The following is a 144,179-nucleotide window of genomic DNA, read 5'->3' on the forward strand; positions in this document are numbered from 1 at the left end:
CTCCATAATACTTCCTTTGCCTGAACATTGATACCCAAGAGTGAAAACTACTTGACTTCAACAACTCTCTTATGAAGTGAAGAATTTAGTATCAAGGCTTCAGAGACAATAGATTCTTCATTAATCTGATCAAGACCAAAGTTGGTGAGTTCGCATGTGACCTTGCATGTCCAATGAGATGAACAATGTTCATTGTGACCAAGAAGTGAGTCCGATACACTTAATGTGGTTACTTGGCCTCTTCGACTATTTTCGCTCTCTAAGATAGTCAGTTTTTGCTTTGCGAAACACTTGAACACCACCATGACAGAACAACAAATAAATTTTGAAGCTCGATCAGTATTGTCTAAAAGGAGGATTTTAATTTCTGTTACGGTAAGATGCTATGCCCAATCAAGCTTTTCAAAAAGGCAAAATCCTTTGCAAAATTCTGCAAAAAAAAAAAAAAAACCGATGAAAAAGGAAAGAAGGAAAAAGGAAAAAAAAAAAATTGTTTATAGACTTGAACCGGCATGGTGATTGAGTTCTTGCAATGTTCAGATTATGTAAAATAAATATAATAAGGCATGTTCAAGTCGCTCCAAAGATCTCCGTAGGCTAGCCGTGTTGAAGATTGGTGCATGGAAGCTAGCTTGCATATGACAAGACAGTATGAAATCGAGCAGGAAGTGCAGAGTTGGAGACGGTGACCGAGGTGCGGTGATCTTGTTCTTGTGGGGACATTGGAATGATTTGGATCAATACCATGTTAAGCCATGCACCTTGAATGACATGTATGATAAATGGCTTGTTGCAAGAATGTTACCATACTCACCATATGGAGGCGTGCTGCTCACATCACGACGTCTCAACTTGAAAAGGATTCTACAAGATGGACGTGACCGCAAGCTACCAAACCAGAAAATCTGCATATGGGTGTCAATGGTTCATCCAATTTCTCCATGCCAACTCGGGGAAAAAAAATTTCCATCCTACTGATTTAAAGAAAAAAAAAAAAAAAAAAAAAAAAAAAAAAAAACACGTCAATTGAGAAGAAAAAAAAAAAAAAAAAAACCTGTGTGGATCATTCATGCTCTAGACATCATGTTGGCTTGTCGATAAAACACATCTTGATATCATGGTGAAACAAATTTATAGACACCGGATTAGTTCTAATTCATCATGGACTAATGGAAGCTTATCCGACGGCTATTGAAAATTTAACGCATCAGCTAATGAGGAATCACATTCTTTGACCAATCATAGACTACCAAGAAGTATAGAGCAAACATAATTTCGTAAGGAAGCATTTACCAAGAAAAAAAAAAAAGTTTTAGTCCAAAACCTTAAGGAGGCATTTAATTTCCTGAGTCTTTTTTTTACATTAGGACTCATGGATGAATAAAAAGCTCTTATCAATTGACCATACACAAAATCAAAGCTGGAATGAAATCTTGGTAGCTGGGCCTTATAGGTTACCTGGCGTTGATGACATTGGGCCATGGAAAAAGAAAAAGAAAAAGAAAAAGAAAAGAAATCAACATCAACTTGGTTGCTATTTTGAAATTGAAGATCACTGATACATGCTATGTGGGTTGCAACATGGTATGTATTAATCCACATGTTTAATTGGTGGCTATGGAACAACTATTAAAGCTATCAATGAGAATTGCACTTGGATAGTGATTGTGGATCGAGTTTTTGATGATCAAGGGAGATAAAGATTAAACCAGGTTTTTTAACTGTGTTAGGGCTTCAAGGAACATGCGTGAAAAAAAAAAAGAAAAAAGAAAAAAAAGCAAATGAAAAAAAAAAAAAAAAAAAAAAAGAACGGTGAAAAAAAAAAGAAAAAAAAGAAAGAAGAAAAAATTATACCAATTATTTGTTCAAGCAGAGGCCGCAATCCAACACAGTCTTTAGACGTTATAATCTGACAAGTCTTCAGAGAATATTGGAATTGATGTCAAACCATATAATATTGTGCATATATATAGGCAACAAAATACCTCATATTTGTGTTAGGATTTGTATAATTCAGTTCAAATAGGAAAGTAAAATTCCAATCCAAAGTTAGATAGAAAAGCAAAAGAGGAAATCTTACAATCCAAAGTTGGAGAGGAAAAGAAAAAAAAAAGAAAAAAAAAAAGAAAAAAGGAAAGTTGGATACTTCAAGTCCCATTTGAAAAAGGAGACAAGTCCTGTTAAACTTGGGACTTGAAGTGGGGGCAATTTGTAGACACTAAAATTTTAGTGGGCTTTGGTTTTGACAAATGGATCCATAAAATATAGGCTTAACATTTAATTAAGTTAATTGGCCAAAGCTTGGTCCAATTAAATTATTCAATTAGCCGAACCCAGATGATTAAATAAAAAAAGATAATTATTCCTAATAAAATATACTTGGAATAATTATATTTAAGGATAATTATCATAATATAACCGGCCCGACCTAGTTATGATTTTATCCTTGTCAGGAGATAACACATGTCATCATCCTATTAATCCAAGAAGCCAATAAATAGAGGCCTTAAGGAAGAAGGAAGGGGGTACACAAATTCAGAGTCCAGAAATCCAGAGACTCAGAAATCCAGAGGTCCAGAAATTTAGAATTCAGAAATCCAGAATTTCAGAGAGAACTTTCATCCCCAACATCCAAATCCAAAAAACGGAGAACATCAAGTACATCAAATCGTGCCGTTCTTCATCAAATTCCACGGTGATCAACAACAAGCACAGCCAAAGACGTGCCGTTCTTCAACCAAATTCTACGGTGATTCAAGATCAAACTCATGCAGCCCTTGGATCCCACCAACCAATCAGGAGATTGAATTAGATGACCGTACTCTTTTTCTTTTGTAAAGAATATTACAGAGGATTTTACCTCATCTATCTAAATTAATAAAATATTATATTATTTGCTCCATATTTTATTTTTATTGCACACTTACAAAATTTGTGTGTACATCACCAAAAAAGAAAAAAATAATAATTTGTATAACTGTATCAAACAACAATTATATAAAATCGTGATTAAAATATATATCGAATCTTTGGCTAGTACATATTTATCTCATTAGAATAAATTATAAAATGATATAAAATCTAAAAAAACCCTATAATCTATGGCAATGATTATAGAAGATAAGATGAAACGAAAGTGATGAATCAAACTACTTTTATTAAAAAAAAAGAAAAAAGAAAAATAAAATATGGTTTCTTACTTTGGTGCGAGTTGCAGATTCTTATCTATGGTGCTCTAAAAGTGGAAAATAAAGAGGCGTAAATGAATGAGAGAGAAGAAAGAGAACCGCGAGTGGAAAAGGTGGAGGAGAGAGAAAATATGTTTACGTGGCTATGTAAAGTACACAACCTTTTTACACATTGGTGATGTGGCAGTGTATCTAAACTGACTACTGGAGATGAAAAAAAATTATAAATCACATGTGGCAGTGTATATTTTACACAAAAGAATTTTGTAAAAGATCGCTGGAGATGCTCTTATATAAGGTTAGAATATATAGGTAATCTTATATAAGGTTAGAATATATTATACAATATAGTAATAATATATTCTAACAGTTACCCTCAAAATTTAGGTGGATTGAATGAAACCATTTTAAATTTGGAAGTGAGATCTTGAAAGCTGCATGGCGGAAGTGATTTGGTGAAAACATCAGGATCTGATTATGTGAAGTGATGGACAGCAATTATAAGGTCTTCTGAAGAAGATGATGACGTGGCAACTGATGATGCTGTTGCAGCACTAACGTGGCAACTGATGACGTGTGGCGCGGCGTAGATCTGACGTGGCCTGATGCGTGGTGTGGATCTAACGCTGTCATCCCTGATGGTAACTACTATAAACTAATTCACCACGTTGAAGACACGTGTGAGTGCATGATGACCATTGATGGCACGTGGTGGCACGGTGACGGAGCTGATCTAACACATTGAGATGCGGGATTACCACTGATGCGCGTGAAAGCGCATGGAAGAGTGGGATTACCACTTGAGGCGCATGGTGGTGCAGTGGCGAAGGTGATTCGACACGTTGAGCATCTCTGAATGAGACATCTCATTAAATAACGAGGCTTCCCTATACGGGGTATCCCTAGGCGGGGCATCTCTAAACGAGGCATCTTGTTAGATTTCTCGAAGGAAGACTTAGACAACGAGATAACGAGGCTTCTCTAGATGGGGCGTATGAAGATCAAGGCATATGAATACCTTGGAGTGCGAAAGCATGAGTTTACTAGTTGACTACCACCGCTGAGGATGGGGCTAATGGTGCCATCTCTGGCAGTGACTACGATAAACTGGTAGATTGTTTACCAGTAATCGAAAGGCTCTGATATCTGTATTGTAGTGATGTTTGAGATATGTATATAAAAATGGTTTATATAGGAGGGGTTATGTGTGATGAACAAGTATCCATATATGTATATGGTAACTAAATATATGATAATCCTATACAAGGTTAGAATCCTATATATGAAAATCCTATATAAGGTTAGAATATATTAAACAATATAGTAATAATATATTATATAATATATTCTAACATTAATCATCGAAATCTCGAATATTATCACCCACACATTACATATATAATCTAAACTTAACGTAGTGTGCAATTATCCACAAAGTTCATATATCATCTAAACTTGAAGTATTGATTATGTTGCAGGATGATTCCATGCTCAAACTATAGGAAATAATAATCGACCTATCCTAAAAAACAAACTATTTTCTTTTTTCCTAAGAAAATATGACTCACCTTTCACACTTTAATTCCAAATCAATAAGGGTAAAGTATTGAAAAAGGGTGGCGTTTCGCTATAAGGAATGAGAACGCTTTAATTTAAATTAAAGTGAAACAAGGACAATGACTTGTTTTGTACAACTTGTCCTTAATTAATGGTGTGGCAAAGCGATGTATCGGCCGATACACAACCCTTTATCAAGGGTTCCATATCGATCGGTTCGGCCAGTTTACACTAATTTTATTGGAATCTGTTACAACGCGACTGATACTGTGAACCATGATTATACTGGCCTGAAGTGTTTGCCAAACAAGTGCTCCACCATACTGAGATGGCTTGCAGTTGGAGCACATAATGCTCTAAAAATTTACCAGCAAGACATTTGCTCAATTGGAACAGACGTTGACTAGTGAAGAAACATGTTTATGAATTTAAAGTTTTTACGCGCTTCATTTACAACTATTTCCAAACAGTCTCAAAGTTTTATAACTGCTATATTTTCAAATGAGACTATGAAAGAAAGTTTTGCTCACTCATTTGATCTATCAAACATTAGTTGCTTCATCATAAGCTTCATTTTAAAAATCCTTTGAGAGCTCATTGAGAAATCAGATTAAGCTTTTCAAAATTTATTCAACCTTATCAGGTTGTAATTAAGGGTGACAATTACAACCCATTAAACCGTCTAAGCCCACCCACTAATGTTAAATTATTTAGAAATTCAAATTTAAATGATTGTATTAATAATGGATAAAAAGTGAATACCCATATAATTCAAGGGTCTATGATAAGTTAAGAGAGTTAACCGATCAAACAATTTTTTTAATTTTTTTTTATCATTGACAAGAATCTCACACACACTACACTCACACACCCACTTTACTCCTTTGGAGATTCGAACCCTCACTATTCACTTTAGAAATTAAAAGAGATACTACTGTATTACAAGGCCTTGGTAGTGATAACTCTCTCTCTCTCTCTCACTCTTCAACTTCTCATATATATAAATTTTTTTAAAAAATTAGACATGCGGCCAATGATACAGTCATAAAATAATAATATAATTTTATTATATATATATATATATATATGAATATAATTTTTTTTCTTTGTTTGATCTTTCTTACTTTTTACAACTTCTCTACATCATCATCATCATATTTGCTTTGCACAACAGGGGTTTTTTTTTTTTTTTTCAGTAAATTGCATTGACACCCCCTGAAGTTTCAGTCAATGTCACTTATATATAATTTTAAAATGTCATATTTGCCCCCGATTTTTTAATTCAATTAATTTACAAAATATCAACCCTATTAATTGACAAAAATACCCTAATCATTAAGCCTCTTTCTCTACGCTAATCTTTAACTCTTTATTTTTTATTTTTGGGTTCATTTTAGTACCTCCCTCTTTCTTTCCGGACATGGCTGTTTTTTATTTATTATATTTACATTGCATATTATACTTATTAGCTAAAAGTAACAAATTTAATTATATATCTTATATTGTAATTGTCATTATCATTATCATTATCATTATCATTGTCTTTATCTAACTATATTTCATATTATATAGTCTATGCTATATATTTATTATATAATATACCAAGAATATTCTTGTTAAATATATGAATATCTTGTAATATTTAATTAAAATCTCAAATATCATATTATGTGTTTAACACAGGTATAACATTTTATAAAAAATAATTTAATATAAACTTTATTTATAATATAATTACTAATTTATTATATAATGTAATGTATTTAGATAGTTTTAGTTATTTTCAAATTTGGTATAATAAATTATGTAATGTAATATTATATCTTATTTATGAATTTAACCATTTTATTATATCCTATAGGGGATGGAAAAAAAAAAAAAAAGTTAGGGCAAGTTTCAGACGACACAATGTCACAATCGGCTTCGACACTCCGCAGGACGCAGCCTCCGCTATCGCCTCAGGTGACAAGGTATGTTCATCCTCTTTCTCTCTTCTCTCTCCTTTTGCATGAATCGATCTTTTATATATGTTTCTCCCTTTCTTTCATGTTATTATTTGATTTGTTCTAACTTTGGTTCGTTTGATTCGGGCCTCTACCTTTATTCCAATAGTGAAAAGTAGCTTCCAAACTAGGGTTTGTTGAGATTTTACCTATTGTAACTAGGGTTTGTTGAGATTTTACCTATTGTATTTTCTCCTTGATTTAGGGCTATTGTATTTTCTCCTTGATTTAGGGCTAATTGATAGGTAATTAGTTTTCCAATTATTGTATATTTAGTTACCTATTTTAGCTGGATATTAATGTAACACCATGAAATTGAGTTGTAATTCTCATATTGAATTTCAAGATGGTATCAGAACTATCCTTGAATCATACTTGAACAAACCTTTGAATCCCTTCGAATTTATTTTAAATTCATTGAGCCATACACATACACATATCCTTACACATACACATACCCATACCCATACAACAGATCCCTCACACGCCGCAGCCGAACTGCTGCCTGCGGCCGCCGGCGATCTGTCATCACCGGATTCGGATCTTCTTCGCTGTCAGCCGTCGCCGGATCTGCACGTCGCCGGATCCTCTCCTCGTTCATAGCCGAGCCATCATCGTCGGCGAACAAGGAGAAACACCCATAGTCGCCGCCGGATCCATCCTTCGCTGTCCATAGTCGCCGTCGCTGTCCATAGCCGCTGCAGAACCGCTGCACCGTCCATAGCCGTCGCCGGATCTGCTCTCGATCCGGCCATCCCAAAACCGACGAGCCACTGCACCTTCACTGCCGCACCGCTGCACCGCCGCCAGCATCGCCGGTCGCCTTCTTCGACCGGAGCTTAAGAACGAGCTCCACCGCCAGTTTGTTTTCTCCTCGTTGAGTCCTGCTATCCCCAGTTGCTTCCTGTGGTATCTCATATATTGTCTCATATATATATATTATATTATATTATATTAATATATATTGTCTAATATAATATATATATATATGATATATTATATATCCAAACCCTCTGTTTGGTCACAAGTGTCATACTATTCCAGTTCTGGATTAGTTCAAAATTAAACCAGTTTTGTACTCTCATTTGAAAATTGGTTCTTTGATAAACCAGTTCCAAAAAATAAAAAAATAAAAAAATGAGTGACAAAAATATTGAATCATTTGGAGACAAGTCTACCTACAAATGCACTCATTGCAATCAGACTGGTCATACCAAAAGTCAATGTTTCAAACTTGTGGGATATCCGGAATGGTGGGATCATTATCGTTGGAAGAAGAATTCAACAAAGACCTCCACTGCAGCAGTTGTTCAAACAACAGATACTGGTGGTAAAAATTTCAATATTTCTACACATGTTGCTAATAGTGCATGGATAATTGATTCTAGTGCCACAAGTCATATGGCATTTGATTCTAGACAGGTCTTACCTCTTAATTCATCCTCACACAAATTTGTTTCTACTGCCAATGGGACTTCGACCCCAGTTATTGGGGAAGGATCTTTGACACTCACTGATAATCTGCATTTAGATTCTGTTTTAGTTGTTCCATCTTTAGATTCTAATCTTTTGTCAGCTTCCCAAATAACCACAGCTTTATCTTGTGTTGTCATTTTTTGGCCTGATTTTTGTGTGTTTAAGGACATCCAAACAAAGCAGACGATTGGTTGTGGTATTAGGCGAGGGAAACTGTATTACTTAGATTTGATGTCCCCAAGTTCCGACAAGCATTGACAGTGGATGGTTCTGAGGGGGAGAGTAAAAAATCTGAAATCTGGCTGTGGCATCGACGTCTGGCACATGCTTCCTTTGGTTATCTGAAAAAATTATTTCCTAGTTTGTTTGCAAACTGTGATGTTTCTAGTTTCCGCTGTGATGTTTGTGAACTAGCAAAAAGCCACCGTGTTTCATATCCATTATGTTTGTATAAAAGTCCACTTCCTTTTATGCTTATACATTCTGATGTTTGGGGTCCGTCCAAAGTCACTACTTTAGGTGGATCCTGTTGGTTTGTTACTTTTATTGATGACTGTACCAAGATGACGTGGTTGTGCTTGATGAAGTCCAAAGGTGAAGTGAATTTATTGTTTCAGAAGTTTTATAAAATGGTTAAAACTTAATACAATGCACATGTTCAGGTTTTCCGTAGTGACAATGGTGGAGAATATCAGAGTTTTGACCTTCAGCAGTTTTTGGAAGCACGTGGAACTATTCATCAAACCACTTGTTCCAATACACCCCAGCAAAACGGGGTTGCAGAGCGAAAAAATCGACACTTGTTGGAGGTTGTCGTGCTTTATTGATAGAAGCGCATATGCCATTATCGTATAGGGGAGAAGCACTTACCTCTGCAGCATATCTCATCAATCGAGTACCTTCCAGCTCTATTGACTTCCGGACACCATTGCAGGCTCTCACTGACGCAGTTGTTGCCCCAACCGTCCCAAATCTACCTCCTCATGTCTTTGGTTGTGTAGCATTTGTACACCTCCATAAGCATCAACGCAACAAACTAACTCCTCGAGCATTGCGATGTGTTTTTCTCGGATATGCTCTTCATCAAAAGGGGTATTGCTGTTATCACCCTCCCACTCGACGAATGTTTATCACAATGGATGTTGTCTTCCATGAAGACTCAATGTATTTTTCCTCTACGTCTGAACTTTAGGGGGAGTACCAAAACGAAATCCAAACTCTAGATTATGATTATCACATTTTTGAGGATGGCAATTCTAATGTTAATGACTCACAAGTTGGACCAACCAATCAAGAATTTAGAGAATTGGACTCGAGTGGTATAAGTTTGGATCAAAGTGGTGATGAACACCCAGAAATGGAAAGTATGGCGCCAACCCCATCATCATCTGAGTTCGAATCCTCGCAACTGATATCTCAAACCAATCGCCTGTTGAGGATGTTCATGATTTAGTGCCTGAGCCACTCAGAAAACAATTACCACCGCATCATACTAGAGGTAGTCCTAAACCCACATATGAACCCAAACTTTTTAGTAAAGTTAAGTATCCCATGAGCAAATATGTGTCGAACCATCGTTTGTCAGAATCAAATTTGTCATTTGTAAATCAATTATCTACTGTATCTATTCCTAACAGTGTGTAGGAAACCTTGACTGACCCTAGGTGGAAGGCAGCTATGAACGAGGAGATGAAATCCTTGCAGAAAAATGAAACTTGGGAACTCATTAATCTTCCACCAGGAAAGAAACCAGTTGGATGTCGATGGATTTACACTGTGAAATATAAAGCCGATGGCATAGTTGAACGCTTTAAAGCAAGATTGGTGGCAAAAGGTTACACCCAAACCTATAGAATCGATTACACAGAGACGTTCGCACCTGTAGCAAAAATCAACACAGTTCGAGTTTTGTTGTCTTTAGCTGCGAACTTGGATTGGCCATTGCAACAATTCGATGTGAAGAATGCATTTCTGCATGTTGAATTATCTGAAAAAGTCTACATGGATCTCCCACCAGGATGCATGATACCCAAAAAGTATAGTCGGAAGGTCTGCAAGTTAAAAAAATCATTATATGGGTTGAAACAATCCCCAAGAGCATGGTTTGGAAGATTCACAAAGTCTATGATAGTTTTTGGTTACCGTCAAAGCAATTCAGACCACACGTTATTTCTGAAGAAACAACAGGGTAAGATCACTGCACTCATTGTATATGTAGATGACATGGTGGTTACAGGGAATGATCATGAAGAAATGAAGGCTCTCAAGAAGTACTTGTCCAGAGAATTCGAAATGAAAGGTCTAGGTCCTTTGAGATATTTTCTTGGGATCGAAGTGTCTCGATCTAATAAATGAATCTTTCTATCTCAAAGAAAATATGCCTTAGATCTATTACAAGAAACTGGTATGACAGCATGTCAACCAGCTGAGACACCAGTGGAAGAAAGACTGAAGTTATGTGTTGAGTCCAACCAAGTACCTGCTAATAAAGGAAGACACCAAAGACTTGTAGGGAGATTGATGTACTTAGCTCACACGAGACCAGATCTGGCTTATGCATTGAGCATTGTGAGCCAGTTTATGCATGATCCTGGAGAGCAATATATGAATGCAGTTATGCGCATTTTGAGGTATTTGAAATCTACTCCTGGAAAAGGAATTTTGTTCACTAAAAATGCTGGTTATCAAAACATAGATGCATATACTGATGCTGACTGGGCTAGAGCTATAGATGATAGGCGATCTACTTCTGGTTACTTCACTTTTGTAGGAGGTAATCTTGTTACATGGAGAAGCAAGAAACAAAATGTTATTGCTTGCTCGAGTGCAGAAGCTGAATTCAGAGGTATGGCGCTTGGACTTTGTGAAACTTTGTGGTTAAGACATCTCTTGCGAGATTTGGGTTATCAACGGGCAATCGATTCGACTATATTGTGATAATAAAGTAGCATGTGATATTGCCCATAATCCAGTTCAACATGATCGTACAAAGCATGTCGAAATAGACAGATTCTTCATTAAGGAGAAGTTGGATGGAAAAATTGTGGAGTTGCCTAAGATTCGATCTGAGGATCAACTAGCCGACATTCTCACCAAAGCAGTCTCAAATCAAGTGTTTTCAAAAATTTTAGACAAGTTGGGCATGTGTGACATCTATGCACCAACTTGAGGGGGAGTGCTGAGATTTTACCTATTGTACAGCTGTAGGATAGAATTATTTTCTCATTGATTTAGGGCTAATTGATAGGTAATTAGTTTCCCGATTATTATATATTTAGTTACCTATTTTAGCTAGATATTACTCTATAAATTGAATGTAACACCATTGTGAATAATATGAAATTGAGTTGTAATTCTCATATTGAATTTCAAGAGGGTTTTCTTTGTGTGTGTCACTGTGTGTGATGGCTATCAAAAGTTGAATGCATATATTATGGTTCTCTTTGTATTTTAATAAATGTGTGCCTTTCTACATGTGTCTTTCATGGCGATTGAGCCCATAAAACTTTTTTTTTCCCTCTCCCTAATTTCACTCCAATCTCACAACAGCAGCAACCATACCTCTTTTCCTCATAAGTTTTTGCATTTTCACATTCAATCCTACGAAAATTAAGGATCCCTTCTGGTGGATTGAACCGTTTTTCGATCTCTAAATTATGCTCATACTTAAAAGTGCAAAATTAAGGGTTTTTTTATATTTTAATTTTTATATGAAGATACATACCACCATTATTGATGTTATTTGAAGTTGGCTCAGCTAGAATTTCAGTTAATAATACTGTCAAAGCACTTGCCATCAGAATGTACAAACACATGGAAATCAAGAGCAGGCTTTAACAAAACAAAAGTTAATGGTTTTTTCTATTAATTTGCACAGGTCTTCTGTAGCAGTGATCAATTAGTCACTGCTACTAAACTTGATTCCTCATCCTGAAATCAAGAAAAGGGTAATTGGCTCCCAAAAAAAAACACACACAAAGTGTAGTTAATATAAAGAGTGAAAGACAAAACTATATATGATACTGGATGCCACATATAACCTAAAAGTCCCACTACTTCTTCAGCACTACAAGTTCAGCCTCAGATATATATATATAGTCACCTCATCTCCACATATTTTTGTCATCTGTAATCATCAAATTTTAGCAGCTATATAAACAATGAATGAAAAAAAGAAGCTGCAGTTTTCTGTTCCTCATTTCCACTTTTGGACTGTATTTTGGATACTCTGTTTTGTCTTCTCTCCTCTCCTCTCCTCCAGATTCCAGTGAAAACTCCAGCCAGGAGATCATTCGACCAAACTTCTTGATTTTAGATTTTTTTTTAATTATATTTATTGTAGATCGGCAATGCTGAGTTATTATTGTTTCTATTTGATTCTCTATCTGTTTTATGTTAATTGTGATCTTCTTTCACATGCTAGCTGGACACTCTTCTTAGGATCTCGTGAGGTTATTTGCCTTGAACTTGAATCAAATCATTGCATATTGAGGTATATATATTTTCTTTAAACAAAGCAAATTATTATTATTATTTTTTTGAAGTCTAGTTTTATGTTGATTATGGTTCCTGTTATCTAGATTTCAAGAGATATCATTATGTATACAGGAAAATTTGAATCTGGGCATGAAAAAAGGAAAAAAGAAAAAGAAAAAGAAAAAAAAGAATAGAGAAGAAGAATTGATTCAATCTCAAAAAGGAGATATTCTTAAGTTTTTTAGGAGCAATACACAAATAGAGAGTTTAGTTGAAGATTTGGCGAATGAAGAACATATGAATGCGAAAGCAAATGAAGAAAATCTCAATAAACACAAAGATTTAATGAATGAAGATCATAGGAAGTTAGTCAATGAATATGAAGATTTAATGAATGAAGATTATAGTTATTAGTTAGTTGTACACAATGCACATGCGTACAATTATATTAGCTATATAATTTGAAAACATCGTGTGGAAATTCCGCACTCCTATAATTTTTTTTTCCGTGTGTGAAACTTAAGGGCCTTACATTTGAAAGTTTACCTAGAGCATCTCAAAATAATTGGAATCTTGGGGCCGGCTCTGGGTTGATGTTATTAAAATCATTACAAACATTTAAGGTTAATTTTATCTGAAAATGAAATGTGGTTGTGTGATGATTTTAATAATATGAAGAGTAAAATTTCAAAACAAAAAAATAATATTAAATAAATAAAGTACATGAAAATTTTATAAATTTAATTAAAAAACAATTACTATGTTTAAGTGTGAAATACCAAGACGACAACCATCAAAAAACTAGCGTGGTGATTGCGATTGGCAACGGGGAGTTTGGGAATTTATTATACAGATAAAGGCTATGTGGAATCGAACGTTTCTAACCGGATCTTCTTTCTTTTTTTTATCTCTGGCAGATGACGTTAGAGATGACGTCAGTAGTTTTGTGATCTACTTCTTCCCATTCCAACCAAGACCCTCTCCATGTATATGTGTGTGTATATATATATATATATATATATATAGTACATGTAGTATAGTTATGTACATCTGTAAATTAGCTTTAATCAATTCTTGTGTCGACTGTCACTTCCCCAACCGAAAATTTGCTATTCTTCTCCCAGATTTAAGGGATGTCAGGCCCCCAGTGCTGCGAAAACCCACCAACACTCAGCTCAAGCTGTGGATTGGGGCATGTGGAAGAAATTGGAGGCCTCAAGTCGTACATTTCTGGACCCTCTGATTCCAAGCTTGCAGTTGTTCTCATCTCAGACGTTTTTGGTACTTGATTCACTACTTATTTTGAGCTTTCTCTTCCAACTATGATTTGGGTATTTGAGTATTTTTCTTAATCTGGTGTGAAACTAGTCTAATTGATCTATTTCATAGATATTAGATCTTGGGCTATGAATATGTGTTTGTGGGTTCTTAATTTGAATAACATTATCATAACTTAAGCATGTTTGTCTATACCAACGAAAAGTGCTATTCTTGGTATGGTAATTAAGATTTTTTTTTTTTTTTTGGCTGAATAAATATTAAGATTTTTGCTATTTTACAAAGTGGGTATTGTTTTGTTTTGTTTTTTTTTTTTTTTTGGGTGAGTCAGTGGGAATTGTTTGTTTCATTTGCAACTTATTAACTTCTTTATACACGTGTCTGTAAGTCAGTGTGTTTATTGTGGTTATAAATCATGTCCACCTTTTATCAAGTCTCAATCTGTCTGTCATCAAAATCATCATCATGGCTGTTGTACTTGTGATATGAGTTATAATTAATGAAAAAAAGGAAAAAATAATCATCACTGTTATATCTAATGCACATGTATGAATCGATCTTGTTGGATTTGAAGCTCCAAAGTTGAGGTATTGTCAATTTTCGACTCTGCTTTTGCAACAATTCAGTGCATGGTTTTCTACTACTATTGTTTTTATACAATTTTTTACTTCATAAATTTGTCAATTGTTTTTGTTTTTTGATGGTCTAGTCCTTGTCCTCTTAAACATAGCAGATTGAAAAATTATAAAAATAATAATAATAATAGAATATATGGTTTGATGATTTAATAGAATCCTAGCAATTCTACTGATATATAGTGGAAATAAGAGAGAGAAATAACTGCCATGTATAAAGGAAAATGACTAGTTAGCTGGTTCTTGCTTCTTAGATATTTTAATAGTTCTATAATTATTCAATTATTTTTTCAGGAGTTTTTATACTTGATGCAATTATCATCTAAAAATGCACAAGTATCTTGCCAATTATATCTAAAAGATGCATAAATGTTTTTTTCTTTCTAGAATGGCTTTAAGAAATACAAAAACTACCTTTTCTTTTCATTTTTAATTTTTTGATAACCAAAGGCATTGCTATTTCTTGAAAACTTACGTTACACGGATTCAGGTGCGGGGGTCGGACAGGGTACGTGTCTAGATATCGGATCCATCTATCTATCAAATTATAGGATACGTGGACACGAAATATAAGTGTCCAAAATTCGAACACGGGTACTCGGACACTTTATATATGTTGTACAAAAGAGCTGGGAAGGCCCGAAAGTCAGAGGCCCAACAATAATTCAAGCACCTAAATAGCCTAGCCCAATGAATTTGTATGTGTGAAATGGATGTGGGTTACAGCCGTAACCCACAGCTGTAATATATATAATAATGTAATATTATAATGATGGTACATGCAAGCCACTGGCATGTTAATGGACTTGTCAGACTTGAAGAGAATGGGTCCCCCAAACCACTTTCTTAGAAGTAGTAATATAATATTATATTGTAATTATTGCTGTAATAATAGTACTATATAATATTATGATGACTGATACCCACAGCGGTAATATATATAATAATATAATACTGTAATGATGGTACATGCAAGCCTCCTCCAGTTGTACCACTTTCTTGGAAGTCGTAATATAATATTATATTGTAACTATTGCTGTACTATAGTACTATAAAGTGTAAGTGCAAAAATTCGTTCGACTTTGACAAGTCAACGAATTCTCTACAATTATTACACCCAAAATAATAATATAGAACAAACAATAAATTAGATAAATTCTATAGAGATGCAGGGGGATTTTGATGATATGACCGAACCTAGGATTACCTAGATTGCCTACGTATCCCGCATGAAGTGTGGGAATCAGGTCGGAACGTAGTTCTGACAATGAGAATTGGATCTCTATATTTGGGGGTTTTGCCCTTTCTTCTATGTGTCCTCTATTGAGGGTCCTGAGCCCTTTTTATATAGGAAAAACCATAATCGATTCCTTTTAGGACTTGCATTGCTTGTCCCTTAAGAATCTGAATTACATCATACTTTCCTTATAACAAGGATTTACTTTATGTGGTTTCCATAGATTATAATTCTTCTTCTATTAGAACTGTTACTAAAAATGGGTTTAGTAACATATTCGTAATTGGGCTTGGGATTTTATCATCTCGGGCCTTCTTAATAAGTTCAGCCCATTATGCTTAGTTAACCTGGCCCAAGCTTCTTGTAGAGGCCCAATTTGAAGGTTGAATAGTCTCAGTATTTGTGGTGGTCTCCTTATGCGCTGATGTGTCTTGTTTTAATTGGAAGGAGAGATTTTTGCCCCCACACTTTGCCCCCAATTCCGTTTAGTTTGATGTGCCAGCCATAACTAGAGGGAATTGAAAAATTGAGACAGTATGCTTTGATGGTAGTGACTTATATTTATCTTCTTGGAAAGTACGAAGACCCAAAATCAAGGCTTCTGAGGAGGTTGTAGTTGAGGTGCCCCCATGCTCAAAGGTGGCGTCTTATATTGAGCCTTCTTCTGTTCAAGCTATTGGTGTGATCACTCTTGGCGATTGGCGATTAGCTTAGGTGACTAGCCTTAATGAATAATGATGGTGATCATTTTTAATGATCATCTTGGAGATTAACATAGTGTTTTTCTTAAGCAATTAGCTTCAACTTTCCTGATTAGCATTCCAAGGTAATTTATTTTTATCCTCGGCACCACTCTCTGCTTCAGAGGATTTGATATGAAAATTTTAACCGTCGACTTCTTTGAGTTCGAGGTAATTTTCATGTCATTTTGTTCCGGTACTTTTGTGCCTTAAAGAAATTTTGAGGTACTCGGACTCTTGAGGTTTGAAGGCTAATGTTTATTCCTCGGCAGCTCTTTGTGCCTCAGAGGAATTTTGTGATACCTTCAGATTCTTGAGATCCAAGGTATGTGTTTGACTGTTATCCTCAGACTCCTGAGGTCTGGAGTGTGTGTCTCCTCGGCCTCTATATGTGCCTTGGAGGATTCTTATTGATGCCTTTGAATTCTCAACTTTTGGAACATGTGTTGGACTCATACCATTATGATCTGAGGAATTTGAAAAGGATAAACTCAAGAAAGAGGGTCCCTTGATATGTACGTTTCTGATTGAGCGATTTCACTTGAAGACTTATTTATCAAAGGGCACCTTTCTTGGCGATCGACAATTATGGGATTGCACTATATATTGAGCTCACATTTTTCATTTGTTTTCAATGTGGGACAAAACTTTTAATGGGTTGTACATTATTAGGCCAAGTATGTGGCCTGTGAGTGTGACAACCATAAATAATATTTACCCCCATTTGGGTTCAGACCTATTGACGTAACTTCGGACTTTTAGCGTCTAAGGTGGTAAGTTTCTTGGCCATGAGTCTGCTGAGGAACTGTAATGTACCAGACTCTTAAGGTCTGAGGGCATGTAGTTCCTTGGTCATGAGCCTGAGAGGAACTGTATTGTACCGGACTCTTGAGGTCCGAGGTCATGTAGTTCCTTGGCCATGAGCCTGAGAGGAAGTGTATTGTACCGGACTCTTGAGGTCCGAGGTCATGTAGTTCCTCGGCCATGAGCCTGAAAGGAACTGTAATGTACTGGACTCTTGAGGTCTGAGGTCATGTAGTTCCTTGGTCATGAGCCTGAGAGGAACTGTATTGTACCGGACTCTTGAGGTCCGAGGTCATGTAGTTCCTCGGCCATGAGCCTGAGAGGAAATGTATTGTACCGGACTCTTGAGGTCCGAGGTCATGTAGTTCCTCGGCCATGAGCCTGAGAGGAACTGTAATGTACCGGACTCTTGAGGTCCGAGGTCATGTAGTTCTGATGACGGCCGTTCCAATACGCCAAACTAAATGTAGTGAATGTGTGGTTCAAGAAAAGCCTTTTATGTCAAATTTAAATTTATAAAAACCACTACCAACACCACTACTAACGTAGCAAGAGTGAGTAGGGATCGTCCCAAGGGATTATACGTGTTAGAATTTCAACTTCGACTCTAGCGTACCAAATTATTGCAAAAGAGAGTTGGGTTGGTTGATTACTTCTAGAAAAGAATTAATTAAAATGCAATAAAAATAAAACTAAGTAGAGATATGGATTTAAAAGATGAGAAGAGAGAACTTAGGGTGTTGGAATCACCACTAAGCTTGTGTAATTAACCACTTGCTTTCCATTAATGGGGAATACATTGTTGTGAACAAAATTGGTTCGACTAGCAAAGGTGACTCAACAAGTGTATAATGTCTAAACAACATGTGAAAGGTTACAATATATCTATTGGAAGAGGAATATATTGTCAAGACAACATGTGAAGAGAACAAAATATCAAATCAAGTCATTAAACCTTTCATTAAGCTCATAGTCCAAATAATTCACAAGGATGACTTAGTTAAACATGTATTGTCTAAACATCATGTGAGAGGCCACAATATATCTATTGGGAGAGGAATATATTGTCTAAACACATGTGAAAGATACAATATATCATAACAAGTCATTAATCCTTCATTAAGCTCAAAATTCCATTACACCACAATATTAGAGCATATGCTTCTTGCATTAAAAAACATAGAACATCAAAGAACAAGCATGAATTGTCTCCCCCATCTAACACTACACTACAACTACACTACTAGCATGAAAATAAACTAAGGGAGAGGTACAATCCATCAAGGAATAAGTATGAACCATCAAGAGACATAACAAGAGCATTCCATTAAGCACTAATGTCTAGCCATCACTAGATTTTCAATCAATCACACATAGACATGCAATTAATATAGAAAAACTAGTGTGGAGATCAATTCTCCAAATAATCACACATAAGACAACATGTAATTAAAATAGAGAATCAATAGAAGAATTAACCCATGTAAATCATATGAGACATAATTCCTAATTTAATCACACATAGACATGTAAATAAACTAGAGAATTAATAGGAAGAATTAGACCATGGAAATCATAGAAATATACCAAGATTCATGACATTCACAAGGCTAGAACACTAATCACAACAATATATATAAAAATCCCCAAAAATAGAAATACAAGGGTTTAGATTACACAAGACTTAGGGCTTATCCAAGCCCTAAGTGTAGATCTAGTCAATCATGGAGGAGGTGGATGTAGTCATGGAATCAAGCTCCAAACATGGCTCCATCTTCTTCTTCTTCTTCTTCTTCTTCTTCTTTGAAGCTCTAGAGATGGAGAGATAGTAGATTTAGAGATGTGTTCTTGAGATGTGCCTCTACTTCTCTCTTTTCTTCTAACCCTAATCTCTAACTTTTCTAGAGAAATAAAAATTACAATGTAGAAAATAAAAATGATAAAAAGCCTAAAGAATCCTCTTTTACAAATGGGTTGCTTCCCTTTATATAGAAGGTCCTTTTCTTAGTCACTAAGTCTAGAATATATGCCCAAAAATATCTAATCCCGCAACTTTTTGGTAGGTGAACTTTTGGGCGCGCACGAAAAAAGTGACAGCTTGCTGCCAGCATGTCCAGTTCGATCGATCCAACTTATTTTCGATCGATCCAACTTTTTTCGATCGATCGAACTTATTTTTCGATCGATCCAACTTTTCTGATCGATCCAACTTTTCTGATCGATCCAACTAAAAATTCGATCGATCCAACTTTTCAGTTTTTCAGTATTAGCTTTTTTTTGCTCCAAATCAGCCTCTTTTTGCTCCGGATCATCGCTAAGACTTAGTTTGACTCGAAAAAGGCCTTAAGAACTCATTTTTAGCCCATTTTAACATTATTGACTTGAAATAGACAAAAACACAAATAAGTACTAAAACGGGTAAATAAGATAGATAAAGGTCCTAGAATACTCAAGCTTAAGGGGTTTAAATGTGTACTTTTCAGCGCTCATCACACCCCCAAACTTAAATATTGCTAGTCCCTAGCAATGAACTACGAAGTAAGAAATGAAATGAACAACTAAACAACTATGAACTAGAAAGCAATAAAATGATAGCGCCACTTTCGTAGGGAACACGATTGCATTTAGCATATGCAACAAGCCTTTTAAACCCCTAGGTTACCCCTAGTGGACGAGTGGAGTCTCGTGAGGGTTTCCAGAAATGGTACCCACAAACATTAAGCTCATTCTTTCAAAAGAGGCACAAATATTACAAACAAGCATTGGGAGAAAACTACCTCAAGTATGCAAATTTTTAACTATTTCCAAACAATCTTCCAAAATCTCAACATTAAACAAGCAAGCATGGTCCTTCACACATCAAGAAAATGATCACGAAAATCGAAACAAGTCTAGAATCCATGTGAGAGGTCCGGCATCAAGTGTGTTGCTATCTTAGCCAACTAGAGAAGTAATCACATCATTACCCTCAAACTAGCATACAAATCTAGTACCGATCATCAAGATAAGAGAGTGGACCTTTTATTAAAGCTTTAGTGTTCTAGGTGCGCTTATTCTTTTCACTCATTTTCTTCTTCTTCTTCTTTTTTTTTTTTTTTTTTTTTTTTTTTTTTTTATTGAGGATCAAAGATGGAAATATTATGCAATGTGTTGATCTCTTAAGCTTTCTAGAAGATTCATGTAGCGAGCTTTAGGTCAATGACTCCCAAACCAGATGGCTTTAGGGCATTAGGTGTTAAGACACCCCAACGGATTTACAAACTCAAATCAACTAGGTTACAAATCAAGATAACAACCATCTAATCATTTCCCACTTCTCGCCTTTTGGGAGAAGTCCTCACTTTTATTGCTTTTGCAACTTTCTTTCTTTTTTTTTTTTTTTTTTTTTTTCAATTATTAACCTAGAGTTTAGGCCCTCCACCTTTCGGCGCGAGAAGTTCACTGCTTAATGAGGCAAGAATCCCGGCTACTCAATGAAAAGGGATTGTTATTCACCTTTATCAAGAATGAAAGCTTTCAATGCACTAGTAGCCCAATTGGGATATAACCAATTCAATAATCAACAAAGCATGTACCCCACAATTGAATGCTAGCGTGCGCCGGTGCTAGTGTAGAATCCTAGAATGAATCTCAAAACAATCACAAATTCAGGATGATGTGGACCACAAATGCAAGCAAGATATCAATCTTTTGAAAAATTTACTCCTAAATGGCATCCTCAAGGTATACAAGGAGTATTAGACTCTCAAGTCAAGCAATTTTTAAATTTTAAGCAATATAATCCTCAAAAGATCAAAATCATAGCTAACATCAATCTCAAATCTCAATCATGCATTTAAAGCTCAAGTCTTAAGTAGAATGCAACAAGACACCTTACCCCCAAACTTAAACCGCACATTGTCCTCAATGTGCAATGAGAACAATGGAAAAAAAAAAAAAAGTAGAAAGAGTATACCGTGGTGGTGTAGACATGAAGCCCGGTCATGATCCAATTCGAAAGACGTCTCCCCCAAACTTGGAATCAACAACCTACTTGAATAACTACGCTAGCAAACTCACATCAAATATCAAATGGGGTAAGAATAATCAAATCAAGCATTCTAAAGCAATGTAACACATGATACAAGAGAGATATAAGATCAAGCCCTAACTAAAGCATAAAGTATGCATGACTACACATAAGGGCACAATGATGAATTTTTTTATATTTTTCATTTAATGAAAGCAAGAATATACAAAATGCAAGAAAAACAAAGAATAAAATGCATGAACAAAATATAAAAAGAAAATTAAATAAGGCAAAATGTAATGAAAGAATATGTACAATGCAAGAAATGAAAAAGGAATATGTACAATGTAAAACAAATGGAAAGAATATGTACAATGCAAGTATATACAAAATTTTCTTACTTTTTGTTTTTCATTTATATATATATATATATATATATATATATATATGTGTGTGTGAAAATATGCAAAGAAAAATGAAAAATGTAAGAAATATGCAAAATGGGTGCTAAATTTAACGTTTCTAGCAAGACGGAATGCTTCTTTGAAAAATCGTCTTTTTTTTTATTATTTTTTTTAGACAAAACAAATATGTACACAAATAAAAATAAAAAGGCAAGTAAATAAAAATGTAAGAAAATAAGGAATGCAAAGATTTTTTTTTTTTTTTTTTTTTGATAAGTTAGAAGAATTAAAAATTAAAGTTAAACAAAATATTTTTAGATTTTTGGAAATAAGATAAAAGGAAATAAAATAAAATAAAAGAAAAATATTTTTGGGATTTGATTTTTTTTTTCTAATTTTAAATATTTGAAATAAAAATAAAAATAAAGCTTGGAAATAAAAGTAAAAATGAAAATAAAATAAAAATCTTTTTGGAATTTTTGAAAATAAAATAAAATTAACAAAAATATTTTTGTGTTTTTAACAAATTTCCAAAAACTTCTTTTTTTTTTTTTTTAGTTAAGAGAGAGAGGTAACTAAATGAAATAAAATAAAAATAGAAATAGGAAAAAGTCAAAAAGTGAAAGGGTCAAAGGGGCAAAGCTGTGATCGATCGAAGATAAAGTTCGATCAATCGAACATAGCTGTGATCGATCCGAGATGAAATTCGATCGATCGAACATGTAAAATTCTGGAGATCCCGAGAGCATGCATTTTGGAATTTGGATGCAGGTCCAAAATTTTTCTAAGTGTTGGGACTCATGATCGATCGAATCACATGTTGGATCGATCGAAAGGTAGTTTGATCGATCGAAATGGTTTACGATCGATCGAACTTTTGAAAATTTGGAGATCCCGAGAGCATGCATTTTGGAATTTGGATGCAGGTCCAAAATTTTTCTAAGTGTTGGGACTCATGATCGATCGAACCACATGTTAGATCGATCGAAAGGTAGTTCGATCGATCGAAATGGTTTACGATCGATCGAACTTTTGAAAATTTGGAGATCCCGAGAGCATGCATTTTCAAAATTGATGAAAGCTCAAAATTTTTTCTAAGTGTTGGGACCCAAGTGGAGTTCGATCGATCGAATCCATAGTTGGATCGATCGAAGAACAATTCGATCGATCGAAGGTGCTTTTGTGATCGATCGAACTGGCACCAAATGCCTAATTTTGAACTGAAAATGCAGAAAATCCTATGCTAAGCCCCAATGATGGTAACAAGAATGAAAATTTGAAAAAATAGATGGAAGAATGTACACAAGAATGAAAAATAAAAAGAAATGAGGGAGGAATAGAGTTGTGAAACTCTATGAATACTAGTGTTTAACGTCTCTAGCAAGACGTTAGGTCAACTCACTAATCAAACAATCAAAAACTGGATATGAAACATCCTTATTGACCCTCTTTTCACTTTTCTCATTTAATGTCCCACTTATGACAATGAAATCATCCTCCAAAAGAATGACTTGAAAAGAAATAAAAGAGATGATATTGTTCCTTTCATCCACCGTCTTGAAAACAAAATCAATCATAGTTAGGCTTGCCTCTTTGTTGTGTTCTTGAAACACATTCAAATGATCATCCACATTGATAATTGGTGAGATATTATCTTTCAAAGACTCATTTGGATTAATAAGAAACACCCTCTCTTCATCCCTCTTCTCCTCCTCATAAATTACCATTTCCTCACCTTCCAAGTTAGCTAAGGAGTCCATTAGAGAGTTCACTTCATTTTTGGAGCTTCGAAAGTCAAAACCACAATTTTTACACATTTCCAAAAGACATTCCTCAAGAGGGTCATTAGAGATAATAGAAGGAAGGCCCTCTTCAACAAGTTCATCCTCCTTCTCTCCTACCTCAAGTGTGGTCAACATCTCCTCACTCTCTAGAGTAGCCATCTCCGAGATAAAATCATAATCAAAACAAGGAAAGTCCTCATTAATCATGTTATGTTCTATTGGATTAGCCACTAACTCACTTGCCACTTCCTCCTCTATACAAGATAGAGTGCTAGGCATTAGCTCACTTGTTTCATTTTCCTCACTCTCATCATCCTCATCTATATACATTGAAGTTCTTGCCATTTTTTTATTTGCATCTTCCTCCTCCTCTTGATGAGAAAGAGTACTTGCAATTTGCTCAACTTGAGCTTCTAAGTTGGCTAAAGTTTGAGAATGAGAATTAATAAGTGAAGTGTGTGAAATATGCACATCAAGTAAAGCTAACACTTTTTCTTCAAATCCGGGTGAGTACTTAGAAGGTGGTGGAATTGATTCATCATAAAATGGTGGTGGAGGGCAATAGTCATAAGATGGATTAAATGAGTGATCAAGTCCATAATAAGATGATGCATGAAATGAATTGGACTCAATCTCATAAGGATTAAAACATGATGGAGGAGCATAAGGTGAAGGGATGTAATTTCCCCCCAAACTTGGATCAAAAAATTCCTCCATTCACAATTAAAACCCAAATGCAAGAAAAAATTGGCCTCAATAAGGGCTTATGCTTGGACAAAAATTTAGCAATAAAATGAGCTTCAACAAGGGCTATCACAAGCATACAAAGAAGTGAAACAATTAAAATACAAGAGTGCCAAGAATTGCTCACAATGGTCCTTTAGCACTTCAACTCCAAATTTAGCTTTTAAGCTCCAATGATTGCTTTAAGTTCCAAAGTTCGCCTTCCTTGTAGTCAAGTACCTAATTGAACAAATAATAATGAGAATCAAGAGAAAAGAATATACAATGGAGAATAAAATAAAAATAGAAGCAATCTAATGAACACTATTGTCTAGTTTAATTCCAACAAAACCGTTAATCCCCGGCAACGGCGTCAAAATCTGACGACGGCCATTCCAATACGCCAAACTAAATGTAGTGAATGTGTGGTTCAAGAAAAGCCTTTTATGTCAAATTTAAATTTATAAAAACCACTACCAACACCACTACTAACGTAGCAAGAGTGAATAGGGATCGTCCCAAGGGATTATACGTGTTGGAATTTCAACTTCGACCCTAGCGTACCAAATGATTGCAAAAGAGAGTTGGGTTGGTTGATTACTTCTAGAAAAGAATTAATTAAAATGCAATAAAAATAAAACTAAGTAGAGATAGGGATTTAAGAGATGAGAAGAGAGGACTTAGGGTGTTGGAATCACCACTAAGCTTGTGTAATTAACCACTTGCTTTCCATTAATGGGGAATACATTGTTGTGAACAAAATTGGTTCGACTAGCAAAGGTGACTCAACAAGTGTATAATGTCTAAACAACAAGATATCAAATCAAGTCATTAAACCTTTCATTAAGCTCATAGTCCAAATAATTCACAAGGATGACTTAGTTAAACATGTATTGTCTAAACATCATGTGAGAGGCCACAATATATCTATTGGGAGAGGAATATATTGTCTAAACACATGTGAAAGATACAATATATCATAACAAGTCATTAATCCTTCATTAAGCTCAAAATTCCATTACACCACAATATTAAAGCATATGTTTCTTGCATTCAAAAACATGGAACATCAAAGAACAAGCATGAATTGTCTCCCCCATCTAACACTACACTACAACTACACTACTAGCATGAAAATAAACTAAGGGAGAGGTACAATCCATCAAGGAATAAGTATGAACCATCAAGAGACATAACAAGAGCATTCCATTAAGCACTAATATCTAACCATCACTAGATTTTTAATCAATCACACATAGACATGCAATTAATATAGAAAAACTAGTGTGGAGATCAATTCTCCAAATAATCACACATAAGACAACATGTAATTAAAATAGAGAATCAATGGAAGAATTAACCCATATGAATCATGTGAGACATAATTCCTAATTTAATCACACATAGACATGTAAATAAACTAGAGAATTAATAGGAAGAATTAGACCATGGAAATCATAGAAATATACCAAGATTCATGACATTCACAAGGCTAGAACACTAATCACAATAATATATATAAAAATCCCCAAAAATAGAAATGCAAGGGTTTAGATTACACAAGACTTAGGGCTCATCCAAGCCCTAAGTGTAGATCTAGTCAATCATGGAGGAGGTGGATGTAGTCATGGAATCAAGCTCCAAACATGGCTCCATCTTCTTCTTCTTCTTCTTCTTTGAAGCTCTAGAGATGGAGAGATAGTAGATTTAGAGATGTGTTCTTGAGATGTGCCTCCACTTCTCTCTTTTCTTCTAACCCTAATCTCTAACTTTTTTAGAGAAATAAAAATTATAATGTAGAAAATAAAAATGATAAAAAGCCTAAAGAATCCTCTTTTACAAATGGGTTGCTTCCCTTTATATAGAAGGTCCTTTTCTTAGTCACTAAGTCTAGAATATATGCCCAAAAATATCTAATCCCGCAACTTTTTGGTAGGTGAACTTTTGGGCGCGCACGGAAAAAGTGACAGCTTGCTGCCAGCATGTCCAGTTCGATCGATCCAACTTATTTTCGATCGATCCAACTTTTTTCGATCGATCGAACTTAGTTCCTCTCAGGCTGATGGCGAAGAGTTCCGAGGTCATGTAGTTCCTCGACCATGAGACTGAGAGGAACTGTATTGTACTAGACTCTTGAGGTCCGAGGGCATGTAGTTCCTTGGCCATGAGCCTGAGAGGAACTGTATTATACCGGACTCTTGAGGTCCGGGTCATGTAGTTCCTCGGCCATGAGCCTAAGAGGAACTGTAATGTACCGGACTCTTGAGGTCCGAGGGCATGTAGTTCCTTGGCCATGAGCCTGAGAGGAACTGTATTGTATCGGACTCTTGAGGTCCGAGGTAGTAAGTTCCTCGGCTATGAGCCTGAGAGGAATTGTAATGTACCGGACTCTTGAGGTCCGAGGTAGTAAGTTCCTCGGCTATGAGCCTGAGAGGAACTGTATTGTATCAGACTCTTGAGGTCCGAGGTAGGAAGTTCCTTGGTTATGAGCTAGAGAGGAACTGTATTTAGGCTAGATAGTCTGGGCTTAAAAAAGAGAGAATATATTTTCTTTTCTTAATATCTCTTCAGGGTTGCCTATATTGCCCCCATTATGGAAGGTATGCTTCAGGGCTGCTTATATTGCCCCCATTATGGAAGGTATTGCCCCCATGAAGGAAAGAAAAATGTCTCATTTTTATGTTGCCTTTAAGGAGCTTACATGAAAATTTTAACCTTCGACTTATTTGAGTTTGAGGTAATTTTCATGTAATTTTATTCATCGGCATTCTTTATGCCTTAGAGGAAACTTGAAGTCTTCGGACTCTTGAGGTCCAAAGATGAATTTTCTTCCTCGGCAGCTCGTTGTGCCTTAGAGGAAACTGAAGTCCTCGGACTCTTGAGGTCCGAAGATGAATTTTCTTCCTCGACAGCTCGTTGTGCCTTAGAGGAAACTTGAAGTCCTCGGACTCTTGAGGTCCGAAGATGAATTTTCTTCCTCAGCAGGTCGTTGTGCCTTAGAGGAAATTTGAAGTCCCCGGACTCTTAAGGCCCGAAAATGAATTTTATTTCTCTTTGCAGCTCGTCGTGCCTTAGAGGAACTTTTGTTTTTTGGTACCTATGGACTCTTGAGGTCCGAGACTTTTTGTGGTTAGGCTTGCCCCATTTTTTTTTTTTTTGACGCTCTGACATCATTTTTAGCTGCATAGTTGGGCTATTTACCACTTCACTTGGGGATCGATCTTTATTGCAATGCGACTAAATCAAACCCAAATATGAACATGGAGCGAATACAGAATTATTTGTAAACAAAGTTAACAGAAGCATGTAAAAGAATTACATGCAACATATACCAATTGATTGATGATAAGAAAGAATTTTAGGTACTATTATATATCACAATCGAATATATAAATAGAAATTCCAATCAACAATAAGTATTTTGTCGTTAAGCATATGTCAACTCTAAAAATATTTAAAGTTCAGTTGGAATCATTTGATGCATGTAACATGTTTAAGACTTCAAGTAATGGACCAAATTTTGAGGTACTTACTTGGAAGACAAAGCTATCGTTTGTCGTTTGTTCCACGTGCACTCCAATGAGCATATTCAAGCTTTGAATGCTCCAAAATGAGTCCCTAATTTGAGTACTGGGTTACCACAGAACCAGTTTTCAAATGAGGTTACAAAGCGGGTTTAATTCTGGACTAATTCAAAATTGTGATAGCTTTACCCTTACATCCAAACAGTGGCTATTAGTTTATATATATATATATATATATATATATATATATATATATATATACATACATATATAAAACTGATGAAGGTAACAATCAACAGAGGAGGGGAGCAAGGAGAAGCTCAGATGTGGTGGATGGCGGGCTGTTCCGCCTGTGGGCGACGGCATGGCGAGGATGAAATGGCCGGCAAGCTCGCTGCAGAGATGGACGGCTGGTGAGATGAACACCACCGGCGAGACAGATCCGCAAGCTTGGGGAGGACTTACGGCCAGCAATGATGGAGGCAGTGGTGCAGAGTGCAGACAGGTGGTTCGGCTGGGATGAACTCCAGTCCGATCATGAGAAAGCGGCTGTGAACTCTCAGCGGTGCACCGGTGGGCTTGGCCGGTAGTGACAGTCATTTGCTCATCTCTACACTCCAATTCTTTGTGATGTAGAATGTTTATTCTCCGGTGCACTCTTTGTAATAAAATAATAGTCCTGCGATGACTCCGCTGGCAGCTCCAAACTATTTCGAAGAGCTGCCAACCCACCAACATGTCTCTTGTGTGCAAGAACTTTCTTGGCCATGCTAGAGCCAAAAACTTGCTTCACACTCTAGCTCAAATTCTAGAACTTGTAACCATATAATCGCCAGGAGTTTGTGAAATTCCAAGCAATAAATCCTCTGAACTTGACTATCATCCAGCACATTGAAGATAAAAAGAAGCCGATTGACAGAGGATAATCGTTGAAAAGTGGAACTTCAAAGCTAGGTCTGGTCTGAAATTGAAACCAGAATGATGACCATGATGAAAACAATAATAATTGAAGAAAAAGTATGCTTTTAGTATGAGAGTCCATTGCTGGAATTACTAGACCAGAAAGCGAAGGTTCGCTTCTACTACGAGTACTAGTTTCTTTCCCTTCCAGCTCTCTTTCAGAATTCGGTGTTGCTGGATTTGAATTGGGTTATTCAATGGAAAACCCAAATGTATTGGTAATCTGGGAATCTCAATTTGGTGATTTTGCTAATGGAGCTTAAGTGATATTCGATTAGTTTTTGAGTAGTAGAGAGATCAGTAAAAACACCAACCACGAACTTAAAGAGGCCGTAACAAATCTATCCAACTGCACCGTTCTCATCAACCGTTTGATCCACCGGATCTTCTTCAGGAGAATCCGCCGGAGAACTTGCAGGAGAATCCGCCGCCTGGACTAGCGCTTTCTTCGACGGCTTTGAAGCTTCCACCTCCTCCCCTAGTACCGATGCTGGTGTCAGAGCAGCCTTGAACAGTATCAAAACCTTGCCGATTGAGAAAATCGCCAATGGCAGTGCGTCAATTATAGTCCCTGTTATTTCTGCTGTAACAATCTTCGTCTTCAAGATCACAACTTCAATGTCGTTCTAAACCGTGAAGTCGTACTTTCTAGCTTCGTCGGTGGCCAGAGTGTTCATGGGACCATTGTTAGACTTCAACATTGACAAGATTGATACACCCAAACACCGTAATACTCCAGTAGAGCCTGCTTCCCCGTTGCGGTCAAGTTCTTGTTCTTCGACAAGAAGTTCTTGAAAGCATTGTCCGTGGGACAAAACATCGTCAATCCACCATTGACATTGTCCTTGTACGTATTTTCAGCATCGGAAGCTAGCAAAGTATCGGCGAAGACTTTGCAGCTGTGAGCAGACATAAGAAGCGTCAGATTCATTGTGCTTGGGCCGAGAGAAGGAGCTTCAGCCTCCGGCGACAACAAGATCTTGCCGATCTGGATAATAGAGATGTTGCACGGAATCTCATGAACTAATTTGAAGAAAACGGCATCGAGCTTGCCATTAATGTCTTCGACTCCAAAGCCGACTTTGCCACCTTTTAGATCCGTGATGTTGACGAATCTGGATGGGCCAGAGGGAAGGAATAGCATAATTGAGAGGACTGTAGTCCCAGCAACGGCCAGACGGAGCTACATTATGCCTTGGTGTTTTGAAAAGATGGGTTTTAACCCCATCTGTTTGTCTAACGGGTGCAACACAAACGCATCGGAGTTGGTTTTTTGAAAATCCATTTGAACGCCTCAGATTGTTTCGCAGAGGGATCTGGTCGTGTGAGGAACACTAGCTTCATCATGTTGCTAGGCTTGTAATTTTTAATTTGAAGTCACGTCACTGGAATTCGTGAATGCATTATAACAATCGCTAACTTGCCAAAGTGGTCGAGCTAGAGTTGGAGCTGCCGGAGCATATACAAATGTTGATCACCTTGTGTTTTCTGATGCTGCCACCCTTTGATTGCATCTCTTCTTATGCAAAATTCAATGACCCATCACTCATGGGGGAAATTTCTCTTTTCAGGTTCAGCTATAGTATTTCATGGTATGGATAGATTATGTTTTTCGAATAAACATGAAAAACGTATTGTTTGCATAATGTGTGAAAATATATATATTGATATATACATATATAATATTGATATATATATATATATATATATATATATATACAATTTTTAATAAAGATTTAACTGCAAAAGTCAGGTTGGAAAACTTATCTGATTAGAGACCCATCACCACGTTGGGTCTGAAAAGACTTGAGTACACTGGAATACCCGTGGTGCGGGTTAGATCGTCTAAAAATCCCACCGGTCGGATCTCTGCGTGAGGAGCATGTAGATCCTTCAGCCATCGATGTGTGGTGGTGGTTGGAAAGGGATAGGTTCAAATCCCATACATCATGTTGCTTGATCTGAGCTAGATAACTAATCACTTATGGGGGTATATTTCTATACGTTTCCCACAGACGGTGCCAAAGTGTAAGTGCAAAAATTCGTTCGACTTTGACAAGTCAACGAATTCTTTACAATTATTACACCCAAAATAAAAATTTAGAACAAACAATAAATTAGAGAAATTCTATTGAGATGATGGGGGATTTTGATGATATGACTGAACCTAGGATTACCTAGATTGCCTACGTATCTCGCATGGAGCGTGGGAATCAGGTTGGAACGTAGTTCTGACAATGAGAATTGGATCTCTATTTTTGGGGGTTTTGCCCTTTTTTCTGCGTGTCCTCTATTGAGGGTCCTGAGCCCTTTTTATATAAGAAAAACCATAATCGATTCCTTTTAGGACTTGTATTGCTTGTCCCTTAAGAATCTGAATTACATCATATTTTCTTTATAACAAGGATTTACTTTATTTGGTTTCCATAGATTATAATTCTTCTTCTAATAGAACTGTTACTAAAAATGGGTTTAGTAACATATTCGTAATTGGGCTTGGGATTTTATCATCTCGGGCCTTCTTAATAAGTTCAGCCCATTATGCTTAGTTAACCTGGCCCAAGCTTCTTGTAGAGGCCCAATTTGAAGGTTGAATAGTCTCAGTATTTGTAGTGGTCCCCTTATGTGCTGATGTGTCTTGTCTTAATTGGAAGGGGAGATTTTTGCCCCCACAATAGTATTATAATGACTGATACCCACAACTGTAATATACTTATAATAATATAATATTGTAATGATGATCCTAGCCTAAAAAACAGTGAGCACGGGAGTTTTAAAAAATGTATATACATATATTATATGAATAAAAAATTAAGGCACAAATTTCCCTATCTTCCACAAATCTGTCTTCAACCTTTGTAAACTTCAAACCAGAGATAACCAGGACTTCAAACCAGAGAACTAGGGAGTTTCGTAAAGTCTCCGATTCAAAAATAAAGTGTCCGACATGAGTCCGACACGAGTCTCGTGTCTGTGTCCGTGTCCGTGTCTGTGTCATGTCGTGTCGACATGGACACTACCGCCAATTATGGAGAGTCAAGGTAAACACAGTTGAAAACACACACAGAAAAAATGTGAATTACTTAGTGCAATCTGCATCCAAGATGCTCATTCTTTATTATCACTGAGTTTCAAGTTCTCATCTGGATTAGCATAATTTTTTTTTTTTTTTTGATAAATAAAAGAATATTATTAAAAGACGCTCAAGAGGGGAGCGAATCCCAAGGAAATACAAAGTAGCACAAAGGTCTCAAGCTTTCAAAGAGGCTAAAAAATTAACAATTTCCTCCAACGATTTATGATCTCTCCCTGAAACCCAACAAAAAAGAGTGGAAATAATCGAGAATTTAAGCACCGAAATCGACACCGCCCTTCCTTCAAAATATCTCCTATTCCTTTCAAGCCAAATACACCACCACACACAAAGCAGCGTAGCTCTCCACGCGTCCTGACTGAGAGCCCCCACATGGCAACCTCTCCACATCTCAATCAACTCTCTGGTAGATCCTGGCATAACCCAATAAAACCCAAATAAGCCAAGCATCAAATCCCAAAACACTCTAGCCAAAGAACAATGAATAAGAAGGTGATCCACAGATTCCTCATCACGAAGACACATATAACAACGATTGACCACCACCTGGCTTCTCCTTCTCAAATTATCCTGGGTTAAGATTCTACCCAGAACTGAAGTCCACACAAAGAAAGCCACTTTAAGAGGAGCCTTACAACGCCAAACAGACTTCCAAGTAAAACAAATTCCAGGATCAAAAGAGAGGCACTTGAAGAAAGACCTTACCTCAAAATGCCCCTTGGAGTTTGCGACCCAAGACCAACAATCCGAATCCTCCACCACAATCCTCTGGCGATATAACAACTCCAAGAGACGAATTGCCTCATCAATCTCCCAATCCTGAAAGGCACGCCTGAATCGAACATCCCAAACCAGTCTCCTATTATCAAGATGATTAGCATAATTTTTTTAAAATGCCTCATATGACTGTTGACCGTTGGTCAACAGCTATGAAAGATGATGTCAACAAAAAAAAAAAAAAAAAAAAAAACAATTGTAATCCCATTTCTAACTTTCAAACGTGTATAAAGTCTATAGTACCCTTTGCTTTGAACCGGAAATGACATATTTGACCATATTTGAATATAATATAAAGGTAAAATTGCCCTTTGTGCATACCAAGGCCTTTTTTCTCTCTTAGATAGTAATAGTTGTTGGATTTTGTGGCTCGACTTCGGTATGTATGTAGTGTTCTGGAGAAGATGGACTAGTCTAAGTTATTCGGCCAAGTCCAATTGAGGTGAAAATTGAAGATGGACTCGTCCAAGTTATTTGGACTAGTCCAATTGGAGTAATTTTTTTTACTTGGGTTAATTGGTTGGGTTTTAACATATAGTTTTATATTCCCTTCTTTGATATATAATAGTGAAATCTCTCTCTCCACGAATGTAGCCTCAGAGTTGGGTGAACCATATAAAATATTATGTTATGCGTGAATGCGTATGATTGTTATCTCCATATATGCTTGTATGATGAAGCGATGATGATGCTTCCGTTGTATGTAATTAATGAGGGATTTAACTCTTAACAACAGCTGACCGTTAAGTGAGTTGGAGGAGTGGGTTGAAGGGAGTTAATATCCCTAACAGCTGGTATCAGAGCAGATGGTGGGTCAGAGCCCATGGTTGGTCTTGAAGATTAGACCAAAAGGTTGGTGTGAATTTTGTCAGAGCAGGAAGTTGATTGTGAGGTTCTATGGAGAATGACACAAAGGTATCATGATGGTGTGAAGCCCATGAGGAATAAATTTTGGGGACAAGCCAAAGAGTAGGTGCTAGTTCTCAAGATGGGGCGAAGGTGATAATACGAAGAAAAGGTTTGTTGCTTTGAGATAAAAAAACAATTGAGGAGGATGAGTTGATAGATTGGTGGGTTGCCATGCGTGACCAAATTGAACACCAATGGTGAGGTTGTTAATGGAAAAGGAAGGAAGAAGGAAAGAAAAGAGTTTTTTTTTTTTTTTTTTTTTTTTTGAGGTGGAGAGATCTTCAGTCGCGTGAAGATGAATTTCAAGCCAAGGTGGAAATTGTTGGGTTTTGTGGTTCGAATTCGGTGTGTATGCAGTGTTTTGGAGAAGATGGACCAGTCCAAGTTATTTGGACTACTCCAATTGTAACTGATATGGTAACTCTTTGTAGGCAAGTTAGAGAATTCTTATCCTAACAATGAATGAGTTTGAAGACTATAAATAAAGATGATGTGAGAGATTAAGGTAGAGAGAGGGAAATGATGTAAGGTGTTTAAGTGTGAGTATTATGAGGAAAGGGGAGAGTATATATAATTCTCCAGTGTAAAGATGTAGCTTCATGAGCGTGATGAGTGAGAGTGAGTGAGGTTTTGAAATTTGGTTTTATATTCTCTTCCTTGATACATAATAGTGAAATCTCTTTCTCCATGGACATAGCCCTAGAGTTGGGTGAATCATGTTAAATATTGTGTTATATGTGGATATGTATGATTGTTATCTCCATATATGCTTATTGAATGATGTTGCTTTCGCTGTATGTGATGAAGGAGGGATTTAACTTTGAACAACAACACCACCCATGAGCAAAAGAGCCGATTAAGGAGGGATTTACCCGTTGAGTGGGTTGGAGGGAGTTAATATCCCTAATAATTGGTGTCAGAGCCTATGGTTGGTCCCGAAGATTAGAGCAGAAGGTTGGTGTGAATTTTGTCAGAGTAGGAGGTTGATCATGAGGTGCTATGGAGATTCAATCAGAGTTGATAATGACACGAAGGCATGGTGATGGTGTAAATCCCATTAGGAACAAATTTTGGGGACAAGCCAAAAAGTGGGTGCTAATTCTCAAGATGGGGCGAATGTGATGGTATGAAGAAGGGAGGTTTGTTACTTTGAGCTAAAAAAACAATTGATGAGGATGAGTTGATAGATTGGTGGGTTGCCATGCGTGGGTAATTGAACACCAATGGTGAGCTTGTTGATGGAAAAGGAAGGAAGAAGGAAAGAGAGAATAGTTTTTTGTTTGAGGATGAAGGGATTATTAGTTGAGGTGGAGCTATAGAGGAGCACATGAAGACAAATTTTGAGCAAAGGTGGAAATTGTTAGGTTTTGTGGCTCGAATTCGGTGTGTATGCAGTGTTCTAGAGAAGATGGACCAGTCCAATTGAGGTGAAAATCAGTTAAGGAATTTATAATTGATATGGTAACTCCTTGTAAGCAACTTGGGGAATTCTTGTCCAACAAGGAACGGGTTTGAAGACTATAAATAAAGATGGTGTGAGAGATTAAGGTAGAGAGAGGGGAGAGATGTAAGGGGTTTAAAGGAAAGTATTGTGAGGAGAGGGGAGAGTATATGTAATTTCCCTAGTGTAAAGATATAGCCTCAAGAGTGAGACGAGTGAGAGTGCGTGGGGTTTTGGCATCTGGATTTTTTTTTTCTCTTCTTTGATACATAATAATTTCTCTCTCCATGGACGTAGCTTTAGAGTTGGGTCAACCATATAAAATATTATGTTATGCGTGGATGTGTATGATTGTTATCTCCACATTTGCTTGTGTGATGATGTAATGATGATGCTTTCGTCGTGTATGATGAATGAGTGATTTAACTCTCAACAACACCCGACCTTGAGTGGGTTGGAGGAGTTAATATCCCTAACAGTAGTAATAGGAAACAAATATCTTATATATATATATATATATATAGAAGACTATATATAGGGTTAAATACACTAACCTCCCCTGAGGTTTTGCCTATTACACTCAGATGAAACTTGTCAAAAATCTTGCACCGTGTTCTCGAGAGGTTTAGTCACTTGTTACAAATACCCACTCTATCCAAATAAAATGTATGATCTGACCAAAATGGCCACCAACTCAGTTGAAAAGGCGTTATTAACCTCATGATAGACATTAAATTACAATAAAATATCTTCTTTTCTGGAAAAAAAATACCATTCTTCACCTACCCACCCATCTCCACCACCGCCCCTTTCTTTGTCTCTTCCATGGCGAACCATTCTCTCAGTCCACATGCCACCACCCCTTCTCTCTCCAAATTTATAAACTAGTAAACAATATATATATATATATATATATATATATATTGTTGAGAATCTTTACAATATATTTTGTGTATAAACTAAGTAATTATTTTATTCCTTTGTAATATATGTACTATATATATATACATATATTACAAAGGAATTGATGGGAATGAACCCAGCAACCAAAGCAACAGGTAAATTTGTAACTTTGTTCTTCATTTCTCTCTTTCTCGCTCTATCTCTTTCTATAAATATATACAGTCCAATCTTATAAATGCTATTAGCACTTATAGGAGGAATAGTCTATTTGTTCAATTTATTTTGAACATTTTCATATTCAATTAATTCTGAATTTTTAATTAATTCAGAATCCTGTAATTCCATGTTGGAAGAAGAAGGATTTAACATGAATGTTAAAATATTGTTAATGCTTAAGGACTAAATAGTATTTTTTTTTTTTTTTGATAAGCAATAATAAATTAAAAAAAAGGCGTTCAATAGGGGAACGCGTCCCGTAGACATAAAAGAAACCGGGGTCTAAGGCCCCAAAGAATCCAAAAAAGAAATTAAATCAACAGAAGAGGAGTACAAACTTTTGTTCACATAACTAAAAAGAGAACGAAGAATAAAAAGTTTTAGAGTCGTTGTAGACGACTCCTTCCCTTCAAACATTCTAGTATTTCGCTCCTTCTAGATGCACCACCATATATAATGTGAAACAGATCTCCAATAAGCACGAATACTCCTACTCACACGACAACCTCTCCAAGCATGAATCAACTCCTTAGTAGAGCGAGGCATTACCCAACACATGCCAAATCGTAAGGGGAGGGAATCCAAATCAAATTGTCATAACCCCTTCCAATTCCTTCTTGCCGATATAATTGAGCCAAGAAAATGGTCACCTCTTTCAACTCCCAATCCTAAAATGAACGCCGAAAATGAACATTCCACGTAATCCCACCATTATCAAGCTGATAACAATTGGCTACTATGGCATGTTTATCAACTGCAATACCATATAATCTGGGAAATGTACGACATAAAGGCTGGTTCCCACACCAAAGATCTTCCCAAAAATGAACGCAACTACTATCACGAACCTTGAATCTGATATGAGAGGAAAAGGCATCCCATCCTTTCCGAATGGATTTCCAAGCCCCAACTCCTCCCGCAATAGAAACTGGACGTGTAGTCCATCCGCCAACATCTTCCCCATACCTGCAAGATACTAATCTACGCCAAGGACGATGTCTTTCCTTCCCAAATCTCCACAACCACTTGCACAGAAGCGCTCGATTAAAAGGAATCACTCGTCTAATACTGAGACCCCCCAATTTTATAGGCTTGCAAACTTGCTCTCATTTAACAAGATGATACTTGAACTCATCTCCCCTTCCTCCCCAAAGGAAATTCCTTTGAATTTGTTCAATTCTAACAGCAACGGAGCATGGAATTTGGAACAAAGAAAGAAAATAAGTGGGAAGGCTTGATAAAGTGCTCTTGATATGAGTGACTTTACCCCCCTTAGATAAATATTGCTCCTTCCAACCTGCCAACCTCTTTGCATACCTGTCAAGCACAGAATCCCAACTCTCCACTAACCTAGAAGAAACCCCTAAGGGCAATCCCAAGTAAGGGATAGGAAAGGAGCTCACCTTGCACCCAAGAACTGCAGCTAAAGAAGAGATGTCCTGTACATTCCCGACCGGGACAAGCACACTCTTGGCCACATTCGCCTGAAAGCAAGCCAAAATGCATCTAAATAGTATAATTATTATAGTATTATCTAATGAATAGTGATTTATTTATTATTCAGTCTTTGTTTTGCTTAGGAGTGATGATATTACTCTTCTGTCAATGGTTTACTGGAATCATTGACCTATGGAGCAATTTAATGCAAAAGTTGGTCTTAATATTCCAACGTGACTTTTGGACGACCCATAATATCATCAGATTTAAACAGGATATTAACAGAATAAGAATATCATTATTCTCTACATAATTACCATAATATTCATACTACCAGAACCTAAAAGCATTAACAATATGTATTTAAGCCATCATGGCTCTGATACGAAAACCTATGGATCAATACACCAAATAATATGGAATATGAATAGAAAACTACTTATAATGGAAAATGATGGAAAAAAGTACTAAATAATGGAATACACAAAAAATACTAAAACATCACTATGTAAAGCACTAAAGATAAAGTACTAAAACATTACTATTTATTCCACTATAAAATTATAACACTAAAAGCAATAATTTAACTTTGAAAAGGACTTATAGAAAAATTTTCTTTATTCCTCTTCCAAGCAAAAGTACACACTTAGAAATATAATACAAGAGAATAGAAAACTCAAAGATACATCGAGGGTAAACAATGCCCCCTTTGCCCCTTTTATACATAAAACATCGTTCTTGAAAATTAAACTTTGAAGTCCGCATAGTGGTTGGATGGCGTGTGCTGAATTTTTTGCAGTCGAATGGTCCACCACTAGTTTCTGTCTTCTTATCATCTAGCATAGCTATTCTTCTGACAAGAGAAAAATCATAATGATTTAAAGACTTCTGAAAAGTTCTCTGTCTTCTTCCTGTGGAATCAAAGTTTTTATAAAAAGTTCTTTCTATTCTTCTGTCGGCAAGATAGTTAAGAATCTTATTTTTTAGGAGGTTTCATCCTATCTGCCATTAGAACTGTCAGGGAGTCCCAATAATCGTCAGTGTTGGGCTCCACCTCTTGATTTAAATCCTGATTAGGATCTGGAGCTTCTCTAGCTAAACAATGGAATTGATTTCCTTCTTGGTTGGTAGTAGATGCCATTGAAGAATTTTCTTTAATTTGAGATGATGAAAAACCAAATGAATTGACAAATTTGTTCTTCATGAAATCCATACATTTCACCATTAAATATGTTTCAGTGATTATTGGATTTTGTTTCTTGATCATTTCTTTAATCAATTCAAAAGGGTTAAAAGTATCAGGGGCTGTTGGAAATTACGCCAATGTCAATTTTGGAATGGCATCATGATATGCCAAAGTTTTTTGTCTAATAATAGACAGAAGTTCCTGAACTGGTTGCTGGGTCATCCCAAACCACCATCTGTCGGAGAAAGTCTTTTCTAGAACGGGTAGCTTTGTTGTAATGTAACTACATTGAAAATCCCATTTCCATATCCATGGAATTCTAAATTTTGCAAAAAATAATAGGATAGATTTCCCTACAGAAATATTTTCGTGTCCTCTAAATTGAGGATGAAATTGTTGCCATGGAAGGAATAATTGCCTCACTGATTCAGGGAGAACATTAAGATTTGGGCCAAAGATATTCCACCATTGAAGAATCCAATTTGGAAATTCAATCTTAATTGATTGAGGGCATATCTTGAAGAATCAAGAATGCTTCTTTTTATAATTCTGATAAAAGAATGAATTCGTCCATGCTGAAATATAATCCCAGTAATTTTAGCCGTATCCGAAAGAAAGCTTCCGAGAGCTATTAGGATTTAAACCCAGTCAGAGGGCCTCATAATTCTCTTGAAAATAGTTGTGCTATAAACAAGAGGACTTTCTTTTTTAGCAACATTTTGCTTTGTGTGAGTAATTTCCACAGAGGCAGTTTCTGTAAGCATGGCTTCATAGACATATCTATGTCGTCCTTCTAGAGCAGCATATTGCTGAGTGTGGAAATATTTGGATTTAATTTCTCATGGATCTGGCATCTATTGTCCATCCTGAGAATTCAGGATTAATACAGTTTGTTTATACCTTAAATTAGGCAGATAAGGAGTTTCTTCTTTAAGAACTTCCTTCATTGTTTTCTATGCAGAACCCACCACTTTATTTGGTGTTCGGAGCAAATCAGATAAATGCTCCAATGCAGGATATTGCTCATCCTCAAGCGACATCATTGCTTTAGCCTTTGTTTACCACGGCTTTGCCCTCGATTGGGCTAACTCATGAACCCTGTAAAATTTCACGAGTTAAAAAGTCAGGTAAAGATTTAGAAGTGCCTTTAATATAATACTCAATTGTAAAATCAAAAGTTGATAAATCAGTTTGCCGTCCAGCAAATATCTGTTTGGAAGCTAAATTCTTTAAATCTTTTTCCAGTACTTGTTTAGTAGCACTACAATGAATGCGTAACAATAAATTCTGATTTAATAAATCATCTTGGAATTTATAAATACATTTAACTGAAGAAAGAATTTCTTTCTTAATAGTTGAATAATTTATTTATACATTTTTCCAAGTTCCAGAAGTGAAACGAATTAGGCCCTGCTTGGATTGAAGTTCAAAGAATAGTTTTGAAAAACAGTTTTTAGAGAATGAAAACTGAAAACAGTTTTCAGATTTCTGAGTTTGAAATTCTAGTTGGTTAGAAAAACTCCAAAACAGTTTTTAGAAACCTAAAACTAAAAAAACTGTTTAATTATCTAAAAAAAAACTTTTGAACTTGAGAAGGTAAACTGATTCGGACTAATGGCTTCTATCTGCATCTTTGTAAAGATATCCAATGCCATTTTAGATAACCCAATTCGAGTAAAACCAAAAATAAGAATCGTCCAAGACCGAACATCTCTACCAGGAATTTCATCAAACACCTTTTGTGCATGACCCAAGTTCTGGGATTTTACATACAGACTCAAAACATAGTTCCCCACTTGCAACTGTTGGACAGAACCGTTTTTTATAACTTTGGCATGAATGATCTCTACTGTCAATTCACTAGTCGAAGAAGTCAACAAATTGGGTTTTGGGTATTCAATTCGATAGGATGCTGAAGAGTAATTCAAGTGAGATTGGAATTGTTGAATTTCAAGCAAAGAGGTGCCTACGATGTTTCAAGAGAGAGAAACTAGTGAGAGAAAGTGTGGACATCTCAAATTTACATTATTGGAAGAGCAAGCAGTGCCCAGATAGCTCCATCCCATAGATAAATTGAACACTGATCTCTACTGTCATTTCATTAACTATGTTATCACAACCATTTTTTTTCCATAGATAAATTGAACAACAAAGGAATCACAAGCTCCAAACAATCAATAATGTCCTCCAACTAGACCTGCAATGGGCAAAGCCGCTTACGATTCACAATTTGAGCCAGATTAGGCATTCATTTATACCTAAACCCAATTGATATTCCAACTCCATTTCTATCTAAACCCAAGTGGAATTCGAGCTTTGAAGAATCAGTAATGTCTTTTTGGAGCTTGATGATCAAGTAAATTGGAAGAGAAAAAGGTAGGTGTAGTAATCGTTGTTCTGCAATATAACAATTTTAATTGCAACCTTGCCCTAAATTGCAATCGGACAATTTCTAAAATTTCCTAAATTACTGTCGCACAATTCCTGCAATTTTACTTCTAATTCATCACATCGGTACTTCGAATTCATACCAATGACTGAATTTTCCCTGACCTCGCATCAATCATCTTGGTAGTGTCGCAACCCTTCGCATCGCAACCTCTGACATCGGCTCCCAACTTTAGAAGGAACTGAAGAAAGAAAAGACTTGCGAAGTTCAGCCCGTATCCGACCACCTTTGTCTATTGCATCACATCTGTCTTGAGTCAATCGTTCTACCCGATCTGCATAAAAGAGAAGAATCCGGCCACAACCAATGAAGAACCCATGAATTCGAAGAAGCCATAATCCTTAAACCCAAATCGGGAGAACTTGATGATCTAAAGATTGGGCTCCATTCCCTGAAGGCGAATCCGAAGCCTGAGAGAAAAACTCACCCACATGGGACGAAAGACGGCAAGCGCTAGAGTTTTACAGGAGAGAGAGAGAGAGAGAGAGAGAATGAAGAAGGTATGGTTTAGGTTTAGAGAGAGAACGTACAGTTTGGGCTTAGAGAGAGAAGCTTTTAAACGACAACCATTTAGCGTCTTTTTTTTTAAGTGACCTTCCCATCTCCGTGTGTTTTCAAAAAACTCATACTCCCTTATCTCAGTTTTCTAAAAACTCTCTTTCAAAAACAGGCACCAAGTAGTACAAAAATGGGTTTTCTGAATTTTTGACACTCTAAAAGAAAACTGTTTTGAAAGTGCCAATCCAAGCAAGGCCTTAACTATTCTGTTCCTGTATGGGGATTCTTTTGTTTAAGAATATCATCATATCCAATATTGATTACATCTGAAGAGAATAGTAATCTAGAATGCTCTTGTCATCTTGAACAAGATTATTATAAAGTTATTGTTGAGATGAATGGACTTAGTCTAAATGTTTTGACTAGTCATCAACAATCCTTATTAGATCTTATAGATCAAATACAAGATCCTCAAATGAAAATGAAGATCTTTGAAATAGGTTATTCTATCGCACAACATAACGAAGATAATGATAATTCAGACTTTATGAGATCCAATATTCTCTTCAGATGCATCAAATATTGGATATGATGGTATTTTGAAACAAAAGAATCCCAATACAGGAACAAAAGAGTTAATTCGTTTCATTTATGGAACTTGGAAAAATGTACAAATAAATTATTCAACTATTAGGAAAGAAATTCTTTCTTTAGTTAAATGTATTTATAAATTCCAAGATGATTTATTAAATCAGAAATTCTTGTTACGCATTGATTGTAATGCTGCTAAACAAGTACTGGAAAAAGATGTAATGGCTTTAGCTTCCAAACAGATATTTGCTGGATGGCACGCTGATTTATCTGCTTTTGATTTTACAATTGAGTATATTAAAGGCACTTCTAATTCTTTACCTGACTTTTAAACTTGTGAATTTTTACACGGTTCATGAGTCAGCCCAATCGAGGGCAAGGTCGTGGTAAAACAAAGGCTAAAGCGGTGATGTCGATTGAGGATGAGCAATATCCCGCATTGGAGCATTTATCTAATTTGCTTCAAACACCAAATAAAGTGGTGGGTTCTGCACAGAAAACAATGAAGGAAGTTCTTAAAGAAGAAACTCCTTATCTACCTAATTTAAGGTATAAACAAACTGTATTAATCCTGAATTCTCAGGATGGACAATAGATGCCAGATCCATGGGAAATTAAATCCAAATATTTCCACACTCAGCAATATGCTGCTCCAGAAGGACGACATAGATATGTCTATAAAGCCATGCTTACAGAAACTGCCTCTGTGGAAATTACTCACACAAAGCAAAATGTTGCTAAAAAAGAAAGTCATCTTGTTTATAGCAAAGCTATTTTCAAGAGAATTATGAGGCCCTCTGACTGGGTTTAAATCCTAATAGCTCTCGGAAGCTTTCTTTCGGATATGGCTACAATTACTGGGATTATATTTCAGCATGGATGAATTCGTTCTTTTATTAGAATTCTAAAAGAAGCATTCTTGGTTCTTCAAGATATGCCCTAAATCAATTATGATTGAATTTCCAAATTGGATTCTTTAGTGGTGGAATATCTTTAGCCCAAATCTTGATGTTCTCCCTGAATCAGTGAGGCAATTATTCCTCCCATGGCAACAATTTCATCCTCAATTTAGAGGGCAGGAAAATAATATTTTTGCAGAATTAGGAATTCCATGTATATGGAAATGGGATTTTCAATGTAGCTACAATACAGCAAAACCACCAGTTCTAGAAAGGACTTTGTCCTACAGATGGTGGTCTGGGATGACCTAGCAACCAGTTCAGGAACTTCTGTCTATTATTAGACAGAAAACATTGGCATATCATGATGCCATTTCAAAATTGACATTGGCTCAATTTCCAACAGCCCCTGATACTTTTAACCCTTTTGAATTGATTAAAGAAATGATCAGGAAATAAAATCCAATAATCACCGAAACAGATTTAATGGTGAACTGTATGGATTTCATGAAGAACAAATTTGTCAATTCATTTGGTTCTTCATCATCTCAAATTAAAGATGATTCTTCAATGGCATCTACTACCAATCAAGAAGGAAATCAATTTCATTGTTTGGCTAGAGAAGCTCAAGATCCTAATCATGATTCAGTTCAAGAGGTGGAGCCCAACACTGAAGATTGTTGGGATTCCCTGACAGTTCTAATGGCAGATAGGATGAAACCTCCTAAAAAAATAAGATTCTTAACTATCTTGCCAACAGAAGAATACAAAGAACTTTTTATAAAAGCTTTGATTCCACAGGAAGAAAACAAAGAACTTTTCAGAAGTCTTTAAATCATTATGATTTTTCTCTTGTCTAAAGAATAACTACGCTAGATGACAAGAAGATGGAAACTAGTGGTGGACCATTCGATTGCAAATAATTCAGCACACGCCATCCAACCACCATGTGGACTTCAAAGTTTAATTTTCAAGTCCGATGTTTTATGTATAAAAGGGGGCATTGTTTACCCTAAATTTATCTTTAAGTTTTCTATTCTCCCTTGTATTATATTTCTAAGTGTGTAAGTGAAATAAAGAAAATATTCCTTTTCAAAGTTAAATTATTGCTTTTAGTTTTATAATTTTATAGTGGAATATATAGTAATGTTTTAGTGCTTTACATGGTGATGTTTTATTGCTTTTTGTGTATTCCATTATTTAGTGCTTTTTTCCATCATTTTCTATTATTAGTAGTTTTCCATTCATATTCCATATTATTTGGTGTATTGATCCATACGTTTTTGATCCATACGTTTTGGTATATATATATATAAACCATTTGCAACTTGCTCTTAATTCTTAGCAACCATAAATAGACCCCCCATTTGCAATTTTGCTCTTTATTTCTTTATACACACACACGTCCATTGGAGCTTAAGATTGATCCATTGGGAATAAATTGATAGCCATTGACGAGGGATAAAAATTGAAGAGAGAGAAAGATTCAATAGATGTGCCGAGGGTGTTGCAACAATCATAGTAGAGAGAGATTTGAAGAAATTGAGCTTAGAGAATAAATTCAGTAAAGAGGGTGTTACAACAATCACATTACTGCTCATATTTTTGTGTGCTTTTTTGTGGATGGCAACTATGCAAAGAGTGTTACATTGTAGGTAATGAAGGCGTTCATTCATATCTAGAGGTACAAACTTTGATTCTGAAGCTAAGGATGTTGGGAAACGTGCTAGTTTTAAAAACTTTTTGAGGGATTTAAATTCATAGATCTTGATTCATTACATAGAGACAAGTTTTATGCAAAAATAAAACATGATGTATCATTCAATTAAAAGATTGAATACTTACATCAAGGTTTGAGTAAACCTTAGATCTCTCCTCTAAAGTGAATGTTCTCACTTATTGTAGATCCCTTAGCAAGATGCATTCTCTTTGGATCTCCATCTTCTTGGTAATTGTTTTGCCTTTAGGAATCACTCATATGCCTCCATGAATGACCTTGGAAAACTAGGCTTGTGGGAGCCTCCATTAGATGAGAACATAAACCCTAATTTTCTAGAGAGAGAAAATTTATTCCTTTTTTCTTCTTATCAAAATCACCCCTAAAATATACATAGACCATGTATATTTATAGGCAACATAAAGGTAAAGAAAAGGAAACAACTAATCCTTCTCAATCTCTAATTCACATGTCTCAAATCTAATATGATTCCAATATCAAGTTGGGCTATGAGTGAGAATCCATTGGGCCTATTATTTTATTGGCTACAATGAATTAATGATTGCCCCGGTCCATGGACCCAATTAAATTAATTCATAAATTAATTTCTACTCCACTAAAAGAAATTAATTGAACTCCAATTAAATAATAAATAACCTCTAAGTCAATATTGCACTTTGACCCCTCTATGCATAATTAGTTATTGGATAAATAAAGCCATCAATCTGACTACTTAATTAATATATTTATTTTGGTACCTTTGATTATTTCTGGCTAGATCACAATAAAACATTTGTTTGACAAAAAATAATAATTTAAATAAATAAATATATAATAAATCATTTTGTCTAAAAACATACGAAGGCCTTCGAATTTACTTTGTGATCAACCATAATCAATACAAAATAAATACAAGTAGCAATGATGCAAATATTGAAAATATAACCCTCTAACTATTAATTACATAATTACCCAAAGTGTCGGTCTAAGGATCCCGAAGAATCCGCCGAACAAATCAAAGTAATTATTAATTAATAAAAGAGTCTATAATTTTCTCATGCTTAAGAGTCAAATGCTATGACAGTGATAGGGAGCAATTGCATACGACGGCTCTCGCAATATATCTCAACCTAATGCGGATCCAGTTCAAGTCTTAATTAATTATGAGTCCATCCATAATTACCGACTATGAACAATTTATAATTACTATTTATATATCATGCATTGATTGCCATCACATACATATATATAAATATTTCTCGTAATCACAGGGACACTATCAATTTCATAGTGAATCGAAACATAATACATTGAATTCACCAATTATATAAATCATAAATATTTCAGATATGTCAGGAACATATGTCACTATAATCCAGATAGGAATTTGCTATGCCAGGGCATATAAATCCCAACAGCTCCCACTTGCCCTCATAGCCAATTCAAATTGCATCTAACTCCAATGTTATCCAGGTGTTGATCAAAACTATTGATCGACGATACCTTTGTTAATGGATCAACAAAGTTGTGTTCCAATGCAATGTTCTAGCCACAAGTACATTTTCCTGCCGGACAATATCATGTAGAACATGATACTTCCTATTAGTGTATTTTGTTCATCTATGGAACCCTGGGTCATTGGTTTGGACTACTTCTGCACTATTGTCGCAATATAGCTCGATAGGCAGGCTAGTATGCTCCACAACCTCTAAATCAGTGAGATTAAACCAATAGGCTTATTTTGCCGCCTTTAAGGCTGCAATATATTCCACCTGCAAGTTTGAGTCAACAGTTGAAATCTGCTTAACAATCTACCAACTGATTTCCCTTCCATTAAGTGAACATACACTAAGTCATGAACCTCATAGTATCTACTTCTGATTGAAAATCAGAACTAGCATACCTGACTAGGGCCATATCATCACATCCATAAATGAGTATGATATCCTTGGTCCTCCTTAGGTACTTAATGATATTTTTTACAACAGACCAGTTATCAAGTCCAGTATTGGACTGATCTCTACTGACTATCCCTACTATGTAGCGGATGTCCTGTTTGGTATAGACTATGGCATATATGAGACTCTCATATGCCGAAGCATATTTTTCCAGTCTCATTTGCTCAATCTCCTTTGATAGTCTTGAAAAACTACTTACTAGAGAGAGCCATCCATATCAATAAAGCAAGAACTCATTCTTTGAGTTATGCATACCAAACCTGGTCAAAACTTTATCAATGTAGGATTATTAAGATAAGCCTAATTTCCTTTTAACCTGATCTTGCAAAAGCTTAATCCTAGGAATATAGCTTACATCTTGAAAATCCTTCATTTAAAAGTAACTGAACAACTACCTCTTTATTGATGACAAAACTTCCACACCATTCTAAATGAGTAGGATGTCAACAATATATATATATAGAATTAGAAAAATAATGACATTCCCTTGTACACTTATGATTTATTCACTAAGAAATCTTCTGATATCCTTTTGTAGATTAACTTGCCTTCCATAAGAATCACCCTACTAGAAAGTTCTACAAGATCCCAAAATTTATTAGAATACATAGATTCCAACTCTGATTTCATAGTAACTCACCAAAACGATCTGTATCCACATCGGTTCACGCTTCCGTGTAGCTTACTGGGTCCAACTCATGTTTAACAGGGATGTCCATAATGGTCTCACCTAAAAACATGATTCTGTCGAATTGGATGATAATCCTCCCACTACATCAATGTACCGATGCAAGAATCTGTGTAGTAGATGATGCTAACGCATCAATAGGGAATTCATATATTATTCTTAATCTCTATAATAAGTGTGTTCACATGTGGTACATCTGGTACTCATACCAAATTCTCTAACATTATGCTACTAGGTATGTGATTCATAATATGATTCTCCTATAGATAAACAGTGAGTAAAAACAATCAACTTTTATCTTTGAGATCATAAAATAATCCATCCTAGTGACATTTAGAGTAGCTATCAAATCTAGCATGCCTATGATCTGATTCCAACTTACTTGTCCATATCAAACGCACATGTGCAAGACTACCCCATATGTGCATATGATTCAAACTAATATTTAGTCAAAAACACAGCTCAACGGTATCCTTGAGACAGACTAAGATGGAATGCAGTTCATAATGCGCATCGATGTCATTAACGCTAAACTCTTAACGGAAAGAGATAATGTGGCATTACTGATCATAGATCTAACCATGTTAAGTGGAATTCTGTTATTCCTATTTGACACTTAAATTAATTTAGCGTCAATTGCGGAAAACTAGTACACAACACCCTCATTGACCATATAGTCTTTGCACTATCCCAAGAAATACTCAAATACTCGATCAGATCGAAGTGTCTTGATAAGTTTACCTAATATGTGCTCCACATTAGTCTTGACCCTCTCGGAATATACCAAAAGTATAAGACTTGTGTCGCAACAGGTAAATTTATCCAAAACGTGAGTAATCTTGATTGGATGTTCATAAGACTACACGTGTACGTGTGTACCGACTCCAATTGTTCTTTATGTCTATTTCATTTGGCTGATTAAGCCCTTAGAGTTATCGATCCTTCAAAACAAGATTCACAAGTTTGGTTTAGGCTCCTCTGCCTCACTAGGTTATAAACCTTCTTTAACCAATGTTTAAATCTCATTTTGATTGATTACAACCCAAAAATAGACACCAAAAATACAATGAGTCAGGAATAACAAATTTTCTCTTAACATTCAATCTAGAAGATGCAACATTAGTTTCTACATCCTGCAAATCTTAAGAGCTTGTGATTATAGTATATTAACCATCTTTCAATACACCAGAAGCAATCGCATATCTATTCAATTTTATAAAACTAGTTTTACAAAATAACGATCTAGTTTTTATAAGCCAAAAGTGAAATAAGAATGAGATTGCGTTTCACTTCTGTGCATAAAGATAGTTCTCTAATACTAATATCCCCATACTCTCTAATTTCAGATGTAATACTCCCACTGACTTAACTACAACCTTGGCATCAAGTCAAAAGATAAATATATATCCATATCATCAAGGCTTCTGGATTCCTGAAATCCTTACAATAAATTGCAAACATATTTAGTGGCTCCAGAATCTATCCATCAGGAATCAATAGATACAACCACATAACATGGTTCAATGATTAAATATATATTTTCCTATGCCACGTCATTTCTTAGACAGTTTGTCCTTTAGTGTCTTAGTTAACGGCAAAAGAAACAGTTTCATTCGCCCTCAGCATACACTGCCTTATTCCCTTTAACCTTTTAGATACCTATGTTTTGTGCTAGCCTAGTCCTATTATCATCCTTCTTCTTTGTTTTGCCCGTCCACTTGGGCCTAGAAGAAGATGGTATAGACTAGGTTAGATTGATAAGAACGCCCATACTCTTGATTATCCCTTCATCTGTTACCAATTCTATAAGAATATCAGCGAGTGTGAACTCAAACTGATTCCTTATTTAGTTCACTATAACAGAATCGAACGAGTTTGGTAACAAGACAATAATCATGTCAACTTGAAACTTACCACCCAAGTCAGCCCTATTGATCTCCAGCTAATTTTATATAATAAACAATCATTTTCCAAAATTTGATTTCAAACTGGAGTTCATGAGGCTATCTTGATGGTATTTAAATTTGACACAGTACTTAGGCATATGCTCTATCTAATCTCACCAAAATATCTCATTGACATTTAATATGATGCTTGAAGAAAATAAAATAATACAAATGTTAGCTTTGGAGTATATTCGAGCTAAACTCTAGAATATTGCACCAAGTCATATCATTTACCTTATCTAATTTATTAAAAGCATTAATGTCAAATTTGGTATCTCAAAGTAAAAGAGATAGGTATAGGAGTAATAAACACATTTTGTACCCTTACGTTGTGAATAAAATATCTAAGTTCATTTTCCAGTCATTATAAATAAGGTCCAATATCATAGAATATGTAAGCAAGCAGATAAACTGGATTAGACATAATTAATCTGAATATAAATGCATTCATACAATATGCAAGGTGAACTATTAATAATGTCATGCATATTTAAAATTAAAATGAGCTTGTTAACCACATAATACAATAAATCTCAATCGAACAAGAGATCATTATCATTATTGGTGAACAATCCCTTTTAATTAATGCGGGTCCCTCAACTCTGTAGCATAATAAATCAACTAATCAATATGTCAATAACTTATCCTGTTGGAGGAGTTCATTATTACTATTATTGAGATTCATTTGCTATTAAGCGAGCACTTCCATTAAAATAATAATATGTGGGTCCCTTAACCACTGTATGAAAAATCGAATAACCAATACGCCAATAACTTATTCGGTTGGCGAAGTTCATTATTGCTATTGGCGGGCAAATCCCATCATTTCTATATCTCTTAAGACAATGCCTTGTCTATCATATGAAATGATTCCCGATTTAATTTAGCCTTTCTAAAATCACCTAGTATAGACCACTTCGTTGGGAAGCTAACACTATTGATTTTAGATTGAGTGTATAACGTTATTAAAACTCTAACGAAAAATTAAACATTAAATATGTTGTCATTATAATCTAGACTCTTTAAATCATGCGTAGGGCCTTATTTTTAAAGATCTAATTATAATGAACATTTAATATTTGTATTTTCATGAGACAACCATTCTTGTAATATTAAAACTCTTCAAATCATGCGTGGGGCCTTATTTTTTTGAAGATCTAATTACAATGGTATTAATAACGAAGGCCATGGAGTAATGTATAAAAATCCCCGCTCCCACTCAATTTTTTTAATCATTCATAATTAGGGTTTTCATTTTATTCAAATACATGATATGATGCATGCAAAACGTCTTGATTTTAATCCAATTAAATTTAGAAAATATTTGGACTTTAAATGATTCACTAATATTTAATTTGAAGCACACTTTAAAAAAATAATTACAAAAAATAATTTTGCGTTTCCCAATAAGTGCCCTCAAATTAATTAGTAATCAAATCCAATTAATTTTCATAATTTAACTAATATAAATCAAGCCATTTAAATAAATATCATGGATCCAATGCATGAACAATAATAATTAGCAATTAATTATTTCATGCATCACATACAACAATAAATGACAGATAAAGCAAATTAAATGGCCAATGGATTCAGCTTTTAACATTTAATTGCTCTAAGTATTGCGCGAGGATCTTCCATCAGCTTGCAAACACCGGCAGGAGGTTGATACGCGCTAGGAGAAGCAAAACACTGCTTGGAACGCGACTGGAGGGCCCCACACGCGCTCACACGCGCCTGGGGCATGCTGCAGGTGAAGGCACACGCCCCCACGCGCTGGCACGCGCCTGGGGCGGGTGAGACTCGCTGGCACGTGCTGGCACGCGCGTGGGGCGCGTGGGACGCGCCTCCACGCGCCTGCACGCGCGTGGAGGTCCTACACCCTTGGCTGGCGCGTACAATGCACGCGCCAGCATATGTCACCTCCTGGCGCGTGTTCCTCACGCGCCAGGCTCACCCCACAGGCACCACATCTGATTCTAGCCTCCTTCGACGCCTCTTCTCGCCGCCGGCGATGCTCCGGCCACCGGAAAAACGCCGAAAAATTCAGAAAAATTCCCAAAAAAATTAAATTAAGCCTAAAAAAATTCCAAAAAATTCCAGAAAATTACTGAAGCATAATTTAACCCTTTTGGACCTTCTTGAAGCTTCATAGCATCCTTTGACGAAGATTACATGGCTTTAAAAATATTTACAATTTGAAATACAATGGAAAAAATTAAATTACATCATTGAACTTTCAAACGGCTAAATCAAAGCCTTAATTACATTCATCCAAAAATAAAATTACATTCAATATTCCTATAAGCTTCATCCATGGCCCAAAACACATATCATCATCCATTCACAATTATACATACATCATCATGTATCAATATATATCAATATATTAATTCATACATCAACATACATCAATAAATAAATATATGCATATCAAAATTGGATCCATGAATGATAAATTTTCATAAAATCATGATCTCTAGTAATGAATCAAACCATGCTCTGATACCACTGTTGGGAAACGTGCTAGTTTTAAAAACTTTTTGAGGGATTTAAATTCATAAATCTTGATTCATTACATAGAGACAAGTTTCATGCAAAAATAAAACATGATGTATCATTCAATTAAAAGATTGAATACTTACATCAAGGTTTGAGTAAACCTTAGATCTCTCCTCTAAAGTGAATGTTCTCACTTATTGTAGATCCCTTAGCAAGATGCATTCTCCTTGGATCTCCATCTTCTTGGTAATTGTTTTGCCTTTAGGAATCACGCATATGCCTCCATGAATGACCTTGGAAAACTAGGCTTGTGGGAGCCTCCATTAGATGAGAACATAAACCATAATTTTCTAGAGAGAGAAAATTTATTCCTTTTTTCTTCTTATCAAAATCACCCCTAAAATATACATAGACCAAATATATTTATAGGCAACATAAAGGTAAAGAAAAGGAAACAACTAATCCTTCTCAATCTCTAATTCACATGTCTCAAATCTAATATGATTCCAATATCAAGTTGGGCTATGAGTGAGAATCCATTGGGCCTATTATTTTATTGGCTACAATGAATTAATGATTGCCCCGGTCCATGGACCCAATTAAATTAATTCATAAATTAATTTCTACTCCACTAAAAGAAATTAATTGAACTCCAATTAAATAATAAATAACCTCTAAGTCAATATTGCACTTTGACCCCTCTATGCATAATTAGTTATCGGATAAATAAAGCCATCAATCCGACTACTTAATTAATATATTTATTTTGGTACCTTTGATTATTTCTGGCTAGATCACAATAAAACATTTGTTTGACAAAAAATAATAATTTAAATAAATAAATATATAATAAATCATTTTGTCTAAAAACATACGAAGGCCTTCGAATTTACTTTGTGATCAACCATAATCAATACAAAATAAATACAAGTAGCAATGATGCAAATATTGAAAATATAACCCTCTAACTATTAATTACATAATTACCCAAAGTGTCGGTCTAAGGATCCCGAAGAATCCGCCGAACAAATCAAAGTAATTATTAATTAATAAAAGAGTCTATAATTTTCTCATGCTTAAGAGTCAAATGCTATGACGGTGATAGGGAGCAATTGCATACGACGGCTCTCGCAATATATCTCAACCTAATGCGGATCCAGTTCAAGTCTTAATTAATTATGAGTCCATCCATAATTACCGACTATGAACAATTTATAATTACTATTTATATATCATGCATTGATTGCCATCACATACATATATATAAATATTTCTCGTAATCACAGGGACACTATCAATTTCATAGTGAATCGAAACATAATACATTGAATTCACCAATTATATAAATCATAAATATTTCAGATATGTCAGGAACATATGTCACTATAATCCAGATAGGAATTTGCTATGCCAGGGCATATAAATCCCAACAAAGGATGGAAGAAATAGAGGAAACAAACTCTTCTCTGCAGAAGAATCAGCAGAAAATGAGACATTCAAGTGGTAATGGGGGTGGGTATGGTGGTAGATTTGGAAGCCGTGGTGGTAATGGTGAAGACCGTGGACGGCAAGGAGGTTTCAATGGGTGAAGAGGTGGTTCTTTTTGGGGTTTTTACTCAAGCTATGGCGGTCGTGGTGGTGCTCACAATAATTTTGATGGTTATGGCGGACAAGGTGGCCATGGAAGGTAGGGTTTGGGATTGGATTTGGCAGGGAGAAAAGAGAGAACAAAGAGGGAATAAGATCTTTAGGCAAATATGTCATTTTATTTAATGAAAATTTTTAATCATTTTATTATTAAAATAATCGGGGTACAAAAGTAATTTTATCTGCATTTTTAACTTTTGTAAGCTCGAGGAGATGTCATTGCAAGATTTTTGACAAGTTCCAAGCGTTATTAGACCAAACCTTAGGGGAGGTTTGTGTATTTAACCCTAAATATTATCTCTCCAAATATGCTATTTGGTGATATTATGCTAATTGGAAAAAGCAATCTGAATTTCTTCCACTTTAATCTTCATGGTTTACTTTTGAATTATTATTATTTTTCCAATTTGAATCCAAATTCTTCTTCGAGCACCCCCCCAAAAAAAAAAAAAAAAGAAGATACAGTTGATGAAATTAATCTTGAATAGTGTTCAAGAATATCCCAAATAAAAAATTTAGAGAAAGAAGTGGAATAGTCCGATTAGAAAATGAACAAATAAAATTTGATTTAAACATATTAGAAAAACCTTAATTAAATAGTATCAATTAGGGCAACATAGTTATGTGCCTCGGGTTCCGTAATTATCTCTGTAACATAGTGTAGTTGTTTGAGGGTTCATTCTTTGCCGAGCCTTCACCGACGCGGACACAATTGATCAAACATGAACTTCAGGGTTTCAATATATGGAGAGATATATCACCGATTCGACCAAACCTGTGTGGAAGAGAAACCCAAAATGCCTCACTTCTTGGTGTATATATGCATTTATGTACATATACGTGTTCATCTGTTTTGGATTTAGAGAGAGAGACGAAGCCTTCAAAGTGACGAACGGATGAGAGATTGATAGTGGATGAGGAGAGAGAAATTGAAGAGTAGGTAGGTTTTGGGTTATGAATGTTTGGGTGCCTATGTGTGTATGCATATATATATACATGTGTATATACATGTATATATATATATATATGTATGTATTTGTGTTGAATCTGGTTTTGATTTGAGAGAGAGATGTTAGAGAAAGAGATGGTAGAAGAATAATTTTTTATACTTGAAAATGGATATTTTAGTCTTTTTAAATTTGATTAACTTTTCAACTAAAATAATATTAAACAGACATGAGCATGGTGGTAATTGCATTATTACTATTAACGGAGTCAGCCTACAAGATCTGACAGGGGAGGTTAGAGTAATTTCTGAAAACTATGTAGTACTGTGTGTAGGTTTAGCAATGTAGAGGAGAGGTAAGTAAAATTGTTAAATTAGTGCCAATGTGCAATTTGTGGCCTTGTGCTGGTGTTTGTGTACCCTTTGGGTGTCACGATTTAATGAGTGATATCTCCATCTCCTTCTTCTGAATTTTGGGAACAGAGCTTGTCAAACTTCTTAAATAGCCAAGTAATTATTGTTAGGCCTTGTGTCAACTGATTTTCACACTCTTTAACATTGTCATATAGTTTGACGATAAAGTGTCATTTGTCAACTTATTTACTTATGCCTTTGTTTTTCAACTGTGAAGGAAGCTTGCTGACAATGCTTTTGTTTTTCAACTGTGAAGGAAGCTTGCCGACAAAGTTGCAGCTGCTGGATTCTATGTGGTTGTTCCTGACTTCTTCTATGGAGACCCATACGTACCTGAAAATGCTGAAAAGCCAATATTAGTATGGATAAAAGAACATGGAACGGTTAGTTATCTTCATTATACTACATGCCTGGAAACTGCTACTTATTTATATTGTGAAAGTGGTTCCCTTTGAACATATTTTTCTTTAGGGTTTGCTGGAAATTTAACATTTAGAGAAATCCAAAATGTGGGTTGACTCAGCAGACCCATTCATTTTGTGTCTCCTTGAAGAAATGAAGTTTCTGTTTTTCAGATAATACTGAATGGTGTTTCTTCCTTTTTGGCGAATAAAATCAGTGTTTTCGATTGTTTAGTTTTCAAACTCAAATAAAGTTTTGATTAATAGTAGCTAAAACATTAGTGTCTAAAATTTTTTCTTACCTTCTAGGATAAAGGATTTGAAGATGCAAAACCAGTAATTGAAGCTCTAAAAAGTAAAGGTGTATCCAGTATTGGAGCTGCAGGCTTTTGTTGGGGTGGTAAGATTTTTCCTGAACAGCCTTCACTAATTTAGACAATATCATATTGCAATTAATTTCTGCAACTAGACAGGGCTTAAAAATCAACAACTTGACTAAAATTGAACTTTTTGAATTCTCTCATCAGCTAAGGTTGTTGTGGAATTAGCAAAGCATCCTTATATCCAAGCTGCAGTGATGCTACATCCGTCACTGGTCACTTTGGATGATATCCAGGGTATGAATTATGTTACTAAACTTTCCTAAAATTACTTTTTGTTTTATTTTGTTGGACCCAGAATTTTAAAGTAGACCTCTGGAATTATTCATAGAAGCAATTGTGTTGGTCCTTTGTGAATTTTATTTGAGCGAGTGTATCATGAGGGTGCATGCTCTTACCGTGAGCTAGCTTGTGCCATTGACCGTTTGGATTGAGAGTGCATACATCACAGTATCTTGATGGTTGATAGCACGGTCATGATAGCTTTTTCATTTATATGAAACAAATGTAATGTAACCTTCTAGGTATTTATATATTGTTTTCCTTCTTAATGGTGGTGAGCATGACATGTATTTTTTTATTTTTTTTGGTGAGTTGGAGGAAACAAGAAATTTGTTTATTTACAGTTGCCACAAATTTCAGGGGTTAAGGTTCCAATTTCAGTACTTGGAGCTGAGATTGACCAAATATCTCCACCAGAACTTGTGAAACAGTTTGAGGGGATCTTAAATGCTAAGCCTGAGGTATGAAACTCCAAAACTTTCCATGTAACACTTAATAAAAATATTTCATATTGCCCATCCTCAAATTATTGTTTATATACCATTATAACTTCAATGATCTTTTCCTTTCTTTATTGGCAATGGAATATTCAAATAAGCGAAGAACCATTACCTGGACTTTCATATTCTCCTTAATGTATCCGTGTTGACACAACGCGATACGACATGGGTATGGGTATGACGTGTCAGATACATGACCCAAATTGGACACTTGGATCTTCTGATCTTCTTAAAGGAAAAGAAAAGCCCAATGTGATAGCAAAGAAGGATCACCTAATTCTGACATAGATGGAATTTATCTTTTTTCCGTTACCTGGACTTTCCTATTATCCTTAATGTATCCGTGTTGACACAAAGTGATGCGACATGGGTATGGGTATGGGTATGACATGTGTCAGACACACGACCCAAATCGGGCACTTGGATCTTCCGATCTTCTTAAAGGAAAAGAAAAGCCCAATGTGATAGCAAAGAAGGATTACCTAATTCTGACATAGATGGAATTTATCTTCTTTCTTTTTTTTTAATCATATTCCATTTAATTTCGTTATAACTAAGTACATTTTTTAAGAATGCAAGACATTTCTTCATACCCTTATTCAGGTTTTGAACGCATTTTGAACCTACTTCACGTATCTTAAAATTTGGGATTTAGGGCGGTCTGACATTTGGACACATACCCATACCTCGTACATATACCCAAGTCCATGTAACATAAGCCATAAACTGTCAAAGAATGGAGAACCCATAAGTACCTTCCACTAAAGGGTTCTTCCACTAAAGGGTTCTTCAAGCTGGAATGGAGAACCCACAAGTACCTTTGTCGATGTGTCTAAGTTTGAATTACCCTTGAATAGAGCATTACTAAAACATATACAGGGAAACTAGAAAAGAAAGAGATTGGAATATATGTATTAGGTTCAGATATTACTTGAGGGTCATTGTTTTGTGCAACGGTAAAAATATGCCCAGATTGTGTAGTCCGAGAGGTAGGTTTGGGTATAAAAGAATGCACATTTTTTCAAAATGCCCAATGTTATTTGTGTATCTAGTCCATCCCTCCCATCATCCTCGTTGGAGGAACAGGTAGGTCGGGTACGCTGGGTAATCTGTTTTTATTTTTTGGTAAAACGTCTCTTGCTTGAAGGTAGTTATTGCAAATCATATTCTCAGACATGGTTGGCATTTGTGTTTCAGTCAAGTAATTAACGACGCCAATTAACAAAAAAAACTTAGAAAGAAATAACAGATGTGTTATTGCTTCCAGGTTGATGGCTTTGTAAAGATATTCCCGGGGGTTGCGCACGGTTGGGCCGTGAGGTACGAGGATGAAGATGAAGAGGCTCTGAAGCATGCAGAAGAAGCCCACCAGGATATGTTGGATTGGTTTGGTAAGTATCTTAAGTAAGACAATTTGATGTGTTATACCACGTCTCATGCCATTGTAAGAGATGGTTCGAAGTTGGAGCCACTGAGACTTTGCTATGTGTTGGCTTGAATATGAAAGTTTTTCTGAATGCTAGAATCATTTGAGACTATTATATGCAACAATTACACTATTGTCTGTAACAATTTAATGTGTAATACCACGTTTTATGTCATTGTAAGAGACACGGATGAACGAATAATCCTTCAGAACTGCAATTATTGAGATGGTTGGTAGTTGGAGGCTTGGAGCAACTGGGTTTTTTTTGTTTGACTTGAATATGAATAGTCCTTATGAGCTTCATTTTTGAATTGCTTGTATGATTTTATTTTAACATACTTTGATATGATTTTTCCTATGGAGAATCATTTTAATATGAACAACGCTATTTTATTCGTCTAAGATTTTTTGGACTGAAAATGTGTGAATTTTATAAGAGAGCAAATAATAACTGTCTTGAGATGTGCATCTGACGACAATCTTACTTTTCAATAAATTAAATGATTATTTAAAAGTATGTGGATTTGCTGAAATTTAGGTATTAAAAAATATGTTTACACTCGAAATAGCATAACATTTTAGAAGATGGAGCATGAAAAAGGTATAGCCAATTTACATTTACAATTAGTAAAACTCTGTTCTTAAGATGTTCATTGAAAAAAAATGAAAAAAAAAAAATCAGCAAATGGCAAAATAGTTATCTCATTAAAAAGCATTGTATTGTATTGATGTGTATGAGATATGTATACAACAGGGGTTTATATAGGAGAGGATATGTGTGATGAATAATTAATCCTATATGTATATGGTAACTAAATATATGATAATCCTATACAAGGTTAGAATCCTAGGTAATCTTAAAGCATCTTCAACCGTTGTGTATATATTTTTGTGTAAATCTGATGTGTCAGAGTAGATTTACACAAAAAATTTATACTACCTATTTCTAGCTCCAACGGTTATTTATACCTTTTGTGTAAAAAAAATAATTCTCCACTAACAACCAATCATGTGTCATACCCAAGGCCCCATAACTTTTACAAACTTACTTGATTCATTTACTTTTTTGCGATTAAACCTCACGTCGAAACCAAAAATATGCAAAAACAATTGCGATTGAATTGACTAATCACCGAAAAAGGAAAAAATAATAATTTGTATAACTGTATCAAACAACAATTATATAAAATCGTGATTAAAATATATATTAATCTTTGGCTAGTACATATTTATCTCATTAGAATAAATTATAAAAGGATAAAAAAAACCTATAATCTATGGCGATGATTATAGAAGATAAGATGAAACGAAAGTGATGAATCAAACTACTTTTATTTAAAAAAATAAAAATAAAATATGGTTTCTTACTTTAACACGAGTTGCAGATTCTTATCTATGGCGCTCTAAAAGTGGGAAACAAAGAGGCGTAAAGGAATGAGAGAGAAGAAAGAGAACCGCGAGTGGAAAAGGTGGAGGAGAGAGAAAATATGTTTATGTGGCTGTGTAAAATACATAACCCTTTTACATATTGGTGATGTGGCAGTGTATTTAAATAGACTGCTGAAGATGAAAAAAATTTATAAATCACATGTGGCAGTGTATATTTTACACAAAAGAATTTTTTAAAGTAATCTTATATAAGGTTAGAATATATTATACAATATAGTAATAATATATTCTACAATATATTCTAACAGTCACCCTCAAAATCTAGGTGGATTGAATGAAACCATTTTAAATTTGGAAATGGGATCTTGAAAGTTGCATGGCGGAAGTGATTTGGTGAAAACATCAAGATCTGATCATGTGAAGTGATGGACCGTAATTATAAGGTCTTCTGAAGAAGATGATGACATGGCAACTGATGATGATGTGGCAACGCTGACGTGTGGCGCGGCATAGATCTGACGTGGCCTGATGCGTGGCGCGGCGTGGATTTGACGCTGTCATCCCTAATGGTAACTACTATAAACTAATTCACCACGTTGAAGATACGTGTGAGTGCATGATGACCATTGATGGCACGTGGTGGCGCGGTGACGGAGCTGATTTGACACATTGAGATGCGGGATTACCATTGGTGCGCGTGAAAGTGCATGGAAGAGTGGGATTGCCACTTGAGGCGCATGGTGGCGTGGTGAAGAAGGTGATTCGACACGTTGAGCATCTCTGAATGAGACATCTCGTTAAACAACGAGGCTTCCCTATACGGGGTATCCCTAGGTGGGGCATTTCTAAACGAGGCATCTTGTTGGATTTCTCGAAGGAAGACTTAGACAACGAGATAACGAGGCTTCTCTAGATGGGGTGTATGAAGATCAAGGCATATGAATACCTTAGAGTGCGAAAACATGAGTTTACTAGTTGATTACCGCCGCCGAGGATGGGGCTAATGGTGCCATCCCCGGCGGTGACTACGATAAATTGGTAGATTATTTACCGGTAATCGAAAGGCTCTGATATTTGTATTGTATTAATGTTTGAGATATGTATATAAGAGGGGTTTATATAGGAGGATTTATGTGTGATGAACAAGTATCCATATATGTATATGGTAACTAAATATATGATAATCCTATACAAGGTTAAAATCCTATATATGAGAATCTAATATAAGGTTAGAATATATTAAACAATATAGTAATAATATATTATACAATAAATTCTAATATTAATCATCGAAATCTCGAATATTATCACCCACAAATTACATATATAATCTAAACTTAAAGTAGTGTGCAATTATCCACAAAGTTCATATATCTGTAAACTCTAATTAATTTGTGTTAAATATTAATCACAAATTATCATAAATTCCTAGATCTTAGAACTTCAATTAATTTTAAATCCTTATAACGCATAAATAAATATAGTTAGATATACATACCTCTATTCATGATATCAAAACTTGTTGAGATTAAATCCAACGTCCAGATCCTTTAACCACGAACTAATCTGCAACTTTGATCAACAGACAAAGGTAGAAACTGGTTTTTCTCTCTTGGCCTTTTGCACACATAAAACTTTTACGTGTTGTATCCTTAATCGTACATAATTGATGGAGTATATGCACTTTTATATAGATAGAGAGAGGACCAGTTTTCCTTTTAGTAACATAATTCTACTTTCCATTAAACTAATAAATAAGAAAGGAAAACACTTCTCCAATAAGTAATTACCAAAAATAAGGTAATTATAAGTTGACCAAGAATAAATAATATTAATTGATATCTATTTACTTAGCCACCAAGTAATATGTTACATGTCCGAATCATTTGGGTCACAATTAAATAAATAATCTTACATTCTCCCACTTAGCACATATGATAACTTATGTAGTGATTTAGTAAAATAGTCATTAGTGTGCACCATAAATCAAATTAAGATATTAAGATGGTCATCATAAATACCATGGTAAACAAACTACCAATGTGAGCCATGGTAATTGTATGTCCCTAAATGACACAGTCCCTTCCATGTACTACAACACTAGTAACCCATTTAACATAGTCTATAAGTGAGAAACATCAATATAGGTCTAGCAATAATGTCTATTCTAAGACTATCCTTGTTTTCATCATTGAAAGTAATACATGCATGTACATAGATAAATTAAAAGGAAATATCAGAAACACATTTTAATGAGCTCAAAATGTCAAATATATATAAGTATTGTTAAGCAATCCACAAAAAAATAATAATTAACTTTGATTACATTCAAGACCCATTCTTTCAACATGCCCTATGAATGTCTTGGTGATGTAATACCCCTAATTTTAAAAGGATATTCATGGTATTTAATTTGTTATTTATTTGCATCTTGTTTGATTTATTTGTTTTTATTTGCATTAATAGTTATTATTTGATTTATTTGATAATTATTTGCATTATTTGGATTAATTTTGTAGTTTAGTTTTCGGTGAATTAACAGTTTTAAATAATTAATTTTGCAGCAGACTTAGTTGGTAACATGTATAGTTTCGTGGGCCAACTAGGATTGGAATTAGGGCATAGTCTCTAATTATTCATGGACTAGGGTTATTGATTTACACCTATAAATATAAGCTATACGGTGGTTTAGGATTTTAGTAAAATAAGCAAACTTTTGAAGGAAACAGAGAACGTGAGATATATAGTGAGGTTGGAGAGAAACAAAGCAAGTTTGTGAGGTTTCCGACTGAGGCTTCAAGGTCAGACCTAGGAGAAGGGAAAAGCAGAAGTAAGAGGAGGCTAGATAGTAACTCAGTGTTGCCGGAACAGTGGACACGAAGTCGGGATTTCATAAATGAAATCACAGGCAAGTTCTTTCTTCCTCCTTCCCTTTGGCTTGTGTTATGTGTACCTAGGTGGCCTCTAGGGTTTAATTAATCATGAACTGAGTTTTACAGTTATATTAGATGCTATATTGATGCTCTGTATGTGTTGAAATCTATTCAAGTATAGTTCGTGCATATCTGATTTAAATTGTGTTCATAAAGCATGTTTAGTTTATAGAACTTGTAATCTCTGTATTGGATTTCAACTGCTGTAAACACACCTTGGGGATTGTACAAGACATAGTTAAGACTCTTAGGAACAGTTTAAAACCAGATAGAAAGGGTTTGAAGCGAATGGCGTTGAAGAAGAAGGTCGCAGAAAGCGCAGACGCAAGAGACGGCTCCAGGAGGTGGGAGCCAACTCCCCCCCATTGTAGAGCTAGCTTTAGGAGAGGTAGAGCCAGCTCTACCTACCTAGAGAAGGGTCCAAGAATTTGGAGCCTGCTCTTTTTTTTTTCTGGAGCCTGCTCTACAAGTTTTAAAGCAGGCTCTCCCACGGGAGTTATTTTCTGAAGTTTTCTGGGCAGTGTTTGGATGGTTTAATGTTTCCTAAACTGCTTTGTGAGTGTACTGGGGTTCCTAAGTGAAGCTTTAAGAGTTATTAAAATCTCTTATTGCATGGTTTATGTCTTACGCAAAAGAAAGGAACAATATAAAAGTAAACAATTTAGCATACGGATTAATGGATGGGAGGAACTGAATTGTTTAATTTAATTTTAACAATTGGTTGGATTATAGCATGAATATAAATCTTATTTAAAATGCATGATTTTTATATTTGACTTTGATCATCTCTTATCTGTGAAAACGTATTTGCAATAGCTCTGTCATGTGTGTTTTTCTCGTCTCTGTTTCGGCATAAAACGTCTCACTGTTTTAAGTTTGTTTTGAAACTCACTGAAACAAACCAAGGTCTCAATTACAACTAGATGTAATTTAAGACCTTTAAGATCAATTTAGAGGAAGAATAGTAAGGTCGGATGTTGCCGGAGATGAAGCAGAAGACGTGTAGTAAGGAAAAGAGAAGGCTCTATGAAAAGGAGAAGGCTCTGGATTTAGAAAGAGAAGGCTCCATGTCAAAAGAGAGGGCTCTTTGTTTTAAAAGAGAAGGCTCTCTTTTCAATTTTGATATTCCGTGTTTTTTGTCACGAGCTGTTGTTACTATTGGAGCATGGGAATTATTCTGATTATTCTGGGAATTTATAGAGTGATTAAGAATTAATGTAGGGTGTTAATAGGACCTTTAATTGGTTAAATTTTACCTCTGAATTAACGGAACAAACCGTATAAAATCTACGCATCTTATATACGGTTAACGGATGGAAGAAAACTTAAATTGCCTAAGCTTAATTTTGGCAATCCAGTGTGATCTAATATGTTTATAACACTTATTTTAAATGCATAATAGGGTCATCTATGTATTTGTTTTGATCTATTCATGTTTTGGGACGCTAATTGTCGAAATATTAAACCTTTTCTGCAATTACTTGGATTACTGTTGGATTGAAATTGCTAGAATAATGAAATGTTTTCTGCAATTATTTGGATAATGGTTTGGACTGTAAATTACTAAATTATGATTTGTATATTGTAATTTACATGGATATGGAGGATTGTATGTACCGGTATGGGACGGTTTAACTTCAAAATGCTAAGACCTAACCTATCGGATTAACGGAATTGATTGTAAACTATTGAATCCTAAATTTGTGTTTAAGTCAGATCAACTGACTAAGTTGAGTGACTTCCTGGATTGGTTGGTTGTAGTTAAGTCATATTAGCTTAATAAGTTTAGTGACTATCTGGACTGCATTTTGTATGTCTCCTCAATGAATAATTGAATGACATACTCCGGTTTTGGACAGACTTTAGATATATGACTATGATACCACGAGATGAGCTTGAGTCTCAGACTCATTGGTTAGGGTGCGTATATGAAGTGGATGCGTAGCTGGATATAGTAGGTAGGTGTACCCTGTTAGGTCTAGGTACTTATGCCCACCTTTGGGTGCATTTTTGCATGATGCCTTCTATTCAGGTTGAGACCCCTATTGTAGTCCAGTGAATGTCCTTAGTGTGGATATATATATACTTCTGGACTAAATAGATATTGTGAGGTATCTAAGGTGTATCTGCGTATCGGATCTCTGTATGGATTGTAGTTAGATTAGAACTTGTTCGTGGGCCTGACCCACTATTATTTTTCAGGTAACGGACGGTTCCAGGTTGTAACGCTTGTTCGTGCTAAGCAGAGACGGTTACTCATTCTTCCGATGAATGGAAAAGTTGAATGTATCAGAATAATTCTTCATCTATAAAATTTTATTCTGAGGTTTCAGTTTTTGTATTATCATTTGTGTTTCTTTTTAGCAATTTTATTTATTCCTGTTTATCTTAATTGTATTCAGTGTTCATTTATTACTAATTGGTTTGATATCCTCGGGTAATCGGGTGTGGGCCTGGCCAACCCGCATCCAGAAATCTGGGGGTTATCACAGTTGGTATCGGAGCACTCCAGGTTCTAGTGTCCTTAGGAGTGTCTTTCATTATAGGACTTCCGCGTTGCGTCTCTTAAAACTTATAGCTATATTAGGATTCGTTGTACTCTTTTTATGATTCATTAGGAAGAGCTGATGTCAATTATATTCTGTAGACATAGAATGGTTGACACTAGGAGGAGGATGGTGTCCAAAGCGAAAGTAATAAAGACCCTAAGGAATAAAGGAGTACGTAGTCGAGTTTTTTGCTAGAAACAGAACTTGGGATCGAAGGTTTAGTTATGGGATTGGCATTACTTAGAAAGTATAAGCCAAGAAAGAATTAAGGAGTAGGTGTTAGGTCACCGCATATCGGGACCAGCACAATTTCAGTTGTTCTCGAAAAGGAGACAAGCGAAGAGTAGAAGTCCGAAGAGGATCCGAATGGAAGAGATTTCAGCGTATCAAGCAAGAGGATACTGAATCTTGAAGATGAAGGATCGCACGAGGGTGATTTCATTCACTAGTGGTATAGTGAATGATATTGGTAGAGTTGGTGTGAACCAATCTATATATAGTTAAAGTTTCATATCATCTCTCTGGGAGTTATTTGGGAAGTACTCTTCTGGAAGGTCAGAATTTGATGGAGTTCTTGTCTGAACGAAGACATGATTTTATATCATATTCCGGAGCATATGGGGATTAGGTTGTGACGCTCTGGTTGCTTTATAAAGCCGTAATGGACGGTTTGCATTTCGCGTATAAGGAGGATGAGGGTTAAGCCTTTAGGTATTTGCTTAGGCAAACGATTGTGCAATTAAGCTATGTTTAGCAGATAGGTTTCAAGGTTAGACGATTACCAACAAAACTATGGAACGAACTTTTGTGAACTTGAGTTCAAAGAAGGTTTGCTTCTCTGGAATGGAGAATGTCCTAAGTAGAATTATATTTTGAATTATAATATGTGTATCTACGTGTTTCATTTGTGTTATTATGTGTTTCGTTGTGTTATTATGTGTTTCATTTTGTGATTACGTGTTTTATTTTTATTAATTAGTCCGGATTAGGAGTATGGATTGGTTGGGGACACAAATATGTGATCAGCCAACTATTATTGTGATGACATGGGTAATAACGCTATGTACGCTAGGATTTGTGAGTGTATGGTCATAGGATTGGGTAGAAATACAAACTCCTAGCCAATCTAATGGACCTGGATGTGCCTCAATATGGTATGCTACTTGGGAAGGGATAGTCAACTACCAATACACGTCAAATAATCTACAATGATTAGTTTGATATGCTCTATGCTAAGTAGGGATTCATTTTTACAACGCTATAGGAATGGTGGATGTTAATGTTTTGGGGATTCGTGGAGGTTGTGGTACGTAAAGATCACTGTAATGCCACTATGGTTCGGACGGAGGATTTCGTGCTGGTAGGTATTTATTATAATGACATCGGGAGAGAAAAGCTTCATCAGTCTATTCGTAAACAAGACATTATTCTCGAGAGTATCATTTGGAGGGGTTGCTGGAGTTGCACTTGGAGGAGGAACCACAGATTCTACACTATATAAAATGTGAATTTTTTTTTTTTAGGGTCATCATTCGCAACAATTAGCTGTTGCTACGACATTGATGACTATATAGAGGATGGAAAAGTTTTATATTCGTCTGAAGCGAAACAAGGAGTCAAGTTGACACTTACGTATATTAAAGAAATAAGGTGTGTCAAGGACTGGAAGGAGAGACCGAACGCCTATATAAGGAAGAGGTGTACGGTGTGTGTGAAAAAGTCATAGTAAGTTGACTTTCGATGAATGGAATTACAGGTTAATTTTATTACCGGTAAGTTTGGATGAGGGGTTGCTAACTTTTACAAAGGGTCAGGATTTTGATTGGGATATTGGTTAGTTTCTATATTGTATCAGCTTAATTCTTATTTATTTTCAGACAAGTGGGACATCAGTTCATCTGAATAGAGGGGAATACAAGACGACTTAGATGCATCAAAGTGGTGATTCACACTTTGCATTAAGTTCTGTCTGGTGGAAGGGAATAGGGAAATGGATGTTCTCAACAACTGCTAGAATATTCATATCTTTCTATTCTTTGTTAAGTTCGCAGTTCAAGGTTAGCCTGTATAATAATGACATAGTCTATTATCACGGAAATTACGGAAGTCAACTGCAAATATTGGGGTTGATCTTTGTGGAGGCGTTACCTTACTTGACTAGAGCTTAAGGTACTACTGAAGGATTAGTAGTTGTTGTTAGTGTTGTCAGAATGCATTATGATTTAACATCGGCACTTCTTTTCAATGCACTCGGATGATTGTAAGGTACATCAGGACGTCGAATGTGTGGTCAATTGAACCGGATGATGTAGGACATGTTTAATTTGTCTATCTGGATATGTTGGTTTTAAATTAATATGATGCGTATGAGGTGCATGGTGGGACTATGGGTGAGTTAGTTCTTTGTTAAGTTTAAAATCGGTATATGGTTGAACTAAGGCATGGTTGATTTGCCAAATTTTAACTCAATAGGCTTAAGATGGAATGGTTTATTTGGCAAAGGCATGGTTGATTTGTCAAGTATAACTAAATATACTTAAGGCGGCATGGGTGATTTGCTATAGACATGGTTGAATTGTCGGCATGGTTGATATGCAAAGGTTTCACACAAGATATAAAAAGGGGGCATGGTTTATTTGCCAAAGTATAAATAACTAGACTTAGGGGGGCATAGGTTAGTTGCCCAGTTATGAATAAAAATATATTTATACTGATAGAACTGAATCCACACGAGAACGGAATTGAATTTTAAAAGCAAATAATTCAAAGTTTTGTGAATTCCGAGGACGGAATTCCGTTTGTTAGGGAGGAAGAATGTAATACCCCTAATTTTAAAATGAAATTCCTTGTACTTAATTTATTATTTATTTACATCTTGTTTGATTTATTTGTTTTTATTTGCATTAATAGTTATTATTTGATTTATTTGATAATTATTTGCATTATTTGGATTAATTTTGAAGTTTAGTTTTCAGTGAATTAACAGTTTTAAATAATTAATTTGGTAGCAGACTTAGTTGGTAACATATATAGTTTCGTGGGCTGACTAGGATTGGAATTAGGGCATAGTCTCTAATTATTCATGGACTAGGATTATTGATTTACACCTATAAATATAAGCTATACGGTGGTTTAGGGTTTTAGTAAAATAAGCAAACTTCTGAAGGAAACAGAGAATGTGAGATATAGAGTGAGGTTGGAGAGAAACAAAGCAAGTTTGTGAGGTTTCCAACTGAGGCTTCAAGGTCAGACCTAGGAGAAAGGAAAAGCAGAAGTAAGAGGAGGCTAGACAGTAACTCAGTATTGCCAGAACAGTGGACACGACGCCGGGATTTCATAACTGTAATCACAGGCAAGTTCTTTTCTTCCTCTTTCCCTTTGGCTTGTGTTCTGTGCACCTAGGTAGACTCTAAGGTTTAATTAATCATGAACTGAGTTTTACAGTTATATTAGATGCTATATTGATGCTCTGTAAGTGTTGAAATCTGTTCAAGTATAGTTCGTGCATGTCTGATTTAAATTGTGTTCATAAAGCATGTTTAGTTTGTAGAACTTGTAATCTCTGTATTGGATTTCAACTGCTGTAAACACACCATGGGGATTGTACTGGACATATTTAAGACTCTTAGGAACAGTTTAAAACTAGATAGAAAGGGTTGGAAACGGCCGGCGTTGAAGAAGAAGGTCGCTGAAAGTGCAGACACAAGAGACGGCTCTCTGAGAGGGAGGGAGCCGGCTCCCCCCATTGTAGAGCCGACTCTAGGAGAGGTAGAGCCGGCTCTACCTACCTAGAGAAGGCTCCAAGAATTTGGAGCCTGCTCTTTTGTTTTCTGGAGCCTGCTCTACAAGTTTTAGAGCAGGCTCTCCCACGAGAGTTGTTTTCTGAAGTTTTCTGGGCAGTGTTTGGATGGTTTAATGTTTCCTAAACTGCTTTGTGAGTGTACTGGGGTTCCTAAGTGAAGTTTTAAGAGTTATTAAAATCTCTTATTGCATGGTTTATGTCCTACGCAAAAGAATGGAACAATATAAAAGTAAATAATTTAGCATACGGATTAATGGATGGGAGGAACTGAATTGTTTAATTTTAACAATTTGTTGGATTATAGCATGAATATAAATCTTGTTTAAAATGCATCATTTTATATTTGACTTTGATCATCTCTTATCTGTGAAAACGTATTTGCAATAGCTCTGTCATGTGTGTTTTTCTCGTCTCTATTTCAGCATAAAACGTCTTACTGTTTTAATTTTGTTTTGAAACTCACTGAAACAAACCAAGGTCTGAACTAATACTAGATGTAATTTAAGACCTTTAAGATCAATTTAGAGGAAGAATAATAAGGTCGGATGTTGCCGGAGATGAAGCAGAAGACGTGTAGTAAGGAAAAGAGAAGGCTCTAGAATTAAAAAGAGAAGGCTCTATGAAAATGAGAAGGCTCTAGAATTAGAAAGAGAAGGCTCTATGAAAAGGAGAAGGCTCTGGATTTAGAAAGAGAAGGCTCCATGTCAAAAGAAAGGGCTCTTTGTTTTAAAAGAGAAGGCTCTTTTTTCAATTTTGATATTCTATGTTTTTTTGTTGCGAGCTGTTGTTACTGTTGGAGCATGGGAATTATTCTGATTATTTTGGGAATTTACAGAGTGATTAAGAATTAATGTAGGGTGTTAATAGGACCTTTAATTAGTTAAAGTTTACCTCTGAATTAACGGAACAAACCGTATAAAATCTACGCATCTTGTATACAGTTAACGGATGGAAGAAAACTTAAATTGCCTAAGCTTAATTTTGGTAATCCAGTGGGATCTAATATGTTTATAACACTTATTTTAAATGCATGATAGGGTCATCTATGTATTTGTTTTGATCTATTCATGTTTTGGGACGCTAATTGTCGAAATATTATACCTTTTCTGCAATTACTTGGATTACTGTTAGATTAAAATTGCTAGAATAATGAAATGTTTTCTGCAATTATTTGGATAATGGTTTGGACTGTAAATTATTAAATAATGATTTGTATATTGTAATTTACATGGATATGGAGGATTTTATGTACCGGTGTGGGACGGTAGCATACTAGGGATGGTTTAGCTTCAAAATGCTAAGACCTAACCTATCTAATTAACGGAATTGATTGTAAACTATTGAATCCTAAATTTGTGTTTAAGTCAGATCAACTGACTAAGTTGAGTGACTTCCTTGATTGGTTGGTTGTTGTTAAGTCATATCAGCTGAATAAATTGAGTGATTATCTGGACTGCATTTTGTATGTCTCCTCAATGAATAATTGAATGGCATACTCTGGTTTTAGACGAACTTTAGATATATGACTATGATACCACGAGATGAGTTTGAGACTCAAACTCGTTGGTTACGGGGCGTATATGCAGTGGATGCGTAACTGGATATAGTAAGTAGGTGTACCCTGTTAGGTCTAGGTACTTGTAATACCCCTAATTTTAAAAATGATAGTCTCGGCATTTTTTTTAACATATTTAAAACTTTATTTTATTATCTTTATCGCATTTTTATTTAATTGGTTATTTGAACTTTGACTTAAATTGTTTACGTGATTATTTGGTTTAATTGTTGTTTACCTATGTGGCATGTGTTTTAAATTGAATTAAGTGTTTTTAATTATTTAATTGGGTTTTTAATTGAAATTAATTAGTTAAGTGGATTTAATTATGTAATTGTTTTTTCATTTAATTCTGTTTTCAGTTACAGTTAAATTTAGGGTTGCAATTACATAGGTGGCCGACGTAGGTATTTATCTTAGGTCGGTTTATGGGCTGAGATGGGCTTTGGCTTAAGGTTACATGGATTAGGGTTTAATCACTAAGCCTATAAGTATGTGTGTCACGGTGGTTTAGGGTTTGAGAATAATTAACCGGAATTTCTGTAAAAACAACAGAGACCGTGAGATACAGAGAGAGAGAAACAGAGAGCAGTTGTGGGAAAACAGAGTGAGGCTTAAGAGGATTTGTACAGAGAGGACCAAGGAGGTTGAGTAAGGATTAGAGACAGAGTTATAGGAAGCTTGGCGGCGTTCAGAATTGCAGGAAAACTTAGAGACGACACAGGGATTTCATAATTGAAATCACAGGCAAGTTCTTATCTTCCTCCTTCCCTTTGATTTGTGTTCTGTGCACCTGGACATCTCTAGGAGATTAATTGGCCTTAAACTGAACCATGCATGTTTTATATATGTTTTACTTGATCGTTTTATCTGTGAAATTTATTTACAAAACAATTATAGCGCGTATGTTTTCTTGACTCTGTTTTGGCATAACGTCCCACTGTTCTAATTTTTATTTTGAATCTTACTGAAATCAACCAAGGTCTGACTGGATACTAGACGTAAGTTAAGACTTCAAATTTAAATTAGAGAAAGAACAGAGGGGTTGGGATAAAACTGATCTTGCAATTTAGTTTCAGTGCCGTTCTTCAACAACGCTAGTTTAAATGGCCTGATTAAACTCTGTAATTGCTTTCAAAACTATTGTAAACAATCTTGGGGAATGCTTCTAGACTAAATTACGAGTCCTAAGTTTGGTTTTAAAAACTAACAGAGGGTTAGGAATAAGCCGGAGAAGGAGCACAAGAGCTGAAACACGCACCGGGGACGAAAGCTCACACAGGAGGTGAGAGCCGGCTCCATGGAAGTGGGAGCCGGCTCCCACAACAAAGTGGAGCCGGCTCTAGGAAGTCCTAGAGCCGGCTCTAGGCTGGAAAAGAGCCTGCTCCAAATTCTGGAGCAGGCTCTCTTGTTATTTTTAATTTCTTTTACGATTTTTTTGAATTTTCTACATACTATGTTCACTGTTGGAGCATGGAGACTGTTTGAATGAATTTGGAACTTTACAGAGGGATCAAGGAATGAATTTTGAGTGTTATTAAGACCCTAAATTGAGTAAAGTTTAATTCTAAATTGTCGGGACAAACAGTGTAAAAATTAAGGCACTTAACAAATGGAATTAAATTAATTGTTGAATTAAAATTCAGCAATTTGATGGAATATAATGTGTTTATAAAGCTTGTTTTAGAATGCATTCAAGTGCATGATAGGGTCATTCAATTATTAATTTTGATCTATGCATTCTTAGGAGGCTAGTTGCGAAATTATTAAATTGTTTACTGCAACTATATGGCTAATGCTTGGATGTAAACTGTTGAAATATTTAAACAATCTTCTGAATTGTTTTAGCAATTTATTAATTAATAATAGGATTATTTAACCTCTTCACATGCATGATGGAGTCCCTGACATATTAAATTTGGTCTATGCATGCTCTGGATGTTAGTTGTTGATTTGTTAAAATCGTCTCCTGCAACTATATGGTTAAATGCTTGGATTTAAATTGCTGAAGCTTTAAATAGTTTTCTGCAATTGTTTGGATGGTAGTTTTTGGGTCTGTAAATTATTGAACTGTTATATATGTTGTAATTTACATGGATATGGAGGATGGTATGTACCGGTATGGGACGGTGACATACTAGGGACGGTTTAGCTCAAAACGCATAAACCTAACCTAATGGATTAATGGAATGGATTGAAAGATATCGAATCCTATTTGTGACTAAGTCAGATCAGCTGTAAACAAGTTGGATGACTTCCTGGATTAACGGATGGTAGTTAAGTCATATCAACTGAATAAGTTGAATGACTAACTAGTTGGTTTATTGTATGACAGTTTAATAGATAGTTGAACTGCATACCCTGGATTTGGACGGACTTTATATATATGTTTATGGTACCACGAGTTGAGCTTGAGTCTCAGACTCGTTGGTTAGGGTGCGTATATGCAGGGGATGCGTAGCTGGTTATAATAGGTCGAGGTGTACCCTGTTAGGTCTAGGTATTCATGCCCACCCTTGGGTGCGTATTCGCATGTTGCCTTCTATTCAGGTTGAGACCCCTATTATAGACTAGTGAATGTCCCTTAGTGTGGATATATTTATACGTATGGACTAGATAGATATTGTGAGGTGTCTACGGTGTATCTGCGTATCGGGTCACTGTATGGATTGCAGTTAGATTAGAACTTGCTCGTGGGTCTGACCCACTCCTTCATTATTCTTTTCAGGTACAGGACGGTTCCAGCCTTAGAACTTGATTGTACTTGTCGAGGACAGTCTCACATCCATCTGACTACGTAGGACTTCCCTCGATGTTTCTAGTATTATTTATTTTCAGTTTTCAGTTTCAGTTGAACTTTTAGTTAGGGGTCCATCAGTGGATTCCCAAGTTGTAACTTTGAAGTTTTGGAGGATTGGAGTTTCACTTTTCAGTTACACATGGAGGATTTTATTATTGTTATTTCTTTCAGTTTTATTATATCTTTGTTGTTCTTTTTGTCATCTGTGTTCGTTTTAAAATACTTTAATTGTTTGATATTCCCTCGGGTTTGGGCCTGGGCCTGATCAACCCGTGTCTCGGATCCGAGGGGTATCACAGTACTCATGCCCACCTTTGGGTGCGTTTTTGCATGATGCCTTCTATTAAGGTTGAGACCCCTATTGTAGTCCAGTGAATGTCCTTAGTGTGGATATATATATACTTATGGACTAAATAGATATTGTGAGGTATCTAGGGTGTATCTGCATATCAGATCTCTGTATGGATTGCAGTTAGATTAGAACTTGTTCGTGGGGCTGACCCACTATTATTTTTCAGGTAACTGACGGTTCCAGGTTGTAGAGCTTATTCGTGCTGAGTAGAGACGGTTACTCATTCTTCCGACGATGTAGGAGTTTTCTTCATGGTTTAACATTGGAGTTCTTCTATGTTTATTTTCCAGTGTTGGAGTTTATTAGGGGTCTACCAGATGGATTCCCGAGTTGTGTTAAAAATGGAAAAGTCTGATGTATCAGAATAATTCTTTATCTATAAAATTTTATTCTGAGGTTTCAGTTTTTGGATTATTATTCGTGTTTGTTTTCAGCAATTTTATTTATTCCTATTTATCTTAATTGTATTCTGTATTCATTTATTGCTAATTGGTTTGATATCCTCGGGTAATCGGGCGTGGGCCTGGCCAACCCGCATCCGGAAATCTGGGGGTTATTACAGTTGGTATCAGAGCAGTCTAGGTTCTTGTGTCCTTAGGAGTGTCTTTCATTATAGGACTTCCGCGTTGCATCTCTTAAAACTTACAGCCATATTAGGATTCGTTGTACTCTTTTTACGATTCATTTAGAGGAGCTGATGTCAATTATATTCTGTAGACACAGAATGGTTGACACTAGGAGGAGGATGGGGTCCAAGGCGAAAGCAATAAAGAACCTAAGGAGTAAAGGAGTACGTAGTCGAGTTTTTTTGCCATAAACAGAACTTGGGATCGAAGGTTTAGTTATGGGATTGGCAATACTTATTAAGTATAAGCCAAGAAAGAATTAAGGAGTAGGTGTTAGGTCACCGCATATCGGGACCAACACAACCTCAGTTGTTCTCGAAAAGGAGACAAGCGAAGAGTAGAAGTCCGAAGAGGATTTGAAGGGAAGAGATTTCAGCGTATCCAGCAAGAGGATATTGAATCTTGAAGATGAAGGATCGCACGAGGGTGATTTCATTCACTAGTGGTATAGTGAATGATATTGGTAGAGTTGGTGTGAACCAATCTACATATAGTTAAAGTTTTATATCATCTCTCTGGGAGGTATTTGGGAAGTACTCTTCTGGAGGGTCAGAATTTGATGGAGTTCTTGTCTGAACGAAGACATGATTTTATATCATATTCCGGAGCATATGGGGATTAGGTTGTGACGCTCTGGTTGCTTTATAAAGCCGAGATGGACGGTTTGCATTTCGCGTACAAGGAGGATGAGGGTTAAGCCTTTAGGTATTTGCTTAGGCAAAAGATTGTGCAATTAAGCTATGTTTAGCGGATAGGTTTCAAGGTTGGACGATTACCAACAAAACTATGGAACGAACTTTTGTGAACTTGAGTTTAAAGGAGGTTTTCTTCTCTGGAATGGAGGATGTCCTAAGTAGAATTATATTTTGAATTATAATGTGTGTATCTACGTGTCTTATTTGTGTTATTATGTGTTTCATTGTATTATTATGTGTTTCATTTTATGATTACGTGTTTCATTTTTATTAATTAGTCAGGATTAAGAGTATGGATTGGTTGGGGACACAAGTATGTGATCAGCCAACTATTATTGTGATGACATGGGTAATAGTGCTATGTACGCTAGGATTTGTGAGTGTATGGTCATAGGATTGGGTAGAAATACAAACTCCTAGCCAATCTATTGGACCTGGATGTGCCTCAATATGGTATGATACTTGGGAAAGGATAGTTAACTACCAATACACGTCAAATAATCTACAATGATTAGTTTGATATGCTCTATGCTAAATAGGGATTCATTTTTACAACGCTATAGGAATGGTGGTTGTTAATGTTTTAGGGATTCGTGGAGGTTGTGGTAGGTAAAGATCACTGTAATGCCACTATGGTTCGGACGGAGGATTTCGTGTTGGTAGGTACTTATTATAATGACGTCGGGAGAGGAAAGCTTCATCAGTCTATTCGTAAATAAGACATTATTCTCGAGAGTGTCATTTGGAAGGGTTGCTGGAATTGTACTTGAAGGAGGAACCACAGATTTTACACTGTATAAAATGTAAATTTTTTTTTTTAGGGTCATCATTCACTACAATTAGCTGTTGCTACAACATTGATGACTATATGGAGGATGGAAAAGTTTTATATTCGTCTGAAGTGAGACAAGGAGTCAAGTTGACACTTACGTATATTAAAGAAATAAAGTGTGTCAAGGACTGGAAGGAGAGACTGAACGCCTATATAAGGAAGCGGTATACGGTGTGTGTGAAAAAGTCATAGTAAGTTGACTTTCGATGAATGGAATTACTGGTTAATTTTATTACCAGTAAGTTTGGATGAGATGTTGCTAACTTTTACAAAGGGTCAGGATTTTGGTTGGGATATTATATAGTTTCTATATTGCACCAGCTTAATTCTTGTTTATTTTCAGACAAGTGGGACATCAGTTCATCTTAATATAGGGGAATACAAGACGACTTAGATGCATCAAAGTGGTGATTCACACTTTGCATTAAGTTCTGTCTGGTGGAAGGGAATAGGGAAGTGGACGTTCTCAACAACTGCTAGAATATTCATATCTTTCTATTCTTTGTTGAGTTCGCAGTTTAAGGTTAGCCTGTATAATAATGACATAGGCTATTATCACGAAAATTACGAAAGTCAACTGCAAATATTGGGGTTGAACTTTGTGGAGGCGTTACCTTACTTAACTAGAGCTTAAGATACTACCGGAGGATTAGTAGTTGTTGTTAGTGTTGTCAGAATGCATTGTGATTTAACATTGGCACTTCTTTTCAATGCACTCGGACGATTATAAGGTACCTCAGGACGTCGAATGTGTGGTCAATTGAAATAAATGATGTAGGACATGTTTAATTTGTTATCTGGATAGGTTGGTTTTAAATTAATGTGATGCGTATAAGGTGCATGGTGGGACTATGGGTGAGTTAGTTCTTTGTTAAGTTTAAAATCGGTATATGGTTGAACTAAGGCATGGTTGATTTGCCAAAGTCTAACTCAATAAACTTAAGATGGAATGGTTTATTTGCCAAAGGCATGGTTGATTTGCCAAGTATAACTAAATATACTTAAGGCGGCAAGGGTGATTTGCTACAGACATGGTTGAATTGTTGGCATGGTTGATTTGCAAAGGTTTCACACAAGATACAAAAAGGGGGCAAGGTTTATTTGCCAAAGTATAAATAACTATACTTAGGGGGGCATGGGTTAGTTGCCCAGTTATGAATAAAAATATATTTATACTGATAGAACTGAATCCGCACGAGAACGGAATTGAATTTTAAAAGCAAATAATTCAAAGTTTTGTGAATTCCGAGGACAGAATTCCGTTTGTTAGGGGGGAAGAATGTAATACCCCTAATTTTAAAAGGATATTCGTGGTACTTAATTTATTATTTATTTGCATCTTGTTTGATTTATTTGTTTTTGTTTGTATTAATAGTTATTATTTGATTTATTTGATAATTATTTGCATTATTTGGATTAATTTTGAAGTTTAGTTTTCGGTGAATTAACAGTTTTAAATAATTAATTTTGTAGCAGACTTAGTTGGTAACATATATAGTTTAATGGGCCGACTAGGATTGGAATTAGGGCATAGTCTCTAATTATTCATGGACTAGGGTTATTGATTTACACCTATAAATATAAGCTATGCAGTGGTTTAGGGTTTTTGTAAAATAAGCAAACTTCTGAAGGAAACAGAGAACGTGAGATATAGAGTGAGGTTGGAGAGAAAAAAAGCAAGTTTGTGAGGTTTCCGACTGAGGCTTCAAGCTTAGACCTAGGAGAAGGGAAAAGCAGAAGTAAGAGGAGGCTAGACAGTAACTCAGTATTGCCAGAACAGTGGACACGACGTCGGGATTTCATAAATGAAATCACAGGCAATTTTTTTTCTTCCTCCTTCCCTTTGGCTTGTGTTCTGTGCACCTAAGTGAACTCTAGGGTTTAATTAATCATGAACTGAGTTTTACAGTTATATTAGATGCTATATTGATGCTCTGTAAGTGTTGAAATCTGTTCAAGTATAGTTCGTGTATGTCTGATTTAAATTGTGTTCATAAAGCATGTTTACTTTGTAGAACTTGTAATCTCTGTATTGGATTTCAACTACTATAAACACACCATGGGGATTGTACTGGACATATTTAAGACTCTTAGGAACAGTTTAAAACCAGATAGAAAGGGTTGGAAGCGGCCGGCGTTAAAGAAGAAGGTCGCAGAAAGCGCAGACACAAGAGACGGCTCTCAGAGAGGGAAGGAGCAGGCTTCCCCCCATTGTAGAGCCGACTCTAGGAGAGGTAGAGCTGGCTCTACCTACCTAGATAAGGCTCCAAGAATTTGGACCCTGCTCTTTTGTTTTCTGGAGCCTACTCTACAAGTTTTAGAGCAGGCTCTCCCACGAGAGTTGTTTTCTGAAGTTTTCTAGGCAGTGTTTGGATGGTTTAATGTTTCCTAAACTGCTTTGTGAGTGTAGTAGGGTTCCTAAGTGAAGTTTTAAGAGTTATTAAAATCTCTTATTGCATGGTTTATGCCCTATGCAAAAAAATGGAACAGTATAAAAGTAAACAATTTAGCTTACGGATTAATGGATGGGAGGAATTGAATTGTTTAATTTAATTTTAACAATTTGTTGGATTATAGCATGAATATAAATCTTGTTTAAAATGCATCATTTTTATATTTGACTTTGATCATCTCTTATCTGTGAAAACGTATTTGCAATAGCTCTGTCATGTGTGTTTTTCTCGTCTCTATTTCAGCATAAAACGTCTCACTGTTTTAATTTTGTTTTGAAACTCACTGAAATAAACCAAGGTCTGAATTAATACTAGATGTAATTTAAGACCTTTAAGATCAATTTAGAGGAAGAATAATAAGGTCGGATGTTGCCGGAGATGAAGCAGAAGACGTGTAGTAAGGAAAAGAGAAGGCTCTGGAATTAAAAAGAGAAGGCTCTATGAAAATGAGAAGGCTCTAGAATTAGAAAGAGAAGGCTCTATGAAAAGGAGAAGGCTCTGGATTTAGAAAGAGAAGGCTCCATGTCAAAAGAAAGGGCTCTTTGTTTTAAAAGAGAAGGCTCTTTTTTCAATTTTGATATTCTATGTTTTTTTGTTACGAGCTGTTGTTACTGTTGGAGCATGGGAATTATTCTGATTATTTTGTGAATTCCGAGGACAGAATTTCGTTTGTTAGGGGGGAAGAATTTAATACCCCTAATTTTAAAAGGATATTCGTGGTACTTAATTTATTATTTATTTGCATCTTGTTTGATTTATTTGTTTTTGTTTGTATTAATAGTTATTATTTGATTTATTTGATAATTATTTGCATTATTTGGATTAATTTTGATGTTTAGTTTTCGGTGAATTAACAGTTTTAAATAATTAATTTTGTAGCAGACTTAGTTGGTAACATATATAGTTTAATGGGCCGACTAGGATTGGAATTAGGGTATAGTCTCCACTTATTCATGGACTAGGATTATTGATTTACACCTATAAATGTAAGTTATACGGTGGTTTAGGGTTTTAGTAAAATAAGCAAACTTCTGAAAGAAACAGAGAATGTGAGATATAGAGTGAGGTTGGAGAGAAACAAAGCAAGTTTGTGAGGTTTCCAACTGAGGCTTCAAGGTCAGACCTAGGAGAAAGGAAAAGCAGAAGTAAGAGGAGGCTAGACAGTAACTCAGTATTGCCAGAACAGTGGACACGACGCCGGGATTTCATAACTGTAATCACAGGCAAGTTCTTTTCTTCCTCCTTCCCTTTGGCTTGTGTTCTGTGCACCTAGGTAGACTCTAGGGTTTAATTAATCATGAACTGAGTTTTACAGTTATATTAGATGCTATATTGATGCTCTGTAAGTGTTGAAATCTGTTCAAGTATAGTTCGTGCATGTCTGATTTAAATTGTGTTCATAAAGCATGTTTACTTTGTAGAACTTGTAATCTCTGTATTAGATTTCAACTGCTGTAAACACACCATGGGGATTGTACTGGACATATTTAAGACTCTTAGGAACAGTTTAAAACTAGATAGAAAGGGTTGGAAACGGCCGGCGTTGAAGAAGAAGGTCGCAGAAAGCGCAGACACAAGAGACGGCTCTCTGAAAGGGAGGGAGCCGGCTCCACCCATTGTAGAGCCGACTCTAGGAGAGGTAGAGCCGGCTCTACCTACCTAGAGAAGGCTCTAAGAATTTGGAGCCTGCTCTTTTGTTTTCTGGAGCCTGCTCTACAAGTTTTAGAGTAGGCTCTCCCACGGGAGTTGTTTTCTGAAATTTTCTGGGCAGTGTTTGGATGGTTTAATGTTTCCTAAACTGCTTTGTGATTGTACTGGGGTTCCTAAGTGAAGTTTTAAGAGTTATTAAAATCTCTTATTGCATGGTTTATGTCCTACGCAAAAGAATGGAACAATATAAAAGTAAACAATTTAGCATACGGATTAATGGATGGGAGGAACTGAATTGTTTAATTTTAACAATTTGTTGGATTATAGCATGAATATAAATCTTGTTTAAAATGCATCATTTTTATATTTGACTTTGATCATCTCTTATCTGTGAAAACGTATTTGCAATAGCTCTGTCATGTGTGTTTTTCTCGTCTCTGTTTCGGCATAAAACGTCTCACTGTTTTAAGTTTGTTTTGAAACTCACTGAAACAAACCATGGTCTGAATTAATACTAGATGTACTTTAAGACCTTTAAGATCAATTTAGAGGAAGAATAATAAGGTCGGATGTTGCCGGAGATGAAGCAGAAGACGTATAGTAAGGAAAAGAGAAGGCTCTAGAATTAGAAAGAGAAGGCTCTATGAAAAGGAGAAGGCTCTGGATTTAGAAAGAGAAGGCTCCATGTCAAAAGAGAAGGTTCTTTGTTTTAAATGAGAAGGCTCTTTTTTCAATTTTGATATTCTGTGTTTTTTTGTTACGAGCTATTGTTACTATTGGAGCATGGGAATTATTCTGATTATTCTGGGAATTTACAGAGTGATTAAGAATTAATGTAGGGTGTTAATAGGACCTTTAATTGGTTAAAGTTTACCTCTGAATTAACGGAACAAACCGTATAAAATCTACGCATCTTGTATACGGTTAACGGATGGAAGAAAACTTAAATTGCCTAAGCTTAATTTTGGTAATCTAGTGGGATCTAATATGTTTATAACACTTATTTTAAATGCATGATAGGGTCATCTATATATTTGTTTTGATCTATTCATGTTTTGGGACGCTAATTGTCGAAATATTAAACCTTTTCTGCAATTACTTGGATTACTGTTGGATTAAAATTGCTGGAATAATGAAATGTTTTCTGCAATTATTTGGATAATGGTTTGGACTGTAAGTTACTAAATTATGATTTGTATATTGTAATTTACATGGATATGGAGGAATGTATGTACTGGTATAGGACGGTGGCATACTAGGGACGGTTTAGCTTCAAAATGCTAAGACCTAACCTATCGGATTAACGGAATTGATTGTAAACTATTGAATCCTAAATTTGTGTTTAAGTCATATCAACTGACTAAGTTGAGTGACTTCCTGGATTGGTTGGTTGTAGTTAAGTCATATCAGCTGAATAAGTTGAGTGACTATCTGGACTGCATTTTGTATGTCTCCTCAATGAATAATTGAATGGCATACTCTAGTTTTGGACGGACTTTAGATATATGACTATGATACCATGAGATGAGCTTGAGTCTCAGACTCGTTGGTTATGGTGCATTTATGCAGTGGATGCGTAGCTGGATATAGTAGGTAGGTGTACCCTGTTAGGTCTAGGTACTCATGCCCACCTTTGGGTGCGTTTTTGCATGATGCCTTCTATTCAGGTTGAGACCCCTATTGTAGTCCAGTGAATGTCCTTAGTGTGGATATATATATATACTTATGGACTAAATAGATATTGTGAGGTATCTAGGGTGTATCTGCGTATCGAGTCTTTATATGGATTGCAGTTAGATTAGAACTTGTTCGTGAGCCTGACCCATTATTATTTTTTAGGTAACGGACGGTTCCTGGTTGTAGAGCTTGTTCGTGCTGAGCAGAGGCGGTTACTCATTCTTCCGACGATGTAGGAGTTTTCTTCATAGTTTAGCAATGGAGTTCTTCAGTGGTTATTTTCCAGTGTTGGAGTTTATTAGGGGTCCACCAGATGGATTCCCGAGTTGTATTAAAAATGGAAAAGTTGGATGTATCAGAATAATTCTTTATCTATAAAATTTTATTCTGAGGTTTCAGTTTTTGGATTATCATTCGTGTTTTTTTGCAGCAATTTTATTTATTCCTGTTTATCTTAATTGTATTCTGTGTTCATTTATTGCTAATTGGTTTGATATTCTCGGGTAATCGGGCATGAACCTGGCCAACCCGCATCTGGAAATCTAGGGGTTATCACAGGTGGTAACCCTTTTGTTAATGGATCTGCAAACATAAGTTGTGTGCTTATATTTTCAAAAGACACTTGTGGTTTCTGAACTTTTTCTTTAACGGTAAGATATTTCAGCTCCATATGCTTAACACCATTGAAATACTTATTGTTTTTAGTAAAGAAGACAATTGTGGTGTTATCACAATAAATTTCAGCGGTCTGGAAATTGAGTCCATAACACCAAATCCCGAAATAAAGTTCCACAACCACAAACCATGATTTGTAGCCTCAAAGCACGCTACAAACTCAGCGTCCATAGTAAATGAAGGAATAATAGACTGTTTTACGCTTTTCCATGATATTGCCCCTCCAGCTAAAAGGAACAAATAACCAAAAGTAGATCTTCTACTATCCACATATCCAGCAAAATCTGAGTCTGAGTAACCAATAACCTCTAAATCACCAGTCCTTCTAAATGTGAGCATATAATTCTTTGTTCCTTGTAAGTATCTCATGACTTTCTTTGTAGTTTTCCAGTGATGCATTCCTGGATTACTTTGGTATCTGTCTAACATTCCAACTGCAAAACCAATATCTGGACGAGTGCAAACCTGTGCATATATCAAACTTCCCACAATAGATGCATAAGGAGTATTTTGCATTTCTTTATATTCTAATTCATTCTTTGGGCATTGCATCAAACTAAATTTATCCCCTTTTTGTATTGGAACAACACTAGCTGACAATGTTCCATACCAAATCTCTCTAGAATTCTCTCAATATATGTTTTCTGAGATAATCCTAACAATCCACATGAATTATCACGAAATATTTCTATTCCTATTATGTAGGATGCCTCACCCATATTTTTCATCTCAAAATTCTTAGAGAGATAATTTTTAGTTTCATGCAATAAACTAAGATCACTACTAGCAGCAAAATATCATTAACATATAGAATCAGAAATATAAACTTAGTCTCACTAACCTTCTAGTATATACACCGATCAACAGTATTTTCATTAAAACCAAAAGAAGTAATAGTATCATTAAACTTAATATACCATTGTCGGGAAGCTTGTTTAAGTCCATATATTGACTTCTTAAGTTTACAAACCATGGGTTCTTTACCTTCTAATCTGAAGCCTTCAGGTTGATCCATATAGACTTCTTCTTCTAAACTCCCATTTAGGAAAGCTGTTTTCACATCTATTTGATGCAACTCAAAATTATAATGAGCTACAAACGACATGATAATTCTAAAGGAATCCTTCTTAGATACAGGAGAAAAGGTTTTTTTCTAATCAATGCCTCCTATCTGAGTGAAGCCCTTGGCTACAAGTTTGGCTTTATATCGTTCAATTTTGCCATTAGAGTTACATTTAGTCTTATTGACCCATTAACACCCGACTTGTTTAAATCCTTCAGGCAATTCAACGAGTTCCCAAACTTTATTTTTTTCCATTGACTTCAACTCCTCATTCATGACATTAATCCAATTAATAGAATTATTACTATTAATGGCTTATGAATATGTAACCGGATCCTTACATATCCCTATATAAAAATCAGATTCATGTAGATATACCACATAATCATTCGGAATAGCAGGTCTTTTTTCTCTTTGAGATCGTCTTAATGTTATTCCTTGTGGTTCTTCTATAACTTCATTGGTGATAGTTTCATTATGGAGTTGTTAATCATTGAATTGTTCTTCGTTGTTATGCAGTTCACCAACTGGAGAAACAATTATTTCTTTAGAAGTTGTGGGTAAAGGGATTTGTACCCTAACTTCTTGAATGATCACATTCTCATTTCTATCACTCCCACTGATTTCACCATCCTCAATGAATCTGGCATTGCCGGTTTCAACAATTCTTGTACTATGTGTAGGACAGTAAAACCTATACCCTTTGGATTTTTCTGGGTAACCAATAAAGTACCCACTAACTGTTCTAAAATCCAATTTCTTTTCATGTGGATTATAAATCCTAGCTTCCGTTGGGCAACCCCAAACATGCAGGTGCCTTAAACTCGGTTTCATTCCTGTCCACAGTTCAAATGGAGTTTTTGGAACTGCCTTACTAGGAACCCTATTTAATACATACATAGCAGTTCTAAGAGCATACATCCACAATGATATGGGTAATGAGAAATTACTTAACATACTTCTAACCATTTCCATAAGAGTACGATTACGCCTTTCAGCTACACCATTCTGCTATGGCGTGCCTTGAATAGTGTATTGAGCACAAATGTCATGCTTTTCAAGGAGTTTAGCAAACGGTCCAGAGCATTGACCCGTTTCATCATACTTTCCATGATATTCACCACCTCTATTTAACCTTACTATTTTCACTTTTTTTATCTAGTTGTCTTTCAACCTCATTTAAGTATACTTCAAGAGTATTCACTGCTTGAGATTTATCATGCAACAAATAGATATATCCATAACGTGAAAAATCATCTATAAAGGTGATAAAATATTTTTCTCCACCAAAAGATGGAACATCAAAAGGTCCACAAATGTCTGTATGAATAATTTCAAGAAGCTCTATACTCCTTGTGGCTCCCTTCTTTGTGTGTTTGGTTTGTTTACCTTTAATACAATCCACACACATAATAAAATCAGTAAAATTTAGATTCCAAAGAATTCCATCTTTTACTAATCTTTTTAATCTTTCACTGGATATATGACCCAATTTTTTATGCCATAAGAAAGATGAATTTTCATTAATTGAGCTACGTTTGGTTCCAACATTATGATGCAAGGTCAAAAGTGTTTCTAAAAATAAATCATCAAGGTTTATCTTGTATAAACCATCAACAAGAATAGCAGAACCAATAAATTGGGATTTTTTGAACAAACTGAAACATCCATTACCAAATTTAAATGAAAAACCATCAACATCAAGTTTGGACAAAGAAATCAAATTACGAGAAATTGAAAGAACATAAAGAGTTTTAAACAAATCTAAATGAAATCCACTATCTAAAACTAAACGAAATGTCCCAATGGCTTCAACTGGAATTTTCTCCTTATTCCCTGTGAACAAGAAATCATCATTTGGATTTGTGGTTTGGGTTAAAAGGAATCCCTGCATCGTATTAGAAATATGAACATTAGAGCCTGAATTAACCCACCAAGTATTAGAAGGAACTTCAATTAAATTTGATTCAAAACATACAAAGGCCAAAGGCTTACCCTTTTTTTCGAACCATTCTTTACGTTTTATGCTATCTTTCTGAAAGTATCCAGATTTGTTACAAAAATGACACTTATCATTCTTGTATTCTTTCTTTTGAGTAGCTTAATCAGAATCATTTATTTGGGGTGTTGCTCGCTTAATGCCTTTTCCAGGCCTTTTCCCAAATTTCTTTCTAGCTTCTTGAGTCATGAGATAAACATTATGATTATCTTGTTACTTAAGCCTTCCTTTCTCCTGAACTAACATACTGCCAATTCATTCACATTCCACTTGTCCTTAATAGTGTTATAGTGAATTTGAAATGAGCCATACTGAGTAGGTAAGGAATTGAGAATAAATTGACGAGAAAAGTCTCATCCACATTCATCCCTAAAGTTTTCAATTTCGCAACAAGATTAGTCATGTCAAGAACATGCTCATGCATACTACGAGTACCATCAAAATGCATAGTAGTGAGGTCAGCCATTAATTTCCCTACAAGAGACTTATCTGCAGTACGGAAACGTTCTTCAATATTTTTCAAATATTCCTTAGCACTATCAGTTTGGGGAAGAGTTGTTTTGATATTGTTTGTAATAGTCATTCGCATAAACATAATACTCAATTTGTTCAATTTCTCCTAAACTTTATAGAGAGTCTTTTCTTCCTCACTGCTTTCACCAGTAATAGCAGTAGGTTTCTCAATTTGAAATGCTAAATCAAGATCTAGCACACCTAAGTTGAACTGAACTTGCTTATACCATTCTGAGAAGTTAGTCCCATTGAGAATTGGAACAGATGAAACATGCAAATTCACTGAAACAGGAAGAGATACTGCAATAAAATAATCATAATAAGGTAAATACTCATAACATTAATACTTTGAGATAATAACATATATAAAAATAAATAAATAAATACATTATACAACTATGGTACCCCTTTGGATAGTAACCACAAAATACAAAAAATGATACTTAGATGTATTTATTTATATATAGCTTCATTGGTGATGCACTAATTAATTAAATAAACAAGTTACCTTAGGATATCTTATATCTACTCAATTAAAAATTACATACAACCCCTTAATGTTTATTTAATCACTTAAAAATTAATTCCCTTTGAGGAATTATTTCTAATAATTGAATAAACTCAATATTCATGAATATTACAAAAATTAAGTATCATTATTCGTGAAATATTACAATTATGTCTATCACTAAAATTAATATCCATTAACCTTTATGGTTAGGCCACTTTGGTAGCTACCAACTTTTCTATAATATGAATATTAAATTATCTAGTGATAAATTTAATATTAAATTACCCACCAAATTATGCACACATAATTTACTAAGATAATTAATTAAACTGCTAGTGGGTGTCTAAAATTTCATGTATATTAATAAGCATATATTCAATTATGTACAAAAGAAAAAGGACATCATTCCTTCATTTCTTTTTTCTTTTTTTTTTTCTTTTTTTTTTTGTGAGAATCTCGATTTGCGCAGCGGAATATTAATCAAAATTTTTTTTTCTGTAAAGAGATTGTGCACGAAATAGGAATATAGCCTAATAGCAAAACCAATATCTTTTTGACTTTTTTTTTTTTTTTGTCTCATTATGCTTATATATATTTAATTTATATATATATATATATATATATATATATATATATAATCAACAAACACCAAGATTCGTTTTTCCAACTTTTTAAGTTCAACAAAGTCTAGAAAAAACAAAAGTTCATTATAGTCATCACAATGCAATAAAGAGACAAAACTAATCACATTAAATATATATATATATATAACAATAAAGAGACAAAACTGATCACATTAAACAGATCCATATATATGCATGCAACTTTCATCTCGAAATTTGGAAATCGAGGCAAATAAACTGATCATTATACAGATTCTAGACACTCATTCACAAACAGGTACACCAATTAGAAAAATTGATTTAGCAGGCAGATCTTGATTAAAGCAATGTCCAATATAATAAATTAAAATTAAAATAATTTTAATTTAAACTTACACTTATTATTTATGCAAGGATAATGAAAAATAATGAGTTTCAAAATTACGGGCTCTGATACCACATGTAAACTCTAATTAATTTGTATTATACATTAATCACAAATTATCATAAATTCCTAGATCTTAGAACTTCAATTCATTTCACATCCTTATAACGCATAAATAAATATAGTTAGATATACATACCTTTATTCATGATATCAAACCTTATTGAGATTAAATCCAACGTCCAGATCCTTTAACTACGAACCAATCTGCAACTCTGATCAACAAGCGAAGGCGGAAATTGGTTTTTCTCTCTTGGCCTTTTGCACACATAAAATTTTTACGTGTTGTATCCTTAATCGTACATAATTGATGGAGTATATGCACTTTTATATGGGCAGAGAGAGGACTAGTTTTCCTTTTAGTAACATAATTCTACTTTCCATCAAAGTAAAAAATAAGAAAGGAAAACACTTCTCCAATAAGTAATTACCAAAAAGGTAATTATAAGTTGACCAAGAATAAATAATATTAATTGATATCTATTTATTTAGCCACCAAGTAATATGTCACATGTCCAAATCATGTGGGCCACAATTAAATAAATAATCTTACAATATCATCTAAACTTGAAGGATTGATTATGTTGCAGGATCATTCCATGCTCAAACTATAGGAAATAATAATTAACCTATCCTAAAAAACAAACTGTTTTCTTTTTTCCTAAGAAAATATGACTCACCTCTCACACTTTAATTCCAAATCAATAAGGGCAAAGTATTGAAAAAGGGTGGCATTTCACTATAAGGAATGAGAACGCTTTAATTTAAATTAAAGTGAAACAAGGACAATGACTTGTTTGTACAACTTGTCCTTAATTAATGGTGTGGCCAAGCGATGTATCGGTCGATACGCGACTCTTTTTCAAGGGTTCCATATCGGTCGGTTCGGCCAGTTTACACTAATTTTATTCGAATTTGTTACAATGCGACTGATACTGTGAACCATGATTATACTGGCTTGAAGTGTTTGCCAAACAAGTGCTCCACCATACTGAGATGGCTTGCAGTTGGAGCACATAATGCTCTAAAAATTTACCAGCAAGACATTTGCTTAATTGGAACAGACGTTGACTAGTGAAGAAACATGTTTATGAATTTAAAGTTTTTACGCATTTCATTTACAACTATTTCCGAACAATCTCAAAGTTTTATAACTGCTATATTTTCAAATGAGACTATGAAAGAAAGTTTTGTTTGATCTATCAAACATTAGTTGCTTCATCATAAGCTTCATTATAAAAATCCTTTGAGAGCTCATTAAGAAATCAGATTAAGCTTTTCAAAATTTATTCAACCTTATCAGGTTGTAATTAGGGGTGACAATTACAACCCATTAAACCGTCTAAGCCCGCCCACTAATATTAAATTATTTAGAAATTTAAATTTAAATGATTGTATTAATAATGGATAAAAAGTGGATACCCATATAATTATGATAAGTTAAGAGAGTTAACCGATCAAACAATTTTTTTAAATTTTTTTTTTATCATTGACAAGAATCTCAACACACTACACTCACACACTCACTTTACTCCTTTGGAGATTCGAACCCTCACTATTCACTGTAGAAGTTAAAAGAGATACTATTGGATTACAAGGCCTTGGTAGTGATACAGTCATATATATATATAAATTTTTTAAAAAAAATTAGACATGCGGCCAATGATACAGTCATAAAATAATAATATAATTTTATTATATATATATATATATATATATATATATGAATATAATTTTTTTCTTTGCTTGACCTTTCCTACTCTTTACAACTTCTTTGAGGAAACTTCTTTTCTTCCTTAGAGTACCTCTTCAATGTACAGCTTTCCCATGTATGGAAAATTGTGCCCTTATACATCATCATCATATTTTTTTTTGAGTAAATTGCATTGACACCCCCTGAAGTTTTAGTCAATGTCACTTATATATGGGACAACATCTTTTTTAATAATGACACCCCCTGTAGTTTGAAAATGTCATATTTGCCCCTGATTTTTTAATTCAATTAAGGCAAAAGTGCAAAAACCCCTAAGCTATTACAAATCGGTATTTTACCCCTGACACTCAATTCCGGCCACTTTCCGGCCCACAAGGTTAGCACGTGACCGTCCTTTTCTTTTAATCCCGAAATTGCCCTTGAATATTACCGTTGTACCCCTTTGCTGATAAATGAACCCATTTGTTCATTTGCCTTCTTCCATCCTCTAATCTGCTCCACTCCACCTCTGCACGAAACACTCGGACAAACTTGAAAAACAAAGTTTAAGGTAAGATATACATATATATATATATGTGTATATATATATATATGCGTGTGTGTGTGTGTTTTTTCTGAATTATATATATATATATATATATATATATATATATATATATAATACAGAAATACACACTATACAGAAATATATATATTATCAAATATAATGTAGTATATTTTAGTGGACAATACACATCTATATATATATATGCTTACTATTAATTTTATTTTTTTAAATCTAATGTTATATTTACTGAAACATATATATGTGTGTGTTTACTCTTTTTAATTTATTATTTTGGATAGTATTTATGACCTTAACAAGATTCCTATGTCTAAATGTTCCCAACACACTGCATTCTGCTTCAAAACACCCCTTAAATTGCAATCATCAAGAGAAGTGAATTAACCAAAAGAGATGTACCATATACCATATTCGATTCTCAGATACCAAACAAAGAAAAGAAAATGGAAAAAAAAATTCAAAATCAAAATTTTATTGTTCATCTCCAATGACAGAAGCTAAACCAGTGACAATCTTGACTCCAATTTTGTGATGGTTCATGGTTGAGTATTTTAATTGAATCATAATATACAATGATTTAAAATGGAACCAAATTTGATCATTATTCACAGGTTTTACATATAGATGAAATCAATTTTAGTGTAATAACACGATTCTGCATTGTCCACTTCCAATAGGATTTCAGATTTTTGAAATAAGTAATATTTTTTACTTGCATTAACTTCAATTTTTTTTCTTAATGTCCAATTCAATTTCAATCTTTTCACCAGATAGCTAATTCGCCCCCAAATCCAAAACCTTGAGGGATTTCAACCGGCCAATCGCTTTTGGTATTGTACCAACCAGATATCTGATTCACCCCCAAATCCAAAATTAATTAATCTCACCACCCCCAAATCCAATCGCCTTGTTGGTGGGTGTAGAGGGTCGCGAGAGACAATCATGGAGATCGGAGGCTGAGAGAGAGAAATGAGAGGGAAGGAACTGAACAACAGTGGCCAAGGAACAGAGGAAGAGAAAAGCTGTTATCAGGAATTTGAGCTCTGCAGCACAGTTCCAAGCAACCCCTACAAACGTGTTCTTCTCTTTTTCTTTTGCCATTGAACTTGATTAGAGACGAGAGAGAACCACCACGATTAAAAGCTATAAAGTTGAGGTACAGAAGCAGGCACAGCCGGACCAGAGGTGCAGCAGAGCGAGAAGTGAGAACAAATTCTCTCTCTTTTGTATCCTTCTTGGTGTCTCATCAGCTTTTTTCGCAATTAATAATCTGAAAGTTTTCCTTTTAATAATCTAATGGTGGGTAGTGGGTGGCAGTGATGGTGATGGGTGGTTGGAGTGGCAGAGTTGCGAAAAAGAGGTGGTAGTGATGTAGAGAGAGAAAGTGAATAGAGAGAAAAAATGGGAATGGATATAAGAGTGATATAGAGAGGGCATGATAATGATGGGTATATATACATGTATATATATATATAGTCTACGCTATATATTTATTATATAATATACCATAAATATTCTTGTTAAATATATGAATATCTTGTAATATTTAATTAAAATCTCAAATATCATATTATGTGTTTAACACAGGTATAATATTTTATAAAAAATAATTTAATATAAACTTTATTTATAATATAATTACTAATTTATTATATAATGTAATGTATTTAGATAGTTTTAGTTATTTTCAAATTTGGTATAATAAATTATGTAGTGTAATATTATATCTTATTTATGAATTTAACCATTTTATTATATCCTATAGGGGATGGGAAAAAAAAATGAAGTTAGGGCAAGTTTCAGACGACACAATGTCACAATCGGCTTCGACACTCCGCAGGGCGCAGCCTCCGCTATCGCCTCAGGTGACAAGGTATGTTCATCCTCTTTCTCTCTTCTCTCTCCTTTTGCATGAATCGATCTTTTATATATGTTTCTTTCTTTCTTTCATCTCATTATTTGATTTGTTCTAACTTTGGTTCGTTTGATTCGGGCCTTTACCTTTGTTCCAATAGTGAAAAGTAGCTTCCAAACTAGGGTTTTTTTTTGTGTGTGTCACTGTGTGTGATGGCTATCAAAAGCTGAATGAATATATTATGGTTCTCTTAGTATTTTAATAAATGTGTGCCTTTCTACATGTGTCTTTCATGGCGATCGAGTCCATAATATATGGCAGGCACTTTTTTTTTTTCCCTCTCCCTAATTTCACTCCAATCTCACAACAGCAGCAACCATACCCCTTTTCCTCATAAGTTTTTGCATTTTCACATTCAATCCTACGAAAATTAAGGATCCCTTCTAGTGGGTTGAACCGTTTTTCGATCTGCTCATACTTAAAAGTGCCAAATTAAGGGTTTTTTTTTTTTTATTATTTTTTTATTTTTATTTTTATATGAAGATACATACCACCATTATTGATGTTATTTGAAGTTGGCTCAGCTAGAATTTCAGTTAATAATGCTGTCAAAGCACTTGCCATCAGAATGTACAAACTCATGGAAATCAAGAGCAGGCCTTAACAAAACAAAAGTTAATGGTTTTTTCTATTAATTTGCACAGGTCTTCTGTAGCAATGATCAATCAGTCACCGCTACTAAAGTTGATTCCTCATCCTCAAATCAAGAAAGGGGTAATTGGCTCCCAAAAAAGCACACACACAAAGTGTAGTTAATATAAAGAGTGAAAGACAAAACTATATATGATAGTGGATGCCACATGTAACCTAAAAGTCCCACTACTTCTTCAGCACTACAAGTTCAGCCTCCTATATATATATAGTCACCTCATCTCCACATATTTTTGTCATCTGTAATCATCAAATTTTAGCAGCTATATAAACAATGAATGTAAAAAAGAAGCTGCAGTTTTCTGTTACTCATTTCCACTTTTGGACTGTATTTTGGATACTCTGTTTTGTCTTCTCTCCTCTCCTTTCCTCGAGATTCCAGTGAAAACTCCAGACAGGAGATTATTCGACCAAACTGCTTGATTTTAGAATTTTTTTTTTTTTTTTTTTATATTATATTTATTGTATGATCGGCAATGCTTAGTTATTATTGTTTCTGTTTGATTCTCCATCTGTTTTATGTTAATTGTGATCTTCTTTCACAAGCTACTCTTCTTAGGATCTCGTGAGGTTATTTGCCTTGAACTTGAATCAAATCATTGCATATTGAGGAAATATATATTTTCTTTAAACAAAGCAAATTATTATTATTATTTTTTTGAAGTCTAGTTTTATGTTGATTATGGTTCCTGTTATTTAGATTTCAAGAGATATCATTATGTATACAGGAAAATTTGAATCTGGGCATGAAAAAAAAAAAAAAAAAGAGAGACGAAGAATTGATTCAATCTCAAAAAGGAGATATTCTTAAGTTTTTTAGGAACAATACACAAATAGAGAGTTTAGTTGAAGATTTGGCGAATGAAGAACATATGAATGCGAAAGCAAATGAATAAAATCTCAATAAATATGAAGATTTAATGAATGAAGATCATAGGAAGTTAGTCAATGAACATGAAGATTTAATGAATGAAGATTATAGTTATTAGTTAGTTGTACACAATGCACATGCGTACAATTATATTAGCTTTAGAATTTGAAAACATCGTGTGAAAATTCTGCACTCCTATAATTTTTTTTGCGTGTGTGAAACTTTAGGGCCTCACATTTGAAAGTTCGCCTAGGGCCTCTCAAAATATTTGGAATCTTAGGGCTGGCCCTGGGTTGATGTTATTAAAATCATTACAAATATTTAAGGTTAATTTTATCTGAAAATGAAAAGTGGTTGTGTGATGATTTTAATAATATAAAGAGTAAAATTTCAAAACAAAAAAATAATATTAAATAAATAAAGTACATGAAAATTTTATAAATTTAATTAAAAAACAATTACTATGTTTAAGTGTGAAATACCAGGATGACAACCATCAAAAAACAAGCGTGGTGATTGCGATTGGCAACGGGGAGTTTGGGAATTTATTATACAGATAAAGGCTATGTGGAATTGAACGTTTCTAACCAGATCTTCTTTCTTTTTTTATCTCTGGCAGATGACGTTAGAGGTGACGTCAGTAGTTTTGTGATCTACTTCTTCCCATTCCAACCAAGACCCTCTCCATATATATATATATATAGTACATGTAGTATAGTTATAGTTATGTACATCTGTAAATTAGCTTTGATCAATTCTTGTGTCGACTGTCACTTCCCCAACAGAAAATTTGCTATTCTTCTCCCAGATTTAAGGGATGTCAGGCCCCCAGTGCTGCGAAAACCCACCTACACTCAGCTCAAGCTGTGGAGTGGGGCATGTGGAAGAAATTGGAGGCCTCAAGTCCTACGTTTCTGGACCCTCTGATTCCAAGCTTGCAGTTGTTCTCATCTCAGACGTTTTTGGTACTTGATTCACTACTTATTTTGAGCTTTCTCTTCCAACTATGATTTGGGTATTTGAGTATTTTTCTTAATCTGGTGTGAAACTAGTCTTCTTGATCTATTTCATAGATATTAGATCTTGGGCTATGAATATGTGTTTGTGGGTTCTTAATTTGAATAACATTATGGTAACTTAAGCATGTTTGTCTATACCAACGAAAGTGCTATTCTTTGTATGGTAATTAAGATTTTTTTATTTTATTTTATTTTTTTGGCTGAATAAATATTAAGATTTTTGCTATTTTACAAAGTGGGTATTGTTTTTTTTTTTTTATTTTTTATTTTTATTTTTTTATATTTTTTTTTTGGGTAAGTCAGTGGGTAATGTTTGTTTCATTTGCAACTTATTAACTTCTTTATACACGTGTGTGTGTAAGTCAGTGTGTTTATTGTAGTTATAAATCATGTCCGCCTTTTATCAAGTCTCAATCTGTCTGTCATCGAAATCATCAGCATGGCTGTTGCACTTGTGATATGAGTTATAATTAATGAAAAAAAGGAAAAAATAATCATCACTGTTATATCTAATGCACATGTATGAATTGATCTTGTAGGATTTGAAGCTCCAAAGTTGAGGTATTGTCAATTTTCAACTCTGCTTTTGCAACAATTCAGTGCATGGTTTTCTACTACTATTGTTTTTATACAATTTTTTACTTCATAAGTTTGACAATTGTTTTTGTTTTTTGATGGTCTAGTCCTTGTCCTCTTAAACATAGCAGATTGAAAAATTATAATAATAATAATAATAATAATAATAATAGAATATATGGTTTGATGATTTAATAGAATCCTAACAATTCTACTGATATATAGTGGAAATAAGAGAGAGAGAAATAACTGCTATGTATAAGGGAAAATGACCATTTCGCTGGTTCTTGCTTCTTAGATATTTTAATACTTCTATAATTATTCAATTATGTTTTCAGGAATTTCTATACTTGACGCAATTATCATCTAAAAATGCACAAGTATCTTGCCAATTATATCTAAAAGATGCATAAATGTTTTTTTCTTTCTAGAATGGCTTTAATAAATACAAAAACTACCTTCTTTTCATTTTTAATTTTTTGATAACTAGAGGCATTGCTATTTCTTGAAAACCTATGTTACATGGATTCAGGTGTGGGTGTTGGACAGGGTACGTGTCTAGAGATCGGATCCATCTATCTATCAAATTATAGGACACGTGGACACGAAATATAAGTGTCCAAAATTCGAACACGGGTACTTGGACACTTTATATATGTTGTACAAAAGAGCTGGGAAGGCCCGAAAGTCAGAGGCCCAACAATAATTCAAACACCCAAATAGCCTAGCCCAATGAATTTGTATGTGTGAAATGGATGTGGGTTACAGCCGTAACCCACAGCTGTTATATATATAATAATGTAATATTATAATGATGGTACATGCATGCCACTGGCATGTTAGTGGACTTGTCAAACTTGATTGATGATGGGTGATAAAAGAGAATGGGTCCCCCAAACCACTTTCTTGGAAGTCGTAATATAATATTATATTGTAATTATTGCTGTAATAATAGTACTATATAATATTATAATGACTGATACCCACAGCCGTAATATATATAATAATATAATATTATAATGATGGTACATGCAAGCCTCCTCCAGTTGTACCACTTTCTTGGAAGTCGTAATATAATATTATACTGTAATTATTGCTGTAATATAGTCCTATATAGTTTTATAATGACTGATACCCATAGCTGTAATATACCTATAATAATATAATATTATAATGATGATCCTAGCCTAAAAAACAGTTAGCACGGGAGTATTAAAAAATGTATATACATATATTATATGAATAAAAAATTAAGGCACAAATTTCCCTGTCTTCCACAGATCCGTCTTCAACCTTTGTAAACTTCAAACCAGAGATAACCAGGACTTCAAACCAGAGAACTAGGGAGCTTCGTAGAGTCTCCGATTCAAAAATAAAGGGTCCAACACGAGTCTCGTGTCTGTGTCATGTCGTGTCGTGTCGACGTGGACACTACCGCCAATTATGGAGAGTCAAGGTAACATAGTTGAAAACACACAGAAAAAATGTGAATTACTTAGTGCAATCTGCATCCAAGATGCTCATTCTTTATTATCACCGAGTTTCAAGTTCTCATCTGGATTAGCATAATTGTTTTAAAATGCCTCATATAACTGTTGACCGTGGTCAACAGCTATGAAAGATGACGTCAGCCAAAAAAAAAAAAAAAAAAAAAACAATTGTAATCCCATTTCTAACTTTTAAACGTGTATAAAGTCTATAGTATCCTTTGCTTTTAATCGGAAATGACATATTTGACCATAATATAAAGGTAAAATTGCCCTTTGTACATACCAAGGCCTCTTTTCTCTCTTAGATAGTAGTAGTAGTTGGATTTTGTGGCTTGACTTTGGTATGTATGTAGTGTTCTGGAGAAGATGGACTAGTCTAAGTTATTTGGCCAGGTCCAATTGAGGTGAAAATTGAAGATGGACTCATCCAAGTTATTTGGACTAGTCCAATTGGAGTAATTTTTTTTACTTGGGTTAATTGGTTGGGTTTTAACATATAGTTTTATATTCCCTTCTTTGATATATAATGGTGAAATCTCTCTCTCCACGAACGTAGCCCCAGAGTTGGGTGAACCATATAAAATATTGTGTTATGCGTGAATGCGTATGATTGTGATCTCCATATATGCTTGAATGATGAAGTGATGATGATGCTTCCGTTGTATGTAATTAAGGAGGGATTTAACTCTCAACAACAGCCGACCGTTGAGTGAGTTGGAAGAGTGGGTTGGAGGGAGTTAATATCCCTAACAGCTGGTATTAGAGCAGATGGTGGGTCAGAGCCCGTGGTTGGTCTTGAAGATTAGACCAAAAGGTTGGTGTGAATTTTGTCAGAGCAGGAAGTTGATTGTGAGGTGCTATGGAGAATGACACGAAGGTATCATGATGGTGTGAAGCCCATGAGGAATAAATTTTGGGGACAAGCCAAAGAGTGGGTGCTAGTTCTCAAGATGGGGCGAAGGTGATAATACGAAGAAGAGGTTTGTTGCTTTGAGCTAAAAAAACAATTGAGGAGGATGAGTTGATAGATTGGTGGTTTGCCATGCGTGACCAAATTGAACACCAATGGTGAGGTTGTTAATGGAAAAGGAAGGAAGAAGGAAAGAAAGGAGTTTTTTTTTTTTTTTGAGGTGGAGAGATCTTCAGTCGCGTGAAGATGAATTTCAAGCCAAGGGGGAAATTGTTGGGTTTTGTGGTTCGAATTCGGTGTGTATGCAGTGTTTTGGAGAAGATGGATCAATCCAAGTTATTTGGACTACTCCAATTGTAACTGATATGGTAACTCTTTGTAGGCAAGTTGGAGAATTCTTATCCTAACAATGAATGAGTTTGAAGACTATAAATAAAGATGGTGTGAGATATTTAGGTAGAGAGGGAAACGATGTAAGGTGTTTAAGTGTGAGTATTATGAGGAAAAGGGTGAGTATATATAATTCTCGAGTGTAAAGATGTAGCTTCAAGAGCGTGACGAGTGAGGTTTTGAAATTTGGTTTTATATTCTCTTCCTTGATACATAATAGTGAAATCTCTCTATTTATGGATATAACCCTAGAGTTGGGTGAATCATGTAAAATATTATGTTATATGTGGATATGTATGATTGTTATCTCCATATATGCTTGTGTAATGATGATGCTTTTGCTGTATGTGATGAAGGAGGGATTTAACTCTGAACACCACCACCACCCATGAGCAAAAGAGCCGATTAAGGAGGGATTTACCCGTTGAGTGGGTTGGAGGGAGTTAATATCCCTAATAATTGGTGTCAGAGCCTATGGTTGGTCCCGAAGATTAGAGCAGAAGGTTAGTGCGAATTTTGTGAGAGTTGGAGGTTGATCATGAGGTGCTATGGTGATTCAATCAGAGTTAATAATGACATGAAGGTATGGTGATGGTGTAAATCCCATTAGGAACAAATTTTGGGGACAAGCCAAAAAGTGGGTGCTAATTCTCAAGATGGGGTGAATGTGATGGTATGAAGAAGAGAGGTTTGTTGCTTTGAGCCAAAAAAACAATTGATGTGGATGAGTTGATAGATTGGTGGGTTGCCATGCGTGGGTAATTGAACACCAATGGTGAGGTTGTTGATGGAAAAGGAAGGAAAAAGGAAAGAGAGAATAGTTTTTTGTTTGAGGATGAAGGGATCATCAGTTGAGGTGGAGCTATAGAGGAGTACATGAAGACAAATTTTGAGCAAAGGTGGAAATTGTTAGGTTTTGTGGCTTGAATTCGGTGTGTATGCAGTGTTCTAGAGAAGATGGACCAGTCCAATTGAGGTGAAAATTAGTTAAGGAATTTGTAATTGATATGGTAACTCCTTGTAAGCAACTTGGGGAATTCTTGTCCAACAAGGAACGGTTTGAAGACTATAAATAAAGATGGTGTGAGAGATTAAGGTAGAGAGAGGGGAGAGATGTAAGGGGTTTAAGGGTAAGTATTGTGAGGAGAGGGGAGAGTATATGTAATTTTCTTAGTGTAAAGATGTAGCCTCGAGAGTGTGACGAGTGAGAGTGAGTGGGGTTTTGGCATCTGGATTTATGTTCTCTTCTTTGATACATAATAATTTCTCTCTCCATGGACGTAGCTTTAGAGTTGGGTGAACCATGTAAAATATTGTGTTATGCGTGGATGTGTATGATTTTTATCTCCGCATATGCTTGTGTGATGATGTAATGATGATGCTTTCGTCGTGTATGATGAATGAGTGATTTAACTCTCAACAACCACCCAATGAGTGGGTTAGAGGAGTTAATATCCCTAACAGTAGTAATAGGAAACAAACATCTTATATATATATAGAAGATTATATATAGGGTTAAATACACTAACCTCCCCTGAGGTTTGGCCTATTACACTCAGATGAAACTTGTCAAAAATCTTGCACCGTGTTCCCAAGAGGTTTAGTCACTCGTTACAAATACCCACTCTATCCAAATAAAATGCATGATCTGACCAAAATGGCCACTGACTCAGTTGAAAAGACGTTATTAACCTTATGATAGACATTAAATTATAATAAAATATCTTCTTTTATGGAAAAAAATACCCTTCTTCACCTACCCACCCATCTCCACCACCGCCCCTTTCTCTGTCTCTTCCATGGCCAACCATTCTCTCAGTCCACATGCCACCACCCCTTCTGTCTCCAAATTTATAAACTAGTAAACAATATATATATATATATATATATATATATATATATATATATATATACTGTGTTACCTGGACTCGTCAGAGAAGGCCAGAGTGTCCGTGTTGACATGACACGACACGGACACGGACACGGACACGGGATATGTGTCCGACCCTCCATTTTTCAATCGGACACGGCTGATGACGAAAATACATAAAATGATGTGTACTTTGATGCTTGTGAAGGATTAGGAATTTTTTTCGTGTTTTTTTGTTAAATTTGCAGGCATATGAAGCTTTTTGTTTCAACAATGGTCATTCTGGTTCGGATCGGTGGTCTGAAGGTTGAAGACAACTTGCTGTTTATGAACCCACACGCGCTGCTTTTGTGCAATTTTTTGTGCCATCTTGTGCGTGGTTTCACGAACTTATTATCTAACCTTTTAACGGTCAGGATCACAACACCTGTTTATTTGGATCTGGAAAGATAAGAGACATTGGGACACAGCTGTAAAAAGTCTTGCATCTCACGTGGAAAAAAGGACCTACTGTGGACTTTTGACTCGGCTTCCTTTTATGGTTACAGCTGTAACTTTGCTTTTATGGTACTGCTTTATGAATCGGCTTCCTTTTTAATTGGGCTTTTGACTTGTACAGGCCCAAAACCCAAGCATCAATCCATGACTGAGATGCACATACAGAGACATATTAGCCCATATTGAATTAGTCATCCTTTTTTATTGTGCTTTGACTTGTACAGGCCCAAATGCCAAGATATAGAGGTATATTAGCCCAAGCCCAATCTCTTCCTTGGTTAAACAAAAAGAGCCCTACAGCTCAGAATTTCTTATTTACTGGTTCCATAAAAACAGCAGTAATAGGGGATTGCATAGCCATGACATGCCACCTATCAAATGAGGCAAACAAATGCAGTAATAATTATAAAATTCTTATAAAAGAGTACAATTGATATATATATTTTTAGTTTTAGGATTAATGTCTCAAACATAACTTACAAATTTTTCTCTTTTTAAAGTGTCCAAGTACCCGTGTCCAATATTTGGACACTTTTAATCCGAGTCCCCGTGTCCTGAAAATTGATAGATTGACGAATCCGACTCCTAGACACGCACCCGTGTCCGACACCCGTACCCGAGTCTGGGTAACATAGTATATATACATATATATATGTATATATATTGTTGAGAATCTTTACAATATATTTTGTGTATAAACTAAGTAATTATTTTATTCCTTTGTAATATATGTAATATACATATATTACAAAGGAATTGATGGGAATGAACCCAGCAACCAAAGCAACATGTGAATTTGTAACTTTGTTCTTCATTTCTCTCTCTCTCTCTTTCTATAATACATACAGTCCAATCTTATAAATGCTATTAGCACTTATAGGAGGAATAGTCCATTTGTTCAATTTATTTTGAACATTTTCATATTCAATTAACTATGAATTTTTAATTAATTCAGAATCCTGTAATTCCATGTTGGAAGAAGGATTTAACATGAATGTTAAAATATTGTTAATACTTAAGGACTAAATAGTATAATTTTTTTTTGATAAGTAATAATAAATTAAAAAAGGCGTTCAATAGGGGAACACGTCCCGTAGACATAAAAGAAACCGGGGTCTAAGGCCCCAAAGAATCCAAAAAAGAAATTAAATCAAAAGAAGAGGAACACGAACTTTTGTTCACATAACTAAAAAGAGAACGAAGAATAAAAAGTTTTAGAGTCGCTGTAGACGACTCCTTCCCTTCAAACATTCTGGTATTTCGCTTCTTCCAGATGCACCACCAAATACAATGTGGAACAGATCTCTAATAAGCACGAACAATTCTACTCACACGACAACCTCTCCAAGCATGAATCAGCTCCTTAGTAGAGCGGGGCATTACCGAACACATGCCAAATAGGCTAAGAATGAGATTCCAGCAATAGCGCGCTACAGAGCAATGCATTAGGGGATGATTGACTGACTCCCCATCCCGCTTACATATGCAACACCAGTTAACAAGAAGATTTCCCCTTTTCCTCAGATTATCGATCGTCAAAATCTTACCTCAAACAGCAGTCCATACAAAAAATGCCACCCTAGTAGGAGCCATAGAACACCAAATAGTCTTCCATGGAAAATCATAGGATGCAAAATTAGACAGACATAAGAACAAAGACCTTACTGCAAAACGCCTGTGAGGGGAGGGAATCCAAATCAAATTGTCATAACCCCTTCTAATTCCTTCTTGCCGATACAATTGAGCCAAGAAAATGGTCACCTCTTTCAACTCCCAATCCTGAAATGAACGCTGAAAATGAACATTCCATATAATCCCACTATTATCAAGCTGATAACAGTTGGCTACTATGGCATGTTTATCAACTGCAATACCATATAATCTGGGAAATGTACGACATAAAGGCTGGTTCCCACACCAAAGATCTTCCCAAAAACGAACGCAACTACCATCACGAACTCTGAATCTGATATGAGAGGAAAAGGCATCCCATCCTTTTCGAATGGATTTCCAATCCCCAACTCCTCCCGCAATAGAAACCAGACGTGTAGTCCATCCGCCAACATCTTCCCCATACTTGCAAGATACTAATCTGCGCCAAGGACGATGTCTTTCCTTCCCAAATCTCCACAACCACTTGCCCAGAAGCGCTTGATTAAAAGGAATCACTTGTCTAATACCGAGACCCCCCAATTTTATAACTTGCTCCCCTTTAACAAGATGATACTTGAACTCATCTCCCCTTCCTCCCCAAAGGAAATTCCTTTGAACTTGTTCAATTCTAACAACAACGGAGCATGGAATTTGGAACAAAGAAAGAAAATAAGTGGGAAGGCTTGATAAAGTGCTCTTGATAAGAGTGACTTTACCCCCCTTGGATAAATATTGCTTCTTCCAAACTGCCAACCTCTTTGCATACCTGTTAAGCACAGAATCCCAACTCTCCACTAACCTAGAAGAAACCCCTAAGGGCAATCCCAAGTAAGGGATAGGAAAGGAGCTCACCTTGCACCCAAGAACTGCAGCTAAAGAAGAGATGTCCTGTATATTCCCGACCGGGACAAGCACACTCTTGGCCACATTCACCTTTAACCTGGAAACTGCCTAAAAGCAAGCCAAAATGCATCTAAATAGTATAATTATTATAGTATTATATAATGAATAGTGATTTATGTATTATTTAGTCTTTGTTTTGCTTAGGAGTGATGATATTACTCGTCTGTCAATGGTTTACTGGAATCATTGACCTATGGAGCAAGTTAATACAAAAGTTGGTCTTAATATTCCAGCGTGACTTTTGGATGACCCATAATATCATCAGATTTAAACAGGATTTTAACAGAATAAGAATATCATTATTCTCTACATAATTACCATAATATTCATACTACCAGAACCTAAAAGCATTAACAATATGTATTTAAGCCATCATGGCTCTGATACGAAAACGTATGGATTAATACACCAAATAATGAAAAACTATTAATAATGGAAAATGATGGAAAAAAGTACTAAATAATGGAATACACAAAAAGTACTAAAACATCACTATGTAAAGCACTAAAGATAAAGTACTAAAACATTATTATATATTCCACTATAAAATTATAACACTAAAAGCAATAATTTAACTTTGAAAAGGACTTACAGAAAGATTTTCTTTATTCCTCTTCCAAGCAAAAGTATACACTTAGAAATATAATACAAGAGAGAATAGAAAACTCAAAGATACATTGAGGGTAAACAATGCCCCCTTTGCCCCTTTTATAAATAAAACATCGTTCTTGAAAATTAAACTTTGAAGTCCGCATAGTGGTTGGATGGCGTGTGCTGAATTATTTGCAGTCGAATGGTCCACCACTAGTTTCTGTCTTCTTGTCATCTAGCGTAGTTATTCTTCTGACAAGAGAAAAATCATAATGATTTAAAGAATTCTGAAAAGTTCTTTGTCTTCTTCCTGTGGAATCAAAGCTTTTATAAAAAGTTCTTTTTATTCTTCTGTCGGCAAGATAGTTAAGAATCTTATTTTTTAGGAGATTTCATCCTATCTGCCATTAGAACTGTCAGGGAATCCCAATAATCTTCAGTGTTGGGCTCCACCTCTTGATTTAAATCTTGATTAGGATCTGGAGCTTCTCTAGCCAAACAATGGAATTGATTTCCTTCTTGGTTGGTAGTAGATGCCATTGAAGAATTATATTTAATTTGAGATGATGAAAAACCAAATGAATTGACAAATTTGTTCTTCATGAAATCCATGCATTTCACCACTAAATCTGTTTCGGTGATTATTGGATTTTGTTTCTTGATCATTTCTTTAATCAATTCAAAAGGGTTAAAAGTATCAGGGGCTGTTGGAAATTAAGCCAATGTCAATTTTGGAATGGCATAATGATATGCCAAAGTTTTCTGTCTAATAATAGACAGAAGTTCCTGAACTGGTTGCTGGGTCATCCCAGACCACCATCTGTAGGAGAAAGTCTTTTCTAGAACGGGTAGCTTTGCTGTATTGTAGTTACATTGAAAATCCCATTTCCATATCCATGGAATTCCAAATTCTGCAAAAATATTATTTTCCCCTGTCCTTTAAATTGAGGATGAAATTGTTGCCATGGGAGGAATAATTGCCTCACTGATTCAGGGAGAACATTAAGATCTGGGCCAAAGATATTCCACCACTGAAGAATCCAATTTGGAAATTCAATCTTAATTGATTGAGGGCATATCTTGAAGAATCAAGAATGCTTCTTTTTAGAATTTTGATAAAAGAACGAATTTGTCCATGCTAAAATATAATCCCAGTAATTGTAGCCATATCCGAAAAAAAGCTTCCGAGAGCTATTAGGATTTAAACCCAGTCAGAGGGCCTCATAGTTCTCTTGAAAATAGCTTTGCTATAAACAAGAGGACTTTCTTTTTGAGCAGCATTTTGCTTTGTGTGAGTAATTTCCACAGAGGCAGTTTTTGTAAGCATAGCTTCATAGACTTATTTATGTCGTCCTCTGGAGCAGCATATTGCTGAGTGTGGAAATATTTGGATTTAATTTCCCATGGATCTGGCATCCGTTGTTCATCCTAAGAATCCAGGATTAATATAAGTCTGTTTATACCTTAAATTAGGTAGATAAGGAGTTTCTTCTTTAAGAACTTCCTTCATTGTTTTCTGTGCAGAACCCACGACTTTATTTGGTGTTTGGAGCAAATCAGATAAATACTCCAATGCGGGATATTGCTTATCCTCAAGCGACATCACTGCTTTAGCCTTTGTTTTACCACGGTCTTTAGTGGTATTACCACGGCCTTGCCCTCGATTGGGCTAACTCATGAACCCTGTAAAATTTCACGAGTTAAAAAGTCAGGTAAAGAATTAGAAGTGCCTTTAATATAATACTCAATTGTAAAATCAAAAGCTGATAAATCAACTTGCCATCCAGCAAATATCTGTTTGGAAGCTAAATTCTTTAAATCTTTTTCCAGTACTTGTTTAGTAGCACTACAATGAATGTGTAACAAGAAATTCTGATTTAATAAATCATCTTGGAATTTATAAATACATTTAACTAAAGAAAGAATTTCTTTCTTAATAGTTAAATAATTTATTTGTGCATTTTTCCAAGTTCCAGAAGTGAAACGAATTAATTTTTTTGTTCCTGTATTGGGATTCTTTTGTTTAAAAATACCATCATATCCAATATTGGTTACATATGAAGAGAATAGTAATCCAGAATGCTCTTGTCATCTTGAACAAGATTATTATAAAGTTATTGTTGAGATGAATTGACTTAGTTTAAATGTTTTGACTAGTCATCAACAATCCTTATTAGGTCTCATAGATCAAGTACAAGATCCTCAAATCAAAATGAAGATCTTTGAAATAGGTTATTCTATCGCACAACCTAACGAGGATAATGATAATTCAGACTTTATGAGATCCAATATTCTCTTCAGATGCATCCAATATTGGATATGATGGTATTCTGAAACAAAAGAATCCCAATACAGGAACAGAAGAGTTAATTCGTTTCATTTCTGGAACTTGGAAAAATGCACAAATAAATTATTCAACTATTAAGAAAGAAATTGTTTTTTTAGTTAAATGTATTTATAAATTCCAAGATGATTTATTAAATCAGAAATTCTTGTTACGCATTGATTGTAGTGCTGCTAAACAAGTACTGGAAAAAGATGTAATGAATTTAGCTTCCAAACAGTTATTTGCTGGATGGCACGTTGATTTATCTGCTTTTGATTTTACAATTGAGTATATTAAAGGCACTTCTAATTCTTTACCTGACTTTTTAACTTGTGAATTTTTACACGGTTCATGAGTCAGCCCAATCGAGGGCAAGGCCGTGGTAAAACAAAGGCTAAAGCGGTGATGTCGATTGAGGATGAGCAATATCCCGCATTGGAGCATTTATCAGATTTGCTTCAAACACCAAATAAAGTGGTGGGTTCTGCACGGAAAACAATGAAGGAAGTTTTTAAAGAAGAAACTCCTTATCTACCTAATTTAAGGTATAAACAAACTGTATTAATCCTGAATTCTCAGGATGGACAATGGATGCCAGATCCATGGGAAATTAAATCCAAATATTTCCACACTTAGCAATATGCTGCTCCAGAACGACGACAGAGATATGTCTATGAAGCCATGCTTACAGAAACTACCTCTGTGGAAATTACTCACACAAAGCAAAATGCTGCTAAAAAAGAAAGTCCTCTTGTTTATAGCAAAGCTATTTTCAAGAGAATTATGAGGCCCTCTGACTGGGTTTAAATCCTAATAGCTCTCGGAAGCTTTCTTTCGGATATGGCTATAATTACTGGAATTATATTTCAGCATGGACGAATTCGTTCTTTTATTAGAATTCTAAAAAGAAGCATTCTTGGTTCTTCAAGATATGCCCTCAATCAATTATGATTGAATTTCCAAATTGGATTCCTCAGTGGTGGAATATCTTTGGCCCAAATCTTGATGGTCTCCCTGAATCAATGAGGCAATTATTCCTCCCATGGAAACAATTTCATCCTCAATTTAGAGGACAGGAAAATAATATTTTTGCAGAATTTGGAATTCCATGGATATGGAAATGGGATTTTCAATGTAGCTACAATACAGCAAAGCTACCAGTTCTAGAAAGGACTTTCTCCTACAGATGGTGGTCAACCAGTTCAGGAACTTCTATTAGACAGAAAACATTGGCATATCATGATGCCATTCCAAAATTGACATTGGCTCAATTTCCAACAGCTCCTGATACTTTTAACCCTTTTGAATTGATTAAAGAAATGATCAGGAAACAAAATCCAATAATCACCGAAACAGATTTAATGATGAAATGTATGGAATTCATGAAGAACAAATTTGTCAATTCATTTGGTTCTTCATCATCTCAAATTAAAGATGATTCTTCAATGGCATCTACTACCAGTCAAAAAGCAAATCAATTTCATTGTTTGGCTAGAGAAGCTCAAGATCCTAATCATGATTTAGTTCAAGAGGTGGAGCCCAACACTGAAGATTGTTGGGATTCCCTGACAGTTCTAATGGCAGATAGGATGAAACCTCCTAAAAAAATAAGATTCTTAACTATCTTGCCGACAGAAGAATACAAAGAATTTTTTATAAAAGCTTTGATTCCACAGGAAGAAAACAAAGAACTTTTCAGAAGTCTTTAAATCATTATGATTTTTCTCTTGTCTAAAGAATAACTACACTAGATGACAAGAAGATAGAAACTAGTGGTGGACCATTCGATTGCAAATAATTTAGCACACGCCATCTAACCACTATGCGGACTTCAAAGTTTAATTTTCAAGTCCGATGTTTTATGTATAAAAGGGGGCATTGTTTATCCTAAATTTATCTTTAAGTTTTCTATTCTCTCTTGTATTATATTTCTAAGTGTGTAAGTGGAATAAAGAAAATATTCCTTTTCAAAGTTATATTATTGCTTTTAGTTTTATAATTTTATAGTAGAATATATAGTAATGTTTTAGTGCTTTATCTTTAGTGCTTTACATAGTGATGTTTTAGTGCTTTTTGTGTATTCCATTATTTAGTGTTTTTTTTCCATCATTTTCTATTATTAGTAGTTTTCCATTCATATTCCATATTATTTGGTGTATTGATCCATACGTTTTTGATCCATACGTTTTGGTATATATATATATATATATATAAACTATTTGCAACTTGCTCTTAATTCTCAGCAACCATAAATAGACCCCCTATTTGCAATTTTGCTCTTTATTTCTCTATACACACACACGTCCATTGGAGCTTAAGATTGATCCATTGGGAATAAATTGATGGCCATTGAAGAGGGATAAAAATTGAAGAGAGAGAAAGATTCAATAGATGTGCCGAGGGTGTTGCAACAATCATAGTAGAGAGAGATTTGAAGAAATTGAGCTTAGAGAATAAATTCAGTAAAGAGGGTGTTGCAACAATCACACTATTGCTCATATTTTTGTGTGCTTTTTTGTGGATGGCAACTGTGCAAAGAGTGTTACATTGTAGATAATGAAGGCGTTCATTCATATCTAGAGGTACAAACTTTGATTCTGAAGCTGAGGATGGAAGAAATAGAGGAAACAAACACTACTCTGCAGAAGAATCAGCATAAAATGAGACATTCAGGTGGTAATGGGGGTGGGTATGGTGGTAGATTTGGAAGCCGTGGTGGTAATGGTGAAGACCGTGGATGGCAAGGAGGTTTCAATGGGCGAAGAGGTGGTTCTTTTTGGGGTTTTTACTCAAGCTATGGTGATCGTGGTGGTGCTCACAGTAATTTTGATGGTTATGGCGGACAAGGTGGCCATGGAAGGTAGGGTTTGGGATTGGATTTGGCAGGGAGAGAAGAGAGAACAAAGAGGGAATAAGATCTTTAGGCAAATATGTCATTTTATTTAACGAAATTTTTTAATCATTTTATTATTAAAATAATCGGGGTACAAAAGTAATTTTATCTGCATTTTTAACTTTTGTAAGCTCCAGGGGATGTCATTGCAAGATTTTTGACAACTTCCGAGCGTAATTAGACCAAACCTTAGGGGAGGTTAGTGTATTTAACCCTAAATATTATCTCTCCAAATATGTTGTTTGGTGATATTATGCTAATTGGAAAAAGCAATCTGAATTTCTTCCACTTTAATCTTCATGGTTTACTTTTGAATTATTATTATTTTTCCAATTTGAATCCAGATCCCCCCCCCCCCCCCCCCCCCCCCCAACAACAAAAAAAAAAAGATACAGTTGATGAAATTAATCTTGATTAGTGTTCAAGAAAATCCCAAATAAAAAATTTAGAGAAAGAAGTGGAATAGTCCGATTAGAAAACGAACAAATAAAATTCGATTCAAACATATTAGAAAAACCTTAATTAAATAGTATCAATTAGGGCAACATAGTTATGTGCCTCGGGTTCCGAAATTATAGCTATAACATAGTGCAGTTGTTTGAGGGTTCATTTTTTGCCGTGCCTTCACCGATGCGGACACAATTGATCAAACATGAACTTCAGGGTTTCAATATATAGAGAGATATATCACCGATTTGACCAAACCTGTGTGGAAGAGAAACACAAAATGCCTCACTTCTTGGTGTATATATGCATTTATGTACATATACGTGTTCATCTGTTTTGGATTTAGAGAGAGAGAGACGAAGCCTTCAAAGTGACGAACGGATGAGAGATTGATAGTGGATGAGGAGAGAGAAATTGAAAAGTAGGTAGGTTTTGGGTTATGAATGTTTGGGTGCCTATGTATAAATGCATATGTATATAAATGTATATATATACATGTATGTATTTGTGTTGAATCTGGTTTTGATTTGAGAGAGAGATGTTAGAGAAAGAGATGGTAGAAGAATAATTTTTTATATTTGAAAATGGATATTTTAGTCTTTTTAAATTTGATTAACTTTTCAACTAAAATAATATTAAACAGACATGAGCATAGTGCTAATTGCATTATTACTATTAAAGGAGTCAGCCGACAAGATCTGACAGGGGAGGTCAGAGTAATTTCTGAAAACTATGTGGTACTGTGTGTAGGTTTAGCAATCTAGAGGGGAGGTCAGTGTAAATTACCCGATTTTCAAAATTGTTAAATTTGTGCCAATGTGCAATTTGTGGCCTTGTGCTGGTGTTTGTGTACCCTTTGGGTGTCACGGTTTAATGAGTGATATCTCCATCTCCTTCTTCTGAATTTTGGGAACAGAGCTTGTCAAACTTCTTAAATAGCCAAGTAATTATTGTTAGGCCTTGTGTCAACTGATTTTCACACTCTTTAACATTGTCATATAGTTTGACGATAAAGTGTCATTTGTCAACTTATTTACTTATGCCTTTGTTTTTCAACTGTGAAGGAAGCTTGCTGACAATGCCTTTGTTTTTCAACTGTGAAGGAAGCTTGCCGACAAAGTTGCAGCTGCTGGATTCTATGTGGTTGTTCCTGACTTCTTCTATGGAGACCCATACGTACCTGAAAATGCTGAAAAGCCAATATTAGTATGGATAAAAGAACATGGAACGGTTAGTTATCTTCATTATACTACATGCCTGGAAACTGCTACTTATTTATATTGTGAAAGTGGTTCCCTTTGAACATATTTTTCTTTAGGGTTTGCTGGAAATTTAACATTTAGAGAAATCCAAAATGTGGGTTGACTCAGCAGACCCATTCATTTTGTGTCTCCTTGAAGAAATGAAGTTTCTGTTTTTCAGATAATACTGAATGGTGTTTCTTCCTTTTTGGCGAATAAAATCAGTGTTTTCGATTGTTTAGTTTTCAAACTCAAATAAAGTTTTGATTAATAGTAGCTAAAACATTAGTGTCTAAAATTTTTCTTTACCTTCTAGGATAAAGGATTTGAAGATGCAAAACCAGTAATTGAAGCTCTAAAAAGTAAAGGTGTATCCAGTATTGGAGCTGCAGGCTTTTGTTGGGGTGGTAAGATTTTTCCTGAACAGCCTTCACTAATTTAGACAATATCATATTGCAATTAATTTCTGCAACTAGACAGGGCTTAAAAATCAACAACTTGACTAAAATTGAACTTTTTGAATTCTCTCATCAGCTAAGGTTGTTGTGGAATTAGCAAAGCATCCTTATATCCAAGCTGCAGTGATGCTACATCCGTCACTGGTCACTTTGGATGATATCCAGGGTATGAATTATGTTACTAAACTTTCCTAAAATTACTTTTTGTTTTATTTTGTTGGACCCAGAATTTTAAAGTAGACCTCTGGAATTATTCATAGAAGCAATTGTGTTGGTCCTTTGTGAATTTTATTTGAGCGAGTGTATCATGAGGGTGCATGCTCTTACCGTGAGCTAGCTTGTGCCATTGACCGTTTGGATTGAGAGTGCATACATCACAGTATCTTGATGGTTGATAGCACGGTCATGATAGCTTTTTCATTTATATGAAACAAATGTAATGTAACCTTCTAGGTATTTATATATTGTTTTCCTTCTTAATGGTGGTGAGCATGACATGTATTTTTTTATTTTTTTTGGTGAGTTGGAGGAAACAAGAAATTTGTTTATTTACAGTTGCCACAAATTTCGGGGGTTAAGGTTCCAATTTCAGTACTTGGAGCTGAGATTGACCAAATATCTCCACCTGAACTTGTGAAACAGTTTGAGGGGATCTTAAATGCTAAGCCTGAGGTATGAAACTCCAAAACTTTCCATGTAACACTTAATAAAAATATTTCATATTGCCCCCTCAAATTATTGTTTATATACCATTATAACTTCAATGATCTTTTCCTTTCTTTATTGGCAATAGAATATTCAAATAAGCCAAGAACTGTTACCTGGACTTTCCTATTCTCCTTAATGTATCCGTGTTGACACAACGTGATACGACATGGGTATGGGTATGACGTGTCAGACACGCGACCCAAATCGGACACTTGGATCTTCCGATCTTCTTAAAGGAAAAGAAAAGCCCAATGTGATAGCAAAGAAGGATCACCTAATTTTGACATAGATGGAATTTATCTTTTTTCCGTTACCTGGACTTTCCTATTCTCCTTAATGTATCTGTGTTGACACAACGTGATACGACATGGGTATGGGTATGACGTGTGTCAGACACGCGACCCAAATCGGACACTTGGATCTTCCAATCTTCTTAAAGGAAAAGAAAAGCCCAATGTGATAGCAAAGAAGGATCACCTAATTCTGACATAGATGGAATTTATCTTTTTTTTTTTTTTAAAATCATATTCCATTTAATTTCGTTATTACTTAGTACATTTTTTAAGAATGCAAGACGTTTCTACATACCCTTATTCAGGTTTTGAACGCATTTTGAACCTACTTCACGTATCTTAAAATTTGGGATTTAGGGCGGTCTGACATTTGGACACATAACCATATCTCGTACATATACCCAAGTCCATGTAACATAAGCCATAAACTGTCAAAGAATTTATCTTTATCTTCTGTAAGTGTTGTTTTAGATACATTTCTACTCACATACTTCCTGAGGTAGAAGAGACTATGAAAGCTAGAAAATGTGTTTACTTTTCACTTGAACTCTGCGAATCTTTCACATTGATTTTGTACAATTATTAACTTCATGATTGTTTTTAATTTGTAGTTTCTTTTTTTTCTTTTTATTATTTTTTATTAGTTAAAGATGCCTTTATTTTGGTGTACATGAATATCTTGTTCAAAAAGAGAAAAAAAAAATTGATGGTGGGAAGCTTTTCAAAATTGACCATCACTGTCGACTTCAATTTATGGTAATTTTTTCAACAACCAGATTGTGGTATGTTCATTTTTGCTACATACTAAAGTGACAGTCAACTCCGCTTTATTTATTTCTTTGTTTTTATTTATTTTTTTTATCCACAATTATGGTTAGGATCTTAAATATTGCATGGATCTTAAATATTTCATTTTCTTAATTTTTTTAGTTTATATATCTATACTATTATTAAATGTGCAAAGTGTTTCAGTATTTCAGTATTTATTTATTTATATAAAAAAATATTTATTAATTGATATAAAAATAGTTTAAGAAGCCTATAAATAGAGGCATGGAGGAAGGGGTACAAAAATTGAGAATTCTAGAAATCCAGAATTTCAGAGTAAAATACAGAAGCTCTGCCAAAGAGTTTCAGTATTTCAGTATTTATTTATTTATATAAAAAATATTTATTAATTGAGTTGAATTTCAGAGTAAAATACAAAAGCTCTGTCAAGAGTTTTCAGTATTTATTTATTTATATAAAAAATATTTATTAATTGATATAAAAAGAGTTTTTATCTATATTATTATTAGATGTGTAAAGAGTTTCATTATTTATTTATATATAAAAATATTTATTAAATGATATGAAAAGAGTTTTTACTAAAACAAAAAAAAAAAAAAAAAATCTATAAAACAGTAAAATCTATATAATAAAATTTAAATTAACCTATTTATCTATTTATTATTATCTATTTTTAATAAAAGAAAATCTAATTAGACAAGATTTATTAATATAAAAAATATTTATTAATTGATATATAAAATAAAATAATTTTTATAAAACTCTACCACAAATTAGCTTTTATTATGAGTATCTTAATAAAATTAAAACTAATTAGACTAGTATATATTTAAAGAAAATAAAATAATTTCAATAAAACTCCATTACAAATTACCTATTTTATTATCAATAAAACTCTATCAACAAAGATATATTTAAAGAGTTTGTATAAAACTTTAACACAAATTACCAATTTATTAATTTATCATGAGTTTTTTAATAAAAAGAAACCTAATTAGACAAGTATTATTAATATAAAAAATTATTTATTAACTGATACAAAATGAGGTTTTTAAAGAGTTTTTAAAACACAAATTACCTATTTATCTGTTTATTTTGAGTTTTTTTTTACTAAAAGTAAATCTAATTAGACAAGAATTATTAAACTAACAAATATTTATTAATTGATATAAAAAGAGTTTTTAAAACAGTTTATATTAAATTCTAACACAAATTACCTATTTATTTATTTATTACAAGTTTTTTAATAAAAGAAAATCTAATTTACTTAATAAAATAAATCACATTCTATATAAAACTTTTATTTTTAGTTTTTTTTTTTTATGGATAATTTTCACAATATAACCGGTCCGGCCCAGTTATGAAAATATAAAAAATTACCTAATAAAATCAATTATATTCTATATAAAATTCTTATTTTTAGTTATTTTTTATGGATAATTATCACAATATAACTGACCTGGCCCAGTTATGATTATGTCATTATCAGAAAAGGACACATGTCATTATCCTATTCATCCAAGAAGCCTATAAATAGAGGCATGGCGGAAGGAGGAAGGGGTACAGAAATTGAGAATTTTAGAAATCTAGAATTTCAAGTTCTGTCAAAGAGTTTCAGTATTTATTTATTTATATAAAAAAATATTTATTAATTGATATAAAAAGAGTTGAATTTCAGAGTAAAATATAGAAGCTTTGTCAAAAAGTTTGAGTAGTTCAATATTTATTTATTTATATAAAAAAATATTTATTAATTGATATAAAAAGAGTTTTTATTTATACTATTATTAGATGTGTAAAGAGTTTTAGTATTTATTTATTTATGTAAAAAAATATTTATTAAATAATATGATAAAACACTAAAATCTACATAATAAATTTTAAATTAACCTATTAACCTATTTATTATTATCATTTTTTTAATAAAATAAATCTAATTAGACACGAATTATTAATATAAAAAATATTTATTAATTGATATATAAAAGAAAATAATTTTTATATAACTGTACTATGGGTTTCTTAATAAAATTAAATCTAATTAGACAAGTATATATTTAAAGAAAATAAAATAATTTCTATAAAACTCTATTACAAATTACCTATTTTATTTTCCATTAAACTCTATCAACAGAGTTTCTATAAAACTCAAACACAAATTACCAGTTTATCTATTTATTATGAGTTTTTTTTAATAAAAAGTAACCTAATTAAACAAGTATTATTAATATAAAAAATTATTTATTAACTGATACAAAAAGAGGTTCTAAAAGAGTTTTTAAAAAACTATAACACAAATTACCTACTTATCTATTTATTATTAGTTTTTAATGAAACTAAATGTAATTAGACAATAATTATTAAAATAAAAAATATTTATTAATTAATATAAAAAGAGTTTTTAAAAGAGTTTATATTAAACTCTAACACAAATTACCTATTTATTTATTATAAGTTTTTTAATAAAAGAAAATCTTTTTTTAATAAAAGAAAATCTAAGTAGACAAGAATTATTAATATAAAAAATATTTTTTAATTGATATAAAAAATATAATAATTTTTCTAAAATTCTACTACAAATTACCTTTTATTATGAGTTTTTTTTTTAATAAAAGCTAATCTAATTAGATATGAATTATTCAAATATAAAAATATTTATTAATTCATGTAAAAAGAGTTTTAAAATATTTTCTATAATACTCTAACACGTATTACAAATTACAATTTTTTAATAAAAGAAAATATAATTTTCAGAGTAAAATACAAAAGTTCTACCAAAGTGTTTCAGTATTTATTTAATTATACAAAAAAATATTTATTAATTAATATAAAAAAGATTTTATCTATACTACTATTAAATGTGCAAAGAGTTTCAGTATTTAAGTATCTATTTATAAAAAAATATATTTATTAATTGATATGAAAAGTATTTAAAAAAAAAAAAAAAAAAAACTCTATCAAACTCCAAAATCTATCTAATAAAATTTAAATTAACTTATGTATCTATTTATTATTATGAATTTTTTAATAAAAGAAAATTGAATTAGACAAGAAAATTGAATTAGACAAGAATTATTAATATAAAAAATACTTATTAATTGATATATAAAATAAAATAATTTTTCTAAAACTCTACCCCAAATTAACTTTTATTATGAGTTTCTTAATAAAATTAAATTAAATTAGACAAGGATATATTTAAAGAAAATGAAATATTAAATGTGTAAAGAGTTTCAGTATTTCAGTATTTATTTATTTATATAAAAAATATTTATTAATTGATATGAAAAGAGTTTTTATAAAATAAAAAAATAATAAAAGAAAAAAAAAACTCTATCAAGCTCTAAAATCTACCAAATAAAATTCAAATTAACCTATTAATCTATTTATTATTATGAATTTTTTAATAAAAGTAAATCCAAAGTTTTAGTATTTATTTAAAAAATATTTATTAAATGTGGAAAGAGTTTCAGTATTTCAGTATTTATTTGTTTATATAAAAAAAATATTTGTTTTTTGATATGAAAAGAGTTTTTATAGAAAAAAAACTTTAATAAAACTTTAAAATCTACCTAATAAAATTAACCTATTTATTATTATGAATTTTTTAATAAAAGAAAACTTAATTTTCTGAGTAAAATACAGAAGTTGTGCCAAGGTGTTTAAGTATTTATTTATTTATATAACAAAATATTTATTAATTGATATAAAAAAAAAGTTTTTATCTATAGTATTATTACATGTGCAAAGAGTTTTAGTATTTGACTATCTATTTTTATAAAAAAAAAAATATTTATTAATTGATATGCAATGAGTTTTTATAAAAAAAGTAAAAAAATGTCAATCAAACACTAAAATCTATCTAATAAAATTTAAGTTAATCTATTTATCTATTTATTATTATCAATTTTTTAATAAAAGAAAATCTAATTAGACTAGAATTATTAATATAAAAAATATTTATTAATTGATATATAAAATAAAATAATTTTTCTAAAATCTACCATAAATTAACTTTTATTATGAGTTTCTTAATAAAATTAAATCTAATTAAACAAGGATATATTTAAAGAAAATAAAATAATTTTTATAAAACTCTATCACATATAACTTGTTTTGATCTATTTATTGTGAGTTTTTTGATGAAGGAAATTTAATTAGACAACGATATATTTAAAGAAAATAAAATATTTTTTTAAAAGACTCATATAAAATTTTGGTAATTCGATATTTGGTATAAAAAATAAAATAATTTTTCTAAAACAAATTTTATTTTCAATAAAACTCTATTACAGTAGACAAAGATATAATATTTAAAGAGTTTCTATAAAATTTTAACTCAAATTTTCTATTTATATATTTATTAAGTGTTTTTTAATAAAAGGAAATCTAATTAGACAAGTATTATTAATATAAATAATTATTTATTAATTGATCTAAAAAGGGTTTTTAAAAGAGTTTCTATAAAACTATATCACAAATTACCTATTTATCTATTTATTATGAGTTTTTTTAATAAAAGAAAATCTAATTAGACAAGCATTATTAAGATAAAAAAATATTTATTAATTAATATAAAAAGAGGATTGAAAAGAGTTTCTATAAAACTCTAATACAAATTACCTATTTATCTATTTATTATGAGTTTTTTAATAAAAGGAAATCTAATTAGACAAGAATTATTAATATAAAAAAATATTTATTAATTGATATAAAAAGTATTTTTTAAAGAATTTCTATTAAACTGTAACACAAATTACCTATTTATTTATTTATTATAAATGGATTTTCAGAAAATATAATAATTTCTATAAAACTCTAGCACAAATTATCTATTTTATTTTCTTTAAAACTCTATCACATATAACTTGTTTTTATCTATTTATTGTGAGTTTTTTGATGAAGGAAATCTAATTAGACAACGATATATTTAAAGAAAATAAAATATTTTTTTAAAAGACTCACATAAAATTTTGGTAATTCGATATTTGGTATAAAAAATAAAATAATTTTTCTAAAACTCTACCACAAATTATCTTTTATTATGAGTTTTTTAATAAAAAATAATCTAATTAGACAAGGATATATATATTTAAAGAAAATAAATAATTTGTATAAAATTTTACCACAAATTACCTATTTTATTTGCAATGAAACTGTATCACATTAGATAAGGATATATTTAATAGTTTTTATAAAACTCTAACATAAATTACCAAAACTTTACCACAAATTAAGTATTCACCACGTGCATCGCACGTGCCTTTTCTTAGTTTGTATATAAATATATATATATATATATAGAGAGAGAGAGAGAGAAAAAATACTTTGTTGAGTGTTGACAAATATCGAATAAACCTTTCGTTGGGGTTGGGGCTCCCCCCATCCTTTTTTTTCTTTTTTGGTAAGTGGCTCCCCCCCATCTTTCCATTTGGAAATCCAATAGAAGGGCTAGGGGGTTCAGAAGGGGTACCTAACTGTCATTCGTTAGAGGTACTGAAAGATGCTTTGGATTAGTCGTTGCGGTCAGATTTATGGATTTGGTGATAGCCCATCTCCGACCAAGAGATCCTGCCCAATCAGCATTTGTATATCCTTCCACTAAAGGGTTCTTCAAGCTGGAATGGAGAACCCATAAGTACCTTTGTTGATGTTTCTAAGTTTGAATTACCCTTGAATAGAGCATTACTAAAACATATACAGGGAAACCAGAAAAGCAAGAGATTGGAATATATGTATTAGGTTCAGATATTACTTGAGGGTCATTGTTTTGTGCAACAGTAAAAATATGCCCAGATTGTGTAGTCCGAGAGGTAGGTTTGGGTATAAAAGAATGCACATTTTTTCAAAATGCCCAATGTTATTTGTGTACCTTGTCCATCCCTCCCATCATCCTCGTTGGCGGAACAGGTAGGTCGGGTACACTGGGTAATCTGTTTTTATTTTTTGGTAAAACATCTCTTGCTTGAAGTTAGTTATTGCAAATCATATTCTCAGACATGGTTGGCATTTGTGTTTCAGTCAAGAAATTAACGACGTCAATTAACAAAAAAAATAGAAAGAAATCACCGATGTGTTATTGCTTCCAGGTTGATGGCTTTGTAAAGATATTCCCGGGGGTTGCGCACGGTTGGGCCGTGAGGTACGAGGATGAAGATGAAGAGGCTCTGAAGCATGCAGAAGAAGCCCACCAGGATATGTTGGATTGGTTTGGTAAGTATCTTAAGTAAGACAATTTGATGTGTTATACCACGTCTCATGCCATTGTAAGAGATGGTTCGAAGTTGGAGCCACTGAGACTTTGCTATGTGTTGGCTTGAATATGAAAGTCTTTCTGAATACTAGAATCATTTGAGACTATTATATGCAACAATTACACTATTGTCTGTAACAATTTAATGTGTAATACCACGTTTTATGTCATTGTAAGAGACACGGATGAACGAATAATCCTTCAGAACTGCAATTATTAAATATTAACTGTGTTGAGGTGTGCATCTGATGACAATCTTACTTTTCAATATAAATTAAATGATTATTTAAGTATGTGTATTTGATGAAATTTAGATATTAAAAAATACGTTTTCATTCGAAATAACATAACATTTTAAAAGATGGAGCATAAAAAAGGCAGTCAATTTACATTTACAACTAGCAAACTCAGTTCTTAAAATGTTCATTTAAACAAAAAAAAAAAAAAAAAAAAAACCCTGCAAATGGCAAAATAGTTATCTAAAAAAAAATCGTTGTTTATATTTATTTTATTTTAATATATATATTTTTGGTTTGAAAACGGAACCTTCTAACCAACAAAATATTGAATATGTGTTATCACCCACAAATTACATATGTCAATAATATCATTTAAACCTAAAGTACCGTGCAATCACCACAAAGTACATATATCATCTAAACTTAAAAACAAACTATTTCTTTTTTCCTAAGAAATATGACTCACCTCTCACACTTTAATTCCAAATCAATAAGTAGGGGCAAAGTATTGAAAAAGGGTAATCGGGAGTTTCACTTCAAGGAATGAGAATGCTTTAATTTAAATTAAAGTGAAACAAGGATACTGACTTGTTTGTACAAGTTGTGCTTAATTAATGGTACGGCCTAGCGACGTATCGGTCGATATGTGATCCTTTATGTCCCTTTAAGGGTCGCATATCGGTCGATTCGACTAATTTATACTAATTTTGTTAAAATCTGTTATATTGCGATCATTACCGATACTGCAAATCATGATTATACGGCCTTGAAGCATCTGCCAAATAGGTGTTCCACCATTTTGAGACGGCTTGCAGTTGGAGTACAGAATGCTCTAAGAAATGACCAGCAAGACATTTGCTCAATTGGAACAGGCGTTGACTAGTGAAGAAACATGTTTATGAATTTAAAGTTTTTACGTGCTTCATTTCCAACTATTTCCAAACAGTCTCAAAGTTTTCTAACTGCTATATTTTCAAATGAGACTATGAAAGAAAGTTTTCCTCACTCATTTGATCTATCAACATTGGTTGCATCATAAGCTTCATTTTAAAAATTCTTTGAGAGCTCATTGAGAAATCAGATTAACCTTTTCAAAATTTATTCAAATCTATCAGGTTGTAATTAGGGGTGACAATTTATGCACAAGCTCATTAAACCATCTAAGCCCGCCCATTAATATTAAATTATTTGGGAATCCAAATTTAAATTAGTGGGTTAATAATAGATAAAAAGTGAGTACCCATATAATTCAAGGGTCAATGATGAGTTAAGAGAGGGTACCTATCAAACAAAACTACTTCTTTTTTTTTTTTTTTTTTTCTCTATCGTTGTTTTTGTCATTGACAAGAAACTCACACACACCACACTCATACATTCACTTTACTCATTTGGAGATTCGAACCATCACTATTCACTTTGGAAAGTAAAGAAGATATCATTGAGCCACGGACAAAAATCCTCTCCATTGGAACAGAACCTGTTCCCCCGGTTCAATGGTGTAATACACCGTATTATTTAAGTTAATTTGGTATTGGTTTAATGTGTAGATTTATTCACTTATTAATTGTGTATGTTAATTATTAAATTATTATTATTTATTTGTGCATGTAAAATTGTATTATTTGATGGTATTTTATGTATAGTAATGTATAGCTATATATATTTATTATGGTTATGTTTTATTATTATTTAATTGTGTTATTAAAATTTTGTTGGTTACATTACGTAAATGTTAGAATTTTACTATTTGGTTTTAGTTAGAATGTAATGATGAAAGTAGTATTTTAGAATTAGATGTTAGATAGGATTGTTGTGATTTTATATAATTAAAGTTAGGATAGTTAGATATAATTTCTAGATATTTAGTTTAAAGTTAGATATTTAAATTAAAGTTAGATATTTAGATTATTTATATGTTATATTAGATTATATATATGTTAGGATAGTTGAATGTTACCGATGTTAGAAATTGAAATAAGAGAGTTGGTTTTGAAGGGAGAAAGAAGGGAAGGAAAAGAAAGGAAAGGAAGAAGCCTTGACCCGAGTAAGAGCAATTTTACCTGTTTACGCTGTATTTTGAGTTTATTTCAAATCCTTAAGGCAAGTTTCTACTCTACCCTTTTCTACCCTTTTGAATTTATAAATTTATCATCATAAATCAAAATTATTTATTTATTATCAAAATTATATTTTATTGATTAAAATAATTTTAAATGAAATTTTATGAATATGTTTGTTAATTGCAAATTATAGATTTAAACATGTATATTTTTATATGTGTTGTTATGGTAAATTAATGTTGTATCTATTGTTACGTTAAATTAATTTTGATTATGTTGTTAGAAACCATGCTAGGAGTATGTTTAATTAAAATTTTAGTTTATTAAATAAATGGATTTTTTAATTGATTAGGGTGTGAGATAATTTTTAAATGGCCTAGTTAATTAATTTATAGCCTAAAGTAATTATTTAAGGCTTTAGGGAGTTTTTGGAACTTTCTGGAATTTCTGGCGATATTCCGGGTACCGGCAGTGAGGAAGATGACCGGAGTAATCCGGTGTGATGCAACGCACATAGGATTATTGTGAGCACTGATCCGGACCCTTAATGATAGCAGATTAATTCGGTGCGATGCACTCCATGCTACTGCTGTGTACTTGGATCAGGGGCCGTTAGATGATAGGATGATGGATAGATCGATTCGGTGCGACGCGTACACGAGAACTTGATGCAGCTGACGAATCAGCAAGCGCCGCGTCAGCAGGGAGCTTCAGCGCTCGCGTGGTAGCGCGTACGCGCAGGTGCCAGACTTTAAGCACGTGGAGCCGCGTGTGAGAGTGGGGAAAGTTGGGCAGCGTGTGGCGAAGCTTTGGGAGGCGCATGGGGGAGCGTATGGGACCTCTGCAGCTGCTTGAAAAGTCCAGAATACCCTTTATGACTATTTTGTAATTTCCAGAACCTTAAATCTTCATTTTAGGGCCTATGGTTGGTATTTACGGGTTTAACGAGACATTAAATTATTATTTTATTACCCGTTAATTATTATAATGCCCGATTAATATTTATAAATATTAATTGTATCATTTCTAGTACAGACTGTTAATAATATATTTAATTTATTTAAATGGCGTTGTTTATTATTAATTGTGTCATTATAATAAATGGTATTTAAATCTTTAATGTTAAATTAAATGATTGCATAATTTTAAATCATATAAATTGTCCATTATACATTATGGGATTATTTATGTTGTTAATGATATTTAATCGTTATTATAATGATGTGTGAATTTTAGGTAATAAAAGTACTAAATAATAAATTAAGTCACATTTATATTATATGGATGTGTTGCCATATAGAACCATGTGAGCTGGCTAATAAGTTTAGACTCATTTATACCTTATGCATTCGTTGCAATAGACAGATAGGTTGCTGTCAGGGTATGTGGTTCAATAGTAAAGGCATGTGTTGCCTAAGTTATGGATTTATTATATTCGTTAGTACTGTGGCATGTGTTGCCATATAGAAATAGTGGACTGGCTAATAAGTACAGTTTCACAATTCCCTACAGGCATGGTTGATTTGCCTATTAGATTATTTCAGGGCATGGATGATTTGCCTATTTATATTCTAAACATGGAGGAGTTACCTATACATATATGTTTTTACATAGATATGGTTTTGATCGGAGATGATTTGTTTATCGGTTCTCTGCTGGGTTGCAGAAGAGAGGACTTGCTCGTGGGCCTGACCCACCTTTTGTTGAAATATTTCAGGACCCCGTCAGTACTAGTTTCAGGGTTAAAGATTAGCAGTGTGGGACCACCATCCGAAATCATCTATTCTTACGGTCATGTTCAGGGTAGAAGTTTTATGTATTATTTTGGATTCCAGTTTTTATTTACTTTTGTCGTTGGACTTTCGGGTTTGGATTTAGGGATCCTTGATACAGGATTTCCAAGTTCTATAATGGAGTATTTTAATAAAGGATGGATGGATGTTTTATTATTTAGATTTCCTTTCCTGTTTAAGTTTTTTCATTATTATCATTTTGTATTCCATGCTTGTATATTACTAATTGTTTTTGATATCTCCTATTTTTCGTGTATAAGCCTGATCAACTTATGCGTGGAAAATGGCGGGTATCACAAATGATGTGCCGGGCCACGTCATTTAAAAAAAAAAAACACTGTTCAAAAAGTAACTCCAAGTTACTCCACTGTGTATTTTTACTGTATATGTAGTGTATATAGTGTATAATCCCCCTTTTTGTATATATCATATAGTGTATATATATAAGGAGTATTATATAGTTTATACATTTTCTGAAATCCACCCCTTCTCATTTCATTTCCCTCCTAAATTGTTGTTTAGGTCATGGAATTGGAAGAGAAGGTATTGGAAGACAAATTGGAAGAAGGGCGCTGAAGGAATTGGAATAGAAATTGGAAGAAGGGTATTAAAGGAATTGGAACGGCGTTAGAACACAATAGTCGTGGTTCGTCAAAGTTTTCATCATTGATATAGTGAATATTTTCTGAAATCCCCCTTTCTACATAGGAAGAGAAATTGGAAGAAGGGCGCTGAAGGAATTGTAATGGCGCTGAAAATCCTGAAGGGAAGTCATGGTTCGTCCAAGTGTTCATCATTGAGTAAGAGCTTTTCAAGAAAGGTTTGAGATTTATTTATGGGTTGTTATTCATAAATGACTTTTTTTTTGTTAATGCAAGAAACAGATTAAGGTATTTATATTTATGAAGGACCTAGGGTTTATAATTTTCATTATTTTAGTGTTTTACATATGAATTTGTGAATCATTTTAAATTATGTTTCATTAGTTTTATGTGGTTATTCGTGAAGTGTTATTAAATTGTGAAAAAATGAATGGGAAATTCTAAAAATTTTATTCGAGATAAATACTACAAAATAGTTGGGATATTCTGTATTTTAAGTTATGCTAGGTTTTAAACTTCCAATTTAAGATATTAGAATAATTTTTCCATTCTATTCCTGTATTTTAGTGTTTTTTTCGTGATAAGTAGTACAAAATAGTTGGGATATTCACTATTATAAGTTATGTTAGGTTTTAAACTTCCAATTTAAGGTATTATAATAAATTTTCCATTATATTCCTGTACGGCAGTGTTTTATTCGTGATAAGTACTAAAAAATAGTTGGGATATTCTCTATTATAAGGAATGGAGGTTTTACACTTCCAATTTTATATGTTAGAATAAAATTTTCATTCTATTCTTATAAGCCAATGTTTTATACAATTTGTAATTGTAGTAATTGAGAATTATGATTGCTATTTATAAATAACGTAACATGGTTGTAGTTTTAAACTTCCAATTTTTTTTCCCCCTAAATGAATAAAATTTTATAAACATATAACAATATGGCACAAAAATAAAAGTGTGGTAAATCCCCCTCATTGAAACCGCACAAGGACATCTAAGGAAGTGTAGACAAACGCTGCAACAACCCTAAACTCTTAAGAACATAACAAGTCATGAAGACAAATCCCTGCTATATCTAAGACATCCCAAATAATGCATTCCAATAGAATGGAAGGAGACCTAATTACATCATTGTGAAGTCTACCATTCCTTTCATTACATAAATAATACATAGTAGCTATGAAGAGTATCTTGTAAATCTTGATCCTGCTAGACTTAATATGAAACTGTTGTTCCATATCTGAAGCAAAAGAACTCACATCATTCTGTTTTTAAACCCTCCAATGAAACAGACTTGCCAAACCACACCAGACCTCCCAAGAATAAACACAGTTAATAAACATATGATCAACATGTTCTTCATTCCTACCACACAAATAGCACCTGGTAGCTAGAGAAATTCCTCACCTTTGTAAATTTGCACCAATCAAGATAGCATTATGTACATTTAAAGCACTATAAACAGACCATCGAGGTCTACCACCATTCCACACCAGACCAAACCAAGAAATAGCAGGTTTTGTATCCCTACATGAGTCCCAAACATCTTTAAAAGTGAATGGTTTATGCTTAAATAAAATATGATCCTGACCACCATATAGTCTAATTTACTGCATACATTGTTGAACTTCCAAAGGGATTCCATCAACCTTCCACTGAACCTGATCTATAAAACTGCTTAATGCACTCTGCCTATTAGTAGAAACAAATCTCAAGGTTCTTGTCATACCCCTAGATCTCCGGATGCGGGTTGGCCAGGCCCATGCCCGAATACCCAAGGATATCAAAAACAAATGGCAATAATCGAACACAGAATTACAAATATGATAAATAGGAATAAATAAAATGGCTGAAAGAAAACTAAAATGATAATCTAATAATGAAATCCTCAGAATAAATTTTATAAATAAGAACTATTCTAGTACATCCAAACCTCCAATACAAAAATAACTCGGGAATCCATCTAGTGGACCCCTATTCAAAACCCAACTGAAGATAAACTAAACTAAAAAGGAAATCCAAACTAAATATAAATAACAGTCCTACGCAGTCGGAAGAATGAGTGACCGTCTCTGCTCAGCATGAACAAGCTCTAAAATTGGAACTGTCCGATACCTGAAATATAATAGTGGGTCAGGCCCACGAACAAGTTCTACTCTAACTACAATCCAAATAGAGACCCAATACGCAGGTACATCCTAGATAACTCAATAATATCTATCTAGTCCATACATAAATATATCCACACTAAGGGACTCTCATTGGACTACAAAGGGGGTCTCAACCTGAATAGAAGGCAGCATGCAAAATGCACCAGAGGTGGGCATGAGTACCTAGACCTAACAGGGTATACCTCTACCATCATAGCCAGTTATTCATCCCAATGCATATATGCTCCCTGACCATCGATCATGAGACTCAAGCTCATATCGTGGTACCATAATCACACATATATATAAATTCTATCCTATCCATTCATAAGAAATCCAGTTAGTCATTCAACTTGTTCAGTTGATCTGACTTAAATATAAGTAACAAGTAATCCAGTTAGTCATTCAACTTTGTTTAGCTGATCTGACTTAAATATAAGTAGCAAGTAATCCAGTTAGTCATTCAACTTTGTTCAGCTGATCTGACTTAAATATAAGTAGGATTTAATTTTATAATCCATTCCCTTATTCCAAAGTAGGTAGGACTTAGTATTTTGAACTAATCTGTCCCTCGTATGCCACCGTCCTATACCGGTGCATACAATCCATAATGTAATTGACAAAACAGATTTAATAGTTCATCAATTAAAAATATAGAATAAGCATCCATGTAATTGATGGAATAGAATTTAATAGTTCATCAATTAAAGTCTAGAATAAGCATCCATGGAATTGACAGAACATGATTTAATAGTTCATCAATTCAAATCTAGAATAAACATCCATGTAATTGACAGAACAAAATTTAATAGTTCATTAATTATAATCCAGGATAAGTATAATAAAATCTAATAAGTATATGACCCTATTATGCATCCAATCAAGGTTTTAAAAATCATGTTACAGTTATTTAAATCGTTAAAATAATATTAAGCAATTTAATCCTCCATGTCCACTAACCGCATGCAAACTTATTTAAATTTCCATACTGTTCAAATCAATAGCATATAGATAAAGATTATGCATCATGGGATCCTAATATGTCATGAAAATAATTTAGAATCCCATTTACCAACCCAAGACAGTCCAGAAATCTAAAAAAAAAAATCAAAACTGTGCTTTTAAAAAAATTCCAGTAAATAACTATGCAAGAGAGCTTGATCTCAAAAATGAGAGAGCAAGCTCCCACACAAGGGAGCCGGCTCCCCTACCTTGGGAGCCGACTCCTTAATTCCATAGAGCCGGCTCTCTCTCTCTCACAGAAAGCCCTCTCTCACAAAGAGCCGTGGGCAAAAATACTTAGGGAGCCGGCTCTAACCCCTTGGGAGCCAGCTCTATCCCTATTTCCTGTCGTCGTCTTCATCTCTGACAATGTTTTAACCCTTTGTAAGGTTTTATTTAGGTCCCTAGAGGTCCGTCCATGTCCCAAAACTATCCCAGAAACTTTTTAAAACATAGTATGCAACATAACAATAATTAAACAAAATACGAAACACTTTGATCAACAATTAAATTTCAATTAATCAATACATCATATAAAGTTTAAAGTCTGAATTACATGCATACAATAACAGTTTTAATGTCCAATTTAATCTTGGAGAATATTTAGGCATGCACAGAACACAGGTAAAAGGAAAAGGGTAAGAAATAGAACTTGCCTCTGATTTCAGTTTTGAAACCTTAATGTCATCTTCCTAACTTTTCCGGAAATCCTTCACTGCTCTAACTCCTCTGTTGGCCCTTGGTTCAACCCACGAGCAACACTACTTCGTTCTCTTCTTGGCTTAGCCTTAGCTTTAGCCAAACCCTAAGTTTCCCTCTCTCTGTTTTCTCTCAGACCTCTCTGTTCTTTCTCTCTGCCTCCACTGCTACATGAATAGGGCTCTAAACCCTTGGTAGACGCATAAAGTTATATATATAGGCAACGCTAATTAACCTAATTTCAATTATACTTAGAGAAGGAAAAAGAAAATAAAATAAAACTAACTAAGTCGGCAAATTTTAATGAAAATAAATAAAACTCTAAAACTTTATATTACATATAAAAAAAAATGAGACTAATTGAATTATTAACAATTATTAATAACTAACCTAATCCAAGATATATATATACCCATATATACATGTATATCCATCCATGGTCCATTGATCCTAACCAATTAATCCACACTATCTAAGCCCAACTCCCTCATATAAAATAAACGTCTAATGCAAACAATTAAATTAAAAACAATCTACATAAGCATATAAGTTCAAATAACAAATAAAACATTTTAAACATATAATACAATTCCACATAAGCATAACTAATTTAAAACAAATAATTCAACTAAACAATTAAACACATACCATCAAGTCATATAACAACATAGCCACTTAATCTACTAAAATGCACAAGAAATAAAAATTAAATTCCAATTATATCCTTTTGAAAACTAGGGGTATTACAGTTCTATAGCTAAATATATCTAATAAGAACTAACCCCCACACTATGGATGCAAGAAGGTTTTAATCCTTTCACCATTACCAATGTGATAAGAACAATACTCCTTCAGAATTCCTCTAACTACTACAATGCTCTTCCAAATGGTTGAGTAAGACTCTTTAGGTATCACAAACCAATAGGAAGCATTCTTGAGATTATATTGTTTAAACCAAGCTACCCACAACCTGTCTTTTGAAAGAAGAAAATCCTAGGCCAAAGAACATTTGGCAGCTCTATCAATGTCCAGCAACCTCCTCAGACCAAAACTACCTTCAGTTTTTGGAGAAGTAACAATTGACAGCTCTGTCAATGTTTTAAACTTCGAATTTAAGATCTTAGAAATTTTTTTTCATTATATTATTGTAAGGTAATGTTTTATACAATTTGTATTGGTAATTGGTGTGTCGTATCTGTTCTTCAGTGGTATGATTTTCCTGTTGCTTTTTATTTGTAGTGAATTTTCTGTTCTTTTTATCTGTTTGTAGTTCAAATTTTGTTGACAATTGGTTTAAAGGTTGTTCGTGCATAATAGAGCTTGGTTTGCTGCAGTGTAAAGACTGGTTTAGAAATGGGTCGGAAGAAGATGATAGCTCGAAAGAAATCTCATTTTATACTAAAAAATGTACATAAAGGAAAAAAAATGGCGGATAATATCGTTCATCCGTCTCCTTCTCCTACTCTTCAATCTAGGATGTGAAACATCCGTAATGGTTTTTCTTTTGCGGATCGTACACCTCCCCCCCTAAATCATGTACTTATACCCCTAAATCATCTAACTCTGCTGATGAAGATTATAATCTTGAGGCAGATGAAAAGGATTATAATCCCCAACCAAGCAATAGCGTATCAGTGAATAGTTTGCGTCATGGAGAGGAGTCTAACTTTTATTTCAGTAAGTATACATTCACATTAATATTCATGTTCATAATAGCATTTGTATGAATTATGTGGTTCCCTGTTGGCCAAATATATTTTTCCTTTGTGTAATATTTATATTGACATGAAATTGATTGTTTAAGATTTGGAATTATTTATAATGGTACAACATAATTTCTGCGTGCATTTGAAATGAAAAATTCTTTTATTGATGTGGTACTTTGGTAATTATGAAAGTTTAGGAAATTATTGGGATGGTCTGTTTATCTTTCAATTGATAAGTGTATAAGTAAGTCGTGAAATAAGTTGTGAAACATATATATTGAATTGAAATCTTGATGTTGAGTTGGTGATATTGCATATGATATCGTGTGTATCAGGCCTGCTTTCATGAAGAATTATCAACAACTGCATAGCCCAATCAAGGGCGGTGATAAAAGAATATTGGAATCAAAATGCAGGGATGCATGGAATGCTATGAACATGGAGGATAAGGCTCCATATTGTGAGGAAAAAAGATTGCGCGATTTAGAGTTCAAAAAGCGTGGAGGCTTAGCAGTGAACAAAAAGAAGAAGAAGGTAATTTGGGGATTTTGATTAAATTATTAATTGAATTTGTTATTGTTTTGATAACATAATATGCAGTAGAAAAGAATGCAATTGATGCTTCCTTACTGGTAGTTCTATGAAATTATTAATGTGACATTATATTTATTGGGATGTTGAAGGTTGAATACAAGATTAAACTGGGTGGAACAAATGCTCGATCTCCAAATTCATTAACACAGTATCCAAACTTGGAGAGGAAAAGAGGAAGGATGTTGCAGATATAGGTTTTGGCAATTTCTTGAACCTACAATGTCATCATTTGTCTTGTAATAACCCGAGTTTTATTCAACCCGAAATTCGACCTAGTAACGGATCCTAAATGTGGAATCGAATGATAAACTAAAGTCTTAAGAGATATAGATCATCTCGTAAAGGCAAATGTGACCTTTCATGAAGTCACGGAACCCAAGGAAATAACCAAAAATGGAAACTAGGATAAAAAAGTTAAATGGTACCCTATGGCACCAATGACAACCGAAGGAACGAGATTTAGTCCAAACTAGACCACGTACTCCATTAAATGGTTTGAACAAGATCAACAAGGTCAAGTGCGAGTGAATGAAACAAGATTAACCTGTCTAGGCAACAAACCAAACAAGACCTACAAGGCAGCTCCATTTCGGTCGACCGAAATAGAGCTTCGGTCTGCTGAAATGAGCCAGGAAGAGAAGGGGATTGAGCCTTCATTTCGGTTGACCGAAATAACAAACTGGTCGACCGGTTTGTGGCTCAAGATGAAAAATGGCTACTGGAATTGGACCTTTTACTGTGCAATGAATTTAACAAAGAATTGGTCGACCGAAACAAACCATTGGTCGACTGAAACACGTCGAAAATGGCTACTGGAATAAGTGATTTCACTGTTCAAATGAAACCAAAAGGAAATTAGTCGACCGAACTGGCATTTCAGTCGACCGAAATGGCTCGAGAATGTGCATATGAACCTGTTATGCACCAAGAATAAAGAAAAGTCCCTAAATCTTATTTGAATCCCCCATGGCAAGATCAAACTGAAATATATGCAAGTGTGTGATGATGTAAACATGCACACAAGTGTGATATAACATTTTAAACATGTTACAATGGCCTACGGCCTCATTATATTTCATTTACAAAATTTGACATACCAAACCTCCAAGGTTGGAAAAATTACATTTCAAAGACAAGACTTGGAATTTAAATGCATACACTTGAACTTTAAAGCTCGTGGCCCTTGGCCTCATGTCATACATATCAAATACATCCCAAATAGTGTATCTAAGTGCACTTTACATTTCATTTGGCAAAAATGGCATATTCAACCTAACTAAGCATTACATCTTTAAAGGTAAAACTTAAACATGCTAACACTTGCATGTGAACAACAAAACATTAAAGAAACTCTATATCTGTAAATCACTCAAGGCAAGTGCAAATCTCCAAATCTTGAATCCTATACCTGAACAATACCCTCAGTAACTTCGGGGTGAGTAAACAAGTTTACTTGTAGAGAATGAGCATGCATTGACTCGATTTCTTTCAGATTTTTAGATTAATATGAAACAGTTCAAAAGGATCATGCCACCTAGCGTCTATGTCAAAGGTGAGACTCAGGAATCATCCTAAACTATCTTAGAGTAATATCAACAAGAATTATGATATATATACATACATGAAATGAATCAAGGTTGGGATAATCCAAAGAACATGATAGGGAGGATACTTGAACATAGATTAACATGAATGATATTTTCAATACAATTAAGCAAGGTTTGGAATAATCCATACAACATGACAAGAGAATACTAGAATGCAAGGATCACCTTATCAATGCAATTAACATGATTGGAACATACCAATTAACATGACAAGAAGTATACTCGGAATCAAGAACAAGACATAATATCTATGCAAGTAAACAAGATTGGAACATTCCAATTAACACGACATGAAGTATACTTGAAATCAAGAACAAGGCATAATATCTATGCAATGAACAAGATTGGTGCATTTCACATAACACGACAAGTTTAAATCTTCAAGGAATAGCAACTTGAAATTAAAGAGTGAAATCAACCAATGTAGAAACTCGGATATTGCCCGGATTAAAATCGTACTCTTTGGATCACTTTAGGGCTACTAACCCATGGGTACCTTCCCTTAGTGCGCACTATAGTGTAGGGAGCTCTTTATCTCCCGTACTAGAACCAAATCCTAGCCATGCCAATTCTTGATTGATATCCTAAGTCCCAAAATCAACAAGTTGTGTAAGTCAAGATTGTATCAAAATACAAGAAATGCATTAACCATGTTTCACGTACAACTAAGATTTTGGAACACATAAGTCATGCCCTAAGTTCTCAACTATGATGGCATGTGAAATGTCAAGAAATCATAGTATGCATCTATATAGATTAGAAACAAGATATATATAGCACATATAATCCATTGAAGAAAAATACCACAAGTATAAGATACATGATTCAAGTACTTACTAAGCAACACATGAGTAATTAAATCATTCGAAGATAATGTGCAAGTTCATTAATTATATTAATGAAACCAAGTTACAAGAAGTCATGATACTCGATAAAAGACAAAAGTCCATGAAATACAAGTCCAATTCACAAGTTTAACAAGAATTCAATATCAAGGCATGATTAACTCGATGGAAGCATAAAAGGAAATTTAATCTACTTAAGGGATTAAATTATCAAGATTTCAATGCAAGTCTAAATGTTCTACGAACAAGTTATATCAAGGATCATGTTAAGGCCAAGTTCAATGTCAAGTTACAAGTTCACTACATACACGACACAACAATATGAATTAAATTCCATACAAGGGAAATAATTAAATATAAGTTTCAAAACTTATCCGATTATTCTCAAATTGATACACGTAAAGGAACTTGTCATGGAAATCATGAATACAAGGTTAGAAACTTAATTAAGACCAAGGAGCCATTGAATGGATTTAATTAATTCACTTAATTAAAATCTCTAGGTTTTGAAATTCATCCAAATGATCTCGATTTAATGCATGTTATACAACATGTCAAGACTTGATTTAAAAATATGATACAAGTGAATTCCATGCAATGTACGGCCATGAGTATTAAACTTTAATACTAAAAAAAATAATAAATGAAAGGTTTCAAAACCTAATCAAATATTCTAGATTTAATATATGTGAAATTATATGGCATGCACATCAAGAATATCAAGTCGAAAATCCAATGGAGTGAATAGTACACTCGGAATAATTTAATTAATCAAATTAATTAAATATTACTAGATTTCAAAACATCTCTGATTACTCTCAAATTCACCTATGTTGAAGAGCATGCTAGGGCCTAATATAATATGCTAACACACATTGATTTCAAGCTAGTTAAGGCCACATGAAATAAATATTTACTCAAGATAAATATTAAATAAAATCTTTATTACATGTCCAAATGCTCTAGATTTAATATATGTCAATGACCATATCAAGGGATAATATACTATCATGCCACAAGTTTAAAACATGCTATAACCCACCGGGAAAATCAAATCTCACACATGAAAATTAAATAATTAAAAAATCTAGATTTGATATCCAAGCATGTAAATAAGTTGTATAAGCATCACAAGCATGCAATATAACAAGAAAATAAATTATAACACCCCCTACCTCCATTTGAGATGAAATCTCAAATCCCCATCGAAAGAAAAATGCTCCGAATCCTACGATACTCCTAGGTTATGTCGGGGACAATGAGAGGAACATTTGTAACGACCTTGGATTTTTCAACCCAGTATCCAGTGATGAACCGAAGATTGACCCGTTAATGGATCCAGATGCGGAAGCAAAAGAAACAAGACAATGGTCTCTCAAGGCATAACACATCTCTAAGTCCCTAAGATGACCTTCCATGAGGTCACGGAACCCAAAGGAATAACCGAAAGCGAAAGCTTGAATGAAAAGGTCACTTGGTACCCTATGACACCAATGACAACCAAAGGAGCAAAATCTAGTTCAAACCAGACCATGTATGCCATAGAATGGCTCAAACAAGATAAATAAGGTCCTGTAAGAACAACAAACGAAGTTAACCTGTCTAGGTAACAAACCAAACAAAACCTATAAGACAGCTCCATTTCAGTCGACCGAAATGGAGCTTCGGTCTGCCGAAATAAGCCAGGAAAAGAAGGGGAAATGAGCCTTCAGTTCGGTCGACCGAAATGACAAACCGGTCGATCGGTTTGTGGCTCGAGATGAAAAATGGCTACTGGAATTGAGTTTTCACTGTTCAATTGAAATTCAAAGGGGCATCGGTCGACCGAAATAAGCCACCGGTCGACCGAAACAGGTAAAAAATGTGAAGAATGAACCTGCTATGCACCAAAACTGAAAAAGAAAGTTTAAGTCTTATTTGCATCCCCCATGGCATGATCAATTTACATCATATGCTTATGTGTGATGGTGTGAACATACACGCAAGTGTAATATGACATTTTAAATATGTTACAATGGCTTACGGCCTCATTACATTTCATTTACAAGATTTTTACATGCCAAACCTCCAAAGTAGGAAAATTTACATTTTTAAACAAAATATAGTGCCAAATGAGTAAAAGTGTAAATATAAACAAACTTGGCCCTTGGCCTCATGTCATATACGCTAAAACATTACTGTGACGGCCTTGGTTTTTAGGCCAGTGCATCAGTGATGAACCAAAAGGATGATCCGATAACGGATCTGAATGTGGAAGTGAAAATAGAAAACAAGACTCTAAGAAGTCAAAGTGACCTTTCATGAGGTCGTGGAACTCAGCAAGAACTGATGCGGAAGTAAAAGATCGAAAATATGACAAATAAGCCCCTAGGGGTAAAATAATTATTTCTAAAAACTGTAGATTCGGGTGCCATTGAGCACACCACTGGAAGGACAACGAAAAATTAATCAAGATAAACTCAAGAATCGCATGATTCGGAGTCCAGACGAAGGACGAAGGAGAAATGACATGACGAAGAAAAACGAGCACTTAAGGCAAAAAGGGTAAACTGATAATTATTCAGGAAGAACCAGGTGCAACCGAGTACACCGTTAGAAAGACAGCGAAAAATTAGTCAAGTACAAAAAAAAGTTCACTCGATTTGGAATCCGGACAAGGGAGAAACGAGTGTTTGAAGTTGTGACGTCGCGGCGGCCCGTCAAAGGCCATGGCATGCCCCATGCGCCCTCGTCGCCCATGCCGGTGCCCCATTCGGAGTCCAATGGCATGCACCATGACATGCTGGGAAAGAGAAATATTCAGCCAGAACTGAGAGTCGAAACGAGGTCCGAAATGGATTTTTCTGGAAGAACACGAAGAAGAAACCCCCCTTAAAATCGAGTTTTCTACCCAATTATGTTGAAGGAAACAAAAAAAAACACACTGTAAAATCCTCAAAATGCCCCTAGATCAGAACTGGACATGAGGGCAAAAAGCTGCTACAGGATTTGAGATTGAAAACGGGCTACCAAACGAATTTTTCTGGAAAAACACAAAGAAGAAACCCCTCCCAAAATCAAATTTTCTACCTAGCTTTGCGAGAGAAAATGAAAAAAACTTGCTACAAAATGGCCAGAATGCCCTCCCAAGAAATCTGGTCAAGAGAGCTAAAAAGCTGCTAAAATGAAAACTGGAAACTGAAACTTTACGAGGGATTTCCAGTACCAAGACGACATTTTCTGGAAAAACACAAAGAATAAACCCCCCCTCTAAAATCACGTTTTCTAAGTGACCATGTGAAGACCGGAAATTATTTCCCGAAGAAAAACCCCAGAATGCCCTAAAATCAGATTATGCAAGAAAATTGAAAAATGATTCCTTAGGAGGCTCAAATCACAAAGGAAAGCGTTTTTCTTGAAAACGATCATGCACGCAAAAGTAACTTACCTATTTGGATACGCTACAATAGTCCATAGCTTAAAAATACCACCGATGCAAAATTCAACTCCCCAATGGCCAAAAAGGCAAAAATGGACTTGAAATGAAAAATATGGAAACCAAAATTAGGAAATGGTTTCAAATAACCGTTTGGCCCTTGGCCACACTTCATACAAGATAAATGAGACCTAGTGGAGGTGCCGGAATACACTTTACACCACCCGATTTGAAAATGAACCCTTAAAGGCTCGGTTTCTACTATTTAGCCCAAAAATGCAATATGTGAACTAAAATGCAAAAATAAACAATAAATGGTGTTTGGCCCTTAGCCACACCTTAAATGGTGTTTGGCCCTTAGACACACCTCACATATGGCAAATGAATGCTAAAGGATGAATTACATACACTTTTCACACACCGGTGCAAAAATGACATATTGAAATCCAAGTTTTCATGCTTTTCCCATTAAAGGCAAAATTCTACATTTTTCAATATACATGGATTACAAATGAAGCTAGGTCCTTGGCCACATATCATATACATAGAATGAATATCAAAAAGTGTGCTTAAGCACATAATACAAGTTTGGAATCAAATATATACATTTGACAAAATGGCCACAAGTGGCATTTCAAGCCAACCTTCACAAGAATGGAAATCTTCAAGTCCACAAATCATCCAAGCATAATGAGAATCTCAACATTGATTCCTGTATCTGAAAAATGTCCCCACTACGTGGGTGAGTAACATAAAGCTACTCATAGGAGATGAGCATGCATCAACCTAGCATTTTACAATTTTATCACCTTATGGTAAAACATGTTAAAGGGGTTCATGCCACCTAACGTCTATATCAAAATGAGACTCAAGAAGCATCCTAAGCTACCTTAGAGTGTTTCTAGCGTAAATCACATCTTTCATGCATTTCAATAACATAGAAACATGTTATACAAAGCAATAAGATATAGATTCTCAAAGTCATCAACTTGAAACCTAAAATACGAAAACAACAAGAGTGGGTCATGCCACCTAACGTCTATGTTCAAAATGAATCTATAGGATCATTCCTAAATTACATTTGAACATCAAAACATAAATCATGATATCGATATAATTTAACCAACATTGGAACTTCCAATACAACGCATAAAGCATGATTTCTCAAAGTTAACATCTTGCAACTTAAAATGGTAAATCAAACAAAGAACAACAAGTTACGATATCATTTAGTTATCAACTTGAAAAGAAATGCGAAATCAACCAAAGTGGATACTTGGACGTCACGCAGGATCAAACCGACACCATAGTTACTTTAGGGTTACTAGCCCATGGGTAACCTCCCTATGTGCGCACTAGACTATATAGAGGGACAATCCCCCTTACTAGAACCAAATCCTAGCCGTAGCCAAACAACGACATCCCTAAGTTTCCAAAATCAACAAGTAGTGCAACAACGTATATATCAACATGTATATACAAGATATCAACTATCTACCAAGTACAACCAAATTTAGAAACACATACAATACATGTACTAAGTCCATAACAACTATGGTATGACAAATGTCGAATCTTCAGTGTGCGATTCGTTACACGCTATAACAATATCTTTCAACATTGAAAACATAAGCTCATAAATTTAAATATAACAACAATGTTATCAAATGCTCAAATGTAACCAAGTGAATACACAACAAGTCCAAGTCCATGATTTAAACATAGAAACAACTTCCAAGACGCAATTAAATCCATGAAGCAATTAGATAGAATTTAATTTAAATAAACATAATTAAATTTTTTAGATTCCAATTCAATTCCAAATAACCTCAAATTAATACATATTAAAGGACATAGCATGGTCATCACCTATATCCATTCTAAAACTCAATTAGGTTGTTGGAGCAATAAAGTGGAATTTTAATTAAATCATGCTAATTTAAATCCCAAGGTTCTAAAGCAACTTCAAATGGTCCCAAATTACTATATGCTAGTAAACAAGTTATGGTCCGTACAAATATCAAGTTAAAAACTTAATTAAGCCAAGGAAACCATTAAATAGATTTTAATTAATCCTTTTAATTAAAATCTCTAGATTTTCAAACTCATCTAAATGTTCTCAAATTAACATATGTTAGGGAATATGCCAAGGCCTATTATAATATCACATTACAAGCTTATTTCATACAAGTTACATCTATGCAAATTTAACTTTCAGCAAAGATAAATATTAAATAAAAGTTGCAATTCTCATTCAAATGATTCCAATTTAATATATGTTAATAAGTATACCAAGACCTAAATTACTAGCATGCCACACTTTAATTCCAAGTTGTATATCATCATGAGGATTAAATCTCAAACAAAGAAATTAATTAAATGAAAGGTTTCAAAACCTAATCAAATATTCTAGATTTAATATATGTGAAAGTATATGGTATGCACATCAAGAATATCAAGTCGGAATTTCAAAGAAATGAATAGTTCACTTGGAGCAAATTAATTAATCATATTAATTAATAATTACTAGATTTCAAAACATCTCCGATTACTTTCAATTTCACATATGTTGAAGAGTGTATTAAAGCCAATATAATATGCTAACACATATTGATTTCAAGCTAGATAAGGCCACATGAATTAAATATTTACTCAAGAAAAATATTAAATAAAATCTTCATTATTTGTCCAAAAATTCTCAATTTAATATATGTCAATGACCATATCAAGGGGTAATATAATTCCATGCCACATATTTAAACAAAGCTATAATCAACCGGGAAAATCAAATCATTCACAAGAAAAATAAATAATAAAATTTCTAGATTTGTTACCAAAGCATGTAAATAAGTTGCATAAACATCACTAGCATGCAATATAACAAGAATAATAACCTATAACACCCCCTACCTCAATTTGAGATGGAAATCTCAAATCCCCATCGAAAGAAAAGTGCTCCGAATTCGACGATACTGAAGGGTTTTGTCGTGGACAACACGATGAACAAGAATACCCAAGAAGCCCCATGAAAATCACAACTTGACTTCAAACCCGAACTCAAAATTTGGCCAAAAACGGGTTCTAATAAGGGGGAAAGGTGCGCGGCATCAAGACGAACAATAAACGTTAAGGCCGAAGGGTTTTTACTAAGGAAATCAAGTGGAGGAGAAGAAAGAGTGAAGGCAGCCCCTTGGACTCCATGACTGCCAGCCAAGAAGAGGAAGAAGGTCTGAAAATATGATTTTAAAAATCAGGGCAACCTATTTATAGAAATCTCAAAAAGTGCCTCGAAAGTGCCCCGCCGGGTCCATAAAAGTGGAATTTGAGCAAATGCGCTCAAACGACAAAACTCTATGACAAAAAAGATTCAAAATGAGAAAATATGAATAACGGAAGAAACAATGTCGAAAACTGAGTCCCGAGCAGAGAGATATGCCCCTAACAAGTTCCGCGGCAACCTGGTCAAGAAACTCTGAAACTGGAGAAAAACGACCAGAACGGAATTCTAAGAGTACACAACTCAACAAAATGTGAAAATGAATCCCGTACGAGGATCTAGGGTCCAGACGAGGTATTTTGCAATAACTTTCGTTAATTGCACAATGGCCCCTCCAAAAAGGGTTAACTGCGAAACTGCCCCAGAATGAAAATATCTTCCAAAAGATATTTTCTTAGATGCCCCTAAAATAAAATATCTTCAAAAGATATTTATGAAAAATACCCCAAGAAAAGAAAAAGATTTTGAAGAATTGTGCATCCATGCCCCTATGAACACCGGGAGCAGCCAGAGTACTTTCTTGCAAAAGTAAAGATACGTATTTCAAGGAAACCACTCAAGATGAAGGCACGTGAAGTCAAAAACTAACTCTGAGCATGAAAAGTGAGGTTGTGCCAAAAACTAACAAACGGAGATAAGACAGAATAGGGAAAAAGACGAAATAGGGAAAATGACAAAAAGTGAATAGTGTCCGAAAAGTGAAAATGTGGAAATAACTCGGTCCTCAAAGGAAGTTGTCAATCCATACAAAAGAGTCTCGGAAACCAATTCCAAGCACTTGAGATGACACTAAGCAACGAGAAACCGAACTCAGAAAGGAAAATTAAACGGAAAAAATTTATCTGTAAAATTTCAGAAAAAAGGGAAAGGAAGGAAAATGACCGGGTTGTTACAATTACAAAAAGTGTACTTATGTACCCATTACATATTTAGAACAAAATTACAAGTTTTGTCATGCAAAGCTACAAATAGGATTTCACGCCAACATTTTCATGAAAATGATACTTCAAGTCTACGAAACTTCCATGGCGTAGTGTGCATCCCAAATCAAGGTCCCTATACCTGAAAAATGTCCCCACTACGTGGGTGAGTAACATAAAGTTACTCGTAGGAGATGAGCATGCATCGACCTAGCATTTTACAATTATATCACCTTAAGGTGAAACATGTTAAAGGGGCTCATGCCACCTAACGTCTATGTCAAAGTGAGACTCAGGGATCATCCTAAGCTACTCATGCAATTGAAATGAACAACGACATACAAGTATACATGCTCAAGTACACTAAGTCATGTTAAACAAGTTATGCATTGTCTAAGCATGCATATACAAACATACAATTTACATGGAAAACTCATAAATCAAGTATATAGGCACAAGTATACTAAGCTAAATGAAGTACACATAAGGCAAGTATATACGACATAAGTATACATAATGAAGTCTGATTGCACAAATCAAACATGTAATGCTTAAGTATACTAATTAGAGGTTAGATACACAACCAAGGATACAAGTTCAAGTATACTAAATGAGATCTAAATACACAAAACAAGTATACAGTTTCAAGTATACTAATTATGATCTAAATACACAAAACAAGTATACAGTTTCAAGTATACTAAACAGGATTCAAATACCCAAGTAAGCATCAATTATCAAGCTACAAGTAATCCATGATTAACAACTTGAAATTAAATGCGAAATCAAATAGTGGAAAGACTAGGATCCTTGGCTGCAGACTAATCGAGTTATTCCGGGTTACTAGCCCGCAAGGTACTACCTAGTGCGCACGTGTATAAGTTATTCCGGGTAATTACGACCCGTAAGGTACTCCCTACTGCGCACTTCAAATGACTTAGAAAACTCACGAATCCGTACTAGGGCCAGACCTTAGCCATCACATGAACATGATCCTTACAAGCCTCCAAAAATAATAAGTTCAAAACTTATGTAAAATCAACAAGGTAAACCAAACTTATACATTTCAAATAATGTTTAGGAATCAATTTACATAAACAAGTAAGGTTGAATCTACACAAATCATGTCCTAGAGTTCAAGTCTACAATGACATTCACAATGTCGAATCTTCAGTGTGATTTGTTACACGCTATGACAATTTCATTTCAATATTAAAATGCAATCTCATCCAAACGATCCCTAATTCAAATATGTTAAACAACATGGTATGGTCACTACACAAACCAACTCAAAAACTAATTTGGATCATTGAGACAACAAAATAGAGTTTAATTGAAACATGTTAATTAAATCTCTAGATTTTCTAAAATAACCCTAAATGGCCCCAAATGGATATATACAAGTGAACAAGCCCAAGTCACTACCATCATCAAGTTAAAACTCAATTAAACTAGTGGAACCATTAATTAGATTTTAATTAATTCATTTAATTCAAAATCTCTAGATTTATAAACTATCCAAATGCTCTCAATTTAACATAGGTTAGAGAATATGCCAAGGCCTATTTTAATATCACACTACAAGTTGATTTCATGCTTGTTTCAACTATGTGAATTAAACTTTCATAAAAGATAAATATTAAATAAGTTTTGCAATTCTTATTCAAATGCTCTAAATTTAATATATGTTACTCAATATATCAAGGCTTAATTTCCTAGCATGCCACAATTCAATCCTAAGCCACATGCATCCATTAGAATTAAATCCTATACAAGAAAATAATTAAATTAAATTCTAGGATTTATGCACGGCATGCATACAAGTTGTATAAGTTCATAAAACAATCAATACAACACATATATAATCCTAATACATCCCCCACCTCAATTTGAGATGAAAATCTCAAAAGCCACCAAAATGAAACCGCTCCGAATCCGATGAAACTCCTAGGTTTTGTCGGGGACAACACGATCTACATGAACCCCCAAGAAGCCCTATCAAAATCACAACTTGACTTCAAACCTGAACTCAAGAAATGGTCAGAAATGAATTCTAATAAGGGGGAAAGGTAGAGCACGTCGAGGGGAACGATAAACGTTAAGGCCGAAGAGTTTTCACTAAGGAAATCAAGTGGAAGAGAAGAAAGAATGAAGGTAGCCCCTTGGGCTCCCATGGCTTCCGGCCAAGAGGGTGAAGAAGATAATGGAAATCTAAATTTTTGACTTAAGACTCCCTATTTATAGAAAATCTCAAAAAGTGCCCCGAAAGGGTCCCACCGGGTCCAGAAAAGTGAATTTTGAGCAAATGCGCTCAAATGACAAAACTCTATGAACGAAAAAGATTCAAAATGATAAAATATGAATAAAGGAAGAAATAACGTAAAAAATTGAGTCCCGAGCAGAGAGATATGCTCCAAACAAGTTCGATGGCAATCGGGTCCAGAAACCCTGAAACTGGAGAAAAATGACTAGAAGGAAATTCTATGAGTACACGACTCGACGAAATATGAAAATGAATCCCATATGAGGATCCAGGCTCAAAATGAGGCATTTTTGCAATAACTTTCATTAATTGCACAATGGCCCCTCCAAAAAGTGAAAACTGCACAACTGCCCAGAATGAAAATATCTTTCAAAAATATTTTCTTAAAAACCCGTGAAATAAAATATCTTCAAAAGATATTTACGAAAAACACCCCAAGAAAAGAAAAAGATTCTAAAGAACTGTGCATCCATGCCCCTATGGACACCGGGAGCAACAAGAGTACTTTACTGCAAAAGTAAAGATATGCATTTTGTGGGAACCACTTAGAATGATGGTACGTGAAGTCAAAAACCAACTCCGAGCACAAGGAGTGAGGTTATGCCAACAAAGTGACAAACGGGGAAAAGACAAAATAGGGAAAAGGACAAAATAGGGAAAAGGACGAAAAGTGAATAGTATCGAAAAACGAAAAATGTGGAAATGACTCGGTCCTCAATGGAAGTTGTCAATTCAAAGGAAAGAGTCTCAGAAACCATTTCTGAGCACTCGAGACGATACTAAACGACGAGAAACCGAACTTGGAAAAGAAATTTCAACGAAAAAAATTTCATCCGTAAAAAAGGAAAGGAAGGAAATGACTGGGTCATTACAACATTAAACACCAAGGAGGTACCATGAAAATCCAAACTTGAACTTGAAACGCAAACTCAAAATGGTCAGAAATGGGTTCTAATAAAGGGGAAAGATGCGCGTCGTCAAGGCGAGCATAAAACACTAAGGTACTACGATGTTTTACACAAGGGAAGTGGCCGGAAAAGGAAGAAGAATGGTGGCAGCCCCTTGGCAGCCATGGCTGCTGGCCAAGAGAGAGGAGAGAGAGAGGAAAATTCTGATTTTTCTCTTTAAGTCCCCTATTTATAGAAAAACCCTAAAAGTGCCCTAAAAGGGCCCCGCCGGGTCTGGAAAAGTGAAATCTGAGTAGAAGCACTCAAATGGTGAAACTCTGTGAACAAAAAAGATTCAAAATGAGAAAATAAGAACAACGGAAGAAATGGCGTCGAAAACTGAGTCTCGAGCAGAGAGATATGCCCCGAACAAGTTAGGCGGCAACCGGGGTCAGAAACTCTGAAACTGGAGAGAAATGACCGGAACGGAATTCTAAGAGTTCATGAATTGAAGGAATATGAAAATGAATCCCGTATGAGGATTCAGGCTGAAAACATGGTATTTTGTAATAACTTTCGTTAATTGCATAATGGCCCCTCCAAAAAGTGAAAACTGCACTAATGCCCCAAAATGAAAATATCTTCCAAAATTATTTTCTTAAAAACCCCTGAAATAAAAAATCTTCAAAAGATATTTATGTAAAACACCCCAAGAAAAGAAAAAGATTCCAAAGAACCGTGCATCCATGCCCCTATGGACACCGAGAGCAACCAGAGTACTTTCTTACAAAAGTAAAGATACGTATTTCATGAAAATCACTTAGGATGAAGGCACGTGAAGTCAAAAACCAACTCCGAGCATGAAAAGTGAGGCCATGTCAACAAAGTGACAAACGGGGAAAAGACGAAATAGGGAAAATGACGAAATAGGGAAATGACGAAAAGTGAATAGTGTCCGAAAAATAAAAATGCGGAAATGACTCAGTCCTCAAAGGAAGTTGTCAATCCAAACGAAAGAGTCTCAAAAACCATTTCCGAGCACTCAAGACGACAATATGTGACGAGAAATTGAACTCAGAAAAGAAAATTAAACGGATAAAATTTATCTGTAAAATTTCAAAAAAAAGGAAAGGAAGGAAAATGACCGGGTCATTACATGTCTACCCCACTGTTTGACTACATCATTGGGCATTTGTTGATAGAGAAATGACACATTAAACTTGAAGATAATCAATATCTCCCAATTAATGCAATTGAGGCCCACAATATCCTTGGCTTACCTGCTGGGATCACGAAAGTGCCTACATGTTAGCAATTTGAAATTGATTGGATAAGTGAAGGTCGATATTGCAATGGGTTGCATGTAAATGCTTTGATGAAAAGGGTAGAACAATTTAAACCCGGCGAAGATTTCAAAAGAGCCTTTGTGCTTTTTGCATGTGCCATTTTTCTAACATCTAATGGACGTTATAGTGCGCATGTAAAAGAATTAAAGGCTATTCATAATGTGAATGAAGTAAATTCTTACAATTGGTGCACATATGTGCTTCAAACTTTAATGGATCACTTGGGTCAAGCTGTAGAAGGTGGGAAAATAAAGCATATGTATACTGGATGCGTGCTCTTCCTGTAGGTAAATAACATAACGTACTTATATTTTGCAAAATACTTTATAATTTATGTCATTAGTATGAATCATGATTGATTAAACACGCTGCAATTTAATTCAGCTTCTATATGTTATGAGGTGAAAAGTGCAAAACCCTTGTTATCCCACCACTGGCAATAAAACCAGCCTTGGTTTTTGGGACACTGCCCTTGTACGCTAACACTTAAAATGGGAGCTGAAAATGGGAGGTTTTGGAATGGGTCATGTATTACAATAAATTTAAAAAGTATTTTCAAGTTTCCAATTTTTATTGTAATCTATGATACCATTTCGTTGCTTATGTATATTAGGTTGA

At 34.4% G+C, this 144,179-nt stretch overlaps 2 protein-coding genes and 1 pseudogene across 6 annotated transcripts; 2 read left to right on the plus strand and 1 right to left on the minus strand.

The window, feature by feature from the left end:
- The first annotated feature begins 6,622 nt into the window (after nt 1-6,622).
- LOC132295946 (endo-1,3;1,4-beta-D-glucanase-like) lies at nt 6,623-58,293 on the plus strand. 3 transcript variants are annotated; one of them, XM_059794209.1, is made up of 8 exons: nt 6,635-6,715; nt 13,825-13,978; nt 14,541-14,565; nt 55,273-55,399; nt 55,727-55,817; nt 55,945-56,034; nt 56,440-56,540; nt 57,847-58,293. In XM_059794209.1, exons 2-8 carry the CDS (start codon nt 13,834-13,836, stop codon nt 57,985-57,987), a joined length of 720 nt encoding a protein of 239 aa, XP_059650192.1. In that variant the 5' UTR covers nt 6,635-6,715; nt 13,825-13,833; the 3' UTR covers nt 57,988-58,293. The 3 variants fall into 3 exon arrangements, with proteins under 3 accessions (XP_059650196.1, XP_059650192.1, XP_059650188.1); XM_059794205.1 differs by lacking the exon at nt 6,635-6,715 and having other exon boundaries at nt 13,725-13,978; XM_059794213.1 differs by lacking the exons at nt 13,825-13,978; nt 14,541-14,565 and having other exon boundaries at nt 6,623-6,715; nt 57,847-58,291.
- LOC132273648 (fasciclin-like arabinogalactan protein 1) lies at nt 29,140-29,942 on the minus strand (annotated as a pseudogene).
- Nucleotides 58,294-91,167: 32,874 nt separating the features above from the next.
- On the plus strand, nt 91,168-118,377 carry LOC132295986 (endo-1,3;1,4-beta-D-glucanase-like). 3 transcript variants are annotated; one of them, XM_059794244.1, is made up of 8 exons: nt 91,168-91,278; nt 93,651-93,807; nt 94,401-94,422; nt 109,512-109,638; nt 109,966-110,056; nt 110,184-110,271; nt 110,677-110,779; nt 117,987-118,377. In XM_059794244.1, exons 2-8 carry the CDS (start codon nt 93,660-93,662, stop codon nt 118,125-118,127), a joined length of 720 nt encoding a protein of 239 aa, XP_059650227.1. In that variant the 5' UTR covers nt 91,168-91,278; nt 93,651-93,659; the 3' UTR covers nt 118,128-118,377. The 3 variants fall into 3 exon arrangements, with proteins under 3 accessions (XP_059650227.1, XP_059650240.1, XP_059650234.1); XM_059794251.1 differs by lacking the exon at nt 91,168-91,278 and having other exon boundaries at nt 93,536-93,807; XM_059794257.1 differs by lacking the exons at nt 93,651-93,807; nt 94,401-94,422.
- The last annotated feature ends 25,802 nt before the right edge of the window (nt 118,378-144,179 follow it).

This window comes from Cornus florida, unplaced genomic scaffold (genome assembly GCF_030987335.1).
Source record: "Cornus florida cultivar Cherokee Brave unplaced genomic scaffold, ASM3098733v1 CherokeeBrave_3.0.0_Hap2_Chr01, whole genome shotgun sequence".
Taxonomy (NCBI): domain Eukaryota; kingdom Viridiplantae; phylum Streptophyta; class Magnoliopsida; order Cornales; family Cornaceae; genus Cornus; species Cornus florida.

Excerpts from the sequence above, each read along its gene's own strand:
- LOC132295946 (XM_059794209.1), top strand. The coding sequence starts at position 13,834 with ATGTCAGGCCCCCAGTGCTGCGAAAACCCACCAACACTCAGCTCAAGC. Across the intron at positions 14,566-55,272 it reads TTTGAAGCTCCAAAGTTGAG|GAAGCTTGCCGACAAAGTTG; the intron begins GTATTGTCAATT and ends TCAACTGTGAAG. Across the intron at positions 55,818-55,944 it reads TGCAGGCTTTTGTTGGGGTG|CTAAGGTTGTTGTGGAATTA; the intron begins GTAAGATTTTTC and ends TTCTCTCATCAG.
- LOC132295986 (XM_059794244.1), top strand. The coding sequence starts at position 93,660 with ATGTCAGGCCCCCAGTGCTGCGAAAACCCACCTACACTCAGCTCAAGC. Across the intron at positions 94,423-109,511 it reads TTTGAAGCTCCAAAGTTGAG|GAAGCTTGCCGACAAAGTTG; the intron begins GTATTGTCAATT and ends TCAACTGTGAAG. Across the intron at positions 109,639-109,965 it reads GGATAAAAGAACATGGAACG|GATAAAGGATTTGAAGATGC; the intron begins GTTAGTTATCTT and ends TTTACCTTCTAG.